At 35.5% G+C, this 109,093-nt stretch overlaps 4 protein-coding genes, 1 long non-coding RNA gene, 1 other non-coding gene and 1 pseudogene across 9 annotated transcripts; 5 read left to right on the top strand and 2 right to left on the bottom strand.

Moving 5' to 3' along the window:
- Positions 1-14,067: 14,067 nt before the first annotated feature.
- LOC132676595 (olfactory receptor 4K13-like) lies at positions 14,068-15,009 on the top strand. Its single transcript, XM_060628636.3, has one exon. The coding sequence runs from the start codon at positions 14,068-14,070 to the stop codon at positions 15,007-15,009; it is 942 nt and encodes a 313-aa protein (XP_060484619.3).
- Positions 15,010-23,507: 8,498 nt separating this feature from the next.
- On the top strand, positions 23,508-24,449 carry LOC132668401 (olfactory receptor 4L1-like). Its single transcript, XM_060617374.2, has one exon. It carries the CDS (start codon positions 23,508-23,510, stop codon positions 24,447-24,449), a length of 942 nt encoding a protein of 313 aa, XP_060473357.2.
- Positions 24,450-34,362: 9,913 nt separating this feature from the next.
- On the top strand, positions 34,363-106,268 carry LOC144616546 (uncharacterized). Of its 4 annotated transcripts, XR_013555905.2 has the most exons (6): positions 34,363-34,510; positions 40,976-41,149; positions 73,200-73,336; positions 76,623-76,704; positions 105,590-105,678; positions 106,183-106,268. It is a non-coding gene; the product is annotated as an uncharacterized LOC144616546 (long non-coding RNA). The 4 variants fall into 4 exon arrangements; XR_013555907.2 differs by lacking the exon at positions 76,623-76,704; XR_013555906.2 differs by lacking the exons at positions 73,200-73,336; positions 76,623-76,704 and adding an exon at positions 46,083-46,202.
- On the bottom strand, positions 48,362-49,300 carry LOC144616545 (olfactory receptor 4F6-like). Its single transcript, XM_078447694.2, has one exon. It carries the CDS (start codon positions 49,298-49,300, stop codon positions 48,362-48,364), a length of 939 nt encoding a protein of 312 aa, XP_078303820.2.
- On the top strand, positions 72,637-72,771 carry LOC132670650 (small nucleolar RNA SNORA17). The gene has a single exon (XR_009606870.1). It is a non-coding gene; the product is annotated as a small nucleolar RNA SNORA17 (small nucleolar RNA).
- LOC132669685 (olfactory receptor 4K3-like) lies at positions 77,144-81,799 on the top strand (annotated as a pseudogene).
- LOC132669684 (olfactory receptor 4F6-like) lies at positions 87,216-88,154 on the bottom strand. The gene has a single exon (XM_078447692.2). It carries the CDS (start codon positions 88,152-88,154, stop codon positions 87,216-87,218), a length of 939 nt encoding a protein of 312 aa, XP_078303818.2.
- Positions 106,269-109,093: the final 2,825 nt, after the last annotated feature.

The following is a 109,093-nucleotide window of genomic DNA, read 5'->3' as shown; positions in this document are numbered from 1 at the left end:
TTATGTATTTTGTTGAACACTGAGTGTTATTTATATTTCCTTTCTTTATATTTATTATTGAGTTCAATTTATTCATAGTAATAATCTTGACCTCTTAGCTATCTCTTTTCTTGAAGCTTTTAGTGTTTATTTTAGGGTGATAATACATACTGTACATTTTAATGTATCACAGTCTAAATTCAATATTACATATTTCCAGGTATCATATAAGAAAGTTATAACATTGTACTTCCATTTGCCTGTTTGTGCTGTTTTATATTAATGAGTACTATTACCTATTGAGATAATACATTCAACAACATATTGTTATTACATTCACTGTGTACTGTCATTTACCTTTTATTTTTTATTTTTTTTTTTCTTTTTTTTTTTTTTTAACGTTTATTTTATTTTTGGGACAGAGAGAGACAGAGCATGAACGGGGGAGGGACAGAGAGAGAGGGAGACACAGAATCGGAAACAGGCTCCAGGCTCTGAGCCATCAGCCCAGAGCCCGACGCGGGGCTCGAACTCACGGACCATGAGATCGTGACCTGGCTGAAGTCGGACGCTTAACCGACTGCGCCACCCAGGCGCCCCTGTCATTTACCTTTTAAAGAGAGTTGTATAATAAAAACTATTTTTATCCTCTTCATGTTTCATTTTGTATAATGTTATTGCTATGCCTTCACGTTCACTAATTTTTTTCCTCTTCACTGTCATCTCTGTAATACCTTCCAATGCATTTTTTTCACTTGAGAAGTACAATAGTTCAATTCCATATTTCAATTCAGATTTAAAAAAATCTTCCATGACCATTCTTAATCACTGTATAGTAGCAGTACTATCTCTTCTGATGATTACAGTAAATTACCCTTTACAAGATGGTGACACCTTTCCTTGCTTTCATGTCTCTTAGAAAGAAAAATGCAAAGTGAATGAGTAGCAGCAATAGCCTGAAGTTAATGGAAATCTTACTGTGTCATTGGTGAAAGGAGTTCTTCTAGAACTAGAGAGCATGAAGTTGTGGGAAAATAAAGCATAAATTGTACAAGTGTTTTACAGGGATTGAAGCTATATGAGGAATATCCTTGCTCCCAAGCCTGCAGAATCTTATTACTGGGAGAAAGAATACATATAATGCCATTAAGTAAGAGCATACACTACATTCTAGAAGATGCCATATCAAGATAGCAGGATACAATCTAAAAATTGTGATGCTCTCTAATCAGTCTTAATATAAAATGACACAGAGCATGACAGCTCCATCCCTATAGTCAGTTGAAGTGCCATGATCAGGTGGTCCATATCTACTAGGGCATAGTAGAATGCTATGAGCTGATTTCCAACTCATGTAAAGTTCTCTGTTGCACATGGCAGAGCCATGCTACATAATCCTATGAAACTACATTGTGATTCTGTTAGGATATGGCATAACTTATAAAAGGTCTATTTTCTAGCTAGGTAACTTTAATACTGTTGGATGTACCTGGATATATGGCCTTAGTAGTAAGACTGCATTTACTCTGTACTAGATCTGCAAAGATGTCTTTCCTGAACTAAGTTCACAAAATTGGAAGCCTCATGTCAATCAAAAAATAAGTAATATATACAAGTTAGAATATACTGCCAACTTGGAGAGGACTACCAGAAATTATGCTTTCTTCTTAGTGTATGGTGATGGTACAAGATGCAATACTTTAACTTTTAAAGTGATGCCTCAGCATCCTTGCCCTGTATAAACTCTCCAAAACTTCATAAATGTGGCATTACCTGCCATCTTAAATGAATGAGGTTTTTATCCTCACACTTGATCCTTTACATTCACTTAATCTGGGGAGAGGAAATGTTATTTTTCTTATGCCCTATCATAGGAATATTGAAAATTTCACTTAACTTCCTTTTAGGTAACTGTTTATCACATGACCTTGACTAGAATTGTATTTGTAGCTGTTGGTCTTGCTAGTAATCAACCATGATTATAGTGTTTCAATTAAATTAAATAGAAGTTCTTTATTTCCCTAGGGTAAAAGAAATCATAGCATTTTAGTCCAATGTTCGCATGGCAGGGTCACAATATCACCAGAGACTCCAAAACTTCCTATATGTATGCTCTTTTTAAAAATAGTTTGTCATTTTATTTTATTTTATTTATTTATTTATTTTTAAAAAGAGAGAGAGAAGATGGCGGCATAGGAGGATGCTGGGCTAATCGCGCATCCTGCTGATCACTTAGATTCCACCTGCACCTGCCTAAATAACCCAGAAAACTGCCAGAAGACTAGCAGAACAGAGTCTCCGGAGCCAAGCACAGACAAGAGGTCCACGGAAGAGGGTAGGAAGGGCGGCCAGGCGGTGCGCGCTACATGGACTGGAGGGAGGGAGCCAGGGTGGAGGGGTGGCCCGCCAGCCAAGCAGAGCCCCCGAGTCTGGCTTGCAAAAGTAGAGGGGATGGACGGAGTGTGTTCCGACAGCAAGAGGGACTTGACATCTGGAAGGTTATAAGCTAACAGCTCTGCTCAGAGAGCAGGAAGGCTGGAGGACAACAAGAGGGAGAGTTGTTGAGCCCCGGACGACAGAGCGCAGCCTGGCAGGGAACAAAGGCGCTCGCCAGCACCATCTCCCTCGCCCATCTCCCAGCCAAAATCCCAAAGGGAACCAGTTCCTGCCAGGGATCTTGCTTGCACCTTGCAAACACCCAACCCTGTGCTTCTGTGGATCCATCCCTCCGGCGGGTCTGACTCCCTCCCAGTGCTGCAGGGCCCCTCCCAAAGCCGATCTCGAAGGAAAAGCTAGCTGAGCCTGCCCCTCCCGCCCCTGTGCACCTTGCCGATCCACCCCTGCTAATACGCCAGATCCCCAGCACCACAAGCCTGGCAGTGTGCAAGTAGCCAGAAGGGCCACGCCACCCCACGGTGAATACCGCCCCTAAGAGAGGGGAAGAGAAGGCACAACCAGTCTGACTGTGGCCCCAGCGGTGGGCTGGGGGCAGACATCAGGTCTGACTGTGGCCAGCCTACCAACGCAAGTTATTCAAGACAGCACAGGGAAAGTGCCCCGCAGTCCCGCACCACTCCAGGGACTATCCAAAATGATGAAATGGAAGAATTCCCCTCAGAAAAACGTCCAGGAAATAACAACAGCTAATGAAATGATCAAAAATGATTTAAACAATACAAGAGAAAGGGAATTTAGAATAATAGTCATAAAATTAATCGCTGGGCTTGAAAACAGTATACAGGACAGCAGAGAATCTCTTGCTACAGAGATCAAGGGACTAAGGAACAGCCAGGAGGAGCTAAAAAATGCTATCAATGAGTTGCAAAATAAAATGGAGACAACTACAGCTCGGATTGAAGAGGCAGAGGAGAGAATAGGTGAACTAGAAGATAAAGTTATGGAAAAAGAGGAAGCTGAGAGAAACAGAGATAAAAAAATCCAGGAGTATGAGGGGAAAATTAGAGAACTAAGTGATACACTAAAGAGAAATAATCTATGCATAATTGGTATTCCAGAGGAGGAAGAGAGAGGGAAAGGTGCTGAAGGGGTACTTGAAGAAATAATAGCTGAGAACTTCCCTGATCTGTGGAAGGAAAAGGCATTGAAATCCAAGAGGCACAGAGAACTCCCTTCAGACGTAACTTGAATCGATCTTCTGCACGACATATCATAGTAAAACTGGCAAAATACAAGGATAAAGAGAAAATTCTGAAAGCAGCTAGAGATAAACGTGCTCTAACATATAAAGGGAGACCTATAAGACTCGTGACTGATCTCTCTACTGAAACTTGGCAGGCCAAAAGGAATGGCAGGGTATCTTCAATGTGATGAACAGAAAAAATATGCAGCCGAAAATCCTTTATCCAGCAAGTCTGTCATTTAGAATAGAAGGAGAGATAAAGGTCTTCCCAAACAAACAAAAACTGAAGGAATTTGTCACCACTAAACCAGCCCTACAAGAGATCCTAAGGGGAATCCTGTGAGACAAAGTACCAGAGTCATCCCTACAAGCATGAAACCTAAGGACACCACATTGACTCTAAACCCATATCTTTCTATAAACATTGAATGTAAATGGACTAAATGCGTCAACCAAAAGACATAGGCTATCAGAATGGATAAAAAAACAAGACCCATCTATCTGCTGTCTACAAGAGACTCATTTTAGACCTGAGGACACCTTCAGATTGAGAGTGAGGGGATGGAGAACTACTTATCATGCCACTGGAAGTCAAAAGAAAGCTGGAGTAGCCATACTTATATCAGACAAATTAGACTTTAAATTAAAGGCTGTAACAAGAGATGAAGAAGGGCATTATATAATAATCACAGAGTCTATCCATTAGGAAGAGCTAACAATTATAAATGTCTATGCCCCGAATACAGAAGTCCCAAATATATAAAACAATTACTCATAAACATAAGCAACCTTATTGATAAGAATGTGGTAATTTCAGAGGACTTTAACACTCCGCTTACAGAACTGGATAGATCATCTAGACACAGGGTCAATAAAGAAACAAGGGCCTGAATGATACATTGGATCAGATGGACTTGACAGATATATTTAGAACTCTGCATCCCAAAGCAACAGAATATACTTTCTTCTCGACTGCACATGGAACATTCTCCAAGATAGATCACATACTGGGTCACAAAACAGCCCTTCATAAGTATACAAGAATTGAAATCATACAATGCATACTTTCAGACCACAATGCTATGAAGCTTGAAATCAACCACAGGAAAAAGTCTAGAAAATCTCCAAAAACATGGAGGTTAAAGAACACTCTACTAAAGAATGAATGGACCAACAAGGCAATTAGAGAAGAAATTAAAAAATATATGGAAACAAACGAAAATGAAAATACAACAATCCAAAAGCTTTGGGATGCAGTGAAGGCAGTCCTGAGAGGAAAATACATTGCAATCCAGGCCTATCTCAAGAAACAAGAAAAATCCCAAATACAAAATCTAACAGCACACCTAAAGGAAATAGAATCAGAACACCAAAGACAGCCTAAACCCAGCAGAAGAAGAGAAACAATAAAGATCAGAGCAGAAATAAACAATATAGAATCTAAAAAAACTGTAGAGCAGATCAATGAAACCAAGAGTTGGGTTTTTGAAAAAATAAACAAAATTGATAAACCTCTAGCCAGGCTTCTCAAAAAGAAAAAGGAGATGACCCATATAGATAAAATCATGAAATCATGAAATCATGAAAATGGAATTATTACAACCAATCCCTCAGAGATACAAGCAATTATCAGGGAATACTATGAAAAATTATATGCCAACAAATTGGACAACCTGGAAGAAATGGACAAATTACTAAACACCCACACGCTTCCAAAACTCAATCAGGAGGAAATAGAAAGCTTGAACAGACCCATAACCAGCGAAGAAATTGAATCAGTCATCAAAAATCTCCCAACAAATAAGAGTCCAGGACCAGAAGGCTTCCCAGGGGAGTTCTACCAGACGTTTAAAGCAGAGATAATACCTATCCTTCTCAAGCTGTTCCAAAAAATAGAAAGGGAAGGAAAACTTCCAGACTCATTCTATGAAGACAGTATTACTTTGATTCCTAAACCAGACAGAGACCCAGTAAAAAAAAGAGAACTACAGGCCAATATCCCTGATGAATATGGATGCAAAAATTCTCAAGAAGATACTAGCAAATCGAATTCAACAGCATATAAAAAGAATTATTCACCATGATCAAGTGGGATTCATTCCTTGGATGCAGGGCTGGTTCAACATTCGCAAATCAATCAACGTGATACAACACATTAATAAAAGAAAAGATAAGAATAATATGATCCTGTCAATCGATGCAGAAAAGGCCTTTGACAAAATTCAGCAACCTTTCTTAATAAAAACCCTCGAGAAAGTCGGGATAGAAGGAACATACTTAAAGATCATAAAAGCCACTTATGAAAAGCCCACAGCTAACATCATCCTCAATGGGAAAAAACTGAGACCTTTTTCCCTGAGATCAGGAACACGACAGCGATGGCCACTCTCACCACTGTTGTTTAACATAGTGTTGGAAGTTCTAGCATCAGCTATCAGACAACAAAAGGAAATCAAAGGCATCAAAATTGGCAAAGATGAAGTTAAGCTTTCACTTTTTGCAGATGACATGATATTATACATGGAAAATCAGACAGACTCCACCATAAGTCTGCTAGAACTGATACATGAATTCAGCAAAGTTGTAGGATACAAAATCAATGTACAGAAATCAGTTGCATTCTTATACACTAATAATGAAGCAACAGAAACACAAATAAAGAAACCGATCCCATTCACAACTGCACCAAGAAGCATAAAGTACCTAGGAATAAATCTAACCAAAGATGTAAAATATCTGTATGCTGAAAAGTATAGAAAGCTTATGAAGGAAATTGAAGAAGATATAAAGAAATGGAAAAATATTCTGTGCTCATGGATTGGAAGAATAAATATTGTCAAAATGTCCATACTACCCAAAGCCATCTACACATTCAATGCAATCCCAATCAAAATTGCACCAGCATTCTTCTCAAAGCTAGAACAAGCAATCCTAAAATTTACATGGAACCACAAGAGGCCCCGAATAGTCAAAGTAATTTTGAAGAAGAAGACCAAAGCAGGAGGCATTACAATCCCAAACTTTAGTCTCTACTACAAATCTGTAATCATCAAGACAGCATGGTATTGGCACAAAACCAGACACATAGACCAATGGAATAGAATAGAAACCCCAGAACTAGACCACAAACGTATGGCCAACTCATCTTTGACAAAGCAGGAAAGAACATCCAATGGAAAAAAGACAGTCTCTTTAACAAATGGTGCTGGGAGAACTGGACAGCAACATGCAGAAAATTGAAACTAAACCACTTTCTCACACCATTCACAAAAATAAACTCAAAATGGATAAAGGACCTGAATGTGAGACAGGAAACCATCAAAACCCTAGAGGAGAAAGCAGGAAAAGACCTCTCTGACCTCAGCCGTAGCAATTTCTTACTTGACACATCCCCAAAGACAAGGGAATTAAAAGCAAAAATGAACTACTGAGACCTTATGAAGATAAAAATCTTCTGCACAGCAAAGGAAACAACCAACAAAACTAAAAGGCAACCAACGGAATGGGAAAAGATATTTGCAAATGACATATCAGTAAAAGGGCTAGTATCCAAAATCTATAAAGAGCTCACCAAAGTCCACACCTGAAAAACAAATAACCCAGTGAAGAAATGGGTAGAAAATATGAATAGACACTTCTCTAAAGAAGACATCCGGATGGCCAACAGGCACTTGAAAAGATGCTCAACGTCGCTCCTCATCAGGGAAATACAAATCAAAACCACACTCAGATATCACCTCACGCTAGTCAGAGTGGCCAAAATGAACAAATCAGGAGACTATAGATGCTGGAGAGGATGTGGAGAAACGGGAACCCTCTTGCACTGTTGGTGGGAATGCAAATTGGTGCAGCAACTCCGGAAAACAGTGTGGAGGTCCTCAAAAAATTAAAAATAGACCTACCCTATGACCCAGCAGTAGCACTGCTAGGAATTTATCCAAGGGATACAGGAGTACTGATGCATTGGGGCACTTGTACCCCAATGTTTATAGCAGCACTCCCAACAATAGCCAAATTATGGAAAGAGCCTAAATGTCCATCAACTGATGAATGGATAAAGAAATTGTGGTTTATAGACACAATGGAGTACTACGTGGCAATGAGAAAGAATGAAATCTGGCCCTTTGTAGCAACGTGGATGGAACTGGAGAGTGTGATGCTAAGTGAAATAAGCCATACAGAGAAAGACAGATACCATATGTTTTCACTCTTATGTGGATCCTGAGAAACTTAACAGAAACCCATGGGGGAGGGGAAGGAAAATAAAAAGGTTAGAGTGGGAGAGAGCCAAAGCATAAGAGACTCTTAAAAACTGAGAACAAACTGAGGGTTGATGGGGGGTGGGAGGGAGGGGAGGGTGGTTGATGGGTATTGAAGAGGGCACCCTTTTGGGATGAGCACTGGGTGTTGTATGGAAACCAATTTGACAATAAGCTTCATATATTGAAAAAAATAAAATAAAATAGTTTGTCACAAAATATTTGTAAAAATTCCACACGCCATATTAATATTCCAGACAGAATGAATAAGAAAAGGATGTGTGCCATTACAGACCCATTTTCCTTCCAATCCATTCTTTCCATTTCTACAAATTAGCTCTGTATTACTGCAAGCCCTAATCCATGAAGAAGGCTTTTCCAGCACGCTAAGTCAATTGACCTCCAGATGGTTACAAATGGGTATCAATGTTAGATTAATAAAGAGTGGGAGGAAAGGAGAATAAACACACACACACACACACACACAAACACACACACACACGCTGCCTTAGCCCAAATGTCTGCAGTAGTTCCTTGGCTCACTCTGGAACTCAGCAACACTTCTGTGACTCTAGTTCGCCTGGTGAAATTGGCCACTACATTTCTCACCTTTGTATACAAGACGCTATACACAGAATAACTCTCTCCTAAAGAAGTCCACACCTTAATCATGGAAACGTGTGAATATGTTAACTAATATGGCAAATAGAACTTTAAAGATATGATTGGTTATAAACCTTGAGATGGGGAGATTATCCTGGATAGTCTGGATGGCCTCAATGTAATGCATGAATATTTAAAAGCATTGAACTTTTCATGAATCCAAAGAAAAAAGAAGCCAGGAAGGATGAGACTTCAGGAAGCTTTGATTCACTGTTTCTGGCTCTGAAGAGGAAGAAGACATGACCAAGGAATATAGGCAATGTCTAGAAAGTGAGAATAACCCCTGACTAAAAATCAGCAAAGAAATGGAGATGTTATTGTACAACAATGTGGAACTAAATTTGGCCCATAGCCAGTATGAGTCTGAGAATGGTTTCTCCCTCAAAGCCTCCAGTAGGGAATATTGTCCTACCAACAACTTGATTGTATCCTAGTAAGACCAATGTTGGATTTTGGACCTACATGACTGTAAAATAATAAATTTGTGTTGAAAGAAGTCCCTATCTTTATGGAAATGTGTTAAGCAAGAAGAAGAAAATGAATACATGATCACACTCTTGGGCTGCGTGCGGTAAGACTGCGTCTTCTCTTGCCCCTCCAGCTTAGTTTTGGTTGTAGGTTCCTGCTGATGATCATCTTTGGTTTCCCTGAACATTTACTGTTAACAACTCAGATATTTTGTCACTTGAGTCCTTGACATCCTCCTGTCACTTTGTCACTTAACATCCGTTTTATATATGTATATTGTCTAACTGACAGCGTTTTAACTATAACTATTTACATTACTAAATGTTAGTATAAAAACTAACACATTTCTAATTAGACTTGAGAAAATGTGAAGTTGGGAGACAAAGGGCATAACTCTCTCAGGAGTGAGCCCTTACAATAAATTTTCACCAAGTAGCTGCGTGATAATACTGTTTACCTACATCTTACCACTTACTTACATCTTTGCCACTTCTACTTGTAAGGAAGGTAGCACAGTGTCACTTAATGAATTCAGGCATCTGTTACTAATGAAGGATGGGAGAAATCTACTCACCAGACTGCATACATGGGCTGGACACATTGCTAAACTGAGCACTGGTAAGGAAAATGAAGAACTGTGATTAGCGCAGGTTAGTGAGATGCAGCCTTGCGGCCAGTGCTGGAAACATCATGGAAGTGCACAGACACCTGATTCCAAGAAAATGAGCTTTCATTTTCAAGAAAGATGGAAGTGTCATGTTTGAGAAACTAACAAGTTACTCTAAAATTCTAGTTAATGGGATATGGCACAAGAAATGTATTAGAAAAATGTTATTAATGTTTGTTGATCCTTTTACCAGTAACCTAAAACAAAGAAGACAATGAACTGGGGAAAAAATTACAAAAGAACTTTCCACAAGAAGCCATGTACCACTCTTATGTGGATCCTGAGAAACTTAACAGAAGACCATGGGGAAGGGGGAGGGGAAAAAAAAGTTAGAGAGGGAGAGAGCCAAACCATAAGAGATTCTTAAAAACTGAGAATAAACTGAGGGTTGATGGGAAGTGGGAGGGAGGGGAGGGTGCGTGATGGGCATTGAGGAGGGCACCTGTTGGGATGAGCACTGGGTGTTGTATGGAATCCAATTTGACAATAAATTTCATATTAAAAAAAAAGAAACCATGTACCATGTAAATATGTAAAAAAATGGAAACAATAGCAATGAAATCAATTATATTTAAGGAAAAGACCATATTAAGTAGGGCATCAAAGTAGGAAATATGCAAACTTACATTTTTTTTTTTTTTTTTTTTTAAATTTTTTTTTTCAACGTTTTTTATTTTATTTTTGGGACAGAGAGAGACAGAGCATGAACGGGGGAGGGGCAGAGAGAGAGGGAGACACAGAATCGGAAACAGGCTCCAGGCTCCGAGCCATCAGCCCAGAGCCTGACGCGGGGCTCGAACTCACGGACCGCGAGATCGTGACCTGGCTGAAGTCGGACGCTTAACCGACTGCGCCACCCAGGCGCCCCTGCAAACTTACATTTAACAAAACACGTGTTACTACCCCCCCCCCAAAAATGTGTTGATGATCAACATGGGAAATTTTTGTTGTGTCATACAAGTAGGTAGATATTTAGAGTGACATATAATCCTTCTGGAAGAAAGACTCAATTTTGTAATTCTGTTTCTTTTTTCTACCTTTCATATTGTTTAATACTGTGAAATCAAAACATCAGTGGAACTTATTTAAACTTAGAAAATAAACCAATTTAATTTAGAATAAAACATTATGAAAATAGTCAAGATCACTCTGAATTAAAAAAGCAATGAGATCAGACTTGCCTTTCCATACATTAATTATACTATAAACTAATGAGTAATAAAATATATAGTACCTCCTCAAAAATTATCAGGGAAACAAAACAGTAAATGGGTGCACCTGAAGAAGAGTCTGATCTATCAGGAAATTTAAAAAGGTTATAAAGAAAGCATAACAAATTCTTAGTGGAATGAAGTATTATTTAATTGCAATGATGGAAAATCATTTCACATTATTTCTCAAAAGTCCAGAGAGATTCAAGTTTAAATGTGAAAATCTCATCCTTAATAAAATGTAGAATTTAAATAATCTAGAATATTTATATTTTTCCTAAATATCACATTTATCAATGCTTTTTGGAGAAAGCAAACTACAGGAAAAGAATGAACATCATGCAAAATTTTCATAATTCAACTCTATTCCTATCTCTCCACTACCACCTGAGTCATGGATTGTTGCCTTTAAAATATTTTCAATTTTATAGATGAAAAATGCATCTCATTTCTGTAATGTGAAAAGTCTTTTTTAATAATCCCAATTACTATTTTACTGCCAGTCTCTGAGGAATCTAAAACAATCAAATGAGTTCTCTCTTTTGTGCCTCCTACCAAGGGATACACATATATACTGCTGTCTTTTGAAGTCCAGAGAAGAAAATAAAGTCACTGAATGATGAAGATTAAGCATCCATTTCATACTGATGTTATTTCTGAGGTCCAAGTGCATACTGGTAGGTTACATAATCCTGACATGCTACTCTACCAATATGCCACGCTGATCGCATTATTTTCATTAGTAACATCAAATGTGTCCATAAATGATACATACATATGCCAAAAATGATAACTGAGGGGAGGACTGAAAGGGGAAAATTAAACTGGAACCAACCTGATCTTGTTACAATTGAAAAAAAATACAAAAATCAGAAAATACTATACCAATAATTACTGGAAAGTAAGATTATGATCCAGCAATCCAGGCCAAATAAATTATTCTTAGAGAAGAGAAATCTAGGTATGTTCTAATTTTTTGGCTACGCATATCAGGTTGAATTAATTTATTCTTTCAGTTATAGCAGAAATATAGAGAAAGTTCCTTTGTTGTTTTTAAAAATGCAAGGATAAAACGCTCGATTCATGACTTTGAAAATAATAGAATGTCACCACTCATAAAATATTGGTGGTATCATTATACTTGTTAAAAATTGCTAGAAAAGCATATGAGAAAATGCAACTTTCCTATGGTAACAGTCTGGAAATGACCAAGTAGTTAAACACTTAATAAGCCAGAAAAAATTAGAAATAGCATCTTGTCTAGAACTTTGTCTTTGCCAGACCCTTGTGTACCTAAAGCTGCACTTATTTCATACTTCAGAGAAATACGGAAGGTCCCAGGACTGTAGTTTAGATAAGATCATTGTCTTACAGATGAGTGCAAAGCACAAATAAGAAATATAGATTCACATCTGTGAATGAGAACTAACATGTCCATTTTTGTTTTATTACCTTGTTAAAGAAGAAATTTTTATGCTATTCTGAATGATAGTGTCAAAAATGGAAGATTATGGGCCATTTACAAGAACTGTGTGTGTTAGTGATAGTAACCATGCATAGACTAGAGAATATGATTAAATGTTTATTATGGTTATCTAGATATACTATATTCTTAAAAATTTTAACTGTGTAACTAAAAGGGTGAAATATACTCCCCAAATCACATATATTCTATTTTCTTTTCTGACAATCTGCATTAGCCCTGGGTCTAGGCTCTCATAAAAGCAAGGAAAAGACTCAAGATCAACAACATGCCTGGAATAAGACTTGAAAAATAGAGCTAAAATCAGCCAAACAAGGAAGGTCTTAAGTAGGTGAATTTAAATTGATTGAGCACTGACCTATTCTTTTTACTTGTGTGTATTTTTTGAAAGTTCATTTAGCTTGGCTGAATCCACTTCAGTCAGCAAGCAACATAATATCTATGACTTTTTTCCATGTTTGACAAAGGTAAAAGTTAAAGGAACTTTAAAGAAAATAATTGTGAGGAAGTACAAGTTCAAGTAGGCTAAGTAATCCAAGACAGTACTCTCTTCAAAGAATATATCACATTTTAAGTTTTGTTAGGTCATGTTTACAAAGAAAATGTTTCACCATACTCTTTATCCCTCACTAATGGAGGAAAGAGGAACAAGACTACAAAGGAAAACTTCACTAGTCCTACTAGTAGTGATTTAGGTATTTCTATACACTCAGATATATTATAACATATGACTTAACAAATATCAGAGGGTTGCCTGGGTGGCTCAGTCGGTTAAGCATCTGACTTTGGTTCAGGTCATGATCTCACGGCTTGTGAGTTCAAGCTCTGCATTGGGCTCTGTTCTGACAGCTCAGAGACTAGAGCTAGCTTTGGATTCTGTGTCCCCTCCCCTGGTCACACTCTCTCTCTCAAAAATAAAGATTAAAAAATATTACATAAAAATGGTTATTTGATCCAATTTTCCAACAACGGGATAAGAATGCACAGATGGGACACTTTATGTCTGATCATATGAAATGAAGAGTTAGGCAATATTTAGATGAGCATCTGTAGTTTTGAGAGTCAATCTGGGTCATTCAAGTCTAAAAACCTTAATCTTTCCTCAGTAATTGGGTTTGATCTCAGTTAATGATATAACTGTTTCCGCATTCAATCTTCTAACAACAATATGTTCATGAACAATATGTTCATGATGTATAATTAGTGCTTTTCAAGAAGCATAATGCACTTTATGTGATTTCAGCAATATTTAATATGGCAAACTTTTTACTGCATACCGAATGTCACAAAAAATGTCAGTAAATGCACTTCCTGCAAGAGATAAAATTTATCTTGCTTTTGCCTTCCAAAATTCCTTTATATCATTCTAATAAATTAAATGCTCACACACAGTCTGATCTGCAGCTGAACAAGAAAGGAGAGGTTTTCTCTAATGTCCAACTGACCTTGCCCCTACCAACCAATACACCCATTTTATTTAGTTGTCTCCATTCCCTCCAGTTTATATACTATGTGGTCCAGTGAAATATCTCCTGTAAAATACGAAAGAAGTAGTCATAGTAGCAACAGGGTTGTTTGCCTGGATAAGAGACAGTATGTGAGTAAAGATCAAGTTTATGGACTTGTCAGTCCCTATGACATTCTGTGTGTTTTTCCCTCTTCTAGGCAACCTCTGATAAACTCATACAAAAGGATGAATGGATGTCCCCAACAACAGATCAAGTGTGTCTGAGTTCATCTTGCTGGGACTTTCCACTTCTCGAGAAATTCAAATATTCTTTTTTGCAGTCTTCTTCCTTGTCTATGTAGCCATCATAGTAGGAAACCTCCTCATTGTGATCTCCGTGATAGTTGATACGCATCTTCACTCCCCCATGTATTTCTTTCTGGCAAATTTATCATTTTTTGATTTATGTCTTTCTTCTGCTGCAACTCCCAAAATGATTGCAGACCTCCTTAGAAAACGCAAGACCATCTCCCTGTGGGGCTGCATGGCTCAGATGTTTTTTATGCACTTCTTTGGGGGTGGAGAGATGTCTCTTCTGATAGCTATGGCCATAGACAGGTATGTTGCCATATGCAAGCCCTTGCAGTATCAGACCATTATGAATCGCAGGGTGCTCATTGGGTTTCTGCTGCTCTCATGGGCAATTGGGTCCATACATACCACAAGCCAGATGGTTTTCACTGTAGGTTTACCCTTCTGTGGTCCCAATGTTGTGGACAGCATTTTCTGTGACCTTCCCCTGGTCATCAAGCTTGCCTGCACTGAGACCTATATCCTAGAGCTCTTGGTGATTGCAAATAGTGGACTCCTGTCCCTGATCTGCTTCATTCTCCTGCTCATATCCTACATTGTCATGCTGGTCACCATCTGGCAGCACTCCTCCAGTGCATCCTCTAAGGCAGTGTCCACACTGTCTGCTCACATCACTGTGGTCACTCTCTTCTTTGGTCCTGCTATCTTCATCTATGTTTTCCCGTTCAAGAGTTACTCTGTAGATAAGTTTCTTTCTGTGTTTTACTCTATAATCACCCCTCTCCTTAATCCAATTATTTACACTCTGAGGAATCAAGAAATGAAAGCAGCCATTAAGAGACTCAGCAGCCAGCATATTGGCTCTTGGCTCACTTCCTAAAGAACGTTTATAACAGCTGATTGTTTTGTGTTCTCTGCTATTGGGGTTTTGATATTAAATATCAAATTTAATATTTATCAGAACAATCAAAATTAAAAATTTAAAGACTTTCAATTTCCTCCCTCAAAATTCATGGAATATTAAGGTCAGTTTTATTAAAAATCTAATGTAAAATATTCATAGCAGTAATTTAATACATAAATTAGTGTGCATTCATTACTTCCTTGTACTTTCTTTTCTTAGAAGTCAGGGAAACGACCCTGATGACTGTTTAAAATATCCAATCATATGTCTTCTTACAAAAATTTTATAGTTTTAATGGCCCAGTATGTAAAAATGGGTAAACTTAGTAAGATAGCACACTATACGGTGTTTATTATCAATTTTTATTTCTAAAGTTATATTAAGTAACTTCATAGGTGTTAAAACATCCATCAATATTTGTTAACCATATGGAGTCTTCACAGAGGCATTGTGATTTGAATGGGGATAAGAATACTTTCTCACTATATAGCCTCAATATGCTAATCATCTTTAGTAGAATGTAAAAAATATGCCTAAAAATAAATGTTTCCAACATACCTTTGTGTACTCAAATAGTTTTCTAAGAATCAATATCAACACAAATATTACAGATTAAAACCATGAACTGCTCAGTGCAGCTTGCTGTACCAGATAACATAAACACAATGATTTTTCAACTGAATTCAGTCATTTATGAAACAGTAAAAAAATATTTACTAGGTACCAAGCACTGTCCAAAGCAATACAGATATATGGTTATGGTTATAGACACAGACCTGGTCCCTGCTCTGGAGAGAATATCAAAGCGAGAGATCTATGTCAGGAGTGGTTGTCTCAGAAGATCATTTTAAGGAGAGATGTTTATACCAACACATTAAGAAAGCCCTAGCATTAGACATTTGTGCAAGGAAAAGAACATTCCAGGAAAAGGCCAGTATACATAGACATTGTGAAGTGAGAAAGAGTTTGTAAGTATTAAAAGTAAACCTTGTGAACGAGATGGATGAATAAAAGGGAAAAGATCTATGCCGAGATTTTTTTTAAATTTTTAATGTTTATTTATTTTTGAGAGAGAGAGAGTATGTGTGAGGGGGGAAGGAACAGAGAGAGATGGAGACACAAAATCTGAAGCAGGCTCCAGGCTCTGAGCTGTCAGCAAAGAGCCTGACAGAGGCCTCAAACTCACGAGCTATGAGATCATAAGCTGAAGTTGGATGCTTAAGCCATGGAGCCACCCAGGCACCCCTGTGCTGAGATATTATAGAAGGGAAGAGACCAGAGTTTTCAGGCCTAATGGGTTCCTTTTTATTGCCAATGTAAAGCCATTGAAGTGTTTTGAGAAAGGGAAGGAGGGGATGCCATATTTATTACAGTTTGGTATATACCTCAGTCCTCATAAGTAGAGAATATAATGCATCAAAAGTGAAAGCAAAGGGAATAGTTTTTGGGCTGTTTCAGATAGTAAACCTGAATTTCTTAAATAAACACAAACAATGAGTATGTGGAAACTGTAAAGACTTCCAAAGGCAAAGAGAAAACCTAAAAGTATTTGAACATCTTGGGGACATCTTTTTTGAAGTCGTTTTAAACATTTTTAAATGTCTCAGTTTAAAAATTGTTTTAAATATTTATTTATTTTTGAGAGAGAGAGAGACAGAGCACAAGTGGGGGGAGGGGCACAGAGAGGGGGAGACAGAATCTGAAGCAGGCTCCAGGCTCGGAGCTGTCAGCACAGAGCCCGACATGGGGCTCGAACCCACAAACCATGAGATCATGACCCGAGCCAAAGTCAGATGTTTAACCGACTGAGCCACCCAGGTGCCCCTAAATGTCTCAGTTTAGAAAAATAATAATATTTTTGTTTGAGTTTTTGATAAAATAAAATAATATTTTTGTTTGAAAATTTTTCTTTGAGTATAGTTGACACACATATTACATTACTTTAAGGTGTACAACACTGGGTTTTGACAAACTTTTACATTATGCTATGCTCAACACAAGTGTAGCTCCATCTGTCACCATAAAACAGTATTGTACTTTCATTGACTGTATTTCTTATACTGTGCCTTTTATTCCTGTGACTTGTTCTTTCCATAACAGGCAACCTGTATCTCCCACTTACCATCACCATCCCCCTACCTGCCTCACCTCTGGCAAGCATTAGTTTGTTCACTGTATTTATATGTCGAATTCTGGTTTTTGTTGTTTTTTTTTAACTCATTTATTTTGTTTTTAGATTCCACATATGAGTGAAATCATATGGCATTTGTCTTTCTCTGACTTATTTCACTTAACATCCTGTAGATCATTATGTTGTTGCAAATGGCAAGACTCCATTCTGTTTTATGGCTGAGTAATATTCCTCTCTCTCTCTCTCTCTCTCTCTCTCTCTCTCTGTCTCTGTGTGTGTGTGTGTGTGTGTGTGTGTGTGTGTGCATGCACATGTATAATATCTTCCTTATCCATTCATCTAGTAACGGACACTTTGGTTGCTTCCATATCTTGGATATTATAAATAATGCTACAATAAATGTAGGGGGTGCATAAATCTTTTCAAATTAGTGTTTTCATTTTCTTTGGTTAAATATCCAACAGTGGAATTACTAGATAACATGGTAATTCTATTTTTAATTTTTAGAGAAATCTCCATAATGTTTTCCACAGTGCCTGTACATTACATCCCACCAACAGAGGTAGGTGCACAAGGTTCCTTTTTCTCCACATCCTCACCAACAATCGTTATGTCTTGTCTTTTTGATTCTAGCCATTCTGACAAGTTTAAGGTATTATGTCATTGTGGTTTTGATTTGCATTTCCCTGATGATTAGTCATGTTGGGCACTTTTGCATGAGCCTGTTGACCATCTATATGGCTTCTTTGGAAAATGTCTGTTCAGGTCCTCTGACCATTTTTGTCAGATTTTTTCCTTTTTGTGTGTTCAGTTGTATGAATTCTTTACATATTTTGGGTATCAACCCCTTATTGGATATATTACTTGCAAAAACCTTCCCCCAGCCAGTACAATAACTTTCTGTATTGTTGATGGTTTTCTTTGCAGTGCAAAAGCTTTACAATGTACTTTGCATATCAAACTTAGATATTTTTCCTGTTTATCCCCTTCTTCATCCTTTTAAAATATATTTGTCCTACTTTATTTTGGCTCCAGATTGTGTGCTTCTAACAGTTCAGATTTATTCTGAAAAATTCTATGCATGCCATCCTTTCCAACTGGTTTGGACAATTAGGTCAGAGCACATAATACTGTTCTAATATTATCTTTTGATTTCTATATTTAAGAGGCTTCTTCTTGAAGCATCTCAAATGCCACACTGAACTGTGACACACACTTACTCACCATAAATATTCTTAAAAGGTTTATTTTTCATGGCAATTTTAATCGCTGTGGCTGTATAAGGAACTAAATTAAAAAACAAATTCTTGGTTTCAATCAAAAAGTGTGAAAAATTTATTAACAATGTCTGCTGTGGCCTTTGGAAATTAATGTGGCACCACACGTATCATATATTTGTTACCCTCACTTTCTTGTAATCTTTTCAAGAGGCTTTTAATTGGACAAGCATGGAAGAGTTATATTTAAGAGTATTCAGAAAAATTTCTGTACCATATGAACTCATCTGCAATCATATTGTTACACTGATAGCTTTAAGAATTTTATTTGCTTAATTACATTGTTTTGTAAAAGTGTTGCTACAGATCTTTTTTAATACTTTTGAGTTACCATGAAGTTCTATATAATTATAAAGAGCTAGCAAAATTCTCTATCTTTAGAATGGTTGATTGCAAAACTCCACTAACCAATCATTTATTGATTACCATTATTCCTTTATCGATTACCATGGTGAAAGCCTCCCCAGCTTGCTCATTCAAGCTCTTTCTTCTCTCTTTTTCTCTCTCTCCCTTTACATGTTAAAAGGAGATTTTTCTCTGCTAAGAACTGGCCTATACTTGTGAATTTCCTTATATGCTTTGTTCAGTGTGGGTAATATTTTAACTTTACTTGAATAAATACATTCAATTACCAAATTAATCACAAATATTCAGATTGAGGAAATCAAATTAATAGAATTACTATTTCCTCAAGACTATAATCTATAATAGATCAATTTTCTATCAATGTGCTTGTCCTGCCCCAACCAAAACACCTGAGTTTAGTACAAAGCACTTACTAGAGAAAGTTCACATGGCTGATATACTTCATGAATACACAATCCACTTAAATAATGAGAGAAGAGGTCCTTGCTCTGAACTCTAGGGAACCCTAGCATATTTATTTTAATAATTCCCTTTGGGAGTTGATCACAAGCCTATACCTTATGTATATGATTCTTGTCCTTTTTTGAAAAAAACTGCAAATGATGTTCATATATATTCATGGTGTAAAAAAGATATATATTCAGGATCTCACTGTGTCTGCCCGTCTTTAAAGAGACCACTCCTCAGCTAGAACTGGTAGGTTTAGATAGCAGTGCTAACACCAAACTGCAGTTGCACACTTTAATAAAAGAAAAACTCAGAACTGAATTTTACAGAAACTTAGAACTGAATGATAACCATATTATCTGATAATGAGGGCAACAGTAAAAGATAATTTGGGTCAACTAGCAACTGCACAAATGTATCTAATTTCAGTAAGAGGAACAGCTAGTCTGACTGATAAATAGCACTCACATTCCTGATTTTAGGGGTCAGTTTTACAGTTCGAGTTTATTTTTTGCAATACAAACTTGGGTTAGTTTAATATGTTTGGGATAAAAAAAACTAAAAGAATTTAGAATGTTGTAAAATAATGGAAAAATCGGATTTTTACTTGGCTAAGTTTAGCATCTGTGATAAGTCTAAAATGTAATCTATCAACACTTCAAATAATAAAATGGGAAATATGACTTATTTTTTTCATATTAATTTACTCACATATGTTTTTACCTTCATACATTCAGTATGTATTTCAACACAGAAAACACTTAGGGAACATTAGGTGAGAGCAATGATTAATTTCAATCAGTATTTTTTAAAAAAATCTTCTCCCTCAAGTCTACAAGTATTTTCTTCACTGAAGTTATATAACTTTCTATTCAATATAATTATCTAATTGTACTGGTAATATATTTGTTTTTGGTAATTGTGCAAGCCAAGGACTATCTTCTATTTTTCTAAGTCCACTGGTCTTCTTCCAACGTGTGTGTGTGTGTGTGTGTGTGTGTGTATTGAGAGAGAGAGAGAGAATGAGTGTGTGTACAAGCAGGGGAAGGGCAGAGAGAAGGACAGAGAGAGAGAGAATCCAAAGCAGAATCTGTGCTGTCAGCACAGACCCCCAACACCAGGGCTCGAACTCAAGAACCATGAGATCATGACCTGAGCTCAAATCAAGAGTCTCTCACTTAACCTAACTGAGCCACCCAGTGCCCCCTACCTACATTTAAAAGTTACTTTAATATTTCAAACTTGATCAATATATGAGAATAAAGTCCTTTGTGTATTTATAACGTTAAGTCTTTTTCTATTAATTGTAAAAGTTTATTTTTTAATCAGGAAAATATTTATAATGGCTATTTTGGCAGAATTTGATTTTTGCCTATAAAAGTGAATATTACCCTTGGGTTAGATAATCTATGCACGGCCTAATTCTCTCATAAGATGATTCATTTAAAAAAACCCTCAAGATCACTAAAAAGTGCACAGCCTTTATTCTTATTAAAAGAACTTCCAGTTACACATTTCCACACATATTGTTTAAGTGCATTTGTGGAAATGTATGGAAAAGACTTTGTTACTGAATACAGAGACTCAGTATTGGACATCCCACAGCTTTTCTTCCCCAGACAAGTGCCCTCAGTGGAAAAGAGTGCAGTACGTTTTCATCCTTTAGTCACAAAAAAGGCACAGAAAGAGCCAGGCTCTCCAGTCACAGTTCAAGCATCCCATTCTCAGACAAATTCCTGCTACAGAGAAACCAAACCAGGCCCTATCCACTTTTATCCAATTATTTTTCATTCCTGTTCAGCTCATCACGTCTGTATAATACAGATCATGCAAAAGTTTAAACTTTCCACTTAAGGTTTAACTGTGACTTACGTTAAGAAGAATTATTTTCTTTTTCATACTCTATCTTATTTTTGTCTGTGTCTGAGCAGAAAAACATAGATTTTAAAGATATTTTATCTTTGATCATGTGTATAAATTGTCATAATGAATGATTTCATCTATCCTAACAGAATAGAATCCATCTATATGATGGATATATTTAATGAAGAGGCTTGCAAATTGTTAAAAAAACTAAATTAATAAATATCAATTTTTTTCTTTTAATTTTCCAATTTTACATATTAAAATATTACAAAATTGCTTTTATAATTCTCAAGATTTTCTCCTGTTAGTACCATAAGACTGAGAAATGCATAATTTGAAGCTATACATAACTAGTACGCAGACTCAAGTACTGCATGAAATGGAATAACAATGATGGTGTTAAATCTTTATAATGAAGACAACTAAGGTAATTACATCATTTATATTTATAGAGAAAAATACTTTGACACTGTCTTCTTTACCAAGTCTTACATGGTAAGATTCTTCTGTGGTTCTTACTGGTTTGAGCATCCTTAAAATCATCAGAAAATGAGATAATGCTACAGATAGAATTATGTGATTGTACCTATGTAGGATCTATGGTTGTTTAATAAAATATACAAATATATTCCAAATATGTTACCCTGGGGTCTCATAACAATCTATGAGGTAGTAGAGTAGGTATTATTTGATTTTATGGAAAAATAAATCAATGTTCAAAAGTTAAGAGTATACATCTTTAGTAAATGTTGAGGCCAGGGGCAGAATTTAAATCTTTATTCTTGATTCAGTTTCTTTCTTTAATTCTGATACTTAGGCTAAACAAAAACTTCTGAATATTTCCTGAACTATTAAGCAAAAAAAAAAAAAAAAAAGAAAGAAAGAAAGAAAAGAAAAGAAAGAAATTCAGAGTAGGTTTTGCATGCTCTGTTTTGGTGCTCCAGGACTAGAATGTGCTGTAAGTATCATGCTTTTTGTTTGTATATGTATGAGCCTCCACCTATGTGTTTGGTGTATATCACTAATAGATTTTTTTTTAAGAAGAAAGAAAAACATGCTAGGACCAAAAGATCTAAATCAAAATTAAAAGTAGATAAAAGTAAGCCAACAGTGTCAGCCCAATCTGGATACATATACAGGGTACAAGTGTTAAGGATGTAGGAGCCAAGATAAGAGTTGAGTCAGTCTGCACACAAGTGCAAAACAGTGTCAGAGGAAAGTACTGGGTACAATAATGATAAGCATTTAGGAGCCAAGGAAACATAAACACTACTTGTAAAGACCATCTGTATACACAATATAAAGGGACAAGGAAAAAATAAAAACTCCAGCCAAGAACCCAGCAATAATACATTCAGGAAAATAGGCGAAAAGGCTCAGCAGTGGAGGACACAAGTTTTGTTCTGAATGCACAACGCTATTCAGAAGAAGGAGGAAGAGGAGGACAACATTGATGGGAGGAGGAGGAGGGGAAGGAAGAAGTGAAGACGGAAGGAAGGAAGGAAGGAAGGAAGGAAGGAAGGAAGGAAGGAAGGGAGGGAGGGAGGAAGGGAGGAAGGAAGGAGGAAAAAAGGAAGGGAGGGAATGAGGAAGGAAAGAATGGAGGGAGGGAGGGAAGGAGGAAGGGAGAAAGAGAGAAACCTGGAAACTGAGAAACATTTATGGCCTTGCCTGGAAACTTCCTAGGAAGCTTGTTTTATTATAATTTAGGGGGGCAATAAGAACATATGATAATCCATAACCAGATTATAGCTTCAGGAATAAGCGAAATCATTGCTATACCTCTTTAAGAGAAAAGGGAGGGGAGATGATATAGTATAATTGATATAATAAATTACCCTAAAGCAAGTTGCTGAAAAAAATATATCAACTCACATGCACACATCTGAATATTTTATATTAGGGAAGGGGAAAGAAGCAAAAGATCAAATACTTAGCACCATCACCACAAAGTTATACGACTATATTACTACCCACTTGAATTAAATCATTTGACTAATGGTCATTTGGCTCTTTTACTCATTGACACATTGAACTCATGGTTCATAAACTCATAAACTCATGATAGAAACAACAAATCAACGTGGAGATGCATTCTACACCTGCAAACACTGTTTACAAAATTTTACAATAAATTTCTTATCTTTGGTGCTTTTCTGGCTGAAAAAAATTTGGTACTGTGAATGTTGCTTGAATCAATAAATTGAATGTGTTTTTTGAGAAATGTTCATCTTTTCTCTTTCTATAGGAATCCAATGCTACTTTCTATAGGAATCCAATGCTACTTTCTATATGTTCATATCTTCAAAACTATCAAAGTTTAAATCATCACTTTTTTCAGATTTTCTACATTTTAATGACTTTCTGAAAACCCCTATATAGACTAGATGGATACAATGAATAGCTCAATGATATCAGAGTTTGTTTTGTTAGGACTCACCAACATTTGGGAACTTGAAATTTTCTTTTTTTTCATATTTTTGTTGGCCTATGCAGCTATTGTGGCAGGAAACTTTCTCATCGTGGTCACCGTAACCTTTGACTCACATCTGTACTCCACACCAATGTACTTCCTCCTTGGAAATCTCTCCTTTCTGGATATGTGTATTTCTACAATCACAACCCCTAAGATGGTCACAGATTTTCTCAAGGAGAACAAAACTATTTCCTTGTGGGGCTGTATGGCTCAGATGTTCTTCCTCCACTTTTTAGGGGGCAGTGAGATGACTCTTCTCATAGTCATGGCTGTTGATCGGTACATTGCAATATGCAAACCTCTTCACTACACATCCATCATGAACCGCCGGGTCCTCACGGGCTCTGTGCTGCTGTCCTGGGTTGTCGGTTTTGTGCACACAATGAGCCAGATGGTTTTTACTATCAACTTGCCCTTCTGTGGTCCCAATATATTGGACGATATTTTTTGTGACCTTCCCCTAGTTCTAAAACTTGCCTGCACTGAGACCTATGTTCTGGAGTTGCTGGTAACTGCTGACAGTGGACTGTTGTCTTTCATCTGCTTCATACTCTTGCTCGTTTCCTACACTGTCATTCTGGTAACTGTCCGACGTCGATCTTCTGGTGGACTCTCCAGGGCTCTGTCCACACTGTCCGCTCACATTACTGTGGTCACTCTGTTCTTTGGGCCATGTATCTTCATTTATGCTTGGCCTGTCAGTAGCTTTTCAGTGGATAAGTTTCTTTCTGTGTTTTATTCAATTATTACACCTTTACTGAACCCCATTATTTACACTCTGAGAAATAAGGAGATGAAAGCAGCCATGAATAGGCTGAGGACCCAACACGTCAGATCCAGACAGATCTTCTAGGCAACAATCATGATGATAAAGCTTTTCAATGCAAAACTCATGTACATCTCAGAATAAGTTGATATTAATTCATTTTGTTTGTAGACTTAAAAATATGCATAATGTATATTAAAATATCAAATGTTCCATTATAACATTTCTATAACATGTTTTATTTTTTGGAAGAATAATTGTTTTAATTAAAATTCAATCCAGGTAGGGTTAATCATTTTTCAATGTAATAAAGAATTAAAAAAACTGGTTCACTAAGTATAGTCGGAAACCTAGAAATGTCCAAGACTAAATTTCATTAAATAAAGAAGAATTGGGGCGCCTGGGTGGCTCAGTCGGTTAAGCGTCCGACTTCAGCTCAGGTCATGATCTCGCGGTCCGTTACTTGGAGCCCCGCGTCGGGCTCTGGGCTGATGGCTCAGAGCCTGGAGCCTGCTTCCGATTCTGTGTCTCCCTCTCTCTCTGCCCCTCCCCCGTTCATGCTCTGTCTCTCTCTGTCTCAAAAATAAATAAACGTTAAAAAAAATTTTTTTAAATAAAGAGGAATTAAATAGGAATTTATTTATCTATTTTTAATTCAGAATTAGGGCACTTTCAGCTAAATTCTCTAGTTGACTAAATGTGCATACGATTGTATGAACTCTTCTAAACTTTTTTTTTTAACCCTGATTTTTTTTTTAAACATGAAATTTATTGTCAAATTGGTTACCATACAACACCTCGTGCTCATCCCAACTCTTCTAAACTCTTTAACATTTATTCATCTTTGAGATACAGAGAGAGACAGAGCATGAACGGGAAAGGAGTAGAGAGAGGGAGACACAGAATCCTAAGCCAGCTCCTGGCTCTGAGCTGTCAGGACACAGCCCGACATGGGGCTCGAACTCATGAACTGCGAGATCATAACCTGAGCCGAAGTCAGAGGCTCAACCGACTGAGCCACCCAGGCACCCCCCCAACTCTTCTAAACTCTTAAACACACACACACACACACACACACACACACATAAGCTCAGATTTTTGTGGATCCTAATATGTGTAAGAATTATTACTTTTTTAACAAGGCAAACAGGCTAGTTTCTATGAAGATAGATCTGTCATCTACTTACAAGAAACACATATTTCTTTCTTAAAAAATAGAAATTCTACCTGATATATATGTTACACACAGCTCATTTTACCTTATTCTTTTTCATTTATGTTTATCACATATTTGTTCTCATGTATCTCTCAAGAATCCAGTAAGAGCATTAATATTGTGTTAATCCCCATGGACAAGGGAAAACGAAGAAGCCCCCTTATGTTCCAGGAAATCACATTACAACAAAACAAGAAGTATGCAAGCTCTCCAAGTTGTATAAAGTGTACTAAATTATAATGTTTCATCTATGGTTCATGGGTATTAGAATAAAATGACATTGTATAGCCTCTTTGATATCAAATCCAAATGCTCTGCTCTCTTCTGAACATCCAGGAACATTTTTAGAGGCTTTTACCCAATTCTTTCTTCATTGCCTCTTAAGCAATATGTGCAATATACTAATTATAGATTAAAGGGTGCTTTAAAGATAGTATTGTGAGCCATGTGTGCATGCTATATTTTAGACTAAAATTTTATTTTCAAAACCTAAGGGAACCAGGTCCCTAAAGTTCATTGGGTTCTTTGGGTATATTTGTATTTATTTCTTATGAATTATTTCAATCGTAGAATTAAGGGTAGACATTGATATAGCATGTAGTTTTATCAAATTTCTAACATTTTGCCACATTTTAGATTCTCTTTTACTACCAAAATATTTTATTAGAGATAATCAAGACCCCAAGCAACCATCTTCACCCAGTTCTTTTATTGTAGCAAAGGTCATCATTATCATCAACTCCACAAGTATCATTCCTTTGTATGTTCTTAAAATCATTTCCCTCATATTTCATACATTGTGCATAAAAACATTTTGTGTGTTTTTAACTTGATATAAATGGAATTTATATAAATGTTATTATTCTAAAATGTATTTTTTTACTCAGTTTGTTTTGATGATTTATCTGTTTAAATATGTGCTTCTCTGGTTATTTTTTTTATTGTGGCAAAAATCATACAACATTTAAATTTTTTTTTACATTTTAAATATTTTTAAGTGTACAGTATTGTTACTATGTGTACCTTTTTGTGCAACAGATTTCTAGAAATTTTTCATCTTGCAAAAGTAAAACTCTATCCTCATTTACCAAAAACTCCCCTTTGCACATCTTGCTAGCTCCTGGCAAACACCATTCCACCTTCTGTTTCCAAGAGTTTGACTACTAGAGATTTATGTAAGTGGATCATGCAGTATTTGTCATTTTGTGCTTGGCTTATTTCACTTACCATAGCATCTTCGAATGTTAACCATATTGTAGCATGTAAGGATTTTTTTTTTCTTTTGTAAAGCTGAATTCTAGTCCATTATGTATATATGCCACATTTTCTCTATCCATTCCTCCACTGATGGATATTTAAGTTGTTTCCTCCTCTAAGCTATTGGGAATAATGCTGCAATGAACACAGGTGTGCAAATATGTCTTCAAGATCTTGTTTTTAATTCTTTTAGATATATACCCAGAAGCCAGATTGTTGTATAATATGGTATTTCTATTTTTAATTTTTTGAGAAACTTCCCATAGTTTTCTAGAGTGGCTGCACCATTTACTTTCTTACTAACAGTGCAGAAGGTTCCAATTTTTCCACATCTCCACATCCCTGCCAGCACTTGTTATTTTCTGGTTTCTTCTTGTTTTTATTTTGATAGTGACCACCCTAAGAGGTGTGAAGTAATACCTCAGCGTGGTTTTGATTTGCACTTCTAACAATTAGTGATGTTGAGCATTTTTTCATATACTTGTTGGCTATTTGTGTATTTTCCTTGGATAAATATGTATTCAAATCCTTTGCCCATTAAACTGTTTGTTTGTTGTTGTTGTTGTTAAATTATAGAAGTTCTTTATATATTGTGGATATTAAATTTTTTATTTTAATTTTTTATTTGAATATAGTTGATACACAATGTTACATTGTATATAATTTATAAATATTTTCTTCCATTCTATGGGTTGCCTTTTCACTACATATATATATAGTGAATATATATGTATATACTGTGTGTGTGTGTATATATATATATACACACACACACAAATTACATGAAATGAAAGCATCTTCACTCCTACAGATTATATTAACACTTTGTGATGTTTATAAATTTATAAAATTTAAAATTGTTACATTTAATTATCTTTTCCTTTAGGTTTATGATTCTGTCTTTTATGTAATACATCTTTACATTTGATAGCCCAAAATATTATTTTCTTTTTTATAATTTTAAACTTTTCTCATCACATTTAATTATTTAATCTGACTGGAAGTTAAACTTTATATTGGTATCTGATAGGAATCTACTTTATTTTTATATGAATATAAATTATCATCCAAATACCAGCTACTAAATAGTTTCTCCCTACTGATTGTTACCCTTGCCATATGCCGAATATCCAGGCAACCATTCCTGGCCTCTGTCACCCATTCCAATGGACATTTTGTTTCTCAAGGAAAACACTACACAATCTTAAACATAGTTGCTATTTGTCATAGGGAATCTGCACCCTCAAAATGCTCTACTTTAAATATATCCCTGTTCTTGTCAATCAACTCATTCAGATGATTTTAGGATAACTTACCAAATTCTAGAGAAACAATTTAGAATAGCAATTGAAATCAGAATTTATAGACTTAGAAAAAATTAACAACTTTGTAATTTTTATTATTCTAGTTCATCAGTGTAGCATATCTTTTCATTTTGTTATATTTTATTTTATAATATATTTAGTGATATTTTAGTAGGTTGGATTTAATTTGGCTAAAACCATCAGTACAATGCTGAAGGGAAGGCATTTTTTTAACCCTGAATTTACAGCGTTTGTTCACAAAATATCATGGACTATATTTTTTAAAATTAAGATATGTCTCTTTTATTAATTTCCAATCTTTTAAAATCATAAATGATTGTTGAATTTATGAAAAATTTATGCACATTTTGAGATAATTGTATCTTTCTTCATTTAATCTGTTACACTAATGGATTGACTTAATATTGTCAACATGTCCTTGAATTTGTACTTGAAGCTACAGTTTGTAATAATATGGATTTTATTTTGCTTTTCATCTTATCAGAATTATTTTACCAGTTGTTTCTGTTTTGGTTTGTTTTAGAATTGTTCATTGTATAACTTTCTCTTTCTATTTTCTGAAAAGGTTTAAAATACATTAACGATAGCTCAGTTTTAAAAGTTGACTATAAGCTCTTTCACCTACCACCATCTTCTCTAAACTCACACCTACTCATCTTCAGGGAGAGCTCCGACTTCATCTGAGAGAAGCCTTCCCTAATCCTGCAAACGTGAGCAGAACTCTCTGTTGCAGGACTCCAAAGCAGCCTAGATTGCTGTTTTTTAGTGTCTGTCATACTGTAAATTATTTAATCAAATGCTTACATCTATCTATATTTCCCAATAGAACATAAAGGAATCATGAAGTCAAGGACCATGTCTACCGTACTCACTGGAACATCCCTAGAGCATGTCTGCCATGCGGTAGTTACTTAATAAACACTGCTTGACTGAGTGACTGATTAGATTGCAGGTGTCACTGACCTACCTTGTCAAATACATAAGCTCATTCTTCCTTGTAATTTTTAAGGGAAATTGTAGCCAAAATTTGAGAGACACTGTTCTTCATAACAGGACTTAATTAATTAATTGCTTCTTTATATCATGCAGAGAGGAAAAGATTTAGAACACCAGATGTCATTTATCAGTTGTTTTTCCCTTTTCTATAGTATCCTTTATGTAGCATCGAGATAAAAACAATGCCGCAGTTTATTGTACATAAGAGTCTATTTATTTTTATCTTTTCTTCCTAAATTAATTCTTCACTGAAATTATCTCATTCTAAATATATTTGTTCCCCTTTAAATATGACAATTTCCTTATTTTATAAATCTATGTGCATTAATTTACAAAAATGCCGTTCTATTTTCTTTTCCTCTGAATACAATTCATATTGTTTTAATACAAAGAGAGTTCATCACTTCACTTGATCTTAGCCAAAAGGCCGAGAAGCGATGAAAGTTCATCACTTCAAAGCATTGTTATTATTCACTAGTAAACTCTCTGTACTATCTACTCATCAAATGATGGACAGCTAAACTGCTTATGATTTCCTATTACCATAAATGATTTCATGATTAATATTTGTCCAACAGCCCTATGTAGGTGTAAGAATTTCTCTAAGATAAACACCCAGAAGAACCAAAACTGGATAATAAAGCATTTACCCACATAATTTCAGTAAATATTACAAACTGCTTTCCAGGGTGACTCTCCAGCTACACAGCAAGAGTTCCCATTGCTCATGTCCCCACTAAAAAATTTACTGTAATTAGCCTTTCTAAATTTTTGTTTAAATGTAAAATAATATCTTGTTGCTCTAATTTGCCTTTTTTTTTTTTTGCTTTTTTTTTTTTTGTTGTTTTGTTTTGTTTTGTTTATCAGTGAATTTGGTACCCCTCTCATACCTATTAGCTATTCAAGTTTTCCTATGGCTATTCTTTTAAGATTCTGGCCGACTTAAGTTTTTGAGCTTTTCTTGTTGATTTGCATGCTGTACTTCTGCACTGTTCAATACAGTAGCTGGTAACATATATATCTGTTTATTTTTAAGTTTTTGTATTCATTTTGAGACAGAGAGAAAGTGCGAGTGGGGGAGCGGCAGAGGGAGCAAGTTCCTTCCAAGCAGGCTCCACTGTCAGCACAGTGTAGAGCCCAACTAGGGGCTGATCTCACAAACCACGAGATCATGACCTGAGCTAAAATCAAGAATCAGACACGTAACCAACTGAGCCACCCAGGCACCCCTTATATGTCTGTTTAAATTCTAAGTTGAATGAATTAAAATAAATAAATTGAAATAAAATTGGAGACTAACTCATATTAGTCTCCTTCATGTGTTTAATAGATATATGTAAATAGTGGCTACCAAATGGGACAAGACAGGTAGGTATAAACCATTTTCATTATCATAGAAAGTTCTATTTGGCAAAAGTGATTAGATATTAATATCACTTTAATTTAATTAATAGATTACAAATATTTCTTTTGAATTTCTCATGCATTACTCTTGTCTCTAGTTTCCTTGACTGGATAAAAATTTGTGTTCAGGAACTTATTAAACGTTTGTCTTTTTATTCATTTAAAAAAGATATGATTATAAGAAATTCTTCCTCAACCATAAACCACACAGATATTCCTCAACATTTTCTTCTATTATGATCATATTTTTCACATTTTTGTGGTTAAATATTTCGGCAGACCACCTTTGTATATTTGAAAGGTAGGGACCCAAATTTATTCTTCTCCTCTTAGTTAACCACTAGTCTCAGAAGCAACTACAAATCAATCTGTCCTTTCTTTAGTGTTCTGCTTGGTCACCACATAAGTACGTGTGTGTGTGTGTGTGTGTGTGTGTGTGTAAATATGTACATATGTGTGTATATATGTTTATATGTACATTGTATATGTATATCTCATATGTACACTCTTACATATATGTATCTCAGAAGACATTTGTATGCATATACATACATGACGAGTTTTCTACTCAGTTCCATCTCTTCGTCTTTTATTTTATCATCACCTTATTATTTTTGGTGCTCTCACTTGACATATGGTTTAATATCTAGTTGATATGTTCACCCGCTTTGTTATTCTATTCACAGTTCACTTAGAAAATCATGCACCTTTATGTAGGTTTCACCGTGAGCTCATTTAACGCACAGCTAAGTTTTGGGGCATGAGCGGCTCAGTAGGTTTAACATCCAACTCTTGACTTTGGCTGGGGTCATGATGTCACCATTCGTGGGTTCAAGCCCCACATTGGGCTCTGCACTGTCAGTGCAAAGCCTGCTTGGAATTCTCTCCCTCTGTCGCGGCCGGCGCGACAAACACCGAGGTCAGGGTCCTGAGGGTAGGGGAATGCAAGAAAAAAAGAGAGAAGAAAGTTTGGGAACAGGAGGGTCCCCTGGGCTGATGGCCCAAGTGATGGCTTTATTGTTGCTATACACAATCTTTTATAATATAAGACTCTTATGGATCAGGTCATTCTAAGAATAAACAGGTTTCACATGATCACTGCCAGCCAAAACATTTAGTTCTGTGTACCTTGTGAACTTTCTGAACAGGTCACAAGACCTTGTTGATAGATTGCTAGCAAGACACAGTTCCCATGTTTGTGTCTATCTGACTCGGGGTAGAAAAAGGGAGGTAGCATTACTGCCAACACCTGCAGACCACAGGCTTCAGGAATTAACTTTCTCAGCCTTGACAAGGCTTGCGTATGCCCTTGAAAGTGGGGGAATGGGAGGGGGAACCACCGGGTTGGCTTGAGTCAACGGGGAACACTGCTCGACCCCGTCTCAGCCTGGCACTGGGGCCCAGCCCCCCACATCCCTCTCCCTCTCTCTGCCTCTCCCCCACTCATACTTTCTCTCTCTCTCTCTCTCTCTCTCTCAACATAAATAAACTTAAATAAAAAATTTAATTAAAAAAGCAGGTAAGAATACATATATTTAGGACAGTATTTAGCAGTAGAATACATATATTTAGGACAATACTAATGTCTTTGCTATGTTATGTCATTCAATTTATGACCTTGATATGTCCTTCCATTTAATTAAATTGTAATCCTTATCTCCTAACAGAGGTTTTAATTTTTTCCATAGTATCATCCATATTTTCAACTTGCAAACATAATTTTAAGTTTGCCTATTATAGGTAATTAGTAAAGTTCATTTCTGCTATAATATTAATAATATTTAACAGTGCTTTTATAGGTACATATAAAGGTATATAGTATAGGCATACAAAAAATATATTTGCATATATAAATCTATGTAAATATAAGATAAATAGATATTTACATATATTAAATTATATGTGTATAGAGATACAATTATATGTGTATATATTCATATGTATATAATACATATGTGATATATGTATATTATATGTATACACATATATTTTTATTTCTGAATTTTGAGAGTAAGTTCTAGACATAATGCTCTTTTACCTCTAGCTACTTCAGTATGTATTTTCTAAAACAATGTAATTTTCAAATTTGGAAATGCATAGTAATATGATATGGATGTCTAATCTATCAAACTTATTCCTTTTTTTGCCAATTATGGCAATAATGTCCTTTTAGAAAAGAAAGTATGTGGTCCAGGACCAATCCAGGATCACAAGTTGTATTCCAATGCCACGTCTCTTTTTTTAAAGTAATCTTCAACAATTCCTCAATCTTTCTTTAATTTTCATGCACTCACTGCCTGTAAGTAACTAATCTCATTGTTTAGTGGTTTGTTTCCTATGTTTAATTTTGCACAAATGTGAAGATATATGGTTCCTTCCCCCCTTATTTTCCTCTTTGCTTGCGTACCATAGACATTATTTTGGTCATTTCATTTGACACTGTATCCTAGAAATGTCAAGTCACATGACCTCCGTATCAGGTCATAAAGATCTTTCCCATTCTTCATCACAGCTGTGTGTATCAAATATTCTACTAAATATAATGAAAAAAGAAAAGAAAAGCAGCACAAATCAAATGTTCTGTGGCAGCTTGTCACACAACGCTCACAAGCCCTCATCTGCCTGGGACTAAAGTATTCATGTCAGATCAGGGCTACCATATGCTTCAAGATATTCTCATAAATTTTACTCTAGTTTCTCAGATCATTCACTTTCTTCTCATATCAGTGTCACCAGAGTTTGACCTCAATTAAAGAGTCTATATTCACTAATATCTGGATGCCAATATATCAGGGATGTCATTATTTTTTTTTCATAGTTACATTATAACAGCATCCTGTATGAATTCCATATTCTCTGCTGGTGAGGTTTGATTCAAAGTACAAACACTGAAAACTTGCTCCCCATCTCTCCTATCCCACTGTAGGACACTTAGACAGAGAGGGATTGAACCACATTTAAATTCTAGGGAAGTAATCCGATCACATCTTCCCTGGGGTAAGGAGGTGACATGTTTTTGCATTAATATCCGAGTTCATTGCAAATGATTTATATGTAGAGAATTCTGTTTTGTGTCTTCTATTAAAAGCTTTGAACACCTTCACATTTTGGTAATCCCATTAGTGTAACTGCCTTGCCAATAAGGGATTTTTTTAAGGATATATTTCCTGGGGCACCTGGGTGGCTCAGTTAGTTCAGGTCATGATATTACGGTTTGTGAGTTTGAGCCCCACATTGGGATGTCTGCTGTCAGAGTGGAGCCTTCTTTGAATCCTCTGCCTTTTTCTCTCTTTCTCTCTCTCTCAAAAACAAATAAACATTAAAAAGTCATTTAAAAAATAAAATAAATAAAATAAAATAAAATAAAATAAAATAAAATAAAATAAAATAAAAACAAACTATATTTCTCAACCAGATTCACAGCCAAGATGCAAGTACATGACTTATATTCCATCCATCTCATATCTCTATCCATGGGAGAGTTTTACATGAAAATGAATCATGTGGCACCAGAAGCAACAACATTTGCTTAATCTGATTATTTTACAACCAAAAAAATTTTTTAAACTTAATGGTTGCATAGCCACCTGAAGACAAGAGAAGAAAGTAAGCCACCAGCTCTAAAAATATCCCTAATCTCCCTAGTGGTCTCACTTCATCTGTCCTTTCAAACTGTTACTGCTCTAAAAGATGAAACCATCACAAAACACATTTTGTGAAGCATTATTCTCTCAACAGACAGAATTCCCAATAGAATCACCTACTGAAGATTCTGAGAATTTTCTAGTACACACTACCTGATACCAATAGAAACTATATTCAGAAATCTAGGTTGGAGTTTATACATCTTATCAACCTGTTCCTTCTAAAAGAACTATGAATTCAGAAGATTTGCAGCCATCTAGAAATTTTCCCATCTCAACACATTGCCTGTAACTGTCTCTGAACTGGTAAGCAAAAGAGATGTTGCAAAGATAATAAAGTCAAACCATTTGCCTGTTAAAGCTCACACAAAATAGCAAATGTTAGCTGAGTTTGTTATAATCAGTACTGAAAAGCACACTCAGGTTTGGAACGATGTGTCGGAGATTCTGGATGAGCTAGAAAGAAAATTTAACTCAGAGCTATGAGAATTAAGAGAGATAATTTACATGAATTTCCTAAAAACATAATATGGCAAATAGCAGAATCTCAATAAATGACTGCATTTGTCATTGAGGAAAGATTTTTTTGCCAGGCAGCATGCTAGGAGCTAACATGACAATAAATAAATTTTAAAAATTTATAGTCTTTGAAGAAAGATATATATTTCTATATATATACAAATAATTATATCACTAGGTACCATGAGGGCACAGAGATGAGAAGCATTAATTATGACTCAACCTGTTAGGAAAAGATCCACTGAGAATTTTATGTAGGCATTAAGGACAAAGCAAAAGAGTGATAAAGTCAAGAGGATTCATTTATGTAGGTACATATATCTCTTCTTGATATGGAGTTAAATTTCCTGAATCTATCTTTTTTACAAGCTTTTTCAAAGAGAGTGAGCCTGCTTCTAAATCAAGCTATTAAAACTTATAGCCAGCTATCAATAACCCATGCTAATTTAAGAAAATTTAAGCATTTTTGTACCTAAACAGATAGCTTTATTCAGGGTTTTCTTTTGATGTGGTTGTTTAGACTACACCAGCTCCAATAAAGAAATTATAGGAGATGTATTGCTGATCTTGGAACTGTTCCTGTGCAGCTAGAAAGAACAAAGAGTTTAGAAAGTATAACACTATGCTATACAATACAGACCTGCCCTGAACTACTCTTAGAACCTGCATAAACAACCAAAATGAGATCACCTGGGATCAGCTTAATTCCAGTGACCTCACCCATAATTACCTCTACTTCTCTGAGCCTGGGCTCCCTTTTCTGTATGATATGCTCAGCAGCCCTGTCCAATTCCTATCCTCAGTGGGAAGAGCAAAAATTCATCACCCACTTTCTTTTCGTTGTATATTGAGCTAGAAAACAAAGAAAGGAAAGGGGGCTCTGGAAAGACTGACTAGGTCAAAGTAAAGAAAACAACAAATTGGACCTTACCATTTGAGGAATGAGGAAAAGAATGGGAGTCAATAAAAGAGCAACATAATGTTTATAGTTGGGAGTGCTTGGGGGAGGCAGGGAGGGAACAATTACTGGGACTGGAGAAGTCTTCGAGCACTGAGGAATCTTGAAAGCTGACAGGTGTTAGTTCCATCTAAAACTATGAATTCAGAAATAAAGTTTAAGCTCCTGCATTTAAAAATAATACACTACAGAACACATAAAAGCACGCCTTGGAGACATTGAGAGATGGTTGCAGACCATCACAATAAAACAAACATTGCAATAAAGTGAGTCACATGAATATTTTGGCTTCCCAATGCCTATAAAAGTTATGTTTACAATATACTGTAGTCTGTTCAGTGTGTAATAGCATCCATTATATGTAAAGAAAATAATGTATATACCTTAGGTGAAAAAAACCTTTTGCTAAAAATTGCTAACCAGCATCTGAGCTTTCAGCAAGTTGTAATCTTTGTGCTGATGGAGGGTCTTGCCTCCATGTGGATGGCTGCTGACTGACCAGGGTGGTGGTTGCTGATGGTTGGGATGGGTGAGGCAATTTTATTTCTTAAAAAAAAAAATGCAACAGTGAAGTTTTCCACATTGGTTGATTTTTCCTTTCACAAATGATTTCTCTGAAGCATGCAATGCGTTTCGATAGCATATTACCAACAGTAAAACTACTTTCAAAACTGAAGTCAATCCTCCCCAGCTCTGCTGCTTTATCAATTAAGTTTATGTAACATTCTAAATCCTTTGTTGTCATTTCCACAATCTTCACGGTATCTTTACCAAGAATAGATCCTCTTTGCTAATCTATAAGAAGCAAAGCCTCATGTTAAAGTTTTATTGTGAGATTGTTGCAATTCAGTAACACTGTCAGGCTCCACTAACAATTGTAGTTATTTTGCTCTTTATCTATAGTTACTTCCCCCACTGAAGTCTTGGACTCCTCAGATTTATCCATGAGAGTTGACACTTCTCTCAAACTCTTGTTCATGTTGCTATATTGACCTTTTCATGAATCAAAAATGTTCTTAATGGCATTTAGAAAGGTGAATCCTTTCCAGAAGGTTTTCAATCGACTTCTCCTAAGTCCATCAGAGGAATCACTATCTGTAGCAGTTATAGCCTTATAAAATGTATTTATTAAATAATAACACTTGAAAATTGAAATTACTCCTTGATCCCCAGGCTACAGAATGGATGTTGCATTGCCAGGCAGGAAAACAACATTATTCTCATTGTACATCTCCACCAGAGCTCTTGTGTGACCAGGTACGTTGTCAATGAATAGTATTATTTTGAAAGGAATCTTTTTTTTTCTAAGGAGTTGTCTCAAAGTGAGCTTAAAGTATTCGGTAAATAATGTTGTAAACAGATTTGCTGTTACCAGGATTTGTTGTTGAAATTATAGAGCATCATCACCTGTCTTAGCTAGACCTTCTGGATAACTTTCTGCAGTTTCTACATCAGTACTCGCAGCTTCACCTTGCACTTTTATGTTTTAGAGATAGTTTCTTGCTTTAAACTTCATGAACCAACTTCTGCTAACTTCAAACTTTTCTCCTGCAGCTTCCTCACCTCTCTCAGCCTTTCTAGAATTGAAGAGCGTTAGGGCCTTGTGCTAGCTTAGGCTTTGGCTTAAGGGAATGCTGAGACTGGTTGGATCTTCTATCCAAAACTACGAGAACTTTCTGCCTACCACCAAAAATCCTGTTTTGCATTCTTACTATTTCATGTGTTGTTGGGAATAGCACCTCTAATTTCCTTCAAAAACTTTTTCTTTGCATTCACAACTTGGCTGTGTGGCACAAGAGGCCTAGTTTTTGGCCTGTCTGAGTTTTTAACATGCCTTCCTCATTAAGCTTAGTCATTTCTAGCTTTTAATTTGAGGTGAGATGTGTGACTCTTCTTTTCACTTGGACACCTAAAGGCCACTGTAGGATTGTTAACTGGCCTAATATCAATGTTGTTTGTCTCTGGGAATAGGTAGCCCTGTGGAGATGGAGAGAGATGGGGGAACAGTTGTTGGAGCAGTCAACACAAACATTTACCAATTAAATTTGCCATCTTATATGGGTATGGTTCATATACCCCAAAAAATTACAATGAAAGCAACAAAGATCAATGATTCAGATAACCCTAACAAATATATAAAAGTTTAAATATTGTAAGAATTACCAACATATAACACAGAGACACAAAGTAAGCAAATGCTGTGGCCTTAATATCTAGTGGCTCCCATTTCCCCTCTTGGCTCTGGCCTCATGATATGGAGAGATGCCCAGGGTGAACATTGTAAACAAGAGGGGTCTGGAAGCCCTGCCTGAAGGAAGGGACTTCATTTGGAGACAAATGCAGAAAATCTATGTCCAAGGCCTATTGTTTGAAACAATCAAGGTCACAGAAGAAACACCACTAGGGACCCTAAAAAAAATAAAAACTATTTTAAAGGAATAGTATGGAAAACTATATGCCAACAAATTACATAACTTATATGAAATGAACAAATGCCTAAAAGACACAATAAGAAATAGAAAATCTAAAGAGACATATAAGAAATAAATACATTTTGTTCATAATTTTAAAACTTTTCAAAGGAAAACTCCAGGCCCTGATGGCTTCACTGATAAATTCTCCAAATTTTTAAAGAAGAAATAAGACCAATTCTCCAAAAACTCTTCCAGAAAATGGAGGAATGTCCACTCTATGTGGGCAGTTTTACCCAGATACCAAAGCCAGACAAAAACAGCACAAAATAAAAACAAACAAAAAAACTGTAAACCAATCTTCCATCAATATAGACTCAATGATATACTACAGCATAGAAACCCACTTTAAATATAAAGACAGATTGGTTAAACATGTAAAGAAAAGGAGAAGGACAAAGTCAGAGGACTGACACTACTCAATTTCAGGACTTACTATACAGCTACAGTAACCAAGACAATATGGTATTGACAAATATCAGTGGAATGAAATATACAATCCAGAAATAGACCCACATACATTTAGGCAACAGATCTTTGAAAGTAGCAGAGGCAATGCAATGGAGCAAAGATAGTTTTTTCAACAAATAACACTTGAGTAACTGGACTTCAACATGCAAAAAAAAAAATAATAATCTACACAGACCTTACACATTTCACATAATTTGACTCAAAATAGATCACAGATCTGTGAAGTGCAAAAAAATAAATCTCCTAGAAGATAACATAGGACAAAATCTAGATGACCTTTTATGTGGCAATTATCTTTTACATACAACACCAAGGGCACAGTCCACGAAAGACGTAACTGACAGTCTGGATTGCATGGAAATTTAGACCATTTCTCTGAAAAAGACAATGTCAAGGGAATGAGAAAACAAGCCAGACTTGGAGAAAATATTTGCAAAAGATATATCTGAGAGAGGACTATTATCCAGTATACTCAAAGATTTCTTTAAACACAACCATAAGAAAACAATTTGAGTAAAAAATAAGCAAAAGACCTGATCAAACATCTCACTAAAGAAATATACAGATGGTGAATAAGCATGTGAATGATGTTCAGCATCATGTATCATTAGAGAACTAAAAATGAAAACAAGATCCACAATAAACTTATTAGGCTTACTTACTACCTACACTGACAACATCAAGCACTGGCAAGCATATGGAGCAACAGGAACTCCAATCCTGATTGGGAATGGAAAGCAGTACAGACACTTTGGAAGACAATTTGGCAATTTCTTACAAAACTAAACAAACTCTTACCAAATTCAATCCATCTGTGCTGGTTGCTATTTACCCAAATGCATTGGAACAAAACCCTGCATACTGAAGTTCACGGAGGTTTTTTTCAAAATTTCCCAAACTTGGAATCAACCAAGATCTGCCTCATACAGTGAATGGATATATAAACTGTATTACATCCAGACAATGATATATTACTCAGTGCTAAAAGTAAATAAACTATCCAGCCACAAAAAGACACAGAAGAACTTACAGAACTTTTTTTATTACTAAAAAAAAAAAGCCAATGTGAAAAGGGTATATTTTGTATGATTCCAAGTATATGCCATTCTGGAAGATGCAAAACTATGGAATCAGTAAAATTTGTAGTTTCCAGGGGTTAGGAAAGAGGGAAAAGTAAGTAAGCAGAGCACAGATGATTTTAGGGAGGTAAAACTATTCTGTATGATACTACAATGGTCAATACATGTCATTATACATTTTCCAAAACCTACAGAATGTACAACACCAAAAGTGAACCCTAATGTAAACTATGGACTTTGAGCGATAGTGATGTGTCAGTGTTGATTTACTAATTGTAAGGAATGTTCCACTGTAATATCAAATGTTGACTGTGGAGGTGGTTGTGTATGTGGGAGTACAGGAGGTATATGGGAATTCTGTACATCCCACTCAATCTTGCTGTAAATCTTAAACTACTCTAAAGAAAAAGTCCATTTAAAAATTTAAATAAAAGGATGAGATATATATTTACCATATGAACACAAATCAAAAGAAATCATCAGTGGCTATTTTAGTATCAAAGTATATTTCAGAGCAAAGAATATTACCAGGGATAAAGAATGTTATTTCATACTAAGAAAGAAATCAATTAATCAGGAGGTAGTAACAATTTTAATTATTTATGTCCCAAATAACAGAGTTTTAAAATATATGCAACAAAAACTGATAGAGCTGCAAGGGGAAATAATTTTTAAAAATATAATCAGAGAATTGGAAGGGGAGGTCATCGAGAGGACATGACCACCAGTTGACCCATGAGTTAGAACTGGGCAATGGGAGGCTCCCCCCACCTCCCCTGTACTTGGAATGTGCATTCCACGTACCTTCCTCCCTCCCAGAAGCTGCCCCAAGGATACAGCCTTGAGAGAGTGATGTGGTGTTGAGACTGTCAGGACACTATACATGGCTGAATCCACTTAAGGCCTCTGTATTAACTTTAAGATTGGGCAGGTGGGTACAGAGAGCTTCTCATCATGAGGTCACCTATGATGTTGGTTATGTATTATACCCATCAGGATATGACTCTTCTTGCAACTGGAAGTAAAACCTTAATTGAATTTGATGATATAAATCTAGTTAGAGATTAATATTGCCAAAGACATGTCCTGAGTACTTATATGTTAAATGAAAAATACTTTAAAACTTCACTAACGTTTAACGCATAGCTGCTTAAAGAGTAATTTGTCTTGTCTCCTTGTTCTGATTTCTAGAATATGAAAAAGTTTTTCTTGACAAAGAAGACCCCAAGAGATGTCCAATGTAAATTATTTTCATGATTCTTCTTCTTCCCAGAATACAGAATAGGAGAATTTCACCCAAAGGATTCTTTCTAGTGGTGAATATGTGTCAGCCTGAGGGAAAGTACTTCTACAGATACTGTCTCCACCCAACTGCAGATGTCTTCTCAAGCATAAATCAGAAGAGAAGAGGAAATAGCAATCTGGTCTTAGAGAAAATTTGTGTTTAGTAAGTTATCTCATGTTCTCTGTAACTCTCTTCTTAAAGTAATTTTTAAAATATCTGTATGTATCTGCATTACCCATGTCCACTTGCTTCGAGTTGAGTGTGGCTTGTTTAACTTCTGACCTTTAAAGAAGGTAATATAGTTTTTCTCCTCCCATCCTATTCCTATGGGAGCTTCTATGGTCTCTTTGACAAAGGTGTACATATCATCATCATGCAGAACCACAGAGATGTTCTCAGGTCAGCTTTTGGAAGATCTCCATTCTTTGATGGCTACTGGATATTAGCAAATTCCAGCTATCTTGACTCAAGTGGATTTTTCCATTTAAGAAGATAAAGTTTTTCACATCAGACAGAGTATTTTATCTTAAAACAACTTTTAACATAGAGATAGAAGTAAAAACGGATATATATCCGGTGAGAAGTGATATAAAACTCAACTACTACAGAAATAAGATAAAACTCAGAACCTGAGAGAAAAGGAAAGCACCTTAAGCTAGCAGAAGGAACTTGGACTTTCTTCCTGAACATCTCACCAAGGGGGTATCTTAGGCAATGATTAAATTCGCTGAGTCCAAGTCTCTCCTTGAAAAAACATAAATGATAAGATTCTCACAGTTTTAGAAAAATTATTATTTAAAAAAATCTTAGTGGATGAACACTGAATCCAGAAGGGCATGGAAAATGTGTTGCTATATTTTAATACTCCTAAAAGAGTAACTCAATTTGTCTCCTTTCCCTGTTTTTTCAAGTTTACTATTCCCAAAGTTATTATTACATTTCTTGTGAAAATTCTCTGAATTACAGCTAAGAATTTCAAACATGCTTTAATGGAATGTGCTAATGCCTCTTGTAGAGATTCTTAAAATTGAATAACCCCTCTTGGATAAAGCCAGAAGTAAAACGTTAAAAAGTTGCTAAGCTACTGTAAAGCAAGCAGCATGTCTGAAACTTCTTTTGCATCTGTATATCCTATAGGGTTGCTAAAAATACGCTTGTTAACTAGGATATAAGAGGTAGTTTTTTGTTTTTTTTTTTAAAGATAGTACCATGTATTTTACTTAAATAACATAGTTGGCTGGTCACTAAGATTGCCTCCAATAAGCTTTGGACACTTTACCGCTTTATGTTGCATATTTTAATGAACAAAAGAGGGAAATAATTGGAAGTTTGTAAGAATGTTTACACTTTTTTTAAATTTTTTTAATGTTTATTTATTTTTGAGAGAGAGACAGAGTGTGGGCGGGGGGGAGGGGCAGAGAGAGAGGGAGACACAGACTCCCAAGCAGGCTCCAGGCTCCAAACTATAGCACAGAGCCTGATGCAGGGCTTGAACCCACAAACCATGAGATCATGACACGAGCTGAAGCCAGATGCTTAACCAACTGAACCATCCAGGTGCCCCTACATTTTTTTTTTAATGTTTATTTATTTTTGAGAGAGAGCATGAGTAGAAGGGCAAAGAGAGAGGGGATCAGAAGATCTGAAGAGGGCTCCATGCTGACAGCCCAAAGGGAAGCTCAAACTCATGAACCAACCAGGAGATCATGACCCGAGTCGTAGTTGGACACTTAACCAACTGAGCCACCCAGATGCCCCTACATGTTTAATTCTAAATGTTTCCACTTCTTCCTAAGTAATGCCCTAAATTTCACAAACTATATTGTTATTCTGCAAACTACAAAAATAAATTTTGTGGCCAACTTCAGCAGGATCATATCTATATGTACAGAAGTAAGATATTTAAGAGCTGCCATAATGTTTTTCTGGTTCTCAGACTACAACCTGAAATGAACTTTTAAAAATCTGAGTTTGTCATTTCTTTCTATAAGTATTCAGAAGAATCCGTCACTCACCACACTCGTTATAATCATCATTAGTAGCAAAATGGTCAAGTACAATAGCCACTTGCTTCAGTTAGCCTTCAATGCAATCAACACAATTATCTGCAATGCCACTGCCTGCTGGTAATGGGTCACTAGCATGCCATTTCCCACGGGCAAGGATCTCAGGCTGTGCTCATTCCCAAGGCCAAGACCAAGCCAATTCCCAATCCCCATATTTAAGGGGCTGCTTCCTGGGACCAATTTTGTTACACATTTAAAATTAGAACACACCAAAAAAAGACATACTTGTTCTTTTAATAAAAAAATATCATTTAAAGATGGTTACCTAGGTATTGAAGAACTAAAAATAGACTTTTTAAAGCACTAATGGATCATTTTAAAAGCAGCTGAAGGAAAAAAAAAAATACCAGCTTCAGGGCTGGAGGAATAAAGGGGAGAGTTTGGCATTATTAAAACTCAGAAGCTTAGAGGACCCCACACACTGGAAACTCACACCTATGAAAGGGGGTCAGTGTAGGAGTTTTGAGAAGAAGCCTAATTTCTCTAAACCAGTTTCTGTAAAATAGCACTACATTCTCATAGCATGTTAAGGATAAAATGCATAACTTACATAAAACGCTTAACAGTGTCTTTCACAAAGCAAACATACATACTATGAAAGCTCCCAAAGGCCATCCATTTATTGTTAGGATAAAGTTCAAACTGTGATGTTTTTCAACACCTAAAGGCCCTGCATAATGTGGTTTCTGTCTGCAGACACACCTCAAAACCACGCTCCTCATTATCATCTCACCTTCTCCAGGCCATGAATGGAAAACAAAACAAAAACCACAGATGATACAGTCCTAGAAATTCATAGTATATTTATTATTTGCTGTTTGTTTATTGTAGGCGATGGTTTCTTTACAAGGACACCCAAAGCACAATCAACAAAAGAAAAAATAGGTATACTGGACTTCATCCAAACTAAAAATATTTGTGTCAAAGACTCCACTCAAGAAAGTGAAAATAAAACCTGCAGATGAGAGAACGTAGTTGTAAGACCCTCTGATGAGGGTCTTGTAGCCAGTGGAGTGGTGGCCCTCAAAGAGATAGGTCTATATGCCATATCACAATTCCTGAAACTGTTGATGTGACCTTCCTTGGGAAAAAAAAAGGTCTTTGCAAATGTAATAAGGGTGCCGAGATGACATTAATTTGGAGAACCTGGGCTGGCTCTAAATCTAATTAACAACTGTCCTAATAAAAGACAAAGCGGAAAAGACAAGAATACAGAGGATAAGACCATGTGAAGACAGAGGTAGAGGATGAACTCTTATAGTCACAAGCCAAGGAACATCTGGAGCAACCAGAGCTGGAAGTGGCAAGGAAGGATTCTTCCCTGGAGCCTTGGAGGAAACATAGCCCTGCCAACAGATTGATTTCAGATTTCTAGCCTCCAAAATTGCAGAGACCAAATTTCTGTTTTAAACCACCAAGACTGTTAATTTGTTATGACAGCCCTAGAAAGCTAATACAGGTCTAAATATAAAGAACTCTTAAAACTCAATAATAAAAACACAAGAGACAAAACTAATTTGGACGTAAATTAAAAAAAAAAAAAAGAAGCTTGGGAAATAAATGTATCACAAGGGGAAAAAAACACAAACGACAAAATTTATGAGATGACATTTCTCTCAAGAAGATGAACAAGTGGCTAACCAGGAACCACATGAAAAGGTGCTCAACACCTAGAGGAATGCAAATCAAAACCACAATGTGATCCTACTTCATATGCATTAGATTGGCCATAATAAAAAATAATAAATAAAATAACAAGTGTTGCTGAGGATATGGGGAAATTAGGGTGTTCAGACACTGCTGATGTGATTGTGAAATGGTGCAGCCACTGTGGAAAAGTTTAACAGTTCTTCAAAATCCTAAACATAAAGTTACAACATGACAGCAATTCCACTCAAAATAATTGAAAACAGGTGTCCAAAGAAGCAAACAAAAAAATAGCACAAATGTTTGTAGAACAGTACTCACAATAGCCAAAAGGTAGAGACAATCCAAATATTTGTCAACATATGAGTGGAAAAGCAAAGTGTGGTATGGTCATACAATGGAATATTATTCAGCCATTGAAATGAATGAAATTCTGATACATGCTACAATATAGATGAACCTTCAGAACATTATGCCCAGTGAAAGAAGCCAGACACACACACAAACACATAAAATTCCATTTATATGAAATGTCCAAAATAGTCATATCCATAGAGACAAAAAGTGGATTCATGGTTGCCGGGAAATGCGATGAGAAGGGAACTGGGACTGACTACTAACTGGTATGGGGTTTATTTTTGGGTGATGAACATGTTTTAGGAAATGAAAAATAGGAAGTGTTGCATTGGCCAAAAGTTATAAAAGGTCAGGAATGTAAATTCACTCACCACAAATTAATTTCCTCTGTTCATGGATGTTCACATGAAAGAAAAAAAACTGAAATATATTATGTTAGAAATGTTGAAAGAAGATCTCAATTGGTTTCCAAACGTGGGCATTTGGAAACAATCTTCATTACCAGGAACAAGGTGCTTTTAAGAATTCATTCATTCCATCCCTGACCACCTACTGAAAATACCCAATAAACACCAGATACTGTGTCAAGTTCTGGCATAAAACTTTCACCTGCCTTCAGGAAGTATACTCCTTGGTGAAGGAACTAGACATTAAATAACCATTCACTGGTGTATCCAGTTACATGTTACATGTACACCTGAAAAGTGTATTCATTATAATTGGGTTAAAAAATCTGATATATATCCACAGACCCAAAACATCTAGCTTAGTGTGATCATATTTCTGATAATTTTAATTTTCAATTATTGTATTTCCCACTTGACCTGTCTTAGATTGAACACTGTTTATCAACGACTGTCAATAAATCTGTCCTATTTTGCTGTTTTGCTATACATCCAACATTGTACAAAATGTTACTTTCTTAACATCATTTTTCTTTAATACTGATAGATTTGAAGGATGGACTAACTATACCTTAAGGACAACCATACATTGCCGCCAACCTGATTTTCTGTCCTATTTAGGTTACTTCAGTTACTTTGAAAGGAGGCTCAGAAGATACAATACTTTAAATAGCAATAATTTTATTAGTATACATCTTGAAATTGACCATCTTGGATCAGATTTCCCAAGATGACTATAAGGTATTTCATTATACAGATTCCGGTCTTTTATTTCTGACACATTAATAACAGTATGAAATGTTAATTCTATTATATTGTCTCATTTTCAAATTATACAAACATTGAATATCATTTGCCTACTTCTATACAACTTTCTCTCTGAAAATTTTTTACTTTTGTCTTTAACTGGGTTTTATTTTCTTGGTTCTTTTCATCTTTGTTTCCTGTATCCTTCATTGTAATTTTGGCCATTCTGGTCTCTTTTGAGTACCTAGTAGTTTATTTCTCATTTCTGAAATGATTTTGTCTTGTTCAAATTTTGTTCTGAGTATAAGTTGGCTCTTACTTTTTATTTCCAAATTATTCATTTTCAGTTAGAGATTTTGAATTTCTTTTTTTTTTTAATTTTTTTTTTTAACGTTTATTTATTTTTGAGACAGAGAGAGACAGAGCATGAACGGGGGAGGGTCAGAGAGAGGGAGACACAGAATCTGAAACAGGCTCCAGGCTCTGAGCTGTCAGCACAGAGCCCGACACGGGGCTCGAACTCCGGACGCGAGATCATGACCTGAGCCGAAGTCGGCCGCCTAACCGACTGAGCCACCCAGGCGCCCCAGAGAGATTTTGAATTTCTGATCCAAATGTTCTTATATATCTTGTGTTACAGGTTTAATGACATTTCATTTATGATAGAATATTATCATATAATTTTTCTCTGTTTTGTGGCTAGAATCAGTATCAGCTTATGCCCAGATTCCAAAAGAAATAAATTTTAACAGAAAATTAAGTAGACATTTCAGGCTGCCTCATAAATACATACATACATACATACATACATACCCCTCATGAAAATTTCTAAATGAGGAATTTTGCTTAAAAAGACTTAAGATGTGTAGCCTCAGAAGGAATGTTTATCTTAACGGTAGAAGATATTATATTGCCATTTTTATTTTCAGACATAAAAGGAGGAGACATTACGGAAGATATTTCATTAGGCACAATTCTAGATTACAAATAAATACAATATGAAATACATAAGGAAGCAAATTCCATCTCAATATCAGTATAAAATGTCAGGGGTGCCTGGGTGGCTCAGTCAATTAAGCATCCCACTCTTGATTTCCACTCAGGTCAGGATCTCATTATCTGCAGGATCAGGCTCTGTGCTAACAATGCGGAGCCTGCTTGGGATTCTGTCTCTCCCTCCCTCTCTGCTCCTCCTTTTCTCTCTTTCAAAATAAATAAACTTTAAAAACAAAATGAAACAATAAAATTTCAACACGTAAGCATTTTCAAAACACATCATTTTGCTTCGTGGGGTGGTGAACTGTCAGGCCTGTAAGTCTAAACAGCACAGACATAATGCTTGAGCATGGAGTGGTATTCAGTATTGCATTGTATCCAGGCTACATAAAGATATGTAGCAATACTACATAGGAGTTCCTTGTCTTTAACGTTTTCTAAACCCCATCCTAGTTCTATTCTCTTTAATGTATGTTATTTCTTAATTCACATCTTTCTAACACCAGTACACATTTAAAGGGAATAGTTAAAAGCAGAGTTGAGAGGAAGAAGTTATAACTTTGCCCACTTGGAAACCAGATCTTAATATGATTGCAAATACTAAGAGCTGTTTGACTGTTTTTTGTTGTTGTTGTTTTTTGCCCACTTTGTTGTTTTCTGCTTATGTGAATATCAGACAATATATAATCTATGACAAAAATTATATTCATGTAATGGAGTATATCCATTAACCTAAGTAACAAAGAAAAGAAAAAAGTAGCAGCACACCTGAACCAACTTAAATGCTTTGTTCACCCAAAAAAAAAAAAAAAAAAGTTGTAAGAATCAATCATTCTGTCTACATGAGAATATATTCCAATCCAGTAACACAGAAAACTTTGTTTACACCATTGCTCTGCAAATACAGCACGGTGACTTCAAATTCATGAGCCACACAAAATGCAGGTTTTCGGTATTTTAACATTTTAAAATAGGCAAAATGGTCTTAGATAAATAAATATGCATATAATCACACCACTGACCATTAACATGGAATAAACTATCTGAGATTTTTGTTCTACTGAAAAATAAATTGTCTTAAGATAGTATATAACCCTTCAACACTTATCCATACAGTATTGCTTGCAGAAGGCACCACTTGTTTTCCCATAACCTATTTAGGAGATCATTCTCAAACTCAGGTATTGACTACTCAGTCTTTTCATTGCCATCTTCATGTCCTTGTTCCTCAATGTGTAGATAATGGGATTCAGAATGGGTGTGATCATAAAGTCCAAAATGGCAAGAAACTTATCCACTGGCACTGTGGGAAATGGCCACACATAAACAAAGATGCACGGTCCGAAGAACAAAACCACCACAGTGATGTGAGCTGACAGAGTAGAAAAGGCTTTAGACAAACCACCTGAGGAACGTTTCCATACAGTGACCAGGATGAAGATATAGGACATGAGCAATAAGAAGAAGGTGCCCATGGAAATGAACCCACTGTTGGCAGTAACCATGAATTCCATTCTGTAGGTGTCTGTGCAGGCAAGTTTGATAAACCAAGGAAGGTCACAGTAAAAGCTATCTATCTCATTAGGACCACAAAAAGGCAAATGGACAACAAAAGCTACCTGGACCACTGCATGAATGAGGCCAATAACCCAAGCACCGGACAGAAGCAAAATGCACATCTGTGGGCTCATGATAGTCAGGTAGTGGAGGGGCTTGCATATGGCCACATATCTGTCCAAGGCCATGGCGATGAGCAGGACCATCTCAGATCCACCCAGGACATGAAGGGCAAATATTTGGATGACACAGCCCTGAAAGGATATGGTTTTGTGCCCAGAGCATAGGTTATGAATCATCTTAGGAACTGTTAAGGTAGAAAGGCACAAATCAATAAATGAGAGATTGGCTAAAAGGAAGTACATGGAGGAATGTAAGTATGGGTCAAAAGTCACTGTAAACACAACCAAAAGGTTTCCCACAACAATTGTTACATAAAACACGGTAGAGAAAGCAAGGAGAAAATGCTGCACTGGTCTATAGGTAGAAAGTCCCAGCAACACAAATTGAGACACTTCAGAGTAATTTGTTTCAAACATTGGCTTTACCTGGTGATACCTAAAAGAGCAAAAACAAAACAATAAGTAAGGAATTTACCAAAAATTATTATTTTAAAACACAGATTTAAGCTTTCATTAAATCTGGTTTTAAGAAGAAATCTTTAGTAACAGGCAACAGGTGTTTTTAAAATATCATGTTAATTTATCTGTTCAGCTAATATACACACATAGTATAACTAATATTCCTATTGAAAGCTACCATATGTCCAGTTTTGAGGTAAAACACTGACCCTGACTTTAGGAGGCTTACAGGCTAATGGTGGATCTAGACATTAAATAGCTTTAGAGACAGATAGAGCCCTCTTTTCCTTTAAAGAACAGAGTACCATAAGACAATGTGGCTCATCCAAGTGGTGATTGATCAGATTCTGCTTAACAGGGAGTTACTACTGAAAAGTAGAGCCCACACTATGTAAATGCCAAGTTCAAAGATCATGAAACAGGAAGGTTAGCAGGGCAAAGGGATAAACAATTGAGATCAGGCTGGAGTAACAGGCCAGATAGGATGAAAGTTTGTATCCATAAATTGAACTTTGCTTTATATCCTATGAGCAATAGAGAATTATTAGGGATTTTAAGGAGTAGCTTGATATATTTCTGCTGTCAAACAGTCACAAGGCTTCAATGTAAGGAATTGAATGAAAGGCCTAAAGTAAACTTAGTGAGACTACTGAAGAATCATATCAGTGTGGACAGGGTGAAGTATTCAACCAACAAGATTGGAACAGCAGATGGAACTTGGATAAATGGAGATCTTTGCCTTTTAACATAAACATAAGGAAATTTTTAATGAATACTTAAATGTTAAGAAAAAAACAAAAGAAATATATAAATACTAAAAACAAACATTAAGATGGAAAATTCATTCTTAACACCCTTCATTAACAAAACAAGGAGGAAATAGTTGACAGTAACCAAGACATTGAAATCAAAATCACATTATATGTCAATATACACAGATATAGAAGGACAGTATATATAGATATACACATAGGTATTTTTACATGAAGATTAAAGTGCTATAAAAATAAAAGTAAAAACACTGTGGAAAATAGATTTGTTTGTTTGTTTGTTTGTTTTTTTAGAGAGAGAGTATGTGCATGCGAGCAGGGTAAGGGGTAGAGGGAGACACAGAGAATCTTAAGGAGGCTCCACACTCAGTACAGAGCCCAACACAGGACCCAGTCTCGCTAGCCTGGGATCATGACCTGAGCTGAAATCAAGACTCAGACACTCAACTGACTGAGCTACCCAGGCACTCCCAGATGATTAATATTTGTAATATGAAATTACCTATTCCAAATACATTTCAAAATGTTATATATCAATTTTAAAATGAGTAGAACATATGAAGACTATTGACAAAAGCAAAATGCCTATTAATCATAATCATGAAAAATAAAACACTCAGTAATCAGATAAATGTAAATAAGATTACACTAGAGTGCTATTTAGTTCTAACAAATCGTCTAAGTTTAAAAAAAATGATGATTGTCATGGATGAGGCTGTGAGGAATCAGACACACTCATACACTGATAATGGTAGTACAAACTAGTACAATTCTCCAGAAGGTACATTCAAAATAGATACAAAGAGGCCAACAAATTAGACAAGCTAAAAGAAATGGATAAATTCCTAGAAACATACAACCTTTCAAAATGGAATCAGGAAGAAATAGAAAATCTGAATAGACCAATTACTAGTAATGAAACTGAGTTGGGGCGGGGGGGGGGGGGGGACTCTCAACAAACAAACATCCAGGACCAGAGGATTTACAAGTGAATTCTATCAAACAATTAAAGATTTAATCCCAATTTCTTTCAAACTATTTCAAAAAATACAAGAGGAAGGAAGGTTTCCAAATCATTCTATTAGGCCAGCATTACCCCAATATCAAAACCAAAGACACTACTAAAAAGGAAAACTATAGGCCAATATTCCTTATGAATAGACATGCAAAATTACTCAATAAAATATTAGCAAACTGAGTTCAACAATATGTTAAAGGGATCACTCACCACAATCAAGTGGGATTTATGCCACAGAAGCAAGGATGGTTCTATATTCACAAGTAAATCAACATAATACATCATATTAACAAAATGAATTAAAACTATATAATCATATAAAAACATACAGAAAAAGCATTTGACAAAATTGAACATCTGTTACTGATAAAAACTCTCAACAATGTGGGTTTAGATAGAATATACCTCAACATAATAGAAGCCACATATGACAAACACACAGCTAACAGCATATTCCATGATTAAAAAAAAAAACTGAGAGCTTTTCCTCTAGCAACAGGACCAAGACAAGGATGTCCCTTAGTGCTACCTTTATTCAACATAGCACTGGAAGTCATGGCCACAGCAATCAGACAACAATAACAATAACAACAAAATTAAAGACATCCAAATTGATAAGAAAGAAGTAAAACTGTCACTATTTGCAGATACATAATACTTTACATTGGCAATCCTCAAGACTCAAAAAAAAAAAAAAAAAAAAACTACTAGAACTGGTAAATCAATTCAGTAAGGTAACAGGAAACAAAATTAATATACAGAAATCTGTTGCATTTGTATACACTAATAATGAAGTAACAAAGAGAAATTAAGTCACAAACACCAGTTACAATTGCACCCAAAAGAAAAAATATCTAAGAATAAATGTAACAAAGAAGATAAAAGAAGTGTGCTCTGAAAACTATAAGACATTGAAGAAAGATTTTGAAAACAACATGCAGAAATGGAAAGATATACCATGCTCATGCACTGGAAGAATTAATATCATTAAAATGTCCATACTACCCAAAGAAACCTACAGATTTCAAGCAATGCCTATCAAAATACAAATAGCATTTTTCACAGATCTAAAACCAATAAACCTAATCTTTGTATGGAACACAAAAGACTCCAAATAGCCAAAACAATCTCGAGAAAAGGACAAAGTTGGAATTATCACAAGCCTTGATTTCAAGATATCCTACAAAGCTATCATTTATAATCAAATATTACGGAACTGGAACAAAAATAGACATATTAGGTCAATGGAACATAATAAAGAGCCCAGAAATAACCCCATAATTATATGATCAATTTATCTCTGACAAAGGAGGCAATAATAAGGAAAAGGCAATCTTTTCAATAAGTGGTGTTGGGAAAACTGGACATCTACATACAAAAGAATGAAACTGGACCATTTTCTTACACTATACATAAAAATAAACCCAAAATGCATTAAAGACCTAAATGTGAGACCTGAAATTATAAAATTCCTAAAATAAAAGATAGGCAGTAATCTCTTAGACATTGGCCTTAGCAACATGCATATGGATATGTCTCCTCAGGCAAGGGAAATAAGAGCAAAAATGAACTATTGGGACTACATCAATCTAAAAGGCTTTGGCACTATGAAGGAAACCATCAACAAAACAAAAAAGGCAACCTATGAATGGGAGAAGATATCTGTAAATAATATATCTGACAAGTGGTTAATATCAAAAAATATCAAAAAATATCAAAGAACTTATAAAACTCATACCAAAAAAACAAATAATTTAAAAAAATCACCAAAGTACCCAAATAGATATTTTTGAAAAAAAGACCTACAAATGGCCAAAAGACAAGTAAAAAGATGCTCACTCACTAATCGTCAGGGAAGTGCAAATCAAAATTATGAGATATCAACTCACACCTGTTGGAATAGCTAGAATCAAAACAACAAGAAATAACAAGTTTGGGCAAGGATGTGGAGAAAAAAGAACCCTCCCTATGTATTATTGGTGAGAGTGTAAATTGGCATACCCACTGTGAAAAACAGTATGGGGTTTCCTCAAAAGATTAAAAACAGAAATACTAGATAATCCAACAATTCCAGTACTGCAATTTACCCAAAGAAAACAAAACCATCTATTCAAAAAGATATCTGCATTCCTAAGTTTATTGCAGCATTATTTACAAGATATGGAAGCAACCTAATACTAATATATATATATATATATATATATATATATATATATATATATATATATATATGTTAATATATATTACACACACACACACACACACACACACACACACACACACAATGGAATATTACCCAGACAAAATAGGGAATGAGATCTTTCCTTTTGTGATAACTTCGGTAGACCTAGAGAATGTTAAGTGAATGTTAAGTGAATACCAAATTATTTCACTTATATATGAAATCCAAAAAGCAAGACAAACAATAATAAAAAATACAGGAACACACTCATAAATATAGAGAAGAAACTGATGGGGGTGTCAGAATGGGCAAAGTAGGTGAAGGGTATTAAGAGATACTCTTCCTGGGGTACCTGGGTGGCTCAGTCAGTTAAGTGTCCAACTTCAGCTTAGGTCATGATCTCACAGCTCATGGGTTCAAGCCCTATGTTGGGCTCTGTGCTGACAGCTTGGAGCCTGGAACCTGCTTCACATTCTGTGTCTCCCTCTCCCTCTGGCCCTCCCCTGCTCATGCTCTGTCTCTCTCTCTCAAAACTAAATAAACATTTAAAATTTTTAAAACAAAGAGGTACTCTTCCTATTATAAAATAAGTAGGTCACTAGGGAATATAGGCAATAATACTGTAATAATATTGTTCGGTGACAGACAGTAACTACACTTATCATGGTGAGTGCTGCGAAATGTATAGAATTGGTGAATTACTATACTCTACACCTGAAGCAAGTATAACATTGTATGTGAACTATACTTCAATAAAAACTAAACCAGAATTTTATGACATGACAATAATAATACACACCAAAAAGTTTCAATTATCCTTCATTTATGACCAAGAATCTCACTTGAAGAAAATTTGCTTAATGCTACAATAGATTAGTTAAAAAATAAGCTATAGGGCTACATATATATTAGAACCATACTTATTAAAAAATATTAGAAATAACCTAAATGTCTACAATAGAGAATTAAATTATTAATGGTAATTCCACCTGAGGAGCCATTCAAACATGTATAATGAAATAAAAGTCAGTAACATCAAAATATATGAATAATTTTCATTGAATAAAAAGAAATGGTTATCAAATAAGATGAATATGAAATCCTAACCCCTAATCCATAACCTTGGGAGAGGTCTCTGAACAGCAGGATATTAGGCACATACCCTAACCCTAACCGTAGATCTGAGAGAGAAACAAATGAATAGGAAACCCATTTTTAAACTTATATGTCCAGGAAAAAAAAATAGAAATTCTTATCTTCTATGTTTATCAATAAATTGTTACTCTCTGGATTTCTGTGTATTTATTAGTTTGAAGCATATGGAATTGTTCTTTCTGTAGGTCCAAAGATGATTAAATTTTAATGTCATAAATTTCAATCTAATATATTAACTAATTTGTTTCTTACATAATTTTCTAAACTGCCATTAAGCAACCAAACTAAATTATGGATGCTTATTTCATGCCTGAATTAAATAACGTGGTTCCCCCCAATGCACTGCCACCACCAGTTTTCCCCCCAGCCCCACACTACTAACAACCATTCTTTCTTATGTCATCATATTTCCCTTTTACTACCCCACATCATACCCAGACTCCTGCATGTCACAAGTCTGTGCTTCCTCAGAAGGAAAGCAACATAAGAAGGTGGGAGCATCATGGTCCCACTATAGCCAAGAATAGACTTGAGAAGAGTCAGGCCAGGCAGTAATAGGAATCCTGAGGGTTACTGTAGCCAAAAGGAAACACTACAGAGGTCCTACTAAGAGGACCCACCACAAGGGCAATGGATGTAGAATTTTATAGCCAATAACTGAGATAAAATACATAAAGATTAAGCAAAGAATAATGGGGTAATTACAGAACTGAATAGTAGTGGATATGACATCTCAAAGGACCTATAATCAACTCTATCTAAAGATTTTGAACACACAATGTGTGGGTATTTTAAAATATGGATATTCTGGAATACAAAAAGACACACATTTAGTATGTTCCCAACTCTATAAAATAAATAAAAATATTTTAACGACCAACAGAAAAGTCAGTAAAAATAAAAGATTATTTTTTTTCTTAGTCGCAGGAAAATTAGGTGTTTTTCCCTGTTTTTCTCTTTTCTTTATCTTCCAAATGTCAAAAAATCCTTTATTAAACAAGTGGTCTTAATTTGACACATTTCAATAGATAGGAAAAATATTCTCATCAATCAGAGTGGTATATTTGATAGAAAAATCAATATATTAACTCTACAAGGAGAAGGTCTAACTTTAAAAAGTGGGAAGGCATGCACAGGTAACTAACACCAGGAACAGCAACAACACATACAACTGGCCAATAAACATATTTATTGATATTTAGTCTCATCATCATCAGTGATCATCATCAATCTTCATTGTTTTGTGTTTTACTGATCAACAGAGAAAGAGAATTCTCAGTATTATCAAGGTTTCAAAAAAAAAGTGCTCTTATACATTGATGAAGGGATTATAAATTAATATTTGTTAGAATTTAAAATGTACAAATCTATTCCTAGAAGTACCAGCATAAGAGCAAATATTATGTACATGCAGCATATATGTTCATATAATATATATGTATTTACAAACAGATACACACATGTATACAAATAATAGAATGTTGTTGGCCCATGTCAATCAATAGAAAAGGTATTAATCACATTTTAGTATATTTATATAATGGAATACCCTGAAGTTCTTAAAATCAACTAAATAATTCTACACATACAGATCTGGAAAGATTTAAATTTTAAGTGAAAAGAAAGTGCATAAAATTAATATGAAACTTTGTGTTTGAATAAAAAAATTCTCCAAGAATGAATACAAAATATTATAAATAGTAAGTCCTGAAAAGTAAGATTACATGTGGCTTTCACTTCCTCAAGTCTGTATTTCTTTTCTGTTTAAATGATCTAAAACAACTTATATTGTTTTTGACTTAAAAAGTATGATTTTTAAATACAAAATAAGGGGTTCAAGATGTACGCCCTTTCAAATTCAGATTATAGTGATATCAATATTCAAATAAGCATTTAAAAATTGAAATAAAGTTTTACAAACGTGTGAACAACTGTATAGTCATAAAAGTATCACAACCGTCACTTTAAAAATGTTCTCAGAGATTCATTGCCATGATAAAGTGACTTGTGAGCAGTCTATTGCTATTGTTTAGTTGATGGATACTAGTAAGAAAGGAGAGGGTAGGAAAAGGCAGGAGAAGGGAGGAGCGAGAAAGGACAGGAGCAATGAAAGAAAAGAAAGAGAGAGGAATAGAAGCAAGGATTACCATAAAGGTTTTAAGAGAGGCAGTTAACATACATACCAAGAGAATATTTCCTGTTTCTTCTGTCGCCTACTTACTGCTTAAAATTACGCAGTGATTTTTCCTGCTCTCTCAACATCACAGCATTTTGGCATATAAAACTCTTGGGAGCTGTCTATAGCCCATCTTTCTTGCACCTCACAAATGTCATGAACTACCTTGCTCCTTCATGAATGATCAGCTTTACCCATACTTTTGTTCTGCACTTAAGGCACCCTGACTTTTTTCATTTAGCTGATTATTTCTTATAAAAATTCATTCCATCTATTCCACAACTAGTCAATGATGTCTCACTCTCCTCCAGTCTGGATTAGATATTCCCCTTCTATGCTTTCACATCATACTTGCAAACCTTTCATAATAAATTTTTCATGATAATATAATTTACACATAAATAGTCTCTCCATCTCCCCTGCTAGGTCTATGAGCTTCTTGAGAGAAGGGACTGTGCTTAGTCATAAATGCTGGCCCATGTAAATGTTGTGAGTTTGGGGAAAAAGATGAGTGGTTGGATGGATGTGGGCATGCATATGTATATAAATGCATGGGTAGTTGATGGTAATGGTTTTGTGATAAAGACTTTGATTTTATACTTTATTCCTATTGAAAACTGATTCCAGTAAAATAGAAAACAATTGCCACTCTAGAAATTGCCACAAATATATGGCAGGTATAAGTTTACTCACATTAAAACCAGTTGCTAAGATCTTTTCTAGTCTCTATCCAAATGTAATACAATCAAGACTCAGAAATTTCCCTGTAAATCAAGACATAATCTAGGCATATGGAGCAATGCATACAGCCTGAAATGAAAATTCTCACTTCCCTTGGAGAGACCAGCACCACTGGGTGTCCAAAAAGTGCTTGTCAAATTGGAAAACAGAAATGGAGATTTATTATTTTTATTATTTTTTTAAATTTTATTTATTTATTTTTGGGAGAGAGACAGCACAAGCAAGGGAGGGGCAGAGAGGGAGACACAGAATCTGAAGCAGGCTCCAGGCTCTGAGCTGTCAGCACAGAACCCAACACGGGACTCGAATCCACAAACCATGAGATCATGACCTGAGCCGAAGTTGGTCGCTCAACTGACTGAGCCACCCAGGTGCCCCCAGAAATGGAGATTTGAAAAAAAAGGAAAGAGGGAGAGATTTTCTAATGTTGTGCCATAAATGTATACACTGTTAGGATAAAAAGAATAGACAATAATTTTAGCAGGCTATTGACATAATATCTCCACTTACCTGGCCAAAAAAAAATTTTTTTTAACCCAGAAAGTAATATTTTCACTGTTACTGGATCTTTTAAAAAAATGTTTCCCTCTTTGATGCTATATGGGTAGTGCTTCTCACAGCTGCTCCTGCTCTAACAATAATCTAACACCTTTTGGGGACCACTTAATGGTTCCATGACCTGAGTCCCCAAACCATTCATCATGCGAGTTTTACTTAATTCTCATGGCATGGCATTAAGAGAAGGAAAGAGTATTAGAAGTTTGGTTAAATAAGTAAATGGAAAGCAAAGGAAACTACGTATAATAAACTATGACAGCAAAATATCTTTAAGGAAAGTTAGCATCTTCTAAAATTTTAATGTCTATTTATAAACTAATTATCATTTAGATCAAATACCAGTGAAAAAGGAATAGTTATTAACAAACTCATTAAGAATTATTTAGGATATTTTTGAAAGCATATCCATGGACTATCCTTGGAAACACTGTACTTGCTTTTTACCTCATTTATACAATTAACATCCCCATTTTAGAGATACTAATATTATATACCAGAAAAAGACTAAACATGTTGGCAAAGGTCACTATGCTAGAGTCAGATCTATATTCAAAAACCGTTATTTTTTAATTTCAAAGTACATGGATTTAATCCTACACTCTACTGCATCCTTTTATATAAAAATAAGAATTTACAGATTTGTCTTTTAAATTTTCTGAGTGTTTTTACACATATTATCTCATTTATTCTTTCAAACAAAATGGTGAGATGGAAATGCAATATTCCTCCCTATCAGATGAAGAAACAGGTTGTCAGTTATATCCAGTTAATAGCAGAAAATAGTTAGAATTCATGTTCCTTGGGATTCAGTGCAGTGATCTTTTTCTTCATTAACTGAATGCAGACATACTGAATGTCTCTAACTGCTTAGAAAAGCAATGTCTTTTTTTAAGACACAAGAAAAAATATCACACATTCTTGTATCATGTAACACTATAAGAGCTCCATTTGAACATATTGTTCTAATAAACTTGATTGTTATTAAATTGTTAATAATTATTCTCATTATATAAAAATTTTTAAACTAAATTCTATATAATATCTGACCTGGAGAGTTTAAAATGAGCAAAAACTTAGTGTGTGAATTTTAAGATACTTTTTTAGATCAAAACTGAATTTTCACCTAAATATCTAGTAGAGGGAAAGGTAAACCTAATCCAACTATGACTGAAAAACAATATGCCAAAACAAAATGGACAACTAAAATCTTAATTCATAATAGAAAATAATATGTCCTCATTTATCTTTCTCAGGTATTTAATTTTATTGAGGGAAAATTCACACAACACAAGATCATTTGAAGGGTAGAATCCAATGGCACAATTCTGTGCAACCATAACTTCTATCTAGTTCCAAAATATTTCCATCACCCCAAGGAAAACTCCATATCCATTGAGCAGTCACTGGCCATTCCTCTCTTCCAGCTCCTGGCAAACACTAATCTGCTTTCTGTCTCCATGCACTTACCTATTCTGAATATTTCATATAAATAAAATCAAAACAATATGTGACCTTTAATGTCTGGCTTCTTTCATTTAGAATTTTCAAGTTTATATATATTGAAGTGTATATCAGTACATTTCTTTTTATGATTGAGTAATATCCCTTTGTGTGGATAAACCACATTTGTTTCTCCATTCATCGGATGATAAACATCTGCATTGTTTCCACCTTTGGCTATTGTGAAAAGTTCTACTAAAAATATACATGCACAAGATTTTTTTTACCTGTTTTCAAATATTTTGTATAAATACCTAGGAGTAGAATTAATGGGTTATATGGTGTAGAATTAATGGATTATATGGTAATTCCCTGTTTAACTTTTTAAGGAAATGCAATACTGTTTTCCACAGTGGGTGTCCCTTTTTATATTCATACTAATGATCCACAAAAGTTCTAATTTCTCCACATCCTAGCCAACACTCATTTTGGTTTTTTGTTTTTTTTCTTGCTTATAGACAACTTAATGGGCAAAAGGCGGTATTTCATTGTGGTTTTGACTTATAATTCCCTAATGACTAACAATGTGGAGTATCTTTTCATGTGTTTGTTGGCCATTTGTATATCTTCACTGGAGAAATGTCTGTTCAGGTCTTTTGCCCATTTTTATTGAGTTGGTTTTTATTTTTACTGTTGAGTTATAAGAGTTCCTTAAATATTGTGAATAGAAGACCCTTATCAGATATATGACTTGCAAATATTTTCTCCAATTCTATCTAACAAACTATCTTTTCACTTTCTTGATATTGTACTTTGATACACAATATTTATTTATTTTTTCTTGATGTCATACCTCCTCAGGCTGTTCTTGGCTGTAATAGTTACCTAGACTTTCTTTGTATTTAATGACCTTGACAGTTTTAAGGAGCACTGGCCATAAATGTTGTAGGATACCCTTCTATTGGAATGTATTTGATTTTTTTTTTTCATGATTAGACCAGAGTCATGGGTTTGGGGGAGGAACACCACAAATAAAGTGCCATTTTCATCACCTCCTATCAAGGTTATATTCATTTCTCATGGCCTTGATTATCAGGCTGAAATAGTGTTTGTCAGTTTTCTTCATTGTAAAGTTACTTTTCCCTGCTTTCCATACTGTACACTTTGGAAAGAAGTCATCGTGCTGAACCTGTATTTAAGAAATGAGGGGTTATGTTCCTCCAGGTTTAGGTTAGAATGTCTACATAATTTACTTGTAATTCTTCTGTATGGAAAATTTCTACCCTACTTATTAATTTATTCAATCATTTATATAAATATGGGCTCGTGGATATTTATTTTATAATTTGGATTAAGATACTTATTTGGATTAAATATTATTTTATTTTGTTGTACAAATTTTTTCAGTTTAGCCCAGTGGGAGCTCTTTCATTTGGCTCCTGAAATACCCTGATATCCTCCATCAAAATGGGTGAGTTTGTATATATTTGAACATTTCCTTATTTTCTGGCATTACAGAATGTTCCAGGCTTGTCTTGTGTATTTCTGCCCTATTTCTATAATCAGCCACTTCTCCAAGGATATCTGGTTCATTTTACTGGAGATGATATTAGAAACAAACATCTGGGCACTACACATGCTCGTTGTTGCCAGGGCATCATTCCTTTTAGGTTCTCATTGATGACACAGTATGCATAAAACCACATATCCAAAATTATACTATCATATAGAATAGTATCACTGCACTGAAATCTCCTGTACCTCACCTATTCATCCACCCCACTGAACCCCTGAACCCTTGATAACCACACATCTTTTCACTGTCTCCGTAGTTTTGCATTTTCCATAATGTCATATAGATGGAATAAGTATGCAGTCTTCTCAGATTTGCTGCTTTCACTTAGCAATATACACTTCAGTTTCCTGAATATACATTCATGACATGATACCTTATTTTATTTATTGCTAAATAATCCATTGTATGATATACCACAGTTTTTTTAATCCATTCACCTATTAAAGGACATCTTGGTTTTCTACAGTTTTTGGTAATTATGAATAAAGTTCCTATACACATGCAGTTTTTATGGGAACCTAAGTTTTTAACCAATCTGGTAAATACCTAGGAATACTATCACTTTATCTTATGGTAATATTATCATCAGCTTTGTAAGAAACTACCAAAATGTATGTCCCATTTCCTATTTCCACCAGCAGTAAATGGGAGTTTTGAAAAAAATTTTTCAGTTTTATTGAGGCATAAAAGAAAGACAAATACTACATGGTATCACCAATATGTGAAATAAAAGAAAAAAGCATAGAAACAGGGAGTACAAAGTGGTTGCAAGGGGATGGGGAGGGGAGGGGAGGAGGAAATAGGGAGATGTTGGCAAAAGTACAAACTTTCAGCTATAAGATGAATAAGGTATGAAGATCTAATGTAAAACAATGTTACTACAGGTTGCTAACAATGTATTGTATAATTGAAAGTTGCTAAAGGAGTAGAACTTAAGTGTTCTCACAAAAAAATTAAATAAATATGTAAGGTGATGGATGTGTTAATTAATGTTTTTATAATGATGAGGATAATGCTTTTACAATGTATATGTATATCAAATCACCACGATGTACACTTTACATTTCTTACAGTTTTGTTAAAGAGAGTTCCTCTTGCTCTGCATCCTTGCTACCATTTAAAGTTGTCAGTTTTTTAAGCCAACTTAATAGGTATACAGTTGTATCTCATTTGTTGTCAAAAGTTGAAATTCCTCAATGACAAATGATGTTGTGTCTTTTCATGTGTATGTGTGTATGTGTGTGTTTGTTTCTCTGTTTGTTTTGCCATCTGTATATCTTTTACGGTGAGGTTTGGTCTGTTTAGAATTTTTGCCCATTTTGTAATTGACTTGTTTATTTTCTGAGGGTTGAGCTTTAAGAATTCTTTGTATATTTTGGATATATTTCTTTATCAAATATGTGTTTTCCAACTATTTTCTCCCAATCCTTGGTTTGTCTTTCAATTCTCTTAACATGGTCTTTCACAGAACACAAGTTTTTAAATTTTAGAAAGTTCTACTTATCAATTTTTTCTTCCATGTATCATGTTTTTTGGAATTGTGTCAAAAAACTCCTCTCCAAATCCTAGATCACTTAGATTTTGTCCTCTTTAACTTCTAGATGTTTTGGAGTTTTGCAATTTATATTTAATTGTATGATCCATTTTTAGTTATTTTAGTGAAAGACAAAAGGACTATGTTTTCATTCCTTTTGTGCATATGAATGTCATATTATCCCAAAACCATTGAAAAGACTATCATTTCTCCACTGAATTGCCTTCGCTCCTTTGTCAAAGACCAGTTGACTCTGTTTTCATGGGTCTATTTATAGACTGTCTACTCTCTTCCATTGCCATACATGTCAGTTTTTACACTAATGCCACATTATCTTGGTTACTGTAACTTTATAGCAGTCCTTGAATTCAAGTAGTAGCTATCTCCTACTTTGCTCTTTTTCAGTATTGTGTTGGGTATCCAAATTTTTTTCTTTCCATATAAAGTTTAGAATCAATTTGTCAAAGTTCACAAAACAGCTTGCTGAGGTTTGGGTTGGGATTGCATTAACTCTCTAGATCAAGTTAGGAATAATCCACATCTTAACAATATTCTCCACTATTCAGATATTCTTTGATATCTTTTTTTTTACTTTTTTTTTTAACATTTATTCATTTTTGAGAGACGGAGACAGAGCATGAGTGGGGGAGGGGCAGAGAGAGCTGGAGACATAGAATCCAATGCAGGCTCCAGGCTCTGAGCTGCCAGCATAGAGCCCCACATGGGGCTTGAACTCACAGACCATGAGATCATGACCTGAGATGAAGTTGGACGCTTAACTGACTGAGGCACCCAGACACCCTGGGTCTTTGGTATCTTAACAGAGTTTTATAACTTTCTGCATATATATCACATATATATTTCATAGGATTTTACCTAAATGTTTCATTTTTCGTGGTAATATAAATGGTATTGTTTAATTTTAGATTCCAATTGTGTAGGGCCGTATATAGGAAAACAATTTACTTTAGAATATGAATTTTGTTTTTATGACATTGCTATAATTGCTTATTAGTTCCAGGAGGATTTCTTCTCATTTGTTTGGTATTTTCTACGTAGAAAATTATGTTATCTGTGAACAAACAGTCTTATTTCTTTGTTGTGAGTCTACATACCAATATTTTTCTAGTCTTATTGCACTAGTGAGGGCTTCCAGTATAATGTTGAATAGGAGAAATGAAATATTGTTGCAGTATTAGGGGGGGTAAACAATCAGATTCTCCCTCTCAAGTGAGATGTTAGTTATTTTAGTTGTTGGTTTTCATAATTGTTTTTTCACCAAATTGAGAAAATTCTCCTCTATTGTTAGTTTGCTGAAAGTTTTCACCATGAATGGGTGTTGGATTTTATCAAACACAAAATGCACCAAATATTTTAATGTATCACCTCATATGATCATGCAATTTTTGTTCTTTAGCCTGTTATAATTTAATTGCTTTTCAAATGTAACTAGAATAACTCCCCATCGGTCTTGGGTATAATCTTTTTAAATATTGTTGATTTAGATTTGCTAATATTTTGTTAGGGATTTTTCATGTGTGTTCATGAAAGATACTGGTCTCCAGTTTTTCTTTCTCATAATGTCAACATCTGATTTGGCTATAAGAATAATACTAGAAGGGGCACTTGGATGGCTCAGTCAGTTAAGTCTCAGACTCTTCATCTCATCTCAGGTCATGATCTCACCGTTCGTGAGTTTGAGCCCCGCATCGGGCTATGCACTGTCAGTGCCAAGCCTGCTTGGAATTCTCTCTCCCTCTCTCTCTGTCCCTCTCCCACTCATCTTCTCTCTCTCACTCTCTCAATATAAATAAATAAACTTTTTTCTTAAAACAAAGAATAATGCTAGAAAGCATTCCCTTTGCTTTTTATTTTTGGAAGAAATGGTAGAGAATTAGTATCATTTATTCTATAAATGTTTGGCAAATTCACCAGTGAAATGAATTGGGCAAGTTGCATTTTTTGAAGGTTATTAATTATTGACTCATTTTTTTATTACAGATAAGCCTATCATATTATCTATTTCTCTATTAGGTAAGTTTTGGTAGTTTGTGTCTTTCAAGGAATTAACTGATGTATTTCATCTAAGGTATCAAATTTGTGGGCTTAAGGTTGTTAAAAAATATCTCCTTATTATTCTTTTAGTATTCATGGAATCATTAGTAATGACTCTTCTTTTATTTCTAATATTGGTATTTGTGTCTTCTCTCTCTTTCTTTTGGTTGCCAGGCTAGAAGTTTATTACTTTCATTGATTTGCTCAAAAAACTACCTTTTTAATGTTGTTGGTTTTTTCTATTTTGTTTTAAATTTTATTGATTTCTGCTCAAATATTTGTCTTTTTTTCATTCGCTTTAGGCTTAACTTGTTCTTTTTTCAGTTTCCTAACATGTAAGCTTAAAGTACTGAGTTTAGATCTTTCATCTTTTCTAATATATGAATTCAATGCTATAAATTCCCCTCTAAGTACTTTTTTTCACTGTGTCCCACACATTTTGATAAATTGTAGTTTAATTTCCATGTGGTTAAAAACATTTTTAGGGGCTCCTGGGTGGCTCAATCGGTTAAGTATCCAACTTTGGCTCAGGTCATGACCTCACTGTTTTGTGAGTTTGAGCCCTGCCTTAGGCTCTCTGCTGACAGCTCAGAGCCTGGAGCCTGCTTCGGATTCTGTGTCTCCCTTTCTCTCTGTTCCTTCCCTGCTTGCATTCTGTTGTCTCTCTCTCAAAAATAAAGATAGATTTTAAAAAATTTAAAAAAACATTTTTAATATCTTTTAAGACTTCTTCTTTGATCCATGTGCTATTTAGAATTGTATGACTTAATCTCCAAATATATTAGAATGTTCCAGCTATCTTTGTTATTGATTTTTAGTTTCATTCCAATGTGATTTGAGAACATACTTTGTCTGATTTCTACTCTTTCAAATTTTTTAAGGTGTGTTTTATGACCCAGAAAGTGATCTATCTTGCTGAACATTCCATGTGAACTGGAAAAGAATGTATATTCTGTTATTGTTGGATGAAGTGATCTATAAATATAATTAGATCAAGCTGATTGATGGTTCCTTTGAGAGCAACCATGTGCTTACTGAATTTCTGCCTTCTGGATGTATCAATTACTGAAAAGAGAGACTTGAAGTTTCCAACTATAATCGTGGATCTGTCTATTTCTCATTGGACTTATCTCAAGTTTTGCCTCATGTATTTTCATGCTCTGTTTTTAGGTGCATACATACTAAGGAATGTTATGTCTATTTGAAAAATGAGTTATTTCTCTCTGAGAACATTTTTTTTTCTCCTACACTTTTGGAGGATAATTTTGCTGAACATAGAAATCTGGATTAATTTTTTTAACATGGTAAATATTTCACTTCAGTCTTTCAACCATAACATGGTTATGACAAGAAGTCTGATGTAATTCTTATCCTTGTTCCTCTATAAATAATGTTTACCCTCCTTGGATTCCTTCAAGATCTTCTCTTTTGTTTTCTACAGTTTGAATATAATATGCCTAAGTGTAGACTTTTTTCTTGTTTCTTTTTTTTTCATGTTTGTCATTATTTTTGGAAAATTCTCAAGCCATTATTATTTCAAATATTTCTTCTCCTTTTCCTCTTTCTTTTCCTCTGTTATTCCAATTATACATATGTCCTTTTATTATTGTACCCCATTCTTGAATAATATATATGATTATTTTTGTCATTGTTTTCCTTCCAAGTATTTGAATTTGGGAAGTTTCTACTGATGTATCTTCAAGCTCAAAGATTCCATCGTTGTTATGTCCAATCTAGTGATGAGCCTATGAAAGGCATCCTTCATTTGTCTTACCATGTTTTTGATTTCCAACATTTCCTTTTGATTCATATAGTTTCTATCTCTCTGTTTACCTTACCAATCTGTTTTTGCATATAGTCTACTTTTCCAATTAGAACACTTTATGTATTAATTATAGTTATTTTAAATTCTTTATACAATAATTCCAAAATATGTCATATCTGACTCAGCGTCTGATAATTGCTTTGTCCCAAGATTGTAGTTTCTCTTGCTCTTTATGGTGCTTTGAAATAAACCTGATTTTAAAACACTTTTATTTCTTGTGGCATATATATACATACATACGTATGTGTGTGTGTGTGTGTGTGTGTGTGTGTGTGTGTGTGTGTGTACACACACACACACACACACACACATATAAAATCAGAAGTTGGGAATAAGTTTAGGAATTCCCTGGGCTTGCACCAATGGGTTAACAAGGCATGAAGAATTACAAAGCCATAGGATGCTCACACCCAAGTTTGGGTAAACAAGATTAGGCAAATAAGGATAGAGAGGGCAGGGCAAAGCCCCCAGGATAGAGACAAGGGGCAAAGGCCCCAATACAAAGGTATATGAAGTATACAAGGTTAGGTATTCAAGGTGAAAACGCCTCCCAATTTAGTACAACAGCAGAAAGTTGCTTTCACAGGAAGGAAGGACCAAATTAGGTAAACAGGTAAATAGGGCTATAGACCACTGTGGGGGTGAAGCTGCCCAGAGAGGAACTAATCAGCAAAAGAAAGGTGCCTTGTTAACCCTGAGGCAGCATGCTTTATTTGTCTTATCCCCTAGGCTGGCTAAGATAAACAGACACAGAGCCTCTTGTCTGTAGTTAACATCCATCTGCCCTGAGCCAGGATTTTGTTTTATATTGACCTAAACCCCTAACACTGTATATCTTCAAAACCCCCTTTCTCTCACACCCATGAGTTAATGTTCACAGATTCATTGTCTTTTTGTGCACATCCATCATGCTTGTAAGCCTTCTGATCCTAATAAATATGGAGCAAGGACCCTTACTCGGGGCTCTTGTCTTTTCCTGGACATATCTCGCATTTTAATCCTGCATCCCACTTTCTTGCTGGACAAGAAATATCTAGACCCAGAGTCTGTGACACAATTGAGGCCAGAATTACCCTGAGACCAAAACCAGAAAAAGATACCACACAAAAAAGAAAACTATAGGCCAGTAGCCCTGATAAACACAGATGCAAAAATCCCCAACAAAATGCAAATGGTATATAGCAATGCATTAAAAAGATAATTCACCATGATCCAGTGAGATTTATTCTGGGCTGCAATGGTGGTTCAATATTCACACATCAATCATAAATGACATCAACAAACAAAAAAGATAAAAATCAAATTGCCTTATCATTAGATGGGGGGGAAGCATTTGATAAAATTCAATGTCCATTCATGATAAAAACTCTCAACCAGATGGGGTTAGGGAAAACATACTTCCACATAATAAAGGCTATATATGAAAAACCATAGCTAACATCATACTCAATGGTGAAAAACAGAGAGCTTTTCCTCTAAGATCAGGAACAAGACAAGGATGTCCACTCTCACCACTTTCATCTGACATAGCACTGAATATGCTATGCCACAATAATCAAACAAGAAAAAGAAATCAGAAGCATCCATATGGGTAAAGAAGAAGTTAAACTGTCACTATATGCAGAAGACATCACACTATACATAGAAAATCATAAGGACTCCACCAAAAAAAAAAAAAAAAAAAAAAAAAAAAAAAACTACAAGAAGTAATAAATGAATTCAGTAAAGTGGCAGGGTACAAAATTAACAGCCAAAATATGGTAGTGTTTCTGTATACTAATGATGTAGCAGAAAGAGAAAAACAGAAATTTTTAAAATAACACCATTTACAGTTGCACCAGAAGAATAAAATACCTAGGAATAAACTTAAGTGAGGTGAAAGACCTCTATCCCCAAAACCATAAAACATTGATGAAAGACACTGAAGATGACACAAACAAATGGAAAAATGGAAAGTTATTCCATGCTCAGGTATTGGAAAGATTAATATTGTTAAAATGTTCATATCACCCAAAGCAATCTACAGATTCAAGGCAATCTCTATCAAAATATCAGCAGCATTATTCACAAAACTAGAATAAATAATACAATAAACAAATAAACAAAGCAATCCTGAAGAAGACAAGATACCTGGAGGTATCATAATCCCAGATTTCAAGATACATTGCAAAGCTGTAATAATCAAAACAGTATGGTACTGGAGCACCTGGGTGGTTCAGTTAAGAGGCCAACTCTTGATTTAATCACCAAGGTCTCAGGTCATGATCTCACTATTAGTGGGATCGAGCCCTGTGTTGGGCTCTGTGCTGACAGTGTGGAGCCTGCTTAGGATTCCCTCTCCCTCTCTCTCTGCCCCTCCCCAACTTGTGCACACACACTCTCTCTCTCTTCCTCTCTGTCTGTCTCTCTCTCTAAAAATAAATAAATAAACCTTAAAAAGCCACAATACAAAAACAGATACATAGATCACTGGAACAGAACAGAAAGTCTAGAACAAACCCACACTTGTATGGCCAATCAGTCTATGACAAAGGAGGCAAAAATATGCAACATCAAGACCACCATGTATGAGATATATTCGGTGTCCTACAACATCTGGTGTATAGGAGTCAAGGCCCTGCTGAGGAGCCAGCTGCAGGTCCTGTGCCACACCACCCAGATGACCAGACAGTTGCTCATCTACACTGGCACGTACATGCTCCAAGTGCTTGGTGACACAGAAGAGCAGACTCCTCCCAGGTCACAGTCCCGACAGAGGTTCACATGTGGATAAGGATGCGCACTGCAGGGGACCCACCTGGCTCGTGACCCTAACATTCCCTCTCAAAAAATGAATTTTGAAGATGCTTATGTTCCAAACCATGTGCACTTATACACTGTGGGTCATGTGTGCTCGGGAGTGGCACCCAGGGGAAGAAAAAGGGATTGATAGCATATGAAATGGGGCTATGTATCAAGATGCCCTGAAGGGAGGAGATACCTAGGGGCTTCTGTGGGGGGAGGAAGAACCAAACGTGTGGTATCTCTGCAGCAACACAAATTATGCGTTAAACCTCACCTCCTGCAATACACCAATCACAAGAGCTACTTTTAATATGGATTAAAGAAAAATGGAGAGTTCCTTCAACAAATGGCGCTGGGAAAACTAGCCACCTACATGCAAAAAAATAAAACTGGGGATCCCTTTATTACACCCTGTACAAAAATAAATTCTGCATGGATTAAAGACCTAAATGTGAGATCTGAAGCCATAAAAATCCTGGAAGGGAACACAGACAATAATTCCTGACACTAGCCATAGCCACGTTTTTCTAGATATGTCTCCACAGGCAAAGAAACAAAAGCAAAAACACACTATTGGGACTATACCAAAATAAAAAGCTTTTGCACCGTGTAGGAAACCATCAACAAAACAAAAGACAACTTACTGAATAGGAGAATATATTTGCAAATAATATATCCAGTAAAGGATTAATATAAAAATATGTAAAGAACTCATACAACTTAACACCAAAAAACAAACAAACAAACAAATACCCCATTTAAAATATGGGCAGAGGACCTGAATAGACATTACTCCACAGGAGACATAAGATGGACAACAGACACATGAAAAGATACTCAACATCATTAATCATCAGGGAAATGCAAATCAAAACCTCAATGAGATATTACCTCATAGCTGTCAGAATAGCTACAATAAAAAGACAAGAAATAACACGTGTTGGCAATGATGAAGAGAAAAAGGAACCCCCAAACACTATTGGTAGGACTGTAAATTGGTACAACCACTAAGGAGGTTCCTCAAAAAATTAAAAATAGAAACACCATATGATTCCATTTTTCCACTACTGGGTATTTACCCAAAGAAATGAAAACACCTTTTCAAAAAGATATATGCACTCCCAAGTTTGGTTTTTTTTTTACGTTTATTTACTTGAGAGACAGAGCATGAGCAGGGGAGGGGCAGAGAGAGAGGGAGACACAGAATCGGAAGCAGGCTCCAGGCTCTGAGCCATCAGCCCAGAGCCCGACGCAGGGCTTGAACTCACAGACCGCGAGATCGTGACCTGAGCTGAAGTCAAATGCTTAACCGACTGAGCCACCCAGGCACCCCTGCACTCCCATGTTTATCACAGCATTATTTACAATAGCCCAGATATGGAGCAACCTAAATGTCCATCAATAGACAAATGGATAAAGATGATGTGGTATATATCTATATCTATATCTGTATCTATCTATCTATCTAATAATGGAATATTACTCAGCCAAAGAAAGAATGAGATCTTGCCATTTGTGATGACTTTGATTTTGTTTGACCTGGAAGGTATTTTGTTAAGTGAAATAAGTCTGAGAAAGATAAATACCATATGACTTCACTTATAACATGAAATCTAAAAAAACAAAACAAGTAAATAAACAGAAAGCAGAATGAACCTATAAATACAGAGAACAAACTGATAGTTGCTGGGAGAAGGCAGGCAAAATGGGGGAAGGGGAATAGGAGATATAGGCTTCCACTTATTGAATGAATGTAATGGGAATAAAGGCACAGCTTAGGGAATATAATCAATGGTATATACTACAATGTTGTATGGTGACAGATGGTGGCTACACTTGTGTGCTTTATATCATAGCATGATATAAAGAGAAAGTGAATCACTATGTTGTACATATGAAACTAATGTAATATTATGTGTCAACTATAGTCAAATAAAAAAATTAACTAATAAAAAATTATTTCCTCTTTCACTCTCTCACAGCACTATATACCTTTTCTTCCACAGAAGTTATGTACAGCTTTCAGTTATTTATTTATTTATTTACATAAGTATTTGTTTGCTATCTGATTTTCCCTCAAAACTCTAAGTTCTTGTCTGAGAAGGAGACAGAACAATGTCTTATCATGCCTGAGAGATATCAGGGATCTATAGAAGCAACCATATTGGGCCCCTGGTTGTTAGCAGAGGCAAAGACAATCATTTTATGGATACTGGGGCTAGAAAGAAAGCAAGGAAGGCAAGAGTGAATACTGATGTGTTGTATAAACTAAATCGGGTCCACTACTATCACCATTTTACGTATTATGCATTTATTTGTTTACCTGAGCTAGTTTGGTTGGATACTGTCCAGAAATATACAAAAAAAAATTAAGGTAATACAAGAATCCCATTTTAGATAAAAGAATATGAGGCTCAGAGTTTGTAACTTGGCTAAGTTCGCATAGTTCACAAGTGACAGTGCCAAGTTTCAGGCTACTTTTGCCTGTCTTTAAAGCCTGGGCTTCCCGGTTTATACCATTCACTGTCCTCTTTCACATATTACATTCCTTACTCTCGGTATCTTTGGAGAGTCTATCATTCAATCAAATTAGCCATATCCCATAGTACTTTCACCAATCTGTGCTGCCCACGTTGACCTTTAATCCTTTGAAATTTGTAGTCCTTAATTGTATACCACCGTCTGCTGTTCAGTGTCTTACCACTGTTGACTTACCAATCTAATAGCACCTTCTTTAAGGTAAGGGATCTACACTACATATATTTACATCTAGTACTTCTTATAAGATACAGTCTTAACTCAGTCTCTTCCTTGAGTAGACTGCTAGAAAATGATGGGCTAGAAACTAATAGGCACCAAGCAGGTGGGATTCCACCAAACAAAACTTTGTTTTGAAAACAGTAGGTTAGAGAAATCATAACCTTATATGTCCCAGGCTTCTATATCTGGATGGAAAGAAGTTGAAGATAGAAGTAAAATAATCCTTAACAACACAAAAAATGTTATCTCTTAGGAGCTTATGAGGATATCATCAAAATAATACTGTTAAAAATGTAGGAAGTGGGGGCGCCTGGGTGGCTCAGTTGGCTGAGCATCCAAGATCTCCGAGATCCGAGATCCAAGATCTCAGTTCAGGTCTTGACCTCGGGTTGTGATTTCAAGCCCCACTTTTGGCCCCACGCTGGACACAACCCGGCCTGACTCAAGATGCTGCAGGTGCACCTCCTATGCTAGAAAGGCAGAGGGAGGAGGAATAAGGTGGCCTTCCTGCTGAGAGTTTGCCTGCTGGAAACTCAGTGCCTGGATGAGCATCCTGGGGTCTCAGATAAGTTAACACATTGGTGTTAGAATAAGTTCACCCTGAAGTATAAATGTTTTGCAGATTCAGGCCTTTCTGTGCAATATCCTAAGTCAGGGCCTGTTGATCCTTCATCCACAGGGAAATAAAACTTGAATTGTTCAATCTTCCAAATACACCAAGATGCACCAAGAGGCATCGCAGGTGTGGCTGCTTTTGTGTCACATTTGTGTCATTAGGTAACAGAAAGGAAAAGTGGCTTATCCAGGCCCAGTGTTCTGGCTGGTGAATATCTGAATGATTAATAGATTGACACTTGAAAAAAAATGTAGGAAGTGGAACACATCCATAACTACACCGCTTAATTCTTCCCTCCTCATTACCTGCGCACAACAATTCTTAGCTCATAGATGTCTTGGTCTTATTTATAATTATATTAATCAGGCTGGGTCTTTCAGTATTTTTTTCATTGTAATGGATTAGGAGCCCCATTGCCTAGCAGCTGGAGAAATACAGAAGTACAAGTTAAAAGCCATTGGAATTTTTAATCTAGTTGTCTATCCAAACTACTCAAGACAAAAAAAAAAGGTATTTTTCAAATATTGGTGAGAAAACAACTTAGAAAAACAACTCAGTTTAAGTTGCCTTAATATTTACTACTTTTTCTTCAAACAAGCAGTTGATGTAAAAAATAATAAAGTCAAATAAAAGAACAGAATTTAATTGCCCCCCTATTATTTCATAGAAGCCCATTTGAATTCAGGTGGTCAACACAAACAAAATTATGAGCAGTCTGCTGATCAGAGACCTCAGTGACACTAATCTATTGTTCAGTCTGGGAGAAGATCCAGGCCAACATTCAACAAGTCTACCTACTACTAAGTAAGTAAATTCCTTTTTGTGTAATAATTACTTAACTCCAAATTACAATTATTTTTGAGTCAGTGGTCTTAGAATGGCCCTTCCTAACATAATACAGAATTCTAATTTAAGAAATGAATGTCTATGTCTTTTTCCTAACATCCCCTGTGATATATACACATGTATCCCTTTTTAAGTTGGCAACAACTCATTTCCAGACATCGTTATTTAAACTTTACCTCCTTCCTCCACCTTAAACATTAGTGAATAGTGTAAATCCAATAGGAATTGTTCTGAGACTTTTTTTTTAAGTTTATTTATTTTCAGAGAGACAGCATGAGCAGGGGAGGGGCAGAGAAAGAAGGAGAAAGAGGGAGAATCCCATGCAGGCTCCACATTGCCGGCACAGAGCCCAATGTGGGGCTTAAATCCATGGACCATGAGATCATGACCTGAGCCGAAGTGAAAGGCTTGACTGAGCACCCAGGCGCCCTCAGTCTTTTTTCTTTTCTTTTCTTTTCTTTTCTTTCTTTCTTTCTTTTTTTTTTTTTTTTTGAGAGAGAGAGAGAGAGGGAGAGAAACAGTGGGGGATGGGCAGAGAGAGAAGGGGAGACAGAGTCTGAAGTAGACTTCAGGCTCTGAGCTGTCAGCACAGAGCCCTACATGGGGCTCAAACCCACAAACCATGAGACCATGACCCAAGCCAAAGTCAAATGCTTAACCGACTGAGCTACCCAGATGCCTCCAAGTTTTGAGTCTTTTTGAGTTGTGTGCATGTGTTTTAACTCTCATACCTGAGCTTATGCTGTTGTGGGTTCTCTGCTTACTTCTACCAGGCACTTATTCAAGGTTTCATAATCACTCTCATACAGCGTGGCTGATCTACTGGCCAGCAAACATTCTAGTAAAAACCTTAGTCAGCTGTGGATGTTGACACGTGCTTTAGGATTATGATGTACAATATAATATGGTTCCCAAAGTGACTTGCTAATGTCCAGGATGATTGATTGATAAGTGATTAAAATCCCTGGTAAATCAGGGCACCTGAGTGGCTCAGTCAGTTGAGCATCCAACTCTTAATTTTGGCTCAGGTCATTATCCCTGGGTCATGGGATTGAGCCCTATGTCAAGCCCCACATCAAGCCCCTTGTCGAGCTCCACACTGAGCTTGGAGATTAAGATTCTCTCTCTCTCTCTCTCTCTCTCTCTCACATTCTCACTCTCTCTCTCTCAAAATAAAATAAAATATAAAATAAAATAAAATAATAAAATAAAAATCCCTGGTAAGTGAATATATTAATATAAGCAAGAGGTATTGCTCTCATCCTTTATCACAATTACATTTTTCTCAGTCCTTTAAAATTACTTCCCTCTGCCTGATTGGACCCACTTTAGGAAGATGATATATCTAAGTGCCCTTTGCTACATAAATGCTCATCTTAGGTGAAGTCTCTGAGACTTTTCACTCTTTTAGTTTTACCTAGGGATAAGTGAGCAAGATCTAAGTAGGTAACTACTCCATTCTCCCTCAAAGAATAACAATCTTAAAACCTCTCTCAGTTGAACACATTGACCCACTTCTCTACCATGGTTTCTTCTTCCTTGGTGGAGCTGAAATTTAGGACTCATTTACTCCCTAGAATACCTACATAGAATGTACCAGACACAGGGATAGTGACTATGAAGTCTATACTTGGTAAATGCTTGGAACTTGTGTAGAGTCCCCCACCAGTCAGGACTAGTGAAATGCCTATTTAGCAAATGTTCTCTAACCAAGAGAAGAGAAGGAAATAAACAACAGAATGTGTTTGCAATACACTGCATCACAGCCACTTCTTCCTGATGAGCTAACGTGGGGTTGAGGTGAAGGTATATAACGCTGCTTCACTACATATTCAATGTTATTTTAGTGTAGTTGCCATAATTTAAAATGTTTGTATTCTCCAGACTGTCTAGAATGTTCACACAATGCAATAACTGGTTTATTTACTAGTTTACATGTGGTTTCCATTCCTTAAACATAACCATCTATACTTTAACGTAGTGATGTTTCTAGGCTATGTCTTGAGATACCACCTTCCTTTGCCTGATCTTTAGCCAAGCTGACTAGTGGATTCACATCACTGACACTATCCACATAGTTAATGTCAAGTCCAGCAATCCCATCCTTATGCCTCATTGTTTTTCTACATTAGCTTTCCAAACCCTAAGCATCCATCCTTAAACTGTGAAGAGAACATTTTAAAAATATACCTTTACCTGAGCATGTGGGTGGCTCATTCAGTTAAGTGTCAGACTCTTGACTGCAGCTCAGATCATGATCTCACAGTTCAGTTCATAAGTTCGAGACTTGCATCAGCCTCCATGCTGACAGTACAGAATCTGCTTGGGATTCTCTGTCTCCCTCTGTCTCTGCTCCTCCCCTGCTTACTCTCTCTATCTCTCTCTCTCTAAATAAATAAACATTTTTTAAAAATTAAAAAATATAAATATGTCTTTACTTTTGAACAAAAAATGAAATATGTTTTAAATAAGTTTTCTCTTTGTTTTTCTAAGAGTAGTAATCACCATTGAAAGAAAGATACTTAAGCATAAATTAATTTTAAATAAATTTTAAACAAATTAAAGTACATTTCTATATCTTATCTATTCAAAAACAAACAAGACTCCTCCCAAAAATATGTGGATATGTGTACACATAATTGTGTAATTGAATTAAAAGGAAACTGAAACAACCACCAAAAACATGAACAGACTTGTGTGTGTGTGGTTAAACAAAAGTAACAAGAAAAGGCAGATAGAGACATATTATCATATTTCCTTCTCAGACCTCTAAAGCGTTGCATTCTGATCAAGAATACTTGATTTATGTAATACTTTGTAAGTGAAAATAAAAAGGTAGGCTTCCATTATTGTTTTGTTACCTAAAAGAATGTTAATAATGTTGACTTTCACCCAATATAAACCCAGAACTTTGCTCATGTAACCACAGAAATTCTCGAGACTTCAAAATGTTTTTCTACCCTCCATTGAAACCCCACAAAACCAGCAATTCAAGGCTGGCTGTTCTGTCATATACACAGGTGGAGTATATCAGCAACCAGCTCATTTGTCTTGACTGGTCTTCTCTGACCACTCACCTAAGTCATCTGGCTCCTGAAGGGACTAGAAATAGCAATTTCGTTTTAAAATAATATAATTATTAAATTAAAAAGTTAGCCAAAGAAATGTTTTAAAACTGTGCTTAACTTCTATCAGTGGAACTTTTATAATTAATTGCACTGACCAGGTCTGTCTTTGATTTTAGCAAAAGGTACACTTTCAAGTGATTTTCTCAATTCAGAGGAACTCAGAAATTAAGAGGTCCCAAAGGAGCATAGATAGCTTGGGTAAGTGAAATTTTCCTACCCCAGAAGGTAGTCTCTACAATGAATATATACCTCACACTCTCACATGGATACTGGTCACAACAGAAAATGGATTATTTGTTTTGCTGCAATATGAGTTTATTTCAGATTCTAGTTAGAATACAGACAATACTTTATCCATGGGAAAAAATATGGTCAAATATGGGGTCTCTCTGATAGGAAGGTACAGTCTATACTCTCTAAATTTCTTAACTACTCCCTTAATTCCCTTCCTCTATCACATTTAAGACAATTTTACAATGTTTTAACACTATATTTCCATTAATACTAATTGGTATGGCTTGGAATTTTTGCAGTTTCCAGAAATATCAAGGGTTTCTTCTCCTAGCTACATTTGGGACTTCTGGACTCCATACAGCATCATAAAGAACACTTGCTATTCAGTCTGACAGCTCCCGAAATGCCCTGGTTGAGGAAGTATTTGGGTTGTCACAGCACCACAGTCATCAGGGGCTACAGTTTTTTCTGGATTATGTTCCAGGCACAGGTATGTAGGCATAAATAACAGAAATTTCCAAACATGGAAAAATGGACTGTTAATAATTTAGCTCAGGAAAAATCCTGATAGAAAATATGGAATGAAATCTCTCAAAAGTTGTAACAGTCAATAGTTACCGTGAGAATGGAATTATGCTTTTGGAAATGAAGAGTAGGAAATGCGGAATGATACCAAAGAAGGAGAAAGCACTGGAGTCACAAACATTGGGTGTGCATCCCACTCCCCACCCCAGCCACACTATTTCTCTGTTCTGAGACTTCCGACAGGTTACAAATGGGGACCAACCTCAGGACCTATTTCATGGGGTTATTGTAGAGATTAAGTTAGACAATGTAGGTGAAAATATAGTGGGTATTCAGAGAGATAGAGAGAGCAGGCAGACACAGAAAGAAACAGGGAGACTTAGTTTTTACATGGCCCTAAAATTCATAGTTCAAAACAAAAAAATAGGTATTGTCTAATTTCCTTCCTTCCTTCCCTCTTTCCTTCCTTTTCTTTCTTTCTTTCTTTCTTCTTCCTTTTCTTTCTTTCCTTCCTTCCTTTCTTCCTTTTTCCTTCCCCCCCGCACCCCATCCTAAGTTTTGATTCTCTTTGGGGAGTTCTGCTTTAAGTCATTTGATTTTACTATTATACCCTTGGAATCAAGATTTAATTCTCCCACCTAGGACATGATTGAAAATAAATTATAACAGTGTTATTAATATGACTATTAATATAGTTAATTTAGTAGTAATATTTTGTCTTTTGTAATTCAACTAAAATAATGTTAACAACTTTTAAAGCAAGTATTAGGTGAGCAAGCAGGCATAGGCTTTTACTTCTTTAGTATAACCTACAGAACCTATTTTTTCATCTATAGTGTCCAAAAGTGATCAGAGTACATAGTAAAAATAAATTCAATAAATTCTTGTTGACCACACTAGAAAATTAGAAGGCCCTCCTATATCTAGTACTTCATAACTCTGTCCTTATTTTTATTGCTGGTATCTGGTAACTCTTGTGGATTTAAACAACATCAACAATTTTATAATAGACAACAGTGAGGATAACAGACTAAATTAGAGGAAACCAGAAGCAGTTAGTGCCAAGAAAAATAATAGAATTATTATAGATACAGAGAATACTTTTCATAGATCTACTGACCATTTATATTTCTTCTTATGTCAATTACCTCTTCATTGGACATGCAATCTTATGAAGAGTTTTATTATTTTTGATTCATAGAAATCATAGTTCTCAGCCAAACTGAACTTTTCTCCAAACCAACATTCTTTCCAGAAGCTAACTCCAAATAGACTATTAACCGTGTTCCTTTTGGGCATTTACCTTTTAACTCATCTTTTCAGCAATAAAATAAGTATGATTATTATCATGATTATGAAACAATGGTTAAAAGTGTTTATTACAGCTCTGAATTATATAGAAAAAGAAAAAATGAAAAAAATACTGTATAGCTGGTTTCCAGCTTTGATAGAGGACTGTGAACACCAGTCATCATAAACTAGTAGGGGCTGCTGGAGATAATTGATCCATTGTAGCAAAGCCCTTCAGATCAAGAAATTTTTGAAAGAGAGAAGGTCAGGGAACAATCAGAAGGATATGGGAAAAAAATAAGGAGAAAGGAAACTGGGAAGAGAGAAAAGGAAAAAGGGAAAGAGAGAGAAAGAATATGAATCTCTTGTCCAGTTTTATAGGTTTATTAGATCTTTAAAATAATTTACGCAGCAAAATGACTAGTTTAAAGGAAAACTTAAAGTTTCTCTAACTTGTTGATAAGAAATATAATTAATTTATATTTTCCATTTACCCTGGTATTACAAGAGATAGTTTGGAAAGAACTATCTGCCAAAGATTGTTAGAAAGAACAGATTTCAAAAATCATGGTTTCTCAGGCTAAAGCAAATGAGACTGAATGGAAATAGCTTCCTGTGGATATGTTGGAAATGATGGAATTTACCTAACTCTGAAACTCCCATTTGTAACACACACAAAAAAACCTCTTTTCCTCAAGTAACTTGATGCATATCTCTCTCCCAGAGTTAATTATAAACTTTGGATTATTTTAGTCCACCCAGAGATTTCCAGATTTTAGTTTCTCAGAAGCCATCTTGTTTTGAATCAGAAACCTAACACTAGATTTTATATTCAATGGTCCCATACCACGTCTGGCAAAATGGCTTTAATACACATTTTAAAGTGCGATATTCAAAACTAAACCTTTCATGATGGCCGAGGTACACTTCAGGCTATAAGTAATTTCTTACAGGTTATATAAGCTTTGAATTTCATGAACAGAGAATATTTCTTCCTGGTGCTCATGATTTATCCTTTCTTTATGCCTAGAACATTTATTCTTTAACTGATTTTTAACTACCTTGTATTTGATTAGTTTATCTGCTCTTGTACTTAACTATGTTCATTAGTTAAAAAGTTTTGTCATTTTGTCAAAATAGTATTAATATCTCTTTTTAAAAATGATTGATTCAAAAAATGATTGATTCATCTATTTATTCATTAAAAAATTAAGTCAGGGGTGTCTGGGTGCCTCAGTCAGTTAAGGGTATGACTCTTGATTTCAGCTCAGGTCATGATCTCATGGCTTGTGAGTTTGAGGCCCATGTCCGGCTCCACGCTGATAATGCAGGGTCTGCTTGAGATTCTGTCTCCTCCCTCTGTTCCTCCTCCGCTCTCTCTCTCTCAAAAATAAATAACTTTAAAAAATTAACCTTCAATAATGTATTAAATATTGTGTCAGTTTTTCAAATTTATAAATAGAAACTATTTTTCTAACTTACAGCCCCTAAACAACGTCATTTTAAAAAATGTCACTTTACCTCAGGTCTACAGTATTTATTGAATGATCATAATTCTTTTTTTCTAAAGATTTTTTTATTGTTAAGTAATCTCTACACCCAACATGGGGCTTGAACTTACAACCCTGAGATCAAGAGTCACCTGCTCTATCAACTGAGCCAGCCAGGAATCCCAAATTGATCATAATTCTTGATTCATAACATACTCTCACTATTTTTCCATGCCCATTTTGTGTTTGCTTGTTTATTTAATGATAAAATTACACTGATGGAAACATGACCTAATACAAGATCTAGATAATTGATAACATACAACTGGTTATATGCTCATCCTTATGCCTACCTTTCACCTCCCTTCACTTAAGGTTACTTAGGTCTTACATCTTCTCTTTCTGTACAGAGTTTTATCATTTATATTTTTTCTGCAAAATATACATTATTTTTCCATTGCTCTTTACTTTATATAAATAGTACTGAGTGGATCCATTTTGGACTTTTTTTTCTTTCAGTATTATGTCTAAGATACGTCTATATCATTTTATAGCTGTAATTTGTTATAGTTCTGAATAATATTCCATTGTCTTGCTTATGGCGATTATTATAAATTTCTCTACATACACATACAAGAGTTTATCTTGGGTATAGAAATGGGAGTGAAATTGCTGAACCACAGAATTCATCAATATTGAGCTTTACAAGATAAACTTTTTTTCACACTGATTATATTAGTATAGACTTCCATCAGCAATGTAGAAGAAATCTTCTTGATTCACATACTGTTATTCAGAAAAATGAATTTCCTGTCTTTCCTTCAGGTGAATTTAGAACAAACTAGACAAAACTGAAGAAGTAAACCAGTCTGTGGTGCCTGAATTTATTATTTTGGGGCTTTGTAATTCATGGGAGCTCCAGGCCTTTCTCCTGGTGATATTTTCTTCACTTTATCTTATCACCATTTTGGGCAACATCTTCATCGTGTTCCTAATTATTGCTGACCTCATCTCCACTCTCCCATGTACTTTCTGTTAGCCAATCTTTCGTTTATTGACTTCTGCCTTTCCTCAGTCACTACCCCTAAAATGATCACAGACTTTCTCAAGGAAAACAAGACTGTCTCCTTTGAAGGCTGCATGTGTCAGGTTTTCTTTGGACATTCTTTGGAGAGGGTGAGATATTTCTGGTTGTGTCAATGGCCTATGACCGTTATGTGGCCATCTGCAAGCCACTCCATTATTCCAGCATCATGAACAGACAAATGTACATTGGGTTCGTGGTGACATCATGGATCATTGGCTTTGTGCATTCAATAAGCCAACTCACTGTGATTATAAAGCTGCCCTTCTGTGGGCCCAGGGAACTGGCTAGCTTTTTCTGTGATATTCCATTGGTGACCAAGCTAGCCTGCATAGACACCTATATCCTAGAAATGTGGATAAATGCTGACAGTGGGGTACTGGCAACCATTTGCTTCATTCTATTGCTAATCTCTTACTCATATTCTGTTTACCATCTGTCTTTGCTCTAAGGATGGGACACTCAAGGCTCTCTCCACCTGCACTGCCCACATCACAGTGGTAGTGCTCTTCTTTGGGCCTTGCATTTTTACTACCTGTGGCCACTCAGCATCACCTGGGTGGACAAATTTCTGGCTGTGTTTTATGCAGTCATCACACCTCTCCTAAATCCGGCCATGTACACTCTAAGGAACCAAGAAATCAAAAATGCCATTAAGAGATTATGTTAGCATATGGATTTCTGTATTTCAGGGCCTCATGTTAACAGAATGTGTACTATAAGATCTCTAAATTAGCCATACCTGTCTTATTATTTGGTACTGGGAAGCATTCCCCAAGTCACATATGGAAACAGGTAACAGTTTTATGTCAATTCTATTTTATTCCATAATCACTTGCTAATCACTGAATACAAAATGATTTCCTGTCTGGAAAATTTGGCCAGTGTCTATGACTATGATGTTGGTTGTGCTCCAGAATAAGTTAAAATTAATAACAATGTTAATGTTATTTACTACTAGTCGTGTTGCTACTTCAGCACCTTATCTTAAAATTTCCTGTTAAGCTAAGCATTTCTTTGAGCAAAGCACTTGACATAGATCTCTAAATTTTGATCAACAGGTCAGTGTATGGAATACCGCTCTTTATTTTTATAATGGGTAAATTAGTCTTTCAATTAGTTAAAGCTCTAGCTACCTTATCTGAAGAGACCGTTGGAAAGGTAGTAACTATTATTCATCATCCTCAGAAAAAAAAGAATCATAATCATAATCTGAAGAGAGTGTTGTCCCCGCAACCTCATATTTTAGCCATATGTGAAACAATATGATTCTCTTCAGAAGATGAGCTAATTTAAATACAAAGATGGATATACTAACAACCTTTGGGGATTTTGCTTCATCTCTTTTTATTTGTAAATGGGTTAGAAAGTTCATTATCTATATCAGATTAAAGCAGGGAAAAGTGTTATGAGAGTGAGGTCAAAAAGTCTGATTTTAGAACAAAGTATCCATTCAATTATCCAGGGTTCAGATGGCCTGCAAGCAACTGGATTATACACAAAGTTTGTGAATTGTTCATTACTACATATAATATAACTGATGAGGGACAGAAGCAGGGAAATGTTCACCTTTAGCCCAGAAGGCTGATCTGTAGCCTGCATAGTTCCAATATGGATCAAATACCTGCTAGTTCCTACATTCTTAAAGGGTCTCGTGACTGCCTGTACATCTCGCCAGTAATTAATATCAAGCTGAATAATAAGCACGAGAGAAACCTTGCAAAAGTAATTTTACGGGTAGAAATTTGAAGAATACATTTATGATCTAATAGTCCTTGCAAGGCCCCTCCCCCTTACACACTAAGCACACAACCACCAGCTTCATACAGCAAAAGTGCAGCCCTTTCTGTCCTCGGGTCCTGTCCCAGGCCTATAATAAAAGCACTTTTTGCACTGAAAACATCGCAAGAATTCTTTCTTGGCCATTGGCTCCTAGCTCCACATCAACAACTTTCTTAAGAATTCTTCCTACTCTGTGTTTCAAAAAGGTATAGAAATTTTCATCTCCTTATCTGAAACCCATGGATCCAGATATACTTCAAATTTCATATTGTTTTTTAATGATGAATTGAGCAGAAATTTTATTTCCAAGCTCATCAAAGATGATTACAAACACAAATCAAATATCCTTTTAAAAATGTTCCCAATTAAATCAAAGGTACATCATCAAAGTAAAACACTTGTGACATTAAGAATTCATTTAGGCTGTAGTACTTTCACATTATTTTGTTTTTAATCATTTGCAATGTTCTGAAGGTCACATTTAAACATTTTGAAGACAAGAAATAATATAGTGTTTTTTTAAGGTACAACCAAAACTATAAAATAGAGGAAATTAAGAAGACAATGACCAAATCTGCTGCATACACAGGATGGAGTAATCTAATATACATGAATCTTTCCAAACAAGTTTGCTAAAACACAGCTCTCATGATTAGAGAGAGAGATTTAGAAAAATCAAGACGTCATTTGATTAATAAAGCCTATTCTTCCCCCAATTTTCTACTTGCTTGTATTCATTTACAAACTGTAAATTCATGAGAAAAGAACACGTTTTGTTATGGTATAAAAATCTTGGGGGGCACCTGGGTGGCTCAGTCAGTTAAGTGTCTGACTTCAGCTCAAGTCATGATCTCACACTTCATGAGTTGGAGCCCCACTTTGGGCTCTGTGCTGACAGCTCAGAGCCTAGAGCCTGCTTCTGAATCTGTGTCTCCTTCTCTCTCTGCACCTCCCCCGCTCACACTCTGTCTCTCTCTCTCTCTCAAAAATAAATAATCATTAAAAAAAATCTTGGGAAAAACAAATTACAAATATTCAAATTTTTAACAAAAATGTTTTCCTTCCCAAAATGTAAACATCCATAAAACAAACATAATATTCCAGGTATAGAAGCACTAGTAATTCACTTATAAAAGACGTGTATTTGGTGGTAACATTTTTAAGTATAAAAGCACTTTACAAAACAAATCAGGCCATTATTATTTAAAGTCTACTCCTTCACCCAGTTTCCTTTATCTGAGTAGACACTCATCAATTTCTGTAGAATTTAGGCTCTAGGACCAGGCCACAGGAAAGATCTGAAATATCTAAAAGTCATTTGGCTGGAGAAAAGCGTTTTCTTGAGACTGGGAGGCAGTCATTCATCACTTTGTGCTTAAGAGCCTTCCTCAGCAAACTTCTTCCCTACAGTCTTTAGAAGAAAGCCCAGAATCTGGGCTCCAGGGGTTGCTTCCAGCTGGAACACCTACCAGCAGGGCATCTTTACAGGCATTCTACATGCAGTACTATTGAACTCTGTGGCCACCTGCTGAGACCTTGATCCTTCCCGTGTCCACCTCCTGCCAGAGCTGCTCCGCCCCCCACCCCCTCTGCTCTGAGGGGCATTCATGCGGGCCCAGGAAGATAGCAGTGCTGCTGGGCTCCTGGGCTCCGAGGGAGGGGACCGGGCTCCAAATTTCAAATTGTTTTGTAAAGGTAACATGGTCCTGTGTATTTTTGTAATATTCCAAAAGAGAGGGTCTCAGGCACAAACCCTTATATAAAATAATTATTATTTCTGTGTATGTGTACGCATATACCTATATACCTTCTGATTTTTTTTTGTCTTTTACATCTCTGCACATCAATATGGGTATCTATTGACTTGTCTTTGAATCCACTGATTCTTTCTGCTGTGTTCACTCTGTTTTTAAGTCCACTTAAATTCATAATTTCATGTTGCTTTTACAGTTCTAAAATATTTGGTTCTTTCTTCAATATTCCATTTCTCTTAAAATTTTTATAGTTTTCTCTATTTTTTGGCTTTATAATCTCTCTCTTAAAATATATGATTTTTTTTTCCTCTTTACTAATTTCAACAATTGAGCCGCCCTTGTTCTTAACTATTTTCCTCTTAATTACGAGGCATACATCTCTGCTTCTTTGCATATTCCTATTTTATGTATTTTAGGCACATTTTTATAAAAAAAAATCATATAGATCTGACAAAATATTCCTCCAGAAACTATTTACTGTTTCTTCCATGAGGCATAAAATGTTGTTATAATCACTTCAATCCAATCAAGTACTGGTTTATTTGAATCGGATTGTAATTTTTACAAGTCTCAGTATACTTGTGATTTGTGCCTGCTCCTTGGATATATCCCTTCCAAGTCTTATTTTTTTAATGGGTTTTTTTGTTGTTGTTGTTCTGTTTTGTTTTTTGAGAGCACGCCTGCGCACAAGTGGGGGAGGAGCAGAGAGAGGGAGAGACACAGAATCTGAAGCAGGCTCCAGGCTCCTAACTGACAGCACAGAGCCCAATGAGGATCTGAACCCTGAGATCATGACCTGAGCCTAAGTGATACACTTAACCTAGGAAGCCACCCAGGCCCCCCTCCCTTCCAAGTTTTACTTATGATTTTAATGGTTCTCTTGTTCTTCAGTCTTAAAGATTTTAGGTGATTAATTTTTGCCCTTCAGAATTTTTTTTTAAGATTTTTAATTTGTACATAATCTCTATACCCAATGTGGGGCTCAAACTCACAACCCCAAAATCAAGAATCAGTACATTCTGGCTCTATGACTGAGCTAGCCAGGTGCCCCATTCTTCAGAATTTTTGAGCTTAAAAATTTAGTCTTCTCTCTTCTCCGCTTGCCTTAAAAATATGGCAAATTCCTCACTCAGAAATCTGACTTTATGTTTGTCCTTTTCAATGTATTGTACCCAATAAGAATCCATTACAAATATAAATATTAAACAACAAAGTAATAACGAACAGGAAAAATATAAAATATTACTGATTGTATAACCAGAAAGAATCACAAACACTCAGGACACAGAGTCCTTTTATACTCTAGGAGTGAATTTGTCTTGGTCTTCTTGTTATCAAAGCAAAATATAAATTAAATTAGTTTTGCAATTTCTACAGATTATACACACAAATGCACAAGCACATGTATACTTGAAACCAATATCTGGAATAAGAAAAGAGTTACCCAAGACAAGTTACTAGAGAAAAATTGTCAACAAACAGTTTGGACAGAATAATTATTGGATAATAATAATATCAGCCATTAAATGATCACATTAATATCTATTTGACATTTAAAGAATATTGGCTGGTCACAGACATTAAGTCAGAATTTCAAAAATTGTGAAATAAGATATATAAATATAATATATATTCTATATTTATAATAAAGATACATTTTTCCCTGCCCTAAGCCACTGGAGATGGCATGAGTCCATTGGAATTGGGCAAGCAAGGGTAAGAGTAGCAGCCACAGGCCAAATATATGAAACACGCAGTTTCTGAGGCTCTCCCTCTTGTTTTCCCACCCACATATTTCAGTCTTTCCTTATTACACTGCCTTATCCATATTCTATTAACCTCACACTCCCTTTCTGTTCCTTCTTCCTCCAGGAACAAATGGGTATCTATTTAAATACTCTCTCATATATTTTTTGTTTTTCAGAAAACAATAAAATTGAATCATTCATATCCCAGGTTTAAATTGAAGGAAAGTTGTGTAATTCATAGTTCCCTCAAAAGTTTGAGTATGTTAGCTCCAAGTAGATTAATTTGAATCCAGACAGTCTAATGCCTGAGGCCATGCTTTCAGCAGATTCTAAATCTATAATCTAAGCTTTTCATCAACTTCCCATACTTTTCCTAGGGCTTTAATTCAGTTTTCAAACAACTTGTTAACTAGAGAGTTAATCTGATAGTTCAATGTACCCTCACAATCAGTGATCTATTCTGAATATTATAAAATGGTAACTTTAGAAAAAAACAACCCCAAATTTTGTATTTTTTTAATATTTATTATTGAGATACAGAGAGAGACAGAGTGTGAGCAGGGGAGGGGCAGACAGACAGGGAGATATAGAATCTGAAGCAGGCTCCAGGCTCCAAGCTGTCAGCACAGAGCCTCACACAGGGCTCGAGCTCACAAACCGCGAGATCACGACCTGAGCCGAAGTCGGACACTTAACCAACTGAGCCACCAGCACCCTGTAAATTTTGTATTATTATTTAAGCATTTGTATTACTTGAAGTTGTCTGGAAATGCATAGAGTAACTTGTCCTCTTGTGAATTATTTAGGAGATCATTCTCAAACTCAGGAATTGACTACTCAGTCTTTTCATTGCCATCTTCATGTCCTTGTTCCTCAATGTGTAGATAATGGGATTCAGAATGGGTGTGATCATAAAGTCCAAAATGGCAAGAAACTTATCCACTGGCACTGTGGGAAATGGCCACACATAAACAAAGATGCACGGTCCGAAGAACAAAACCACCACAGTGATGTGAGCTGACAGAGTAGAAAAGGCTTTAGACACACCACCTGAGGAACGTTTCCATACAGTGACCAGGATGAAGATATAGGACATGAGCAATAAGAAGAAGGTGCCCATGGAAATGAACCCACTGTTGGCAGTAACCATGAATTCCATTCTGTAGGTGTCTGTGCAGGCAAGTTTGATAAACCAAGGAAGGTCACAGTAAAAGCTATCTATCTCATTAGGACCACAAAAAGGCAAATGGACAACAAAAGCTACCTGGACCACTGCATGAATGAGGCCAATAACCCAAGCACCGGACAGAAGCAAAATGCACATCTGTGGGCTCACGATAGTCAGGTAGTGGAGGGGCTTGCATATGGCCACATATCTGTCCAAGGCCATGGCGATGAGCAGGACCATCTCAGATCCACCCAGGACATGAAGGGCAAATATCTGGATGACACAGCCCTGAAAGGATATGGTTTTGTACCCAGAGTATAGGTTATGAATCATCTTAGGAACTGTTAAGGTAGAAAAACACAAATCAATGAATGAGAGATTGGCTAAAAGGAAGTACATGGGGGAATGTAAGAATGGGTCAAAGGTCACTGCAAACACAACCAAAAGGTTTCCCAGAACAATTGTTACATAAAACACTGCAGAGAAAGCAAGGAGAAAATGCTGCACTGGTCTATAGGTAGAAAGTCCCAGCAACACAAATTCAGACACTGGAGAGTAATTTGACTTATTCATTGACCTTGTGTTACCTGAAAGGAACAAATAAAAATAATTACAAAAGGATGCACCAGAGCTATTGAAAGAAACAGATGTCACTGGGTTTCAAATTCTGACATTACAGAAAAAATTTCACTCTTGGTCACAAAAGTCCTTTGAAAAAAAGTCATACAATAATTTATTGATTTAACAAATGTTCATTGAGCAGCTACCATGAAGACCTATGTACCTGGCACTGTGCCACATTCTGGGATATAATATATACCCTGTCTTCATGTAGTTTGTAGTCTAGTTGTGAAGCTAGGCATTAAACAACTAATCATATAAGTGGATGATTATAATGGTGATAAGTTATTTGAAGAAAAGAACAAAGGGCTATGAGAATTATAAGAGCTCATAGCAGTGCCATCTGCTATGACCTGGAAGAAGACATTTGTGCTAAAATCTAAATGATGAATATGAGTTAAATAAGTGAGGAAGATAGGAAGAGTGATCTACTCAGAGGAAAGATATGGGAAATACTCATTTAGGATGAAGAAACAGAACAATTTGGAATAAACAAACAAATAAATAAATAAGAGTCTGATCAAGGTAGAGTCCTCTACCCTGTGTAAAGAATTTGGTCAATATCTTAAAAGTGACAGAAAGCCACTAGGTAGAGCAGTGAAATAATAATATTAGTACTTTGAAGAGTTTACAGTAGCTGCAAAGTAAAGAATGTAACACAGTAATCCCAAAGCAGAGAGAGATCTATTAAGAGTCTATCAAAGGACCATTTCAAATCAGTATAGAAAGGGTAAATTTATCAATAAATGGTGTTGACACAATTTACCAAACTTGGCAAAAGAAAATTAAATTCCTTACCTTACAACAGTAAATAAAATGCATTTTAATGAATATTTAAATGACAAAAGAAACAGGAAATAGAAGAAATATAGGCTTACTTTTAGGCAATCCTTTGTGTGAGAAAAGTCTTTCTAAACACATCCCCTCATGTGCAACTCATGCAGAAAAAAAAGGACACCTACAGATTCAAAAATTTTAATGTTCTATATAAACGTTTTAGGGAAAAAAAACAAATGTGGGAAATACTTGTTAAATATAATGATAAACCAAATTTTAAGTGAACAAACACATAAAAACTTGGACAGAATAATAAATATAAATAGTCATCACATGAAGAATAGTCATACTCACTAGCAATCAAAGAAATGTAAATAAAACAATATGGAGTTGCTATTATGTATGAATAATTGAATAATATATCATCAGTGAAGCTATGATGAAACAATCTCTATTATTCCCAGTACAAATTCATATAACATCTCCAGAATACAATTTCAAACTACATATCAATTAAATATCTTTGAATTGCCTTATGACTAAGATTCCCTATACAGTAAATTTTGTTTAAGGTAATAAGAACAGATGAGCCAAAAAATTTACCTATTGGGCAAATGTCATACAATTATTTAAAAAAGGAAAAAAAATGAAAATAGCCTAAATTCAAATGAGGAATTAAATTATGAATAGTATACCCAAATGGGAAAGGCATTCAACCTTAAATGTACAAAAATATGAAAATTTTAATAATAAACATTTATTTTATTTTATTTTATTTTATTATTTTTAACGTTTTTTATTTTTTTTTTATTTTTGGGACAGAGAGAGACAGAGCATGAACGGGGGAGGGGCAGAGAGAGAGGGAGACACAGAATCGGAAACAGGCTCCAGGCTCTGAGCCATCAGCCCAGAGCCTGACGCGGGGCTCGAACTCACGGACCGCGAGATCGTGACCTGGCTGAAGTCGGACGCTTAACCGACTGCGCCACCCAGGCGCCCCAATAAACATTTATTTTAAAAGAACAGTTTACAAAAGGAAATGTATAGAAAACATTTTTTAATTAAGCCTAGAAAAATAGAAATAAAAAAACAACAGATTGTTGAGCTCCGTGTGTGTGTGTGTGTATGTGTGTGTGTATATATATATAAGTTTGAACCATATAAAATTGGTATTTTGATAGATCAAAAAATACTGAAATATCAATTTCACAGGAATCCAACTAATATATTAATTTTTTCCCTTATAAGATTTTCTAAACTACTTTCCCTTTTCACAACCAAACATATTGATGCTTATTCCACATGTGAATTGATTTCCACAGGTTCCCCATCCACCTGCACTGCTACCACCAAGCTTTCTTCCAGGCCCCACATCACTGACAACCACTCTTTCTCTTGTCATGACTTCTTCCTATGCTACTTCACATTATGCTCAGGGTATAGCCTGGCACAGCCCTGCACTGTGTATGTAGATGGGATCACCATGGACACTATATGGCTAAGAATAGTCTTGAGGGCTGCCAGGTCAGGCAGAAATGGGCATCCTGAGGGTCATGGCATGGGATGGGTATTGTAGCCAAGAGGAAATACTATTGCGGTGATGCTAGGGCCTTCCCACAAGGGCTCTTTATGGAGAACATGGCCAATAACTAAAAAAACAGAGCAGAAATAAACAGAGATGTGGAACAATCACAGAAGTAAATGGCAATGGATGTGACATACAAGGACTGCCAGGCATTTTTATATTTTGACCATGTAGGGGTACCTAGGTGGCTCAGTCAGTTAAGCATCCAACTCTTGATTTTGGCTCAGGTCAAAATCTCATGGTTCATGGGATCGAGTCCTGTGTCAGGCTCTGTGCGGAGGCAGCATGGAGCCTGCTTGGGATTCTCTCTCTTCCTCTCTCTGCCCTTCCCCACATGTGCTTTCTCTCTCTCTCAAAATAAATAAAATAAACTTAAAAAAAAACACAGTGGTATAGATCTACCAGAGGTGAAAACTTTGCATAATAGAATCAATAGTATCTTTGTGTGTATATGCACATAAACAAATGCCTGACTTTTTAGAATTATTAATATAGTAAAATGTGATTGACTAGACATGACTTTAACTTTCTAAAATCCTTATTTCTGCCATTTAGATGCCTTTTACAAAGAATTGGTATTTGTTAATAAAAAACATTGATTTTTGAAAATACAAAAGTGAAGGTTAGATCAGGGGAGTTCTGGGAAGATGGAGTAGATCCTGAGCTCTCCTTGTCCCATGTACACACCAAGATAACAGCCATATTAATACAACTAACTGAAAATAATCCAAAGATTGGCAGAACAGACTTACCACAGTTAATCATTGAAAGGAGGTCATATAGAAAAGGGTATGAGGGGCAGAAACATGGTCTGGAATCAAACTCCTGGGAGACTCACCACAAACAGAAGACACCACACACAGAGAGATGTAGGAGGATCAGACTCCTTGCCAGAGACACTAGGCATGCGGGACCTGTCCTGAGATGGTGACTCCCCATAACAGTTGGCTGTGAAAACCAGTGGAGCTCAACTTCTCCAGCTTTTACAATCAATGGGGCTTAACTCCAGGTATATTAAAAATCAGATGGTTTAGCTCTGGGAGAGCATGCAGGCTATAGGAAACTGAGTCCTTGCCCTGAAAGAGCCAGCATATAACAAAAATTTGCAGAGAAGCAGCAGTTTGAAAAGTGCCCCTGGAATATACTGAAGGAGATTTATCTACTCATCTCAAAACACTAGGGCACACATAACACACATAGGAGACACCCATGAAGCACAGGGTCTGGTGAATATGGGGCATTATGTTATAAGGCACCCCAATATCTCTTCTTCATAAAGCAACTACTTTCAAGACCAGGTGATGTAGCTGACTTTTTTAATACATAGAAATAATTCCATTTCCGGGTATTTACCCAAAGAAAATGAAAACATTAATTTGTAAACATGCATGCACCCCTATATTTATTGCAGCATTATTTATAATAGCCAAGATCTGGAAAGCAACCCAAGTGTCCATCATAGGTAGATACTAATGATGTGGTGTATATATATTTACAATGGGATATTAATCATAAAAAAAGATTGAGGCCTTGCCATTTGCAACAACATGGATGGACCTAGAGGGTACTGTGCTATGTGAAACAAGTCAGTCAGAGAAAAATAAATACCATATGATTTCAACTCATATGTGGAATTTAAGAAACAAAACAAACAACAGAGAAAGAAATGGAAAAATAGACTCAAATACAGAGAATAGACTGGTTGCCAGAGGAAAGCGGGGTGGGGCGGGGTGGGGGGGAAGGTAAAAGAGGCCATGGGGATTAAGGAGACACTTAACTTGATGAGCAGTGAGCAATATACAGAATTGTCGAGTCACTATATTGTATACCTGAAACTAGTATAACAGTAGGTTAAAATTTTAAAAGTTTAGAATAAAAAAGTACAAAACTGAAAGTTCAAAATGCATAGCATGTTAAAAGGAAACATAGAACACAAACAGTGAAAAAAATGGCATGAAACTTCACTAGTAAGTGATCAACTCTTTTCTAGTCAACAATCAAAACTATAAATATAGCAAAAATTCTCAGCAAGGGGTCCATCTTGCGGTGCAACCTTTATATACTTATATTTTTAATACTATCTTTTGCTGGATATGTATATGAGAAAGAGAGAGAGAGAATGGATACATTTCTTGATTAAGTATGGAGATGATTTTAAAAAGAGAGGAAAAGGGAGCGAACTTACAAAGATAGAAGAAGAGGAGAAAATAGAAATAGAAGTAAGCAATTGAGAGAGTAAGAGAAAAGAAAGAAGATGGCTTCTGGGAGAGTCCTCTGATTGGTTATAGTCCTGCTTAAACTCCTTTAGTGACTTCTATTCCTTCACTTGGACTCCTTCATATGAGGCCATGTATCCTCTGTCTATTCCTAGACTCACATCTTGATTCTCCCCTATTCCCACAAAATACTCTCCAATTTTCTTGAACTACTTGAATAATCCTGTTTTTGTTAACGTTTGTTTGCTTGCTTGCTTGTCTGTTATGGCTGAACTGCTATGTGCACCCTGTACTTCTGCTGACTGCTTCTCATACGTGAGTACAATTCATACAACGCCTCCAGAGGACAGTTTCCTCTTCCAGCTGCAACTGACCTTATTCCTTTATGTTCTCAGGCCATGCTGTGCAAGCATAATGTTTATGATACTACTTTGGCTATACTGTATGTCACTCCTACCACATCTATGAATTCCCTAAAGAGACACAGTATGTTAGTAACAAATTCTGGTCCATTAACAAGTGTTCAGTAAATGTTTGTGTGCATAGATGAATGGATGGATGACCTGATAATAGTTTCTTATTATATATTACTTACATATTTTTGATCCTGTCCATAATATGGCTAATCACATCGACAAACCCCATAACCTGCCTGCCACTGTATCACAAGCCAAGAAAATGAATCCAACAAGTTAGGGGAGGGTCATTCAAAGGCTAATGTGAATCCAGAATTGACTTTTGAAGCACACATGTATGTCTTATTTTAATTTTAACAAAAAGAATTGACAGGAGGGAGTCCAGCTAACACCATTTCCCACAGAATAACATGAGTCATAATTTAGAAAAGCTAAAGAGACCTAACAAGGGTGCCATCCTGTTGAAACCTGCCACCCTACAGAGGCTGCCCTCAGGGTCCACTGTCTAACTCCATGTCTTTGAGAGCTTAGGATGCACAGGGAGCAAGACTGGGTCCTGAACACTGTTGTTGATTGACATTCCCTCCATGAAACATTAAGTTTCAGATTTCTCCATTAACAACTTTAATTCCTGTCTTTCCATTCATCTCTGAATCCTGTCAGTTCAGGGCATTCCCCAACCTGACATCTTAAAGCACTCCTCACTGTAGCTCAGAGCTCGTTTCTTCCTTCTAATGAATCTTTTGATTGCTATTAAATGAAGCAAGAGCTAGAAATGGCAGTGGCAGATGAAGCTATGAGTGTTGTTGGCAATGTACAAGCAATGACCTGGCGATGTTCCTCAGTCATCATCAACATAAATACTTTCCTTCCTTTTTTAAACTATCTCTAACCTGAAATGTGGATTTATCTTGCATGTCCTTCTATTGACATCTATCTACAGTTATCTCAGTGCACACTTCTGTCAATTCTTTAGATCATTGGCTATTTCGCCATGTGAAAATTTCCTCTCCCCAACAAAAAATAGTCAAAAAGTAAACAGAAAATTACCACTATCTAGCTGTTATACTATTCCTCACTTTTTTTTCCTACTCATCTTGATTAGTTCAATGATCAAAATGTTTATGAGAGTATATGCAAACTTTTGTCTTCTAATTCCTCGAGTGAGTCTTCCCTTTATTACTTCTTCATCTTTTTAATACAGATTAGAAATAAATGAAACACTTATGACATTTTTCAATTCTTCACCCTAATTTCTTTAGACTCCTAAAGAATTCCAAATTTCTAAAACTAACTTTGGCATGCTTATACTAATTGATACTCATGAAATCTGACCAAATGGGGAGGAGCGTGGGAGGATGGGTGAAATAGGTGATGGGGATTGAGCAGTGCACTTATGATGAGCACTGGGTGTTGTATAAAGTGTTGAATCACTATATTGTACACCTGAAACTAATATCACACTGTATGTTAACTAACTGGAATATAAATAAAAACTTAAAAAAAAGAAATTGTCTCTTGGAAAATTATTTTTCAATGTTGGTTTACTAATTTATTCTATATCCCCCCTCACTTCTGGAAACTTTGAAGTCATTATAGAATATATTCTTAGGGAATTTTATCTGGTGACAGTATTTGTATGTTTATAGAAGTCTTTGTAAAGAGATTTCCTTTGAATACATTCCCTATCACTGAGAAGTCTATGAGCTATGCAATAATCTCCAAATATCTTGTTCATGCCCTTGAAGAAGTTACAAGTATGAAATAAATATTTTTGTAATGTCTGTCCAGTGCAAAACATATCAAACCTTGAAAATCACATAGTAAATTTGAATATTGAATTTATATTTTTGACAGGAGGAAACAAAGCTTCTGTGCATTCCCCCATTAATTTTGTGGGAAGGAATAAAGTATAATATTACAAAGGAACACAGTGTGATTCTGGCCGTGGGAAGGTAGAATCACCGAAACCCTCTCTCATTTCTGTTTTCTCTGCATCCTCCTAACTGACTCTTCCCACTGGCCCGGACTTGTGTCTTCTAAGATTCTGTGTCCTACCAGACAAGTTATGATGCCTTCCACAAACCAATCCTTCTGTGAAAGTGTAGATATGCTCCTAATTATTTTGAATCCAATGATTTGTAAACTTCAAATGGCTTTCTCTACACTTGAATTTCCTAAGGTACTGAACTATAACTAATTCATCTAAAAAGTATAGTCTTCTCAAGTGAGACTCACACACATAACACATTTTCATTTCCAGAGGTGTGTTTGCTAAACATGACATGGCCAATAAAACATTACCCATCTTCATTCTTTCCCCACTCCTACCGACGCATGCTCATCACAAGCATGAAACCTGGAATACCTCTCTGGTGACACTTAGATTTCCCTATAGCTTCAAGGATAACATCAAGCCTGGAGTAGAAAATTCAGTTCTGTGTAAAGTAAGTTTGAATAAATAGAAACAATCAGCAGAATTTACCTGTCCCAAAAGTATGGTCTATTCTTAGTGAGTTTTCAAAAACCTTCAAGGCACAGTCCAAAGCACTGTACCTAATAATCACTGTCCAAGTCATTCTAGGCCCCCCTGGAATAGGCTATGATCGAGGCACAAAAATATCTTCCTATAAATCAGGGTATAATCCAGACATAAAGAACAACGTATGCAGCCTGAAACAAAAATTTTCATTTCCCCCTGCTAAAAGTTAGCACCCAGGAGGTATTCAATAAACGTTTGTTGAATTGAAAAAGAGAGAGAAAATCCTTATGATTCTGGAATTTCAGCAGACTACCAACTTTAATTTTATTTTACTCACTTACCTGACCCCCCCCCCAAAAAAATGAAGAAAACGATATTAGAAAGCAATATCTTCAGATACGCCTGTGTCATTTTTAAAATCTTTCCACTGTGATGTCCTGTGGTTATTACTGCGATGTCACTAGACTAAGTTAGAGCTGCTCTAGCAGGAACATCAACTCTCAATGACAAAACTATACTTTGGTGACCTAATAGTCCTCAGTCCATTCATCTCGGGAATTCTGCCTTAGAATCCCCATGGTCTGAAGAAAGGTGGAATATAGAAGTTTGGTACAGAGTAAAATTAAGTTAAAGGAAAACAAACATTTGTGCAACCAAACACACCTGGGGAACCCTTTAAAGGAGAATCAACATTTCCAGGCAGTAGAATGTTACAAGACACCTGTGAAACTTATCTCAGTGAACAGGAAATAGCTATTAACACATTCAATAAGCACACTTCAAAATTTATTGTGAAGCATATTCATAATGAAAAGGTTTAAGTGAGAAAGTCTGCACATGCATTCTCATTTTAATGAAGTTAAGTTTCAGGCAAAATAAGTTAACCAAGGTTACCCTGCTGATTTTGTGTAACTGATACTCAAATCAGAGATTGAGGAATTAACCACTACACTGTACCGTTTCCCTTTTATGTCATTGTTATAGCATATGAACAGGGGTTCATAGGTTTAGGTAGCTTTTGAATTTTGTAATCAATATGACAAATATCTCATCACATATTCTTTTGATTTAATAAACTAAAAATAAGAATTTAGAGCACATCATTCACTTAAGGCTGGTAGCAGAGAACTCACATAACTCTGGGATTCTGCCCTAACATCAGCCACACTAAATGCCTGGAATGTTGTTCAGAAAAGAAATCTAAACAAATATAAAATTCAGTCTCACGCATCTTAATCATGGGAATTTAAAGTTAGTATAAGAATTAATTTTAAACACATGATTTCAGCTGAAATACATACGTAAATTTAATTGTTGTCAATGAAATTGCTATTAATCCTTTTCTGTTTATTAAATATTACACCAAGTTCTTCATAAAGCCTAACCTGGGGGAGCTTAAAAATAGATGAAAAATTTTGTGCATTAATTGTTTAAACATCTCACAGGCACAGACAGGACATAAAGTCGAATATGATTTTTACAATCACATTTATCCAAAGTAAATGACTAGATGAGTAATTAATAGAAGCTAGTCCCTGAAGAATTACTGAAATCCATTTACAATTTTTAATTAATTAATTAATTGATTACTTTGTGATGAATGAATGAAAGAACTGAGTGTACATATATCCGCTTCCATGAGATTATTATTATTATGGTTAGGAAGTGAGATTTCTGCCACCGGAAGAATTCCAGCATCAATGAATAATCATCTGACAGAATTGCCATAGGGTAAAATTATACCAGATAATTTCTAAAGCCTTCTCATACAGAAGGAGCCCTTAATATAACTTCTCCTTTTAAAGTCTAATTAGGAATATACATTTGATAGTAAAACAGTGGTTGGAAGGTAAAATAGTTTACTCATTATTCATTATTGCTGAGCTGGGAAAATACATTTCAATAATCACTGATTTAAATATTACTTTATCAGATTAACTAAATGGCAGTCATAATCCATTCATTCGATACGACAACAAAGGAAAAGTAGAAAATTTAGTCAATAAACCAATTATTTGATGTCCATGATATTAAACAGATGTTTTGACTAAATGGAGTAGTTGGTGTTGGATTGTGAAAACAGCCCTACACAACGCTCCATGCTCGCCTATGCTTTTTAGAGTGAGAAATATCAAAGGAATGATTACAACTAAACATGACCACTCCCACGTGGGAGTGGGGCAACATGGGTGCAGCCTTTTAGTCACTGATGTTTATTGACTATCTTCTGCTTGTTCATAAGAACAAAATGTTTTTGCATGTGTACATCTCATACTGAGTGTAGAATACTCTCCATGGAGGCCAAACCTGTGCTTTCATGATTCAAGGTCTTCACAATTGTGCTTACTCAAAATTCTATTGCCTATTGAACTGAAAAGATGCCTGAAATGTCTATTGTAAAAATGGCTTCCTTACATTATGTCCAGAATCCATATTAAAAGGCAAATATGTTACTTTAAAATATTTTTATATATATGTTCAGTTTATTCAATATTAATGGAAATATGGTAAAAAATTTTTTTCAAAAAGCATAAGAGTGTTAAATTCCCCTCACCTTCCCCAGTTTCCCAGAAGTAATCACTGTTAAATATGTTCTTATGCATCTCTTGAAAAGTTTTCTATTCATATACATTATATCCCATTTTTACATACAAGAGGAATCACACTATATATTTTGTGGTACTATTTTAAGAATTTTTCTAAGAGCTAAGCCTTGTATATTGGGAAACCAGGGAAGTAAGACATTAATCTCTAAAATTCGTATAAAACATGACATGAAATACTGCATGTTTGATGGACCTCCAAATCAAGTGGGAACTGTGGTATGGATATAAATAATTTTTCATGTAAAGGCTGCAGAGGAAAGATTAAAGCCCAAGTAAACAGCATTCTAAGTAGCTATGTAGTAATAGAGGTAGAAGGCATGAGAAAAATATTGCTAATAATCCAGCTATAAACTTGGAAAGGCAGCAATATGAATTATCAAAGACAGAAATACAGCTATACTGTATCTATCTTTTCATAAGACTTTCACTCTAGTCCCCGGTATCAAAGAAGCACACTGTTTGCCTTGGATTAGTAGTCTTCCAAGACTTCAAGACTACACTGTATGTTAGCTAACTTGACAATACATACATACATACATACATACATACATACATACATAAATATTAAAAAAATAAAAAATAGAAATGTCTTGACTTTGGGGGCACCTGGGTCATTCAGTAGGTTAAGCATCTGACTCTTGATTTCGGCTCAGGTCATGATGTCACAGTCTGTGAGTTCAAGCCCCACATCAGGCTCTGTGCTAACAGCGTGGAGCATGCTTGGGATTCTATCTTCTCCTCACCTGCTCAATCTCTTTCTCTTTCAAAATAAATAAATAAACTTTTAAAAATAATAATAAATGAATTAATTAAATAAAGTAAAAATATACTATAGAAATGTCTTGACTTTGGAGAGAAGTTGTGCTTATTTTAGAATTGGTTTGCTTATGTTTTTTCCTAGTATAACTGATCTGCTTAATCTTCTTTGTAAACAATTTCTAGAGTTCATTTTGAAAATAAACATTACCTTGAAACTGATCGATTTAATTTTTGTATTTCAAGTTCATTTTTTAAAAATAAATATAAAATTCTTTTTATATTTTTTCTGTGCCTGTGATTTCTTTATCCTCAATTAAAATACTATGAAATTATTTTCATTATTTAAAACCATTATCTAATATTTCAATTACAATATTTTCTTCAAATAAATTATTTTGGCTTTGTACATTGATCCTACTGTGAACATCCATTAATATTTACTTTTCAATATATTATACCCTGCCATGTTAGTTGGGTTTACTATATTAGCCATCACTTACATTCAAAAGTTGAAAAACAATTACAATATTTTATTCATTCTTATTTGATTGTGTTAAAAGTTGAAGAGCTATAAAATTTTCTCTGAGCAAGATTTTACCCACAATCTAAAGGTTCTAATGACTACTGTTATCATTATTATTATTATTACTCTACAGATTACTTAAAAATTTTAGTTGCATTTTACTTGATTAAAAGTTGTAAAAATATATATTGGTTTTGTTATTGATTGAATTTCATCCCTCTTACCATATAAATTATACTTTAAAAAATCTTTAGTAGTTGCCCTAGACTTAAAATACATTTTTGCCTAACCTAAATGCACTTTCAAATAACACTATACTGCTTCACATGTACTTGCAGGTACCTTATAACACAATACCTTCCTTTGTTCCTTTGTGTTAAGGAAAAACATTTATTCTAACATTTATTCCTTCTCCAGTGCCCTTCATTTCTTTATGTAAATCCAAGTTTCTGGCCTATGTCATTTTCTTGCTGCCTGAAGAATTTTTTTAAACATTTATTGCACGATAGGTTTTCTGATAATGGAATCCTCCAATTTTTGTCTGTGAAACTTGTTATTTCTCCTTCACTTTTGAAGGAAAATTTCACTAGACATAGAAGCCTATGTTGATGTTTGTTTGGTTTTTTTCTCTTAATTCATTACATATTTCACTCCACTGTTTTTGCTTGCATGGCTCTAATAAGGAGCTCACTGTAACGTCTTACCCTGTTCCTCTACAGGTAAGATGTCCTTTCCACCTTTGGTTTCTTCTAGATTTTTCTGTTTGTCTCTTCATTTCTGCTGTTTGTATTGGATATGCTTACATGTGAGGATTTTGTTTTGCTTTGTATTTATCATTTTTGATCTTCTCTTGGCTCCCTCGATCTACAGTTCTCTCATTTTTTGACTGTTCTCACTCATTGTTACTTCAAATATTTTTTCTGCTCTGTTTTTTTCTTTTTCTCCTTCTCTTCCTGGTAACCCACCAAAACATACAATAAGCCTCTTTTTATTGTCCCACAATTTTTGGCTATTCTCTTCTCCTTTCTTTCTCTTTCTCTTTCTTTTTGCATTTTAATTTGGGCATCACCAACCTTATCACGTCCTTCCTTGGCTCTATGGAGGCCAAAACTCTCTAGTGCATTTGTTTTATCCTCATCTTTTGACTTTGGGCTTCCCTAAGTATTCCTCCTTGAAAAGAGTCTGTGACATGCAATTCTGTCTCTTGTAATCTCTTGTTATCATACTGCAGCCCTGATCATATTGTGGTACATTGTGGAGGAAGGAGAACTTCTATAATCTTCTGAGATTAGATTTCCATTCTTTAGTGGGTCTGTGTTTTAGGGTTGTATCTCCAGTGATGTAGCTTGTTTAATTCTTCTGCCTCTTACTTCCTTTCCTCAATGCAGCATTTTTAATGTATTTTCTTGAAGCCCTTACCCCTTTGACTATGTTGGTGTATCCAGGAAGACTTAAAAGAAAAAAAGCAAAGTCAGCCTGGGAAAAATTTCCTTACCCAGCTGGGAAGGATTTTAAAATTGTATTCTGACAAGGTCGTTTCACCTGTCCCTTGTTGTAGGAAAGGCTCTTAGTTCACAATGTTTACTTTGCTCTTCCCCAGCCATAACCATGAGGAAAAGATCCTTCTCAAATGTTTACAGTGATAACCTGGAAGGGTTCTTGGATGTAAAGGCCCCCAAAAATGTGCCACCCAAAAAGTTCTCACACTAGTCCACACTCAAGCCTACAACAAATCACCAAATTTATCAATCAAGTGTCCCTACAACTTCATAGTTCCAGCGGATTCCTCTCCAGTTAGGTAGACTTCATTTGAATCTTTCTGAATATGCTTCTCTTTCCAGATTCCAAAGTGGCAGTTTGCCTTATGACCTCAGTTATCTTACGGGTACAAAAAAAGTTAATGATTTTCATCATCCAGCTTTCCCTTGTTGTAAAAATTCAAGTGACAACTTGCAAGCTCTTTACTTGTCAGAGGGAAACCAGAAGTCTCCTATGCTTTGTTTCTGTTGTACTTTTAAAACATGTCTGATGACTGATTACAAGATAACTACTTCCTTTTGCTTTCTGAGCTTGTAGTTCTTAATAAGTCTCAAATTGGCTCACTTCTGATTGCTATTCATCCTTGAATGTGCCCATCATATGTAAGCCAAAGAGTATTAGAAATAATGGACAGGGAAGAGTTGGAAAAGCAGGAAGCTAAGGAAATCACAAGTACACAGCTATATATGAGTTTCCAAAAATGAAAACAGTCAAGCAAACAGCCAGGAAAAGATATAGAACAACAAGAGCTCTCCAGGAGTACTTTATTGTATTACAAAGGCTTTTATTTTTTTCAAGTTTCATGGTAAGCATATAGTTCCTCAAACTCTTCTCTAAACCAGCATCCTTCCCCAGAGGGTACCTCTCATTGGTCTTCATTTAACAGCTGTAAGGCTTAGAAAAGTCACTTAGCCTCTTTTTGCGTATTTTCCTCTCTATAAAAGGATCTATATGTTATCATGATTATACAAGATAGTGCCTGGGAAGTGTATTACAGCATTCAAGCAAGTAAATAAGCATTGAATCTCTATGAATGGATTCTAGACCTCAGGGCACAAAATGGTTCATGGAGCAAATAAATGTTTTGAGATCTAGAAATGAAAGGAATAAAGGAAACTCCAAGAAAGGGAAAATGGAATAGTAAAGAGGAAGGAAAGGGGCAGGGCCCATAAGGGATAAGTTGAAATAAAGAAAACAGAGATTTAATAAAAATAGACTTTCAGGGGCAGCTGGGTGGCTCAGTCAGTTAAGCATCTGATTTCATCTCAGGTCATGATCTCGTGGTTCATGAGTTCAAGCCCCCTTGGGCTCTGTGCTGACAGTTTAGAGCCTGGAGCCTGCTTTGGATTCTGTGTCTCCCTCTCGCTCTGCCCCTTCCCCATTTACTCATGCTCTGTCTCTCTTGGCCTCAAAAATAAATAAAACATAAAAAAAAATTAATAGACTTTCATATATAATTTATTTATTTAAAATCAAAACTGCAAACAAGAAAAAAATTTACAATGATATATGTTGATATGTACACTTATCCCTATTGATAGGATCAATAAAAGAAGTCTGTACCACAAGATTGAAAACGGTAGTGATTACCTCCAAGAAGAGATAAGATTGGGAGAGGACAGATGAAGGGGGTCACCAATATTTGCTCCAGATAAATCTATTATTAATAGTTTAAATCTTATTAAGTTATATGGCATTCATATAATTATTTCTTTAATAAAGGAGTAAATGGCATCTGGTGGCTTAGTTTGTTAAGCATGTCTCTTGATTTTTGCTCAAGTCATGATATTGCATTCATGAGACTGAGCCTTGTGAGTGCTGACATCATGGAGCCTGCTTGGGATTCTCTCCCTCATTCTCTCTACCCCTCCCCAACTTGCATACCTGCATGCATGCATACAGGTATGCTCTCTCACTCTCTCTCAAAATAAATAAACTTAAATATATATATATATATATATATATATATATATATATATATATATATATATGAGTGAATTAAGAAACTATCCTTTCATTCTCTTTTCATCATTTAGAGAAATGCCTCTAATATGATTTACACTCAAACTATTAATATACAGGACCCTGCTCAAGGAAGTACTGTGAAGGATGAGACCTAATATTCCCTTGAAATCCAAGGAAACAAAGTTCAATAGTTGCAACATTCCAAAGACGAGCTAACTGTCACCTGTCCATATATGATCTAACTTCTGCTGGGACTGGTATCAACATCTTGCTTCCCTTTATGACATGGTAGATACAGAGCAAAAGAAAGAAAGTTACATCCTCCTAATAAAAAAGAAATATAACATTTGAAACTCCTTTCTTTTATACTTCCACTTGTATTTAAAAGGACTAACTTGAGGGATGCCTGGATGGCTCAGTCAGTTAAGTGTCTGACTTCAGATTAGGTCATGATCTCACAGCTTGTGGGCTCAAGCGTTGACAGCTCAGTGCCTGGAACTTGCTTCAGATTCTATGTCTCCCTCTCTCTCTGCCTCTCCCCCACTCATGCTCTCTCTGTCTCTGTCTCTGTCTCAAAAATAAATAAACATTTAAAAAAAATTTTTTAATAAAAAAAAGGACTAACTTGAATCTAGCTTTCAAAAGAGTAGATTATTGCATGATGCCCTTAATGCCCAACTTTTCCTCAGGGAAAGGTGGAAGCTAAGGATCCCCCAAGAGCATGATAGGGAAAACCTTTCCAAATACTTGACTCACTTAAAACACAGAGATAGAGATGGAAAGCCTCCAAGCTCAGAGGCTACTCTTTACAGCATACACTTGGCACACTGAGGACACAATCCCTCCCATATTGCTCACGGTACCTGGATTTCATTTCACCTAAAGCAGACTCTGGAGGTAAGCCCTCTCATTAAGCAGTGAAGGAACTGGTTTCAGAGGTGATCAGTGTAGGGTAAGTATATCCCAGATAAGAGATTATTTTTCTTTGAACTTTTACTTTTAATGCGTCCCCCCTATTTTTTTTTAAAGTTTATTTGTTTTGGGAGAGGTGAGGGTAGTGAGAAGGAGTGAAAGAGAATTCCAAGCACACTCTGCACTGTCAGAATGAGCCACCCCACCCAGGGGCCCCGGTTCCCCCCTATTTTAAAACTATTTTGCAGATTTTTTATACCTATCTATGGAGCTTAGAGTTCTGAATGTTTTATTTGGTTAAATGCTTACAGGAAAGTTTATGGGTTTTTCTCTCCCAGCTAATCCCTGGGACTTCTGAATTCCTAACAGCATTAGACACACTAACAAAAAGCACTGACTTTCTACAATCTTAGAGGTTCTGGATTGCCCTGGTTGGGGAAGATGTTTTCTTATCCTGATGTTTTCTGGATTTAGCTTATTCCACCATTTGATATACAAAACATATGTACATAGGGGAAGGGAAGGAAAAATAAGATAAAAACAGAAAGGGAGGCAAACCATATCTCTTAAATATAGAAAACAAACTGAGGGTTGCTAGAGGGGAGGTGGGTGGGGGATGGGCTAAATGGGTGATGGGCATTAAGGAGGGCACTTGTTGGTATGAGCACTGGGTATTATATGTAAGAGATGAATCACTGTGTTCTATTCCTGAAACCAATACTACACTGTATGTTAATAATCTTAAATTTAAATAAATAAGTAAGTAAGTAAGTAAGTAGTGGTAAATGCAGAAAAATCTTAGTCATTAACATTAACAGTCCTCTTAGTAATTAACATTAATAGGCCTAAGTACTGTCCTATGAAAACAGACAATGAAGTTAAAATGATTTTAAAATAAATATGAACATTGTTTTTGGACTCTTACATATGTTTGTGTCTGGGTTACCTCTTCATAGAATAAAAGGTCTTATTTTATAAAAACCTTTTCTATTTTTATAGTCTTGTCAAAATCAGAAGGTATCTCTAGGAGGGAAGTTATGTTGGTGGTTTGGGGATCAGAAAGACCTCAGTTTATATTCCAGTTCTGTTAACTTTCTAACTTACGACCTTGAAAAAAATCAAGTAAATGGCAATAAATGCTGTGATTATTGAAATAGATAATGCCTATAAAGTGCATATTAGCACAGCAACTGGTACTTAATAAGCACTAGGTAGTCAATTTTTTAATCTTCTAGTTTCTAGCCTGAAAAAGGTAAAAAAAAAAAAAAAAGACAGAGAGATTAAGAGAGACAAAGCAAAAAAAGAATGAAAGGAAGAAGAAAGATAGAAAGAAAGGAAGGATTAAAAGAAAAAAATTTCCATTGAAATCAATATATATAATATAGATAAATAGTTCATGAACAAGTGAACTGAGTTTACATATTCTCCCATCGAGGAGAGTCAGGAACTTTCAGAAGTCTGTCATATAAGATAATCTCAAAAAGGAAATTCCTCTTGCCAGTGAGGGGGAAGCACCAGTGAATATATGGAACATTTATGAGTCATTAATTCTCAGTCATGCTAATTGGTTTCATTTCTAATGGTACAATCTATAACTATTTGTCTAGTGCAATGATGATGAACCCAAAACAGACTGAATCTCTCCGTGTTTCTCAATCCCCTGAAGCTGCTGAGGATGAAAAGAGAGCCTGCGCAGGTACATGGAAATCCCATCTTTAATTCTCCAGCATCTGGTTCCATAAATTACCTCCTCTTTCTATGTTCTCCACTATTTACTTCTCTTTCAGTTGCCACTTCCTTTGTTAACTCACCTGATTTGACTGATTTTCACTCACATTGGTTATTTCCTTCTGGTCTTATTCTCACAATTAAAATTGTATTATAAGATGTATTTCTTCAGAATGCCTTGGTCTTTGTTAAAGTGGTATGTGAAGTACTTTGACCTTTTCATCTACTTTCTCCCTAAATATTAGTATCACAAAATAAAAGGTAACATCTATGTCTTGACTATTCTATTCCTACTATTCAATATGAAAAGCATGCTAGCTTTATCTTTGCCAGAGGAATTAAACCACTGTTCCCATGGTTTCCTGAAAATCATCAAAATTATTGAGCACTTATTATATAGCAAATAAGTGCTTTGCTAGCACTTATTATATACCATAGCATTTCTCATGTTTTCTTGTTTCAACTCATTTAGTCCTCGAGACAATCATAAGAAGTACCGACTCTTAGTGTCTACCTTTAACAGAGGAAGAAATTGACCTATAAGGCAGTCTGGTAACTCACACAAATCACAGCAGGTAAGTGGAGCATCTAGAAACACAAATAGTTTGGCCCCTGTGTTGGTGCTCATGCTGTATATTGGAAATGGCTCCTATATAAGTGTTCTGATTCTCTCAACTAATTTTGATACATTTGATTTTAAATTTTAAAAAATACTACCTGTAAAAGTATAGGAAGTCGAGTTGGAGATAAAGAAACAAGCATAAAATTAGTTAAAATCCCACCACCTATATGGCCACAGATGGTAGCTATACTTGGGGTAAACAAAGCATAACCTATAGAGATGTTGAATCTCTATGCTGCACAGCTGAAACTAATGTAACATTGTGTGGAAACTATATTCAAATTAAAGTAGAATTTGGGGGCAAATTCTAAACATCCGTTCATGCAACTGTAATTTGTACTCTCCTCTCCCAGTAAAAATATTTTTTTTTCCTCTCTAGTTTTCTGGACTTACTGATATCTTCCCATGCTAGTTAATGTAGACACCTAATAACCCTTTTAAAACTGGATATATCCACATAATCAGTCCCTTATTAACAAACATTTCCTATTATAAGAAATGCTAAAGTAAAATAACATTATGCATTTTGTCTATTTTCTTTCAATTAATTCCAAGACATAGGATTCTGAATTACACTTAAAATATTTTTTACTCTTATGACTCAACTGCCTTCTGGGATGACTGTACCACTTCACATCTCCCATCAGCTGAGAATGAGAGGCACTGCTTCCCCAAACCTACAGCAGCAACAGGTTTATCTATTCTGTTGAGGAGAAAATTTTTAAAAATGGAATCTGCTTTCTGAATTTGAAGTAAACATAGACCTCTTCAATCTCCAGTTTTAGAAATTAACTCGTACCCATTTTATTAAAACCTTACAATTTTATTTTTACACTTAAGCCTTCTAAGCATCTGGAAGATACTTTGCTGTAAGAAGAATGGTAAGATACTTACAAGTTTATGTTTCCAATGTTGAGCTTCATATTTACTAACTATCGAATACTCTAATTTTAGTATATAGCCTTCGATTATCCTATTTAATTCCAATGCCTTATTTATCATATACTAAGTTTCCTAATTTGTACCACATTCTTAACTGGGTTTCGTTATATTTATCTGTTCAACTTCAGTTAAATCAATCATTGTTTAATTAGTATGGGTTTATGATATATCCCAATCTCCTTTACAGAAAGTGTTCTCTTTTCTACCCCCTAGCACCCACTTCATTTCCTTTTCACAATATCTCTGGACTTTGAAATGGACATTTAGATCACTCTGTAATGCTCCATAATATTTCTGCTTGGCTTTTTTTTAAAGGTTATTTATTTATTTTGGGAGAGACAGAGCAAGTGAGGGGGAGGATAGAGAGAGGGTGAGAGAGTGCTGAGCCTGACACTGGGCTCAAACTCACGAAACTGTGAGATCATGACCTGAGCTGAAACCTAGAGTCTGATGCTTAACCGACTGAGCCACTCAGGCGCCCCTCCACTTGGCTTTTTATTTTACTTATTTTTATTTTTTTATTTTTTTTAATATGAAATTTCTTGTCAAATTGGTTTCCATACAACACCCAGTACTCATCCCAACAGGTGCCCTCCTCAATACCCATCACCCACCCTCACCCACCCTCCCCCTCCCTCCCACCTCCCATCAACCCTCAGTCTGTTCTCAGTTTTTAAGTCTCTTATGTTTTGGCTCCCTCCCTCCCTAACCTCTTTTTTTTTTTCTTCCCTCCCCCATGGTCTTCTGTTAAGTTTCTCAGGAACCACATAAGAGTGAAAACATGGGAACTGCAATTATTGCTCAAAATAGTTCAGTGAGAACGGCTATTTTTACAACTTTGAATCTTTTTTCTCTATTTACATGGTTTCATTTTCCATTTCAATCTGCATTTCAAATGTTTCAGAAAAGTTCGTTTTTTCAATAGAATGCATATGTTGCATAATTATTTCACTTATAAAGGAGACCTTTCTAAATTGTTTTATTTTATTAAGTTATTATTTACTATTTATTATTTATTATGTTTATTAAAATAATCCTGATTTATTTTTTTCATTTAATTACAAGTTATTGAGATGGGATTTGTGAACAATTATATTTTTGATATCATCCTTTCAAGAACATTACTTGATTTGCTCTTTCTGCTATAGTAAATTATTGAAACACAATTCTGCAAGTTTCCTTATTCATGTTCCTGATTTTAATGTTTCATCTATAATCAGACATTGACTATTGGTTTAAAAATTATATTTAAAATATCATATTAAAATATTTCTTAATCCTTCCTATTTTACTAAGAGTTTTTTATCAGGGATAAGCTTTGAAATTTATCCAGTGATTGTTTAGTACATTCATTCCCTATAATCTTTATAGAAATAGCCTCTGAAATCAAGTATTGTTTATCTCTTCTCATGGTCTTTATGTGATATGCTGTGGGATCTAAAATTTTCTCTTGATAGACCCACATAGGAAAACCACGTGATCATTTGATCTGTGGATAGACAGATATGGAAACAGACTGTAGAACAGACTGGACATGGGAAAAATGGAACAGAGAGATCATTCACGAGCCTTTTCAATTGGGAGCCTTTTCAAGATGGGAAAATATGTAGACCAGATGTAAAGGACAAAATGACAATAGAAGTGAAGAAGGAAATGAAATAAGAAATAGTTGAGAATAAAGTTATACAACTGGAGCTAGAAATGAAAGAACAGAGTGCTACCCAGGTATCTACACCAGACACTGGAGAGAATGGTAGTGATATTTATCAAGTCATTGCAGTAAATTAAAATATTATAATTTCGGTTCTGACATATCTAC

This window comes from Panthera onca, chromosome B3 (genome assembly GCF_046562875.1).
Source record: "Panthera onca isolate mPanOnc1 chromosome B3, mPanOnc1 haplotype 2, whole genome shotgun sequence".
Lineage (NCBI taxonomy): Eukaryota > Metazoa > Chordata > Mammalia > Carnivora > Felidae > Panthera > Panthera onca.
This window is presented reverse-complemented; position numbering and strand designations above follow the sequence as displayed.

Excerpts from the sequence above, each read along its gene's own strand:
- LOC132676595 (XM_060628636.3), top strand. The coding sequence starts at position 14,068 with ATGGATGTCCCCAACAACAGATCAAGTGTGTCTGAGTTCATCTTGCTG.
- LOC132668401 (XM_060617374.2), top strand. The coding sequence starts at position 23,508 with ATGGATACAATGAATAGCTCAATGATATCAGAGTTTGTTTTGTTAGGA.
- LOC144616545 (XM_078447694.2), bottom strand. The coding sequence starts at position 49,300 with ATGTTTGAAACAAATTACTCTGAAGTGTCTCAATTTGTGTTGCTGGGA.
- LOC132669684 (XM_078447692.2), bottom strand. The coding sequence starts at position 88,154 with ATGAATAAGTCAAATTACTCTCCAGTGTCTGAATTTGTGTTGCTGGGA.